A 144,179-nucleotide genomic window follows, 5' to 3' on the forward strand; every position below is an offset into this window, starting at 1 on the left:
GCAACGCCACCATGTTGAATAATGCTTTTCATTCAGCCACAGTACGTCGTGTTACGACTCAAACTGTGCGAAATAGGATGCATGATGCGCAACTTCACTCTCAACGTCCATGGCGAGGTCCATCTTTGCAACCACATCATGCAGCGCGGTACATATGAACCCAACAACATGCCGAATGGACCGCTCAGGATTGGCATCGCATTCTCTTCACCAATGAGTTCGCATATGCTTTCAACCAGACAATCGTCGGAGACGTATTTGGAGGCAACCCAGTCACGCTGAGCGCCTTGGACACACTATAGCAAGGTAGAGAGAGGTTCCCTGCTGTTTTGGGGTGGCATTATGCGGGGCGACGTACGCCGCTGGTGGTCATGGAAGGCGCCGTAACGGCTGTACGATACGTGACTGTCATCCTCCGACCGATAGTGTAACCATATCGGCAGCATATTGGCGAGGCATTCGTCTTCATGGACGACAATTCGCGCCCCCATCGTGCACATCTTGTGAATGACTTCCTTCAGGATTACGACATCGTTCGACTAGAGTGGCCAGAATGTTCTCCAGACATGAAGCCTATCGAACATGCCTGGAATAGATTGAAAAGGGCTGTTTACAGACGACGTGACCCACCAACCACTCCGAGGGATCTACGCGCGAATCGCCGTTGATGAGTGGTACAATCTGGATGAACAGTACCTTGATGAACTTGTGGTTAGTATGCCACGACGAATACAGGCATGCATCAATGCAAGAGGACGTGCTACTGGGTATTAGAGGAACCGGTGTGTACAGCAATCTGGACGACCACCTATGAAGATCTCGCTGTATGGTTGTACAACATCCAATATGAGGTTTTCATGAGCAATAAAAAGGGCAGAAATGATGTTTATGTTGACCTCTATTCTAATTTTCTGTATGGGTTCGGGAACTCTCGGATTCGAGGTGATGCAAAACTTTTTTTGATGTGTGTATTATTCCAGAACTATATTGCATATATCCCTTGACAAGTGAGCCATAGTTTTTCCTCAAAATTATTCAAACTCTATCTCGGCCAGTTCCAGTGTGAATGACTCTGTATTCTTCAGACCTGGTTGGGGCCATCTCATCTCCGGTACGCCTAGGATATCGATTTCCAGTCATCCATTTCAAGTTCTACGTTTTCTAGTTTGCTACACTGAAGCAGTGTTCTCACATTCCAAGTTGCAATGTTAAAATTGGGATTCTTTTCCTGCACCTTGTCTGTTCTTTTGCAGTCCCCACCTGGAGATCCGATTGGGGGACTATTTTGTCTCCAGAAAATTTTACAAGAAGATAGTGGCATGGTATACTGCTGGTGCTTGGGATATCCATAGTTCTTTAATGCGGTGGTTTCCCGTTGCCTTCCACATCCCATGCTGTAGACCATCAGCTGGTTCTTCCACATTTGGAAAAGATTTCTCATTTCTAGGGCAAGAGGGTGCCCTGCCCAGCAAATTCTGGGGTGCTGACTTATCGCTGTCATCCCTCGGTCCCTGTCTACATTACCCATCACATGAAGTGACGTTGCCCATTCTCTTCCGCGTGAAGGTGTACATCACGAATTCATCGGTGTATGACCTTACCGGCATTTCCTAGTTCCCTCCAGTACTTTAGAGAGAGTATGATAGCATTTTTACATTCGGTCAATAATCATCCAAAAAGCTGAAAATAAAATTTTGGTTGCCCCTGGAATCCGTTAGACAGGCAACCTGCAAATGGGAGTGTGCACCAGGAACCTTGAGCCAGGTTATCCATTTAGTAACATAGATTCCCAATTCTTGCTTTGTGTTAGATGGGAACTTGTTGAATACTCTAGCAAGAGAGTACAAAACTCTGCCGATCGTAAACTGTATCATTGCTCGGTGTTACAAAAATTCAAAGAACATCACCTTCGTAAATTCTGAGAGATTAAGGACATATAGATTTTGATCGAAAATATAATGAAGTCTGTTTTGATATGCGGAAAATGGTCTGTGGCAACGGTGTGTCGGACCGCAATTAGAACCTGCACATCTGTATTGACCAATTACATCATCTGAGCACGCCTCACGGGCCGACGCTAAGCTTGATAGTCTCTTTCGCCGTATGGAGTAAGAGGTTTCGTTGTCAGCAACAACTCTGAGACAACCCTGTGACTGCAGAAAAGTAAACCTCCCTACAGTACCGAGTCCTGGACGAGCTCAAAGTTTTAACTTGTTCTGCTAGGTCTACAACTTTGCTTCCGCCGTTTTTTTTCTCTCGAAGTTCTGGGCTTTACTGTGAAAAACTTATGATCCATAGTATTGCCCACCGCTGGACACTACATTCTCCCACCTTTCGGATAGTATACGAATCCCGTGGCGGAAGAACTGGGCGGCTTTTGTGGGGATCCATGAATCGATTCAATTTTGCACTTGTTCATATGATCGGAAGTGCTGGTCAGACAGACTGTATGCCACTGATCGAAAAAGGTGTTAGTCAGTGAGAGCAACGTATGGAGAATACGGCGGGAGGGATAGGACTTCTCATTTGAACGTTTCCATGTATATTTTGACGGGTTTTTCGACATGGGGTCGAGCACTGACCTGCTGCAACATTACCTTTACGTGTCTATCGCTGTTTTGTGGCCGTTTGTGTTTCAGTGGTGCGCTCGAAAGCATCTACACTCCTGGAAATTGAAATAAGAACACGGTGAATTCATTGTCCCAGGAAGGGGAAACTTTATTGACACATTCCTGGGGTCAGATACATCACATGATCACACTGACAGAACCACAGGCACATAGACACAGGCAACAGAGCATGCGCAATGTCGGCACTAGTACAGTGTATATCCACCTTTCGCAGCAATGCAGGCTGCTATTCTCCCATGGAGACGATCGTAGAGATGTTGGATGTAGTCCTGTGGAACGGCTTGCCATGCCATTTTCACCTGGCGCCTCAGTTGGACCAGCGTTCGTGCTGGACGTGCACACCGCGTGAGAAGACGCTTCATCCAGTCCCAAACATGCTCAATGGGGGACAGATCCGGAGATCTTGCTGGCCAGGGTAGTTGACTTACACCTTCTAGAGCACGTTGGGTGGCACGGGATACATGCGGACGTGCATTGTCCTGTTGGAACAGCAAGTTCCCTTGCCGGTCTAGGAATGGTAGAACGATAGGTTCGATGACGGATTGGATGTACCGTGCACTATTCAGTGTCCCCTCGACGATCACCAGAGGTGTACGGCCAGTGTAGGAGATCGCTCCCCACACCATGATGCCGGGTGTTGGCCCTGTGTGCCTCGGTCGTATGCAGTCCTGATTGTGGCGCTCACGTGCACGGCGCCAAACACGCATACGACCATCATTGGCACCAAGGCAGAAGCGACTCTCATCGCTGAAGACGACACGTCTCCATTCGTCCCTCCATTCACGCCTGTCGCGACACCACTGGAGGCGGGCTGCACGATGTTGGGGCGTGAGCGGAAGACGGCCTAACGGTGTGCGGGACCGTAGCCCAGCTTCATGGAGACGGTTGCGAATGGTCCTCGCCGATACCCCAGGAGCAACAGTGTCCCTAATTTGCTGGGAAGTGGCGGTGTGGTCCCCTACGGCACTGCGTAGGATCCTACGGTCTTGGCGTGCATCCGTGCGTCGCTGCGGTCCGGTCCCAGGTCGACAGGCACGTGCACTTTCCGCCGACCACTGGCGACAACATCGATGTACTGTGGAGACCTCACGCCCTACGTGTTGAGCAATTCGGCGGTACGTCCACCCGGCCTCCCGCATGCCCACTATACGCCCTCGCTCAAAGTCCGTCAACTGCACATACGGTTCACGTCCACGCTGTCGCGGCATGCTACCAGTGTTAAAGACTGCGATGGAGCTCCGTATGCCACGGCAAACTGGCTGACACTGACGGCGGCGGTGCACAAATGCTGCGCAGCTAGCGCTATTCGACGGCCAACACCGCGGTTCCTGGCGTGTCCGCTGTGCCGTGCGTGTGATCATTGCTTGTACAGCCCTCTCGCAGTGTCCGGAGCAAGTATGGTGGGTCTGACACACCGTTGTCAATGTGTTCTTTTTTCCATTTCCAGGAGTGTATTACATTCGATAATGATGTCCTGCGACTGTCTTCTTCTGTTTCAGTAGCTACGAAAACGTTCTGTCTTCCATCGCCATGTCGGTTTTCAACATCAAAATCACCGTTCTTAAGGCGTTGAAAATATTCTCTGCACTTGCTTCCACTAATAGTTCCCTCACCATTGGTCTTCCCCAGCATTTTAAGAGCCACAGCCGCAGATTTATTCATGCTAAATCAGAAGATAAAAACTTCCCGCAAATGGCGAGAAATGGGTACGTAAGATGACGTACTTAATGGAGGATAGCCTTATGATGCAATCACGAATCGACTAATAATTTTATGGCATTATGTTTACAGAAGGACTACGCTTATTGTATAACACCTATGACCAACCACCTGAACCCCACTTGCCGCTACTGGTGTCTATTGCAAAACGGCGGAAGCAAAGTTGTAGACCAAATACATAATACAATACACAGATATTTTGTTCTCTATTGCCAGGCTTTGAAATTAGTCCGTAGGAATCAAAGTGATTATATTCGTTAATGATTGTTTCCGTTTCGCATAGATAACTTGCCCGTAAATGAGGTACATAATATCCATTTAGATCTGGGCAAAGCCGGCAGGAGTGGCCGAGCGGTTCTAGGCGCTACAGTCCGGAACCGCGCGACCACTACGGTCGCCGGTTCAAATCCTGCCTCGGGCATGGATGTGTGTGATGTCCTTAGGTTAGTTAGGTTTAAGTAGTTCTAAGTTCTAGGGGACTGATGACCTCAGAATTTGCGTCCCATAGTGCTCAGAGCCATTAGAACGATTTTTAGATCTGGGCAAAACATCAAGCTCTATAGGTTTTAATGATTAATGTAGAGAAATACAAAGTTGTGAACTTCATGAAACTTACAGGCGTGATACCTTTTGACTACAGGAACTATCACACACATTGTCTGGTCAAAACCACAGAAGGCTGTGATGTAGGAAGCTGGGGTATGGGGGAAAGTCGACGTTCTAACTCATCGCAGAGATGTTCCATTCGGTTTAGGTCGAGACTCTCGACGGAATGATCCATTTCAGGAATGTTATTGTCCACAAACCATTGCCTCACGCTTGCTGCTTTATGACAGAATGCATTGTCACACTGACGCAACCATCGTCTCGGAACTGTTCTCTACCGTACACAGTACACAATGCTGAAAAATGTGTTCATATCCCTCCGCACTTAGTGTTTTCTGAAACGCAATAAGGAAACCACACCCTAACCACGAAAAACCCTACCATACCATAACACCATCTCCTCCCTATTTCACTGCTGGTGCTACACATGACGCCAGGTAACATTTTCCAAACCCAAAATCTTTCATCTGCTTGCCACAGAACACAGCGTGATTCATCACTCCAAATCACTTGTTTCCAGTCATCCACTGTACAGTAGCGTCACTCTTTGCACCACCTCAAACAGCAGTTAGCACTGACTGCACAGATTCACCGCCAGAAAAAAATAGTTCACCTGTTTAGAGGTTTCCAGTTCAGTCAAAATTTATTATTGCAACAGCGCATATGGAGTACATGAAATGATTGCAATTACAGATTAATAGCACAAACGGTTCTGAGGTACCAGGCATCGATCCATGCTGAAACACCCATTTTAATACGTGGTGGCAATGCGGGCGCTGACTGGTAAGCAGCCGTTCATACAGATGGCGAATACTGTCGTGGGGTACGTTATGCCATATCCGCTCGACCTGTTCGCATAGTTCTATAAGAGTTGTTGGTTGACGAGTCTCTTTTCATGCCATCACATTCCACATGTACATTAGACGAAAGATTGTGCTGGCCCAGGAAATTGCTACACATCTTGTACAGCACGTTCAGTTTCACAGGCAGTGTGTGGGCGAGCATTAAACTGTTGGAACAATATGAGGGTCGTTCAATAAATTAATGCCCCACATTTTTTCTCAGAACATCTTTATTGTTAAGCGTCAGAATTTGGTGACAATATACATCAACATGTCTCGTCCATGTCCTATTTTTCTTCGTAGTCTACACCACGTTCTATGGCCGTACGCCAATGTTGTAGAAGAGCATGTATTCCCTGTGACTTCTGAAATTTTCCCGGCGTATTTGTTCTTCTAATAATTTCCGGGTATGCAGCCGGATCCCGACGACATTCTGCCACGATATTTCGGCCCAGAGACGTCCGGCCATCATCAGGTGAGCACACAACTACTGAAGAGCCCAGGTGCAGTCGCGGTATTTATACCGATTCTCGCGCACCTGTTGACATGCGCGGCATAGCCGAGTTGTACGTGCTGCCCTCGGTGGTGAAAGTAAAAGATATCTAGTCATTGAGTATCGAATGACGCTGTCTATTCCGCTGTGAATGTATAATTTTAATAACAGGATTCCAAGTTTTATCCAGTTGAAAGCCGTTGTCACGATTTATAAGATTATCGGCAAGACGTATTTCCACTGATTCCTTGATTACGGAATCCCAAAATCCGGAAACCGGAACTAAAATTTTTGTTCCATTGTATTCCATTGAATGTCCCAATGAAATACAGTGCTCTGCTACTGCCGATTTTGACGGTTGCCGCAGACGGGTGTATCTTTCATGTTCTGTACATCGTTCATGGACAGTTCTTGTCGTCTGGCCAATATATGCAGAGCCACATTCACAGGGAATTTTGTAGACGCCTGCTTTCTTCAGTTGTAAATCGTCTTTAACGGATCCAACCAGGGCCCGGTTCTTTGCTGGTGGACGGAAGATAACCTTGATTTTATTCTTCTTCAGTAATCGGCCTATTTTCGACGACACATTCCCGGCGTATGGAAGAAACGCAGCTGATTTAAAGTCGCCATCAGCGTCCTCAGTGCGCTGCTTCTTGTTATGACAGTTGCGCATGGCCTTTCTTATTTGGTGTGAAGTGTACCCATTCTATTTAAAAACCTTCTCCAAGTGTTCTAATTCTGCGTGGAGGTTTTCATCGTCCGATATTACATGCGCTCGATGTATTAAGGTACTGAGAACACCGGCTGTTTGTGCTGGGTGGTGGCAGCTTGACGCCTGGAGATACAGATCTGTGTGAGTCGGTTTCCTGTACACAGAATGTCCTAATGACCCATCATTTTCACGGCATACTAGCACGTCTAGAAATGGTAAAGTGCCATCTTTTTCAATCTCCATCGTGAATTTGATGTTCTCATGTAAAGAGTTTAAATGATGAAGGAATTTCTCCAGTTCCTGTCTGCCATGAGGCCATACAACAAAAGTATCATCTACGTACCGCCAGAAGACCGTAGGCTTTAAGACAGCAGACTCAAGTGCTTTCTCCTCAAAGTCCTCCATAAAGAGATTAGCTACCACAGGGGACAAAGGGCTCCCCATGGCGACGCCGTCTGTTTGTTCAAAGAATTCGTCATTGAATAGAAAGTACGTTGAGGAGAGTATATGTTCAAACAAGGCCGTCATTTCTGCACTGAATAAGTTACCAATAAGATGTAACGATTCCATTAAAGGCACTTTGGTAAATAGTGAGACCACATCAATGCTGACTAATAAATCCGAGCTGCTAAGCTTAACTTCCTTCAAGCGACCGACAAAATCCTCGGAATTACGTATATGGTGGCAACACTTACCCACATACGGCTTTAGTAGTGAGGCCAGATATTTTGCTGTAGAATAGGTGGCAGCACCAATATTACTCACTATTAATCGTAGTGGGGCACCATCCTTGTGTATCTTGGGAAGACCGTAGAGTCTTGGTGGTACTGCATTGTGTGGTCTCAGCTGCTACAGCTGACTTACATGAACATGTTTTCGAAGACGGAGACCATGAGATAAAATTTAGCGAGACAAGCGTGCTAGCTAAGACATCGCATTATCATGCACGTATGTATAGAGAGGCGATAGAGATTTTTAAACACCACAATAATTTTAACAAGAAAGAAGAAGGTTTGAAGTTAGATAAAATATGGCGATCAACCTTGCATCAAAGATGTGACAATCGATTACCTTCGATCGAGAGTAATGACGCCAGTCAGAGATAGTTTTACCGTTGACATCACGTGACGAGTGGTGGTGCCCTCTACCCGCTCTATATATACAGGACCTCCGCGGCTTGGTAGCCAGTCGTAGATTCGCCTCGGAAGATGTTGTCCGCAGCTGGCAACGAAACGTCAGGGAGAAGAAGTTCTACTGTTCGACCACGGCCTCTCAGCCCGGAAGTTTTAACTACCGACTTGTAACAGTTCGTTGGTCAATGTTGTGCCAGATGCTGCTCAAATTGATGCTGCAGACGCAGTTTGATGCCCAGAGCCGAAAGCTAAACACGATGATCTGCCACGTGACCGTCCGGAGCTCGGTCTTCTTGCGTCCGTACAGTCTCGTGATCACCTCCGCAAACAATCATGTGCCAAGTCGTTCTGCAGTATTAGCTTCTCGTAGCCCTATTACACGACGTCTTTCAAACTCAATGAGGTGTTGGCAAAGGCGTCTTTGTCACCTTAAAGACATTCTTGACTAACATCAACACTCCACGTCCAGTCTCAAAGGTAACTAACGCTAACGACTTTTTTTCTTTATTTCTTTTTCTTTATTTATTTTTTTATTTATTATATATTCTTTATTTTATTATTTATTATATATAGATGAGCGGTATATATATATATATATATATATATATATATATATATATATATAAAATCTTATTTATTTTTCTTTCTTTATTTTCTTTTCTTTATTGTTCTATTCAAACCTTCACATAAAGTAGGCCGGCAGCCGGCTATCTACGCTTCTTTGGCAATAGAAAAACATACAGTAAACAAGAAGACATAAAAGCAAACCTACGCGGAGGATAAAAACGGGAGACATACGGTACATAAAGGAAGGTGTTCGCGGAGGCACTGGTTTTATAAAAATGTTCAGCATTATACACAAACGGAGGCACAGAGTTGCACACGTGAACGTAACAGCACTGAAGGAGAGACACTGATGAACACGCTCACGACCGATACAGCGTGTATTTAAAGCAAACCTGATTTTTATCCTCATAGTACTACTAGCACCACTCTTATGCGACTGGCGAGAAATTTTAATAGACATCAGCTTTCACGTGGGAACACGCCTATTAATTTTCGTTTCCGTCATCCAACTCCTTCTTGGAAGCGAGATTTTTTTTTCAGTGTCAGTTTTCTGTTCGCCCCAAGAGAGGTGTCATCTCCCATGGTCGTCGAGGTCATCAGAGTAGGATTTCTACTTTTTTTTTTGCTTGTAGTAAAGTTGCTCTCTGTTACAAAAAACCAGAGGCTTACATCTGCAGTAATTCAACTGAATAACAAACAAATATCTTAGCTCACGAACATTCTGCTTAAAACATGGCGGCAGACGCACTCAGTGTTTATAGTCATCGAGCAGTGAAGCAGTGGCGAATATTTGCTTGCACACTCCCGGAATGAGGTCAGCTGCTGTTTGCAGCCATTTACCATTAAACACGATGGAAAGGCCGCGCGTTTAGTGTCTCCCGCTTCGTTCCTGTTGCCACTCGTTCCATCCTGCTGCTAAAAAATATGAGTTCCTTGTGTTTCACAGCTCGGCTAAACGACACAAATAGCGCATTGGCTCTCATAACCGAATTTAAATTTATTTATAGCTCGTTGCCATGATCACACAAATTTTAAAGGGGTGACGATGAGCTAATATTGATACATTATCCTGACGAATCGAACCGTAAAACTTTACCTTTTATCTTCCATTCTTCTTCCCAAACATTGTAGAAAAGGCTTCTCGCCAAGCACTTAACTTGCGATCTGGTATTTCGGAAAGGGGTTTCCCAGTTGAGAATATTATGTAAGCTGATTAAGAGTTTCAGAATTTGTCTTACAATGAATGGAAGCGCCTCAATGAAACTTGTTGGAACCAAGAGATTTAGTACAACTGCCTCCGCCCATGTTGAGAAGACCGCGGAAGAGTAAAACGTGACAATTTTTACAGAAAAGGCACGTGTCAAAATTTTTGCTTTAGGAAAATAAAAAGTAACTAATAAACGTCCCTTAAATGCTGTAAAAAAGTGGTGATACGTTTCTGTGTTGAAACAGAGCGAAATACTACGTTCTGCACGACAAAAGATATTTTCTTTGCTTTAATGCCAACTAAATTACTAGTCGCATTGTCAATTTTTTGTAATTAGCTGAAACTGTCAGAAGGAGAGCGATCTCTACATCAGGGCACAAAAGATTCGAAAATAGAAGTTTTATTGCCCAGATCGCAGCTGATACATACTCTGATTACTAGTTTCGGCGAAGTTACATTGCCATTTTCGGACCTGTAAGTGTTACAAATATGTTACAAGAGCTACAATTATAATATATAATTTCGAAAAGAATGAGATATTACACTTTATCGTAGCTTACGTTGTAATTATGTTAACAACCTTCAAACAATAACTAACAATCTTTTCACATTGTCTATCGTTGGTTTGTCTTTATTACAATTATCTTGCTGCATCCAGCATAAAATGCTGACCACTGATAATCATGGCTCTAGCCTCAGTGCATATTATGAATATTATAATATACACGGTTGTACTCGTACTGTTCTGCTACCATCTAGAAGATTTTGTAATTGTATGATGTCATATATCTTAACACGCTTCAATCTTGTAATATATATAATTTTGAAAAAAAGTGTATATGCAAATATTGCCAGCACTGTATTTTAACTTCAGTTTGCATTATTCCTTGATGCTTGTAAATCTTTTCATACATAACGAAAATGTAAATTATTTTTCGATCACTGTAATCGTAAAACTTTCTACATCCTCTATAATGCTGCAATAATTTTGTAAGCTTGGTGTTGACGTAAACAAATTAGTATACTTTGTACATAGCTTAAACGTTGTTCCTAACGTATACGTTATTACGTACGAGACTGCTGTCATCTGGTGGGACTTTGTAATGTTATGTAGCTCGTTGACAACTTTCCGACAGTACGGAGCAGGTTATCTACACACACACACACACACACACACACACCTGACAGCAGTGTTTGTGGTCTGTTGTTTTTATTTTATTATTTTTTTAAATGACGTATGATAACGGTAAACCTTGTAACGTATTTGTAACACTTAAATATCTGAAGATGGTGATACAACTTTGCTGAAACCAGTACTCAGGATATGTCAGCTGAGATATGGGCAATAAAACTTCTATTTTGGAAGCTTTTTTACAGTGACCTCATTTTTATTTGTTGATGCACTAGATTATAATATACGCTCTTGTGAGTTATGGGTGTTTCCCCGTGACAAAGTAAGTTTCTTTCTCAGTTTTGCACCATTTTCAAATTATTTTGAAAAATTTAAAGTCCTCTCATCCAGGTTCTTTCAAATCCGTGCACACTCATAAATAATGATGAGAGTATTTACGTGCGCTCTACTCTTGCAATTGGCAGTGGATCATGTAACCTTGCTTGAAATGGAATCACAACTCTGTGCATTTGTTGAGACCAAGAAATCGTTACAATGCAAGAATAGCACACTGAAATGGTTGTGAGCAGAATTAAGTGCGACCAGACGTGAAGCAGGAGGCTGGTTTTGTCTTGGGTAGAGGAAGACTTACCACTGACTCGCTAATGCGACACGGCTTTAGAAACGCCATGGAAAGTCTAGTGGTAACGTCTTTGACTAATAATAAGAACTTCCTGGATACCGGATTCGAACACAGCCAATGCTTTAATTCCGGAAAAAAATAAAATCTTCACCGATGGCGACCGAAGACTTCCAGCATAAGAAGTCACCCCACGTTCTGGCAACGGCGTTGTCAAAGAGGCCAGAGGACCTCTATTGTTCCTGGGGTGAGAAACTGCTCCTAAGGGGCAGAGGAATCAGCAAAGATCAACGGTATGAAGATGTATACGGCAATGGAAACCACTCATCAGAATCGACGCAAACCAACGCCAACAATAAAAGCTCAGGTAATCATGCCGACATCGCAAGCAGAAGATGAATAGGTTGAGAAAGTATATGAGGAAACTGAACGGGTAATTCAACATGTGAAGCGAGATGAAACTATAATAATCATGGATGATTGGAACGCTGCAGTGGCAAAAGGAGTAGAGGGCAGGGTTACTGGAAAATATGGGCTCGATAGTAGAAATGAGAGGAGAAAGACTGATTTAAGCTAGCAGTAGTGATAATACTGTTCAAAAATCACAAGAGTAGGAGGTATGCTTGGGAATGAAATGGAGACATGGGAAGATTCCAGCTGGGTCACATCACATCATGGTGAGACAGAGATTCCGAAATCATATATTAGATTGCTAGATGTACCCATGCACAGATATACATATCACAGTTTAGTAATGATGAAGAGTAGACTGAAGTTTAAGAGATTCGTACAGAGACATCAATGTGGAAAGAAGTGGGATACAGTGGTACTAAGAAAGGACGAGGTGCGTTTGTAGTTCTCTAGGGTTGTTGAGACTCCGATAATGACTACTAGCAGTTTCGCTGGAGAGGACTGGACACCTCTAAAATGGCAATCACAGAAGCTGGACCGGCAAATATAGGGTAACAGATGAAATACTTCAAATGATAGATGAAATAAGGAAGTACAACAATGACAGGAAAAGAAAGAAATACAACAACAGAAATCAATTAGGAATGAAATAAATTGTAAGTACAGGGAAACCAAGACGTAATGCTACCAGGAAGCGAAGAAAATGAAAAGAAACGTATAGGAAAGTCACGTCAAGAATGCAATAGGAATTTCGTTGTTAAATGCAGAAGAGAAAGCGAACAGTTGCAGAGAGTACATTGAAGGCCTATACGAGTGGAAAGGACTGTCCACTGTTACAACAGAAGAAAAAATAGGAGTAGAGTTGGAAAATATAGGTGAATGGCGATCCCTTATTACAGTGAGTGTTTAACAGAGATCGACAGGAAGTGCAAAATGGTTAAGCAGGGATGGCTAGAGGACAAATGTAAGGATGTAGAGGCTCATCTCACTAGGGGTAGGATAGATACTGCCTACAGGAAAATTAGAAAGACCTTTGGAGAAAAGAGAACCACTTGTATGAATATCAAAAGCTCAGATGGAAACCCAGTTCTAAGCAAAGAAGGGAAATCAGAAAGGTGGAAGGAGTATATAGAGGGTCTATACAAGGGCGATGTACTTGAGGACAATATTATGGAAATGGAAGCGGATGTAAATGAAGATGAAATGGGAGATATGATACTGCGTGAAGAGTTTGACAGAGCACTGAAAGACTTGAGTTGAAACAAGGCCCCGGGAGTAGATAACATTCCATTAGAACTACTGACGCCCTTGAGAGAGCCATTCCTGACTAAACTCTTTCATCTGGTGAGCAAGATGTATGAGGCAGGCGAAATACCCTCAGACTTCAAGAAGAATATAATAATTCCAATCCCAAAGAAAGCAGGTGCTGACAGATGTGAAAATTACCGAACTATCAGTTTAATAAACCACGGCTGCAAAATACTAACGCGAATTCTTTACAAACGAATGGAAAAACTGGTAGATGCAGACCTCGGGGAGGATCAGTTTGGATTCCGTCGAAATGTTGGAACACTTGAGGCAATACTGACCTTACGACTTATCTTAGAAGAAAGATTAAGAAAAGGCAAACCTACGTTTCTAGCATTTGTAGACGTAGAGAAAGCTTTTGACAATGTTGACTGGAATACTTTCTTTCAAATTCTGAAGGTGGCAGGGGTAAAATACAGGGAGCTAAAGGCTATTTACAATTTGTATAGAAACCAAATGGCAGTTATAAGAGTTGAGGGGCATGGAAGGGAAACAGTGGTTGGGAAGGGAGTGAGACAGGGTTGTAGCCTCTCCCCGATGTTATTCAATCTGTATATTGGGCAAGCAATGAAGGAAACAAAAGAAAAATTCGTAGTAGGTATTAAGATCCATGGAGAAGAAATAAAAACTTTGAGGTTTGTCGATGACATCGTAATTCTGTCAGAGACAGCAAAGGACTTGGAAGAGCAGTTGAACGGAATGGATAGTGTCTTGAAAGGAGGGTATAAGATGAACACCAACAAAAGCAAAACGAGGATAATGGAATGTAGTCGAATTAAATCGGGTGATGTTGAGGGAATTAGATTAGGAAATGAGACACTTAAAGTAGTAAAGGAGTTTTGCTATTTGGGAAGCAAAATAACTGATGGTGGTCGAAGTAGAGAGGATATAAAATGTAGACTGGCAATGGCAAGGAAAGCGTTTCTGAAGAAGAGAAATTTGTTAACATCGAGTATAGATTTAAGTGTCAGGAAGTCGTTTCTGAAAGTATTTGTATGGAGTGTAGTCACGTATGGACGTGAAACATGGACGATAAATAGTTTAGACAAGAAGAGAATAGAAGCTTTTGAAATGTGGTGCTACAGAAGAATGCTGAAGATGAGATGGGTAGATCACATAACTAATGAGGAGGTATTGAATAGGATTGGGTAGAAGAGGAGTTTGTGGCACAACTTGACTAGAATAAGGGATCGATTGGTAGGACATGTTCTGAGGCATCAAGGGATCACCAATTTAATATTGGAGGGCAGCGTGGAGGGTAAAAATCGTAGAGGGAGACCGAGAGATGAATACACCAAGCAGATTCAGAAGGATTTACGTTGCAGTAGGTACTGGGAGATGAAGAAGCTTGCACAGGATAGAGTAGCATGGAGAGCTGCATCAAACCAGTCTCTGGACTGAAGACCACAACAACAACATTTAACAGAGCATTGGAAGCCTTTCAGGTACAGATGATAATTTTCATACGGAATATGTAAAATCATTGGGCGCAGCGGCAACCAAGCGACTACTCAAGTTTGTGTGTGGAATAAGAGTACACACCAATCACCCAGAGCATTATGACCACATACCTAATAACCAGTATGTCCACCTTTGGCAAGGATAACAGCGGCGACGCTCATAGCATGGAAGCAATGAGGTCTTGGTAGGTCGCTGGAGGGAGCTGGCACCGTATCTACTCACACAAGTCAAGTAATTACCGTAAATTTCGGAAAGGGGAGCGATGAGTTCTGACGCGACGTCCAGTCACATCCCAGAGATGTTTGAGTTGGGAGGTCAGTACATCAACTGGAACACGTCACAGAGTTCCTCGAACCACTTCATTACACCCCTGGCCTTGTGGCAGGGTGCATTACCTTAGTGAAAAATACCACTGCTGTCGGGAAACTTGATCATCGTGAAATGGTGTACGCGGTATGCAATCAGTGTATGATACTCTTTGGCCGTCATAGTGCCTTTCACGAGCTCCACTGTATCCATGGATGCCCAAGTGAATGTTCCCCCAGAGCACAATAGAGCCGCCCACAGCTTGTCTCTGTCCCGCAGTACAGTTGTCATGGAGCTGTTGCCCTGTCAGACGACGAATTCGCGCCCTCACATCGGTATGATGACGAAGGAATCGGAATTCATCAGACAATGCAACGATGTACCACTGCAACGTCCAGTGCCGATGGTCACGTGCTCATTTTAGTCGTACTTGTCGATGTCGTGGTGTTAACATTGCCATATGCATGGGTGTGGGCTGTAGAGGCACATCGTTAGGAGTGTTCGGTGCGCTGAGTGTTTAGACACACTTCTACTCTGCCCAGCATTAACGTCTGATGTTAATTCCGCCACCTTTCCTGTTCTACCAGTCTGCTCAGTCTACGACGTCAGACATTTGGACGTGGTTTCACCTTGGTTTCGCCACGTGTTGAAGGCACTCACTACAGCACTCCTCGAACACCAGAGAAGAGACGAAGTTTTCGAAATGCTCGTGCCGAACCTCCCGGTCATCACAATCTGTCTTCGGTCAAACTCACATAGATTGCACGCCCTCCCCATTCTACACAGGGACAGTACGCTCACTCATACTACATGCAACGTGCGTATGTCTGACTAGCAGTCTTTCGTCGCCGGCTGATGCTGCTATGCCTGGTCAGTTTTATGTCGATAGTAGATCGATGGTCATAAATGTTCTGGCTAATCACTGTATATTTATATTATAAAATCAACCACTTTCTTTTCTAGAGATTTTAACAACACTATTCGTAGACACAAAACGCAAAAGAATGTTGCTGTGTAAGATGCACTAAATATTACACATTGTGATATCAGTCTGTTCTAGTCTGAGGTGATCTAACAGATCCTTACTCCACTAAAACTGTAACGTGATTTCACATCTGTATACTTCTTCCAAGTATTTATGATACTGTAATTCAAATTTGCAGGGACAGACGTAGGTAAAATAATCCCTCTTGCTATCAATTTTCTGTCTTGTGCTTGCTTTTGCTTTGTGCATAGTTCAGGTTGCCGTTGTGATTTTGGTCCTGATAACGTGTTCCACAGAAATTTTAAGCTATTGAAATGTACAGGCTAACATTCGCATGTAAGCCTCACGTGGATTATGGATGACACCGGGAATTTGCTAAGTTTTACATGATTGAACCACGGCCTGCGGAAAATGGGTAGCTTTCTATATTTTGGTGCAGCCTCCTTCCACTCGCGATTCTAGTCGTGATATGCCGATTTCGTGATCTTAATTTTGATAACAGCTTTTAGGATGGGCTTAAGCTGGGGCTGACCCTCCGTAATGCTTTAGGCGATTCAGAGATGTCCTTATATCCATAGCAAGTAGACGTCTATCTATAAAACCACTTCAGTGCCCATGCAATGTCATTCCCATGCATTTTACGATAAGAGTGAGATCCAAGTATTTAACAGTAGTGCAACTGAAATTCATAGAGTAATGTAGGGACATACGTATACTAAGTGATCAAAAGTATTCGGACACCTGACTGAAAATGACTTACAAGTTCGTGGCGCCCTCCATCGGTAATTCAATTAAATAGCTAGGAATTACAATTACGAAAAACTTAAATTGGAACGATCACATAGAAAATGTTGTGGGAAAGGCGGACCAAAGACTGCGATTTATTGGCAGAGCACTTAGAAAATGCAACAGATCTATTTAAGAGACTGCCTACACTACGCTTGTCGTCTTCTTTTGGACTACTGCTGTGCGGTCTGAGTTCCTTACCAGATACCGTTAACGGAATCGAGAAAGTTCAAATAAGAACGGCATGTTTTGTATCATCGACAAACAGGGGAGAGAGTGTCACGGACACGATACAGAATTTGGGGTGGACCTTTGTTTTGACAAAGGCTTTTCTTGTTGCGGCGGGAGCTTCTCACGAAATTTCAATCACCAACTTCTTCCTCCAAAATCGAAAATATTTTGTTGACGCTGATGTACATAGGGAGAAGCGACCATAATAATAAAATAAGGGAAATATGAGCTCACGCGGAGAAAGATATAGGTATTCGTTTTCTCCGCGCCCTGTTCGAGCGGTGGAATAATAGAGAATTACCGTGAAGGTGGTTCGATCAACCCTCAGCCAGCCACTTAAGTTGCATTTGCAGAGTTCCACGTAGATGTAGATGTGGGTGAAGGTTTGAAAATTCAGTACTTGACCCAGTAATGTAGACAGAAATGTAAAAATTGACACACATGCTTGAAATGACGTGGGATTTTGGTTCAAATGGCTCTGAGCACTATGGGACTTAACTTCAAAGGTCAGCAGTCCCCTAGAACTTAGAACTATTTAAACCTAATTAACCTAAGGACGTCACACACATCCATGCGCGAGGCAGGATTCGAACCTACGACCGTAGCGATCGCGCGGTTCGAGACTGTAGCGCCTCGAACCGCTCGATCACCCCGGCCAGCAACATGGTGTTTTATGGAAACCAAAACAACCTGCAGAAAATAACCAACAGATGGCTCATCATATGATATAAAAGCAATAATTAGCATAACAATCGATTTTTAGCAGCCGGCCGCGGTGGTCTCGCGGTTCTAGGCGCGCAGTCCGGAACCGTGCGACTGCTACGGTCGCAGGTTCGAATCCTGCCTCGGGCATGGATGTGTGTGATGTCCTTAGGTTAGTTAGGTTTCAGTAGTTCTAAGTTCTAGGGGACTAATGACCACAGCAGTTGAGTCCCATCGTGCTCAGAGCCATTTTTTGATTTTTAGCAAACACGATGTTTTTAATAACAAATGCTCAACTCGCCGTCCTTCGCCAGCAACACCAGCAGTCGAGGGACAATGTTCTTAGCAGCGCTGTACAACCATATCCGTAGGTCTGGTGAGAAACTGCCGTCGGATGTTGTCTTTTAACATCCCAAATGCGGTCGGACGATCGCGGCAGACTTGCGACTCCACGTAACTCCGTGACCAATAATCACACGGATTGAGGTGTGGAGGGGGCTACGCATGATGAAGTGGCGGCTCGGAACGCAATCCTCAGCAAACGGTGTGCGCGAGAGGTCTTCCACGCGTGTAGCAATATGGATGGAGTGCCATCCTGTATAAAAGTCGTATTTTCCAGCATATGTTTATCAGCCAGTCTAGGGATGATACGAATGTAAGACGTACGGCCGAACCGCGCAACCGTCACGTTGACAGTTTGAAAAGCACCACCCCGCTGTCCAGAGCGCTGTGTTCGCGTTTTGCACTCGTTTTTGGTTTCAATAAAACCCCACATCACAGTTTTAAACATGGCTGTCTCTCAGCAACCGTATATACGTTTCAGCATAGGAATCACACGGCCAACAGTAAATAACTGTTTGGTACAATGGACTAGGTTTCGACACCTCTAAGAATGTTTTAATCAGAGTGAAATTTTAAGAAGCTCTATATAATAACACACAGAAAATTAAGTTTGACAAAAATATTAACCGAGATGACAATTGTCATGGGATACAAAGTTACTTGCGGAAAGTTACATTGCGAGGAAACAATGATCAAAGTTTCCAGCAGATATGCTCACGTCAAAAATTAAAATTAAACACTTTGCGGCCTTTAGCACGTATGCCTTGCTAGGAACATCAGACTGGTCGGCCCCGTGGCTTACATTGCTGCCACGAAGACAAGTTGCTTGGCATATAGGATGCGGACAGTAACACGTGCCCATTTGAGACATTATAAAAGAAATAATTGAATTAAAACACGGTTAATAATAAAAACAAAATACAAAGCAAGAGTACTTAATGTATTTTTGAAATTACAAAAAAAGTCAAGCAAATTAAGTGTAATAGACCTCCCCCCATGAACCATGGACCTTGCCGTTGGTGGGGAGGCTTGCGTGCCTCAGCGATACAGATGGCCGTACCGTAGGTGCAACCACAACGGAGGGGTATCTGTTGAGAGGCCAGACAAACGTGTGGTTCCTGAAGAGGGGCAGCAGCCTTTTCAGTAGTTGCAGGGGCAACAGTCTGGATGATTGACTGATCTGGCCTTGCAACATTAACCAAAACGGCCTTGCTGTGCTGGTACTGCGAACGGCTGAAAGCAAGGGGAAACTACAGCCGTAATTTTTCCCGAGGACATGCAGCTTTACTGTATGATTAAATGATGATGGCATCCTCTTGGGTAAAATATTCCGGAGGTAAAATAGTCCCCCATTCGGATCTCCGGGCGGGGACCACTCAGGAGGATGTCGTTATCAGGAGAAAGAAAACTGGCGTTCTACGGATCGGAGCGTGGAATGTCAGATCCCTTAATTGGGCAGGTAGGTTAGAAAATTTAAAAAGGGAAATGGATAGGTTAAAGTTAGATATAGTGGGAATTAGTGAAGTTCGGTGGCAGGAGGAACAAGACTTCTGGTCAGGTGACTACAGGGTTATAAACACAAAATCAAATAGGGGTAATGCAGGAGTAGGTTTAATAATGAATAGGAAAATAGGAATGCGGGTAAGCTACTACAAACAGCATAGTGAACGCATTATTGTGGCCAAGATAGATACGAAGCCCACACCTACTACAGTAGTACAAGTTTATATGCCAACTAGCTCTGCAGATGATGAAGAAATTGAAGAAATGTACGATGAAATAAAAGAAATTATTCAGATAGTGAAGGGAGACGAAAATTTAATAGTAATGGGTGACTGGAATTCGAGTGTAGGAAAAGGGAGAGAAGGAAACATAGTAGGTGAATATGGATTGGGGCTAAGAAATGAAAGAGGAAGCCGCCTAGTAGAATTTTGCACAGAGCACAACTTAATCATAGCTAACACTTGGTTTAAGAATCATGAAAGAAGGTTGTATACGTGGAAGAACCCTGGAGATTCTAAAAGGTATCAGATAGATTATATAATGGTAAGACAGAGATTTAGGAACCAGGTTTTAAGTTGTAAGACATTTCCAGGGGCAGATGTGGACTCTGACCACAATCTATTGGTTATGACCTGTAGATTAAAACTGAAGAAACTGCAAAAATGTGGGAAATTAAGGAGATGGGACCTGGATAAACTGAAAGAACCAGAGGTTGTACAGAGTTTCAGAGAGAGCATAAGGAAACAATTGACAGGAATAGGGGAAAGAAATACAGTAGAAGAAGAATGGGTAGCTCTGAGGGATGTAGTAGTGAAGGCAGCAGAGGATAAAGTAGGTACAAAGACGAGGGCTGCTAGAAATCCTTGGGTAACAGAAGAAATATTGAATTTAATTGATGAAAGGAGAAAATATAAAAATGCAGTAAAAGAAGCAGGCAAAAAGGAATACAAACGTCTCAAAAATGAGATCGAAAGGAAGTGCAAAATGGCTAAACAGGGATGGCTAGAGGACAAATGTAAGGGTGTAGAAGCTTATCTCACTAGGGGTAAGATAGATACTGCCTACAGGAAAATTAGAAAGACCTTTGGAGAAAAGAGAACCACGTGTATGAATATCAAGAGCTCAGATGGCAGCCCAGTTCTAAGCAAAGAAGGGAAGGCAGAAAGGTGGAAGGAGTATATAGAAGGTTTATACAAGGGCGATGTACTTGAGGACAATATTATGGAAATAGAAGAGGATGTAGATGAAGACGAAATGGGAGATACGATACTGCGTGAAGAGTTTGACAGAGCACTGAAAGACCTGAGTCGAAACAAGGCCCCCGGAGTAGACAACATTCCATTAGAACTACTGACGGCCTTGGGAGAGCCAGTCATGACAAAACTCTACCAGCTGGTGAGCAAGATGTATGAGACAGGCGAAATACCCTCAGACTTCAAGAAGAATATAATAATTCCAATCCCAAAGAAAGCAGGTGCTGACAGATGTGAAAATTACCGAACTATCAGTTTAATAAACCACGGCTGCAAAATACTAACGCGAATTCTTTACAGACGAATGGAAAAACTGGTAGATGCAGACCTCGGGGAGGATCAGTTTGGATTCCGTCGAAATGTTGGAACACTTGAGGCAATACTGACCTTACGACTTATCTTAGAAGAAACATTAAGAAAAGGCAAACCTACGTTTCTAGCATTTGTAGACGTAGAGAAAGCTTTTGACAATGTTGACTGGAATACTCTTTTTCAAATTCTAAAGGTGGCAGGGGTAAAATACAGGGAGCGAAAGGCTATTTACAATTTGTACAGAAACCAGATGGCAGTAATAAGAGTCGAGGGGCATGAAAGGGAAGCAGTGGTTGGGAAAGGAGTGAGACAGGGTTGTAGCCTCTCCCTGATGTTATTCAATCTGTATATTGAGCAAGCAGTAAAGGAAACAAAAGAAAAATTTGGAGTAGGTATTAAAATTCATGGAGACGAAGTAAAAACTTTGAGGTTCGCCAATGACATTGTAATTCTGTCAGAGACGGCAAAGGACTTGGAAGAGCAGTTGAACGGAATGGACAGTGTCTTGAAAGGAGGATATAAGATGAACATTAACAAAAGCAAAACGAGGATAATGGAATGTAGTCAAATTAAATCGGGTGATGCTGAGGGAATTAGATTAGGAAATGAGACACTTAAAGTAGTAAAGGAGTTTTGCTATTTAGGAAGTAAAATAACTGATGATGGTCGAAGTAGAGAGGATATAAAATGTAGACTGGCAATGGCAAGGAAAGCATTTCTGAAGAAGAGAAATTTGTTAACATCGAATATAGATTTATGTATCAGGAAGTCGTTTCTGAAAGTATTTGTTTGGAGTGTAGCCATGTATGGAAGTGAAACATGGACGATAACTAGTTTGGACAAGAAGAGAATAGAAGCTTTCGAAATGTGGTGCTACAGAAGAATACTGAAGATACGGTGGATAGATCACGTAACTAATGAGGAGGTATTGAATAGGATTGGGGAGAAGAGAAGTTTGTGGCACAACTTGACTAGAAGAAGGGATCGGTTGGTAGGACATGTTTTGAGGCATCAAGGGATCACAAATTTAGCACTGGAGGGCAGCGTGGAGGGTAAAAATCGTAGAGGGAGACCGAGAGATGAGTACACTAAGCAGATTCAGAAGGATGTAGGTTGCAGTAGGTACTGGGAGATGAAGCAGCTTGCACAGGATAGAGTAGCATGGAGAGCTGCATCAAACCAGTCTCAGGACTGAAGACAACAACACAACAACAGAGCCATCTATTAGGCTATATAGAAATTACCGTTACGTAAAGCACAGGATATTGTATAATATGTATACAAAGAACTAGACAATCCAAAAAATATATCTGCATTAAGCTAACTTTAGTAGTACGGATCTATGAGATTCGAGCGAAAAGATGTTCCGGAAATAGAGGCAGGAAAACGTAGTAGAAAATAAACGAACCAAAATTCCGCGAGTAGTGCATTAACGACACTGAAAAAAATTATTCTTACGTAACTGTAACTGTTTAGTGAGGATGAGGCCATCGTTCTTAGAAATACGTTTGAAAATCTCCAGCTCTTCGAGTTCGTCGAGCACGTGGCCTTTCTTTTCCCTACGCAAAATGGAAGTTTCTTCAACGCTTTTCAGTTTGTGACCCAAAATTAACAGATGATCAGCAAAAGTGGAATTGTGTATATTAGTGCCTCTTTTTCCCAATAAATGTTTCTTGCACTGACGCTGAAAGATCTTCCAGTTTGTCCTATAGAAAAAACGGGACACGTAACACAAGTGATTTTATAAACATCTGCACTGTGTGTAGGCGGAGTGTGGACTTGAGACTGTGAATAACATTTCTTGCAAGTTACTGTTAGTGGAAAGGGTAACAATGCATCTACATTTTTTAACTAAAAGATGACGAATTCTGTCGTAAATAGGGCTTAAAAATAGAATAGAAGAAACTTCTCTCTACTTGTTATTGTCAGAAACAGCGCCTATTCCTAAAGTGGTCGTTTTAGCGTCAGTATTAACTTCGAAGGTCTTTTCAACTAACGAAGAAAAATGGTTCAAATGGCTCTGCGCACTATGGGACTTAACATCTAAGGTCATCAGTCCACTAGAACTTAGAACTACTTAAACCTAACTAACCTAAGGACATCACACAACACCCAGCCATCACGAGGCAGAGAAAATCCCTGACCCCGTCGGGAATCGAACCCGGTCGTGGGAAGCGAGAACGCTACCGCACGACCACGAGATGCGGGCATCTAGCGAAGAATCATAGCCGTTATTAACTGCAATAGTTTTTATTAAATTCGACTCTTCATTAAACTTGTCAGGTGACAAAGGTATAGAAAGGCTGAAAGGAAAAATGCTTTTTCATGGGACTGAGGATGTACTGAGGCACATCTGACGTGTATTAGTGGCTCTTCGAAAAATACCGTAGTCTGTCGTCAACTGCAATACTAAGGTCCAAGTAATGGAGCTGACGATCGTTATTTTCTAGTTCACAGTGAAGCTGATATTTTTTCTGAAGACTATTAAAAATTTCAAACAAATGTCACTCCCTTCCAGGGAACAGCTGTATACGATCAAAACGAGAGAATATGACAAAATACCGAGATCAGCAGCCGAAAAATCACTGAAGAATTTTTATTCTAGCGAACTAATGAAAATATCTGCCAAGGTGCCTGCCAGTGGATTATCCATTGCCAGGCCGTTAGGCTGATGGCATAGCTTGCCATTGTAAACAAAATATTTAACACTCTTCTTAGCAAACGAATTAGGTCAGTGATTTGCTCATCACCAATATCTTTATTAAAAGTACCTAGGTTTCAGGCACTACCGCACTACCTACATTATTTCGTGAATTAGTTCATTTTCAAATGTTAACGGAGTTTTGGGTCACCGTGTAATATAGGAATCTTTAAACACAAAATGTAGTTTACTTTGCTATGACGTCGTTTATCTGATCATTTCAACTGTCTTCGGTGGACTTCTGTTTATTTAGTTGCATCTTACGCTGCACAGTTTTATTTATGATCCATGAATTCCCCCGTTCTAACACAGTGTCTGTGTTTCCGTTACCCTGCCACGTCCGAATCCGTGAGTCACGCAATTTCAGCAACGCAATACGGACGCACAGCAACAGTTCCGGCAATTGTACAACGGCGGCGGCTGCTGGAGCCTGGAGGGGGCTGTGACGTCACGCACCACTGACAGCTCGCTCCGCGTCACAGGTGGTGGCGGGGGCAGTAGCTTTGGCAACACGGGCGTGTGATGCGAAGGCTGCCAGGACGCGCCTAGCGCGAGCGTGAAGAAGATCCTCCAGTCCCCTCCAGTCGCAGGCAGTGCCGTCTCGTGCCACATTAAAGGTAAGAGTTCACTCTACTCGCCCGACAAATCCATTGGCTCAAACGCATTAATCTATCTGTTCCACTTTCAGCAACTGACATTATGTTACATTATTCATATGAGGAATTACGGGAGCATCGTCACTATATACGTTTGTTGGAATCTCCGCCAAATTTCATTCTGGCTGCACAACACAATTAACTGAACCTTAGGAAAACTTCAAGTGAAAATAAAAAGGAAAAGCTACCTCTAGCGACCTCGTTCATAGTGTACTTCGTAGCTGTGAGTGTCCTTCGAATGATGAAGTGCGAAGAGATTGTAAGCTCCCGGTCCTGCAGTTGCTTAATCTGCAACACATGTGCTGCATTTGTCAAAAGTTGCGTCACGTGCCCGTTCCGCGTAGTCCGGTCGAGAAAAACGTGAGAAGCGGCGCAGCCAGTGAAAACAACGTCTAGTGTAAACTGTTTTATCGCCAGCGACTTCGACGCGCGTGCGGAAGAGCTTCGCACAGGGTTTCGCAGTCGAGCGATGCGCATCTCGATTCCTTGCACGCGTGAGATTATGAAATAGGTGTCAAGTACTGCAGTCCTTGGCCGTATACGTGCCGTGAGAAAGTTTTGAGGCATGACTGCCGTCGCATGACCGTGTACTGCCCATCAACGGTGTCGTGAGGCCGAAAGCACGGTAATGAGAGAGGTAATAGCGGTAAACATTCTCAACTTCTGGGAAATAACTTTTTGTGCGATTGTAAGCGGAAGACGCAGACGGCTTCAGTGCCTCCTATACAGAGGCGACCCGCTAGCACAGTACGAGATACTGCCGTGGGAACAGGTTTCCGGCAAACCGTAGGATTCTTCACATTCTCAGTATAAAGGTCATTGAACTGCGCGCATCATATGGTCGCCAGCTCCACGTTCAAGTGCAAGGTCAGTCATGCGGAGACAACAACCTGAGACAATTTTCTTTTAAGCGCGTTAGCACGAAGACGGCCTCTTGTACTGCAAGAAAACTGCTTGGTGACAGAAGATAGCGAACATTCATTGATGTAAAAACGAATTAAAGTGAATTTAGAAGGTGTCAGCTAAGCACCGAGCACAATTATATCTTTACTAGAAAACTGACCTTTGCAATATACAGTGTGATACTTAGTGATTTCTCACTTCTAGCATCTAGCGAAATTGTTTGGCAACATCATCATCATCAGAGATGTACAAATTATAATCTTCTTTCTTGCCTTCCTTTACTCAGTAATGTAATGGTAGTGAGCATGAACAGAGATATACAACATATTTTTAAAAAAGTTTTTGATGAAAGATGCAAGAGTGCACCCAGAATACGAGCCCTGGTTCAGTATGCTTTGACAAGTAAGTGGTGTATTACATCGCTGCTGTTCAGGAATCACTTGGTGTCTTGTAATTTGGAAGTCCTGCCAGCCCACAACATTACAGCATTGTGTGAGTAAACAAACATTTTGACAGCATCCAAAATCCATCTGAAGGATTATACCATACTCACTTCATAATACCTACACAATCAAAACTGTGCAGTAGTGGAGAATTCAAAATAAAGGACTACTTCAGTCCAATTAAGAGCAACCAGTGGACAGTGTGTAGTCATTAGAAATTTAACTTTTCTAATATGTAGACAGCTGATATGGTGTCACAAATTAGAAAAGCAACATTAATGCTTAGAATGAAGTTGCAGGTGCAAGTATTCGTGTGATAACTTTCTGGGCCGTATTAGTATTTTGTACACAAGGCTTACTCTTCAGCATTCAGTAAAGCAATTGATAACAACAGATACCAAAACATTAGCTAGCACTTTGTCAACGAATGTTTACACTCATGTTCAGAAAAAAAAGAGCACCTTGAATGACTAGAGACAGGACATTCATGTTGACAGGACATGTATATTAGTATGTTCTGCAGAAATGGTTAGCATATCAGTCAGCAAGGTACAGTATGTGTCCTGTTGTCTAGTAGGCACTGGGTGCACCACAGGCCCTGATAACTTGTTCCATGCATGGTGGTACCAATGTGCATAAGGTGTGAATGGCATCCTGTGGTATAGCCATCCAAACTGCTCACCTGGTTCATGTATGGTGGTTGAACTGGGTCACAGCAGTGCCACCATCATTTCACTATATCCCACACATTTTCAACTGGTGATAAGTCTGATCAGGTGGGCCATGGCAAAAGGCTGACACCCAGAAAGCATGTATTGGTGTAACAAGAAGTGGCCATGCATTGTGTTACTGAAAAATGGTATCTGGGTTGTTGTGCAGAAATAGTGTGGCTATGGGTTGCAGGATGTCATTCGCATAGCTGCCACTGGTCAGTGCCCTGGACATGTACCAGCTGTAATTTGCGGCTGTACCCAATAGCACTCGCACCATGAGGCCTTGAGTTGGTGCTGTATGTCTTGTGTGAATGCTGTCACTGTGATGCCGCTCTTCCTGTCAGCATGTGAACCAAAATGCAGCCATCATTTTGAAACAATCAAAACCTGGATTCGTCTGAAAACACTATCTGATGCAATTCCTGTCCCCAGTGACATTTATTGTGCACATTCATCAAAGGTATGCAGAAAAGTGGATGATGCACATGTAACTCATGCCATAATAAACAGCAATGGACTGTCACCTCTGATAGTGTATAATGTGTTAAACTGTTCCACTGTTGCACCACAGCTGAGGACACAGATCTGTCCTACAGTGCCATTCAGATGAGGTGTTGATATCCTTGGGGAGTGGTCTGGCCGGTGCAACCTGATGCATATCATTGTGTTTTACAGCCCACTGTGAACCATTCTGTACACACCTGTTGCACTGCTGAACTGCTTTGTCCCACACAAACAGCAATTTCCTTTATGGATGCATCACATTCTCTCATGCCAATAACATGCTCTCTCTCTCAAACACACTGATTTGATGGTACGGTTTGCTTACATGTCTGCGAGGCATCCTGCACATCTTCTCAAGTCATGCTGATCCATTACCTTAGGTTTATAGCGACAAAGAGAGCTACAAGTAGGTGGTGGTGTGATGCATTATTGAAGTTGATCATGAACCTATCGGCTGACATGATTCCAATGCTAATTATTTCTGCAGAACATACTAATTTACATTCCCTGTGTATATGAATGTCCTATCTCTAATCGCACAATGTGTTCATTTTATTTCTGAACATGAGTACTTCAGATGTAGTGAGCAGTGCATGCTTCTGGTTTGGTAGAGGCTCTGGTCTTGGTCTACATTGTTGGAGGCTTCCTTTCATTATGGGAGTTATGGAACATGACATTTATTTGTCACACCACTAGTATGATCATGTGGCTCATGGGTACATCCTCTAGAAATTTATCCAGTTTAGTTTTCAATGAGTTAAACCTACTGAAACCTACTGTTCTCTGCATCCTCAATCTTCTTCTGCTCTGCTATAACAATTGTCATGCATTTCTATATCCTCCTTACAATGCCTCTCCCACTGAAGGAATAAGAGTAGTGGAACACACATTTAAATTAAATGGAAAATTATATGAAAACTGTACTTGGCCCCACTGTTTGGATATTGCTGGCTGTATTAACGTGCTGTGTATTATATCAAAGCAAAATTCAATTGAGAATTCAATCCTGGTTGGCCTTTCTTTCTAACCTTCCCCACTGTCCCTCACCCCTACACTTGAGTAAGGAATAACAGTTCCAAAAGCTGGGATAATGTCATGTTATATAATATAAATCTTGTAAATGGTTGGCTTATCATATTTTTGGGTCCATTTTAGGACATATTGCCATGTTCATTTGGGTCCAACTCAAGACATAAGAAATTAGTTAAAACAAATTACGGAAACATTAACTTTATACATTTATTTCTATGTTTCAGATAAAGAATCTATTCACAAAGCAGCGGCAGAACACACATAAAAGGAGGTTATAAATAGGCAACCTTCTTTTCTGTGTGTGTTCTGCCACTGCTTGGTGAGTAGATTTTTTCATCTATCCAATTTCATTACATCGTCCAAAATTGATTGTATTTTTTATGTTTGTATTTTTCACTAGACATGACTTTTTTTCAGAACTGTATCTGTGTATAGCATTGTGGTATGAAAATGTAATATCTTTAGCAGCACAAGTCAAATGACTGTTATTCCCATCTTTAGTTTTAAAAAATCTATGTTGGGAAGCTGTAGCATTAACAGCGTTCCTGTGTTTAGATGTTTTCACATGCTCTTTAATACCACCCTTTCCTTTATGTGCAACAGAAAAAAAGGTAAGAGGTGAGGTACTGGCAGAAGTAAATCTGTCAGTACGGAGCATGAGCCGTGCTTGGGTAGCTCAGATGATAGAGCACTTGTCCGCGAAAAGCAAAGGTCCCGAGTTCGAGTCTCAGTCCGGCACACAGTTTTAATCTGCCAGGAAGTTTCAGAAAATTCTCCTGTACACAGTGTGCGATAAACATGTTCATTGCTACTGTGATTGCTCAGTTTCCAAAATTTATATTCCCACTGAAGATAACATTACGTATATACTTTCATTTAGCCACTGCTAAACAATGAGATTAAAAAAAAAAAAAAATCAGTAAAGTTAAAGTGATCAGAAACATGTAGATGAGTTACTACACACATGAATACAAAGTAAACATGTTGCCTCTGTTATGATGCCAAATGCCTATGTGGAAAGTTGTGGCAGAACTGGTAGCCATGCCTCCCCACCGGAGAGTGTAGGCACGGCCATAATAAAATGTTTAAAACTGCTATGTTGAAAATAGAGGTCTAAGGTTAAAAAAAAAGTGTCTGTGCCAGTCATAAAATTCTCTAACACCAGACAGCACTTAAAAAACTATGACTGTCCAGGCTAATGCTGGGTGTACGGTAAGCCTAGTCACTGGCCACTGCCTGTGCTTTTGAAAGAGACATATTAAATGTAATTTCAGTAAATCTTGCACCTTTCCTAGGCCCTTTCATTAGCATTACGCAGTAATTTAACAGTTTAATATAATTTCAGTTTTAATTTTCTTATCATACATTTACCTTTCAGATCACAAAATGGCAAATTTTAGCACTGTATTTGTAACTGGAGGTGCTGGTTACATTGGAAGTCACTGTATTGTAGAACTACTTGAGGCTGGATACAGTGTCATTGCCATTGATAATTTTGCAAATTCTGTGAATGGAGAACATGGAGAAGCACCTAGTCTGAAGAGAGTAGAGCAAATAACAGGGAAACCAGTGACATTCTATCAGTGTGATCTTTTGGACAAGTCAAAACTAGAAGAGATATTTAGTAAAGTAAGTATCACTGGATTTTTTTTACGAAAATTATGTCAGCATGTATAACTTTTGATCCTTGTGGGTTAAAAATTGTTGATTTAAGTGATTTATGAGATGGATAAGGAGCTTTACCTAACAACTTATTACTGTCTGTAGCTATGATACAGAATTTACTTGTTCACATTTATTGCTAAATCAACTACTGGTCTGTTTTATCACAAACTGCAACACTCTGTAAATTTGTGTTACTGTGTAAGATTAATGATTCTGGTACAATTATAAGCTGCAACTGATCGCCATGACTAACAGAAAGTGACAAAGTAGAAAATTTATTTTTATTGACAAAATCTTGAACTTTTTTTACACTGTGTTTACACTGGTTACTTCTGTGATATTAATGTTATAAATGCAAACACTTTGCTGCCAAAGTAAACATCTCAGTTGTTATCTAATGGCAGAGCAAAGCTTCAAAATTATATTCTGATAATAAGTGTTAAAAGACAAATCTGTAATTGACTGTGAAATACATGGCAGAGGTCAGTTCGCACAGTAACAGAACCTCATTTATAACTTGAAAATTTTCAAGAGATTGACAGTTATTAAGTGAATCTAGTTTTATTAGTGTTCTTATACTACAGTGAATATTCAGCAGATTGCATCCGTGACAATTTCTTAGATCATTTGCAAACATGGATAGCTTCATGCTGTTAGTAAAATCTCATTGGGTTTCCAGCAATGTTACATAATCAAAGTTCTTGACTTTTCACCTAAGTACTCCCCAGTCATTGTCAAGTAATAGGCCTGTGACTGACTGCTATGCGATTCATGGCACCATCATTATAGATCCACACTTCTGGTCGTCATGCCACTGGTGCCAAATCTACAACCATATGTGACAATATTTTAGCCCTGCATCCTCTTTTACTTTACTCAGTTGCAGGTCACTACTATTACTGATGGTATTTTCTGTTTATTTATTTATTTTTTCCTGTTTAAATTTCTATAGCATCTTTTATGGTGGTATCCTGTAAACAGTTGATCTGCATGACAACTTAGGCATAATCAAATATAATTCACTATTTATTTTCTACAGCATGGAATATTCCTTGAGATATTGTAGGTTGAAAACATCTATTGTATTCAACAACTGCTATACAGTGTAACTATCTACTTCATACAGTTTCTGGGTTAAAGTCAAGAACAGGGTCAGCAGCAGTCATGGTGGTGTTCGTCTATACATTATGAACATAGATTGGCAATGTGTCGGTTTTGTGTAGCAAGTGGGATGATACTTTCACATAACCAGTGAGAGGCGAGAAAATGAATTTCTAGTGCCAAAATATAAACCATTTCTCATCATCTCTGTCGTCACAAGTATTTGACTGTTTTCTCCAAATATGTCACGAATTACAAAGTTCAGGTTAGGATGAGACCTAATAGCACAGCTTAAACTGCTGTGAGTAAAATGAGCAGCAGTTAAAATCATAATCTCCGTTGTTTCAAATATTTGACTTTTTTTTTCCTTTTTTCTGAGTACATCGCAAATTACAAGATTGTGGTTAAAATGAGATGTGACATTTGGGTCATGTGCTGGTGAAGCCAACTAAAGTGAAAGCTAAAATACCTGGTTGGGGTGACGGTGACACTCTGATCTGTAGCTTAACCCGAGCCCAAGGTTAGGTTGGAATACAGCAATTTTACATATGAAAAACCTTAATCATCTTAGCACAATATTTTGCTGTTTCTTTAGAATGTGTTACAGGTTTGAAGGTACTGATATACTGACATGAAAATGTGACTATATTCCTTTGAAACAAGTCATCTGTTCACTGCTCTCTCATTGGCTGCACAGGCCCAGCACGTGACACACATTATACCTCACAGCAAGTGCTTACAACATTGTTGCATGAAACACTTAAGTATGACACTAGCCCTAATGTACACTTTTACTGTGTCTGCACTTGAATTATATATATATTGTGCACGGACACTTGTCATTCTAGTGTACACACTGATTTGTCTCTGGCAATTTCAAAACTTTTTGTTCAGTAGAAACTGTTTTACTTTTTTATTTGAGTCAGTTAAAGTGTCTAACTTTATTTCAATAACTGGGGATATGCATTTGGAAACAATTTTCTGGTGGTAGCAATATCTGTAGAAAATTCTCAGTATGTTGTATGTGTAACATTATATCCAAAAAACATTTAGTACATTTTAATCAGCCTATCTGTACAAACTGAGTCACAAATATAGGCATAAAACTAGATAACTAAAATTTTTGTTATTTACCATTACATTTCCAATCTTGTCTTTTTTACTCTTTTTCTGCATGTGGTTAAAATTTATTGCTAATATAAAACATGGAAGACAAAAATTTCTTTTAACTGTAACAGTAAAAGTTTAATGTTAGTTTATTCTTTTCCAGGTCAGACTAGTAGTAGATGCATAGAAAGCTGAAATTTATAAAGTTGCAGAATAATTTTCATGTATGAAGCCTTAAATTTTATCTTTGCAGCACAAGATTGACTGTGTTATTCATTTTGCATCAATGAAAGCAGTTGGAGAATCGATGCAAGTTCCACTGCTGTATTACAAAAATAACATTGTCGGGACTATCAACCTACTTGAGGTAAGCACTCTTTAATTTTTGAAAAGTAGCTCCCTGTAAATATTAATGATTTGAAACATGATACACATTTTGAAATTATGGCTCCTATCTTTGACTTATGACTTACCTAAAGAACATTACTAACACTCTGGTCTGATGTTTGGATGTCTGACCCCTCCCCATTCAGCCTTCTAAAGGAAGGTCGTCCTCAATCCTGAAATAAAATCCAGCACTTTATCAGGGTACCTACAATTTAATGTCTGCTCTGAACCGTGGTGCAACTTGAGATTTTTCACACATACAGAATTGTTTAAAGAGGTTAAAGAAGCGATAAGGGACAGAAAGTCCTAGGGCTCATTGATGATCAAACACTGTATTTATAGCCAAACATCTGCCTGGTAAACCATGAGGCCATTTTTGTTTCTCTTATCATTCTATGTTTCTGTTAAAGGGACTGGTTAGACACTCTGTCCTCTCCCGACCCCCTTCCACCCATGCCCTTCTCTTCTGCAACCTGTGATACTAAAAATGATCAGTATAACACAGCTATTGCACCACAAGTCTACAGTTGACTGATTCTGCACTTGGGACTGTAGCATTTGTATTGTTTTTCTGGAAAGAACTAACTATTAAGACACAAGAAATCGCACATTTTTTTCCAAATCCTGTACTGCTTTCCTCAGTGCTGAAATTAACCCTTAAATTATTATTCACATTAAGCCAACCAACTAACAGTGATAATTTTATATTAAACAACTTCACTGTTCTGATTCCTTTATTTTGCACCACAATGAGATCTGCACTGCCATACTTAGATGACAAGCTCTATCTCTAGCCTCTGTGTCAAAAGCTAGTGAGCTGCCTGTCAATGCACAACAGTGGCTCTGTACTGGGCAACATGTCTTTAAAGTAAAGTCGGGCAAAGTCTCTCCAGTGCCTACAATTGCAATTGTTGCTAGCCCTACTGTGGAGCAGCTACTTCTGAACTGCCAGAGAGCCCCAGGTATCAAGGTAAAACAGCTGAAGGTAGAGAATAACTATCTGCTGCAGCATTATAGTGAGCAGTCATCTTGGCTGACAAAAATTCCAGGACAAATTTTTAAATTACAGTATTTACTCAAATCTAAGCCGCACATTTTTTTCCCACTTTTTGTAATCCAGCAAACCGCATGCGGCTTAGAATCAAGTGCAAAGTAAGAGGGCCAACTCTTACATTCTGAATTTTTTCCTACCTGTGACAAGAGATGGTTGCTAATAGGAACTTTTATGAATTGTGAATCACATGCAGTATTCTCTGCACCATAAGAATAATACAAATATAAACATTTTGCCATGTATTCTTTCGTGTTTGCTGCTATCTCATTTAAATCCTGTCTGCCTAATAAACTACGAAACTAGAGTGAGACAACAGCAAAAGTGGAAGAATATACATATCATGTCATGTTTATATTCGTATTATTGTTATGCCGAACAGTGATACAGTCAGAAATGAAGCGTGACAACTCATTTGATTTTTAAATCTAAGATGACTCTAATTTCTGTGCAGAATGTAATGTACCAAAGAGGCATTTGCAAAAATTTTCAAGCAGAGAAAAATTTTCACTAAACCCTTGTTCAGAACATCTTATATCATACACAGTCTATTATTTGATTCTTGTTGATCATTATCAAAGAAAGCAGCAGAGTACGTAACAACAAATAGCAGGTAAGGATTCATTTAGCTCATAAATATGAAAAAGTACAGAAATTTTTTATGACCTAAAGTGACCTGAAAAAGTTGAAAAAATTATGTAAAAAAAAAAAAATATATATATAAAGCATATGTAAAGTGAGTTGTAAAATGAACTAGAGTAACATAAAACTTTAAAGGAGATTGGAACTGAAATTACAAAAATCACTATATTTTTCTGTAAGAAATCTCATTCAGTGTGTAACCATCTTAGAGCTACTGTAGTGTATGACATCAGCATGCAGAGGTTCTCGAAAGTCAGGTAACATCTTTGTTGGATAATACGTGCTTGCAGTTACAAATGTTTGTAACATTTGCTCATACAAAATAACATGCACTTTCCTGTTTTCTTTACGTTTGACAAACAAATCTAAAAAATAAATGTTAAACACAAACATCTAATAAAGAAAGTAAAATCTTAATAAAGAATAATTGAAAACTTAAATACAGTACAGTACCTATTAGACAAAAATCCAAAATCAAATTTATACTTCTCTAGTAGAATCTTTTGGATTTTAGTGCTTGTGAACAATGCATAGTGCATAAGGAAAGAGGGATTGCATGTCAACAAACTCTGGCGTTACTAATAAGCTATAATAACATGAAATGAAGTTGCTACTTGACTGAGTGAGGAAATACTACATGTGCATGTGCTCCTGTTAAGGAGAGCTCTGACTTGTAAATGTTGCCTTCCCAGGTAATTATAAAGTCATCCTCCCAGTTCCCATGTCACTTGGTGCACATGTCTTCATAAACCTCAACTGGCTATTGCTGTAGCAATAGTTGCGTGACAAAACATACTCGTAAAAGCTTACTCTTTCAGAATTCAAATAATGATTAACAACTGTCAGGTGCTAATTTAAAGTAGCATAGCATGTTATTTCTTTTTATTTGCTGAAGGGGTGTTCATTTGCACTGAGTGGCGACCAAGCAATAGTTGTTGGTAGAAGCAAGAAGCCATTTTATGCGACCTAAGGCTGAGTGGCTTTCCTTGAGTAATGGTTATAAAACAGCCTTAATTTAAACAATTTCATATTCACTTCTGCAAATATGTAACACACTTGGGCAAGAATGCCTCTATAATGAGATATCTGCTGCCTACCATCTACCAACACCCATCACAGAAATATTCTGATCTGAGGACCTTAGTGGTTTGCACAGAAACTGTTCCAGATGCTGACAACCTGCTGAAAGAGATGAGCCACATACGAAAAATACTTACAGAAAATGGGTACAACAACCAACAGATTTTGCAAGCCCTCTCTCTATTGATACAAAAGCAGAAGTCCCCCAAGGAGGACACAAAGAAGCGTGCTTTTTTGCCCTGCTCTGGCTGTCACTGGAAAGATTAACTGACCCCTAAAAAGGCATAACACTGATATGGTCTTCGTGTCTCTAGCAAAAATTAGAAAACTCATGAGGTCTGTGAAAGGCATGTAGGTCTTAGAATGGTTGGAGTAGAGTATATAAAATGCTGTCAGTGTGGATGGCTATCTGTCGGACACTGTGTGAGCACTGTGTAGACAATGAGCAATATTTCTGTGTATGGTATCAAGAGAAATCAGCAGTAGCAGATCATGCTCTATAAAATGGACATCAAATTGCACTTGACGATACACCCATTATTAAATGTGCTATAGTTTCGGGATAGTACAATAATCTATTGAATACATGGAGAATTGACAAATATTTTACTTTCAAGGACGATGTAAAAGACATAAAGAGAATATGTCCATTGACTAGCTGTCAGTATATCTTTGGCTGGTTTATTCAAAAGCAGTTAAAGGCATACTTTGAAGGTTGTGTGTGCTTTGCTGGCCCTATTCAGTGCATGGCAGTGGCACAATCACAAGGCGTCCAATCACCAATTTCAAAAAGTTTCACATATCTGCCAAAAATGCATAGGATTTCTGAATGGCTTAAAGATGCAGTTGAAACATAAACTAATTTGGTTAATGTTACGACAAACAAAACTGAGTGTAGGACTACTTGTAAGTGAGAATCTTGTGAAATTAGTACAAAGTAATTGCATTAAGTTGAAATTAATGGCTCTTTTGAGTTGCTTTGTGCATTACATGGTTTGTCCTCAACAGGAAAAACGAGTTAAAATGATGTTTTTGATGATTTACAGAAGCTTATTGTACAGCCAGGTGACAAGACAGTATGAATGCATCTGTATTTCTCATAGACCCATAAATGATTTTGATTCTGAAACAAACTGTAGTTTTATGTTGCACATGATTTTACAGGTTGAGAGATAGGGGAAAAGAGAGAGAGTTTCTATGTAAATGAATTAGAAAACTAATGTTGAAGCTTGTGGCAGTAGTTCAAAATATCAAAGGTTGGGAAATGTATCCACATGAAATTTTTACTGGCAGAAAAAGAATTGCTTGAGAGACTAGGGCTTACTATACGACCAACAGAAAATAACATAAATGGCAGAAAATATAAGATCTGGAAATGTAAAAACATATTTTGCTGTAATTATGCTTATGGCTTTTTTATGGTTATAAAACTGACCAGGTACTAAAAGTGCACTTTAGAAACCAAAATGACAAAATGATCAGACAACAATGCCCTCAAACTTTCTTAAGCAGATTTATGCAGAAAATGTTTACTGTATTTACTCAAAGATAAGCCGCACTTTTTTCCAGTTTTTGTAATCCAAAAAACTGCCTGCGGCTTAGAATCGAGTGCAAAGTAAGTGGAAGTTCTGAAAAATGTTGGTAGGTGCCCCCACAACTAACTTCTGCCATCGAATATATGTAGTGCTACACAGGCATGCTTTGCAGGCACAAAGATAAATACAGGTGCCAAAACCTCTGCATCAGTATATAAATTAAAAGAAAAGGTAAAAGAATGTAAACATTATGCCATGTATTCTTTCGTGTTTGCTATCTCATTTAAATCCTGTCTGCCTAATAAAATACGAAACTAGAATGAGACAACAGAAAACACGGAAGAAAATACATATCATGTCATGATTATATTTGTATTATTCTTATGCTGAATACTGATAGTCAGAAATGAAGCATGGCAACTGGCTACATTTTTAAATCTAAGTTGGCTCTTAATTTCTGAGCAGAATGTAATGTACTAAAGAGGCGTCTGAAAAGATTTTCAAACAGAGAAAATTTTTCGCTAAACTCTGGTTCAGAACATCTTCTATCATACACAGTCTATTATTTGGTTCTTGTTGATCATTATCAAAGAAAGCAGCAGTGTAAGTAACAACAAATAAGTCTCTTGCCATTGTTTCGCTTATGAGAAAATTCCTCCCTCTTTTTATTGTAAGCCGCAGTAGTGCACACAAAAGCAAGCCATGCTATGAGCGGCAACAGGTCATAAACTCTCATTATCAGAATACAACAAACAATGCATGACACAGTACAATAATGCATTTTCAGCTTTGAGTGACGTAAACACCTATAACAAAGAGAACGGCACTTATCAGATCAAAGCAAAATAAGCAATCAATTCCAGCAAGACGAAGCAAGTGAAAAAGGAAGGGTACCCACATAAATATGGACAGAGCGTCTGACACGTAGCAATGGCTATTTGGTAAAGCTTAACTGTTAAGCTTAAGACTCAAACCAAACTACAGTATCTTCATGCATTCGACCTAAATTGTCTCGTGTTGCAATGGACCAACTTTGCTTAGATTTGGAGGTGCGGTCTAAAACTTTTCTCTCTCCTTTAATTTAGTCTCATTTTTCAGGTGCAACTTAGATTTGAGTGCGACTTAGATTCGAGTAAATACGGTAGCCCCTACTGACATGAAAACCTGAGAGCACCCTGTATAGCTTGTTAAGGTTTCTGTCAACAATAAGGATGTAAGAACATTTGGAAGATAGGAAGACTAGGGTTTAATGTCCTGTTGATGAGAAGATCATTACATATAGAGCACAAGCTCTGGCTGTTCTAGAAACTGGCTGTTCTTTTAAAAAGAACCATCTCCACATTAGCCTTATGCAGTTTCAAGAAAGCACAGGAAACCTGAATCTGGATGGTAACAAGGGAACTTAATTCTTGTCATTAAGATTGTAAGCTCAGTGTTTTAATCACTGTGCCTTCTCAGTTGGTGGAAACCATTAGTAGCTGCTGTCTGCTTCATTGTGTCCCTTTTTTTCCATATTTTCTTTATTCAAAGATATCCACATAACTTCAGGAATAAAAAATTTTCTTGAATCAAGTTTAACTTCCAAGTGACCTTTATAGATGTCAGCCCCAGTTCCAGATAAGCAGGTCCTACACCTAGGTCATTACTCTCATGGAAAAGTTTTAATCAATGCGATAAAACAGCTGACTACACCTGTGGTATAATAGCCCAGTCAGTAAGGACCAAAAAGGGTAGTAGAATATGGAAAAATAATTTGTGTAGTTGCACATTTTTGTAAGGTGGTAGGAGTGACTGCCATGAATGACATACTACAAATCCTGACTGGAGAAAGAAGAGTGTTGTGGTTGGTTTGAAGACAACTTTTGTATGTTTTCTCTAATAACTCAAAACATGCAGCCTCCAGCAAAAACATAAACCAGTACAAAATTAAATTTCATTACATTTCCTACAAAAAGTTCCAACTTACTTTTTGTCTAGGATTAATACTTTGCACGAAGAGAGTGAGAGAAACTGAAATCTCATGCCACAAGAGTACGTGTTAAGTTAGGTTCCTTTTTGGCCAGTTTCATGTAGTTTTCCCAAGTGACAGCCCACAAATGTCCTACATCAAATTGTTCATCTTGACTTACTCCACACCATTGTGGTACGAAGTAAACAGTTATCATTTACACATTGTACTTCCGATATTGATTTGAAAAGAAAATCTCACATTTCAGAAGCCCAATAAACATTTAAACACTACTGAATATATATACAGAAAGAAACTTCCACATGGGAAAAATATATTAAAAACAAAGATTCCAGGACTTACCAAGCGGGAAAGTGCCGGTAGACAGGCACAATAAAATAACACACACACACACACACACACACACACACACACACACACACACAAAATTACGAGCCTTCGCAACCTGCAATTGCTTCGTCAGGAAAGAGGGAAGAAGAAGAAAAGCTGAAAGGATGTGGGTTTTAAGGGAGAGGGTAAGGAGCCATTCCAATCCCGGGAGCGGAAAGACTTACCTTGGGGGGAAAAAAGGGTAAGTCTTTGTTGCGAAAACTCGTAATTTTGTGTGTGTGTGATTTTATTGTGCCTGTCTACCGGCGCTTCCCCGCTTGGTAAGTCTTGGAATCTTTGTTTTTAATATATATATATATATATATATATATATATATATATATATATATATATATATATCCTTCTGCACTGAAAGCTTTCTAAATTTAAGATTTTATTCTTAAAAAAATTTCTGTCTGTTATTTCCGATTCTTTGATGATGTTTCTTTCTAAGTCTTTGCTTATTTCTGTAATCATGTTATTGATTGCTGTAATCCATGGTGTTGTTCGTTTCTTCTTCCAGAAATACAGGAACATTTTTTTCGCAAACCTGTTTTCATTCAATTGTAGATCTCTTTATTTTCTAGCCATGTGTAGTTTGTATTGCCACAATTATTTTTCTAACTTTCTGTATTCATGTACCTCTATTCAGTCCATCTTATATTTTATTGTTAGGGATTCACACCCATTTCAACATTCCAATTGCACCACAGAGGTATAGTGTTTTAGTTTTACTTTTATTGTTTTGCATCTCTGCTTGTTAATATTCTTTGTGAAACGATGTGCTCTCTCCATTTTGTTCGCAGCTTGTGGCCTAGTGGCAATAAATGATACTATTTTAAGTTTGCTGGTTAACATTCTGTGGAAAATTATTGATTTTAACTTAAAAATCTGCTATGTGCAGGGTCTTCCTTTTCGAAAAGCTCCCTGATGTTTCCCAGTTGTTTGTCTAAGGCTTCTATAACTCTGTCAAGGAAAATTTTTGATATATTTTGTATGCAACTGGCAGAAGTGGCACTCCTTTGTAATTGTTGACTTTCAATTGTCTCCCTTTTTATGTAGCATGTGGATTAATAATATTTTTCACCCTTCTGGAATATTTTCAGTTTTCCAAATGTTCTCAAAAAGCAGTTGTAGATCTTTAATTCTGACTATTTCAGTAATTCTGCTGTAATGGATTCTTCAGTACTTGCTTTGTTGTTTCTGAGCGATTTAATGGCTTCATGAATATCTTGCTCTATTGGTGGGAAATCTTACTCAAGATTTTATGGTATTGCTGAAAATTCCAATTTAATTGTTGGAACTGGACAGTTTAAGAACCTGTGAAAAAATTTGCTAATATTTTGCAAATTTTCTTTGTTATTTAATCCTTTTTTGCCATTTTCATCATCTTTGAAACAAATACATGTTTAAATACATGTTTAAAAGTTGGTAAAAATTTCTGGTGCTTTTATTTTTGGTAAAGTTTTCTTGCATTTCCCTAACCTGAAGTTTTTCAAAGGTTCTTTTGATTTTTCAGACTATTTTTAATGTTTTTTGTTTGTCATCAGAAATCTTCTAAGTGTTTTTTTAACATCTCCATTTCCTCCATTTTTGAGCACTTTGCACTAGAGCTACTTAACTCTCTTCAATCCAACATGTTTTCGTGGGCAGTTTTCTCTGTGCTGTTGTAGTAATTCATACCTGGAGTTCATGTCAATCACCTTATTTTTTGTCTCATTTTCTTCTCTAAATTTTTCTATGTTTTCTTGTAGTATTAGGTGTAGTGGAGTTGTATCTGATTATTTTCTTGGTTTTAGTCTTTGGTTTATCTGAAAGAAATTGCATTTTAATGCAATAGATTTAATGATCTGGTCAAATTCCCCATTTCTGATTACTTTAACATTCATAATTTCCATGATATCCCTTTTATATATGGCTATGTAATCCAGCCGAAATTCTCTTAGGTTTGGATTTGGAGATATAGAAGTTTTGGCTTTTCTTGGTAGATTGTGAAAATGTATCATCAGTTTCAGGTGGAACATTTTACTCACATTTATCAGTCTTTCACCATTTCTACTTTTTCTTAAGTGTGCTGGATATTCACCTACAATATTAAATTTGTTTTCCTTCCAAACTTGCACACTGATGCGATAATAAAGCATTTTAACATTGTTTTTAGGTATGTTGGAGATTTGTTTCTTAATGATCCCAAAACTGATTTACTTTTGCCAGATTTCTTCTGTTATTATTTATAGGTGCTTGGTAATTTATAGGAGTACATCTTTTATTCTTGCACTTTACTGCTAACATGCACACTTCCTGACTTCAATGTAAATTCTGTGACACTACAATTTTTTTGCTTACATAAAATGCTATTTTAAACATTGGCATGTCTTCCATTATTCTTATGGTTGATTTTCCCATTATAAATTCTGAAATATTCTGTGTAAATTACATTCTCACATAAGAATCTTGTTTCCTGCACTGCTAAAATTTGTATATGGTTCTTCTGTAGAAATAATTAAAGTTTCTCCGTTTCCCAATTTTCAGAAGAGATTTACATTTCTTTCCAAAATAGTACTATGTCTTGAACTTAAACTTAGAAGCGTTTTGAGTACAGTCCATCTCTTCATCACTGCAGATGATGGGATCCTCCAGAACCCTAGGTCCCAACGCATTACAAGATGTAATGGTGGATTTCTCACCAGAGTTATCACCAAGGGTAGTGCTACCATTGTGCAAACTTTAGATTTAGTGATTTGAAGGTGTTAATTGCAGAGGATAAGAAATCTAGGGTCATCCTTGAGTTCCCAGAAGAAGATCAGGTTGTTAGCCTGGAATATTACTGATTCAGCCACTACTAACATGTGGGACAGATGCTGTCTGGGTACTGTCACAAACATGTGGAACAGTCATGCCTTCTGTCCACTTCATTTATTTACCCCAGTCAGATTAATAAGTTTAGGACACCTCTTACATTGGACCAGGGTTTTAAACATAATTTCAAAACTTACTAAATCAGTTACTTTAAAAAATCATAACATTTTTAACATGTCTTCTTCTCTTGTCTGCTTGTATTAGATACTTGCGTGTTACACCCTATTGATTGGAATTATTCATCTTTCCACCTTTTCCTCAGTCTTTCTAAATACATTATGCCCACTGAGTAATAATTTATCATTGATTCAGGTATTCTGTCACATTGAATTCTTGTGACATAGCCCCTACATTCGTCGATCTGCTCATTTAAGTTTTTCACTCCCTGTTCTTCTGTCAGTGTTCACCCTCCTGTCAGATTGTAAGTGTACCCATATACTCTTCTTAGGTATCACTTCTCCAATGCTTTGTTTATTTCTTTTTATTACAATCCACAATTCACCTCCAAATGTCATAATTTGATCTGACATTGTTATATAGAACTTCGGTAGTTTCCCTTCTTTCTTAGGTAGTTTCCCTTCTTTCTTAGGTAGTTTCCCTTCTTTCTTAGGTAGTTTCCCTTCTTTCTTAGGTAGTTTCCCTTCTTTCTTAGGTAGTTTCCCTTCTTTCTTAGGTAGTTTCCCTTCTTTCTTAGGTAGTTTCCCTTCTTTCTTAGGTAGTTTCCCTTCTTTCTTAGGTAGTTTCCCTTCTTTCTTAGGTAGTTTCCCTTCGTAATTAGGTTCTGAAGTTTCTATACATTGTTCTGTTAATGTAATTAAATCTTTCTACTTTCTTTTGTATTTACATTTCTAATATGAGTGAGACACTGAACAAGTTTACTCTTTCTATTTTCTGATCATTTATTATTGTTTTTCTGGGGACTAGCTCCTGGCCCCTGAGAGCCATAACTTCTGTTTTCTTTAAAGATACAGACAGATTGTTTCCCTTAGAAACTGTGCATGAAACATTAACAGTTGTCTGGAGTGTGGTCTCAGTTCCACAGAAGTCATGACCCATGACATGCAGCTGTTTTTGAACTAGATAAAACAGCTGTCTGGAGGGTGACTTGAGCTCAAAAAAAGTCGTGACTTGGAACTTGCAACTAATGTTGAACTACACAAATATTTAGCTGAGGAATATTTGCCTAAAAACAGCAATTCCTTAAAATGGTGGGAAAGCAGAGAATTGCTGTACTCAATGAAAATATAATGGATTTCAGCTGTCAATGCCCTGTGAGTATATCTTTTCAAAAGCAGCACAAATAAGCACTGACAAAAGAAACTGACTCCCTTTAAGTAAAACAGACCAAATTTTATTTATAAGCCACAATTATTTTATCTTTGTTTGCAATATGTCAGTGATTCTTCACAACATGAAAACATGCATATATTGTTAATGAAAATGCTGTGTGTTGAAATCCATCACACATGTGTAGAAGAATGTCATGAAAAACAAACAAACAAACAAAACAAAAAAAGCCACTGAATATGCTTTAGAACAAAGCAAAATGTGTTTGGTGTTAATCAGACTTTACTGCAGTCACAAAAGACAGCACTTTACCTGTGTAACTTGCATATATGATAATATTGTTTAATTTTTCCTTCTTGGATACATATAATGTCATGCTTATAGTAAATGACAACTGTAGATACTTAAATTAATTTAAATTATATTATATTTCATAAGTTGTACCTCATATGCAATAAAAGTATGAAAACAGAACAGGACTCAGTCTTAATTTTAAAATTTTCCCTCTCAATAAAAAAGATTTAGGATTTTGTTGTTATATTTTTAATTTTTGCAGTGGATGAAATGGAGAACATTTAAATCTCAAAACTACTAGGGGAATAACACAAGCATATTACTTCCCTTTCTATTGTCTTTCAGAATAGGGCTACATGAGAGAAACTTAGAGGTATGATTACTGAATTACAGAGGCAAAGTGATTTCCTTTTACTGAGTTTCATGATTGAGTAGTGAGTCATAGAAAAGATAGTTCATTCTACTGAGTGAGCAGCTGTGGGACAATCTCTAAATGTTTTGCCCATCTCTAATCCACACGAGTATTACTTGTATTACAGTCTGCTGTTTCACTGTTGTTATCGCACTGAATGAGGTGACACAGTGGTTGAAACTCAATGTATATCCAAGAAGACAAGATGTTCAAATCACTGTCTGGCCACCCAGATTTAGGTTTTTGATTATGTCTTTAAATCACTTATGACAAGGTCAGAATAGTTCTTTTGAAAAGGACACTAAAAGTTTCTTGCTCCAGTCTCAGCTTGTGCTTAACATCAAGTGGATGTTAAACCCTAAAAAGTTCCTACCTTACAATTGTCTCTGTTATAAGTCAAAAGTTTTGAGTTTCATTAGCCTTATGGGTTTAATATACAGATTTATTCTGTTGTTTTTAATGTATTATAAATGCTGAGAGGGTGAGTGAAATACACTTTGTAAGAAGGTTTCACAGTAAGCAACTAAAACAAAAGCGAATAAACATTTTATGTTATAGGTTATGAAACAAAATAACTGTTACCAACTGGTATTCTCAAGTTCATGCACTGTGTATGGTAATCCAGAGTATTTACCAATAACAGAAGAGCACCCAACAGGTGAAGTCACAAATGTTTATGGACGGACAAAATATTTCATAGAGGAAATGCTGAAGGATATAAGTGCAGCAGAAAAGGTAATAATGACTGAAATACTTCATAGTTTATATAAAAAAATTCACAAACCAAAAGCTGTTTAGAAATATGTCATTAGCAGTTGTGAAGACTAAATACTAAGAACAAAATGCAATGAATCTTGAAATATTGCACTAAAAAGCAATGTAAAAAGAAATTTATCATTAACTCTAAACAAGTCACCATGCATAATTAAGATTACTTTTCAAATTAATCAAGTCGTCTTTAAAAACTGGGCTGTGAGAGGTTAGACACACTCCTTCATTTTCATGAGACTTGTATTTTCTACAAATGCCACTTGCCCCACTGTATATTTCTTACTGTGTTCATGAACATTTATTTTTGTATTTTATATTGAACTATTACAAAAATTTGAACAACAAAATATATGATTATGTAATTTTGCAGAACTGGAATATAATATCACTACGATATTTCAATCCTGTTGGTGCACATCCATCAGGATTAATTGGAGAAGATCCTACAAAAGCATTTACCAATTTGATGCCATATATGGCACAAGTTGCCATTGGCAACAAAGAGAGCCTTACCATTTTTGGTGGTGATTATGACACGGTGGATGGAACAGGTATAATGATTGGCAAGAATTTAATTTTTGCACATAAGTCAGTTTTCACATCACTTGTATTTGCAGTATGATGGTTTTTAGTCCAGGATTCTAAGATGTTCCAAAAATTTTTAACATAACTGATAATCTAGAGACTGGAGTGCTTTGCTGGAAGACAAATTTGTTTTCATCTACATCTATACTTTGCAAACCAAGATATGGTGTGTGGTGGAGAGTACTGTCTCTGATGCAAACCTAGCTTCTTTTGCACTCGTACACATTCGCATTCAGTGTATCAATACATGATGTTTAATGTTCCTCTTGCAGTAAACTTCTGGATTTTGACTGTAGCCAAACTAATTATGACCCCAAATCAGCACTGACTCACCTTCATATTTGATAAGTGTTGCAATTATTGCACACATTTGGGCTGCAGATCTGGACAAATATAAAGGAAATCAGAAAACAAATTATCTATTTTTAATTTTATTTTTTTGTGGAGACAATACGTCATTAGGTACTTTACAAGATTCTTGAGAGTATGGCTATTTTTCTCAGAACTCTCAATTGAATCAAATTCCCATCTCTACTTACAGTATAATTTCCATATGGTAGATGTCTGTGTTATAAATATTTGTACAGAACTTTTACTTAAACGAATATTTGTAAGACTACAACACATGCACTAAATACTTTGGCCCTGCTAATATGTATTTGCTGTTGGAGGATTTGAAGCACTGCTTTTTCTTGTATGCAATGAACACTGTCTTGTTTCAAACTTTCACATCTTCAGAAATATTGCCATTTCAAATTGTTTTCAGAAACAATACAACATTCTACAATTGGAAAAGTGTAAATCCTTCAAGAAATCTGGCTGTAAAGTTTCATAGTCTGTTCTTAAGTGCTTACAATTACTGAGAAAATATGTTAGTTGAAGAAACATTTCAATAATAAGATTGAAGACTGAAAAAAGTATGCAGCCAATAGTAAAATAAAATAACATTCAGTTCCAAGTGTGTATAAATATTGCCTGTAATTTCTTTTGTCAGCATTTAAAATATAATTACTCTGTGTTTTAAAATTTTGAAAATAATTAATAAAAATTCCTACATAAGTCTACAATGAAGAATCGTGGAGAATGCCACAGTTGGTTCTTGTCAAGTTGGTAATGTTCATTAAGTCATAGCTAATGGCTCAGTTACAATGAATCTCTGTCAGTCACTAATGTAGTCACCATCAGTTGTCAATTTGTAGTCAAAAAAGTCACAGTAAGTTCCCATTTGTACAACTTGGTGAAAACAGGTATGAGTCTAAGTAAGTTACTGACCTAATTTTTTGAAGATTAATGGACAATGTGTGATTGTTAAAACAATGCATGTCAACTGTACTCAAATTAATTTGAGACAGAGATCTCTCTCTCCCCCCCTTGTGTCACTTCAGCAACCATCTGCACTGTTTTCTTAATTTTTCCTACTGAAACTGAAAGTTGAACTTGCAGCATAAAATCAACTTATTTGGTATCTCACATCATCTTAGTCATCAATTAATATCATATTAGTTTTAATGTAAATTTTAACACTTATGACATCATAAAAAAAATAAGTACAATAAATTTGTGCATTATTCCCTATTTCTCATCACAACGATCACTTCCATAATTAGAATTGTAAATAAAGCTTTGTTTCAGGGGTACGAGATTACATACATGTAATGGACTTAGCATCTGGGCATGTTGCAGCCCTGGACAAACTGAACAAGGAACATCTAAGGTTAAAAGTAAGATTACCATCAAAATGCGCAATAATGCTTACATTGCTGATAACTTAACAAATTGGCATAGGATACAAATGAATGTTCAAAACCAGGTTACCTTTTCATTGTTTTTCTTTCAATAGTAAAGGGTATAGCTACTTATTGAAATGAGGAATTAGTAATTTAGTATTTTACCACAAAAGAAATTTTTTATTAAATTGGTAATAATAATAATATTTTCACATAATTACTGGTTTTTCCACAATGATAATTATCAGACTTCCACCTTAAATATAACATGTCCAGTGCAAAAGATGTTTCTCCCTGATAGGTTGATGTAAACTTGAGGTTTTAAATGCTTATGTTCTACATTATGCACATCACTCACTAATAATGTATTTGTCATTACAAAGTGGACCAGCAAACTTTTCAGTCAACTTTTCCAAGCTGTGATAAACAAAATTCTTCAGCATAATTCTTTGTTTACAACCCAGTTCAGTTCATCATTATGTGCAGGCACAAAATTATCAGTTGCTAACATTTTTTATAACCTAAATTTTACTGAATGAACAAAAAAGAAAACACAGCACTGCCAATCTCATCTTCTCTTCCTTATCCACGAATTTTTCTCATTGACATCCTCCTTTTTTTTTCTCTCATCAGTCCCTCAATCACGGTAGTGAAAAAGTGTGAATAGTAGAACAGATGGCAAACCATGTGGTTTCTCTTACTGACATTGTTCTGATTAGGCTTCTTGTGTCTTCTGCTTGCATGAACTGGATGGGAGAGGGAAGGGGGGACACATCACTGGCCAATAATTTGAACAGAAGTAACATTCAATTTTTCTTAACAACAGTATCATTTTGAAACATGTACCTGTTCCTCTCTCTGTACAGGGTGAAACAAGGAGTTTCTTATCCTTAACTTTGTCCTCTTGTCATTATTTTCATCCCTCATTTTTCTATCTGAAGTATTGCTGGCCCTGAAATAACTTATAGTGTTTTTAAGTATGGCATATTTTATCAGTGTTTATTGATATATGAACTTCCTTGTAATAATAGATCGGCCTTGGTTTTAACAATTAGGTGGCAAAAATATTGTAAAATGACAAACTCACCATAAAAAACTAAAAAGTAATGCAGTCATCAATCCAAAGATTGTTTTGCACACCACAAGGTTCTACTAGGCGTGGTTCTGTTGAAGGGGTGGTATGCTGTTGCCTTCCCTTCACCTTTGAACTGACTGACCCAGCCAGTTAATGGGGACTTTCACTTTAATACGGATTCTGAGCCATGGCATAACCCAGCATTTTTTACATTAACAGATATGCCAGAGCTGATAAAAGTGGTACGTGACAGATAAAAATCCTAGCAGTAACCAGGGGTCAAACCGAGGCATTTGAATTTGTAGTCTGGCACTTTACCAATGAGCCTCGCTGAGCATTAACTATTTTAAAGTGTGAAATTTTACAGGCTGATGGAAGCACTATCAGTTCAGAATGTAGTACAGTGAAATGTGAATGGTGTTGGTTGTTTTTACCAAGATTTTTCCAGAGTTAATCTTTTCCCTCCTACCTAATGTTAAATGCAACAATTAAATTTGTCATCTTAACACTGTAGTAGGAGACTGATAGCACACTGCTATGTCCCCATCCTTAATACAAAACTCAAAACAGCATCAGCCTTTGCTAAAACTACATACAACAGCATTCAGCCAAAATCACATCTCCAAATTTTATAACTGCTTCAGCTAATTTGCAGCTCCTTCAGGTTCCCATCATGTTATGTTATGGTGTGAGATAGTGCCACTTTTTATCCATTTAACTACTACTATTAATTTACTTACGACATTGCCTCAGGACTGTTTTCCTTGTACATGTCACCCAAACACATGAGCTGGTAGAGTACATTACTACTATGATTAATACTAACTTTTTATATAGGTTTATAATCTTGGTTTGGGTACGGGATTATCCGTGAAAGAACTTGTACACGAATTTGAGGAAGTGACAGGTGTACACATTCCATATGCTTTGGGTCCAAGGAGAGTTGGAGATGTGGACAGCCTGGTCTGTGATGGAAGTCTGGCAGTAACAGAGCTGCAGTGGCAGCCCAAATATGATGTTAAAATGATGTGTAAGTATTATGCCATAATGTATTTTTTATTTCAGACTTACAACTTGGGCACAGGGCAAGGGGTTTCAGTGCTCCAGCTGCTCAAAACATTTGAAGCAGTCACTTCAACAGTAGTGCCATATGAGATCCGAGAACGACGTACTGGTGACATTGTTTCCATGTACGCCAATGCAAACCTGGCAGAAAAAGAGCTTGGTTGGAAAACAAAATACAATTTGGAACAGATGTGTAAGTTAAAGGACACAAATACGCTCTACAAAAATGAAGGTGGTAATGGTATACTAATGTTCAGTCTTTCAGTTAGAATTCTGAAATTTCATTCTGCATTTACCATACTTTCTGCATGTATGTTACTTGGGAGTAGGGTATATTTTAATGAGTTCTACTATTAGGTACAGTGCCACTCCTTTTAGAATTTGTAAAAATACTGGGAAACAAATCAAGACTGTATAAATATGTTAGCAGCCGAAGAGGTAAATTTCACCTCCGAGGTTTTTAGTGAATATACAAAATTAAATTAAATGGTTTTGAATTTGGGCTAGGGATAGTTTCCAGGTATGTAATGATTAGGAATGCTCCTCTGATTTTAAGACTGATTATGTATAGTTCTCTATGTAATGATTTTTATTTGTTTCAAACAGTTGTTAACTCCAGATAAAGTGTTATACTCAAATGTATTCCGTCAATAGTTGCACAGGGGTAAAGGACTTCAAGGCAAATTAAAACATACCACACTGACAGTAAAAAAATGATGAATCAAGTGCACAATAATTTGCCAAGCCCATTCACAATCGATTATATGATTTACAATGCATGTAAGAGTGGTATTAATGATGAATTTATGCCTTACTGACAAAATACGTCTTCCAAATGCAAAGCAGTTCTGCCTTAAAATTGATATGCTGTGACTTACTGTGAGGTGCAGGCATCAACTTAGATAGTACTAGAGACTTGACGTAGCTTCGCAGAAGGAGCACTAAATATCTATGAATGGATGACTTGTCTGGTGGAGAGGAGATAAATTACATACACAAACCTCCCTTGTGAATCAGTCTATCTATTAGTGAAAACTGTACCAAAATTCCTACACTAGTTCCTGTCAAGACCATTAGGGAAAAACTGAAGCAACACAATATAAAAATAGTGTGTAAGTGTCAACACCAGCAAAGCTAGTTTAAAGACTGTCTGAAGATTGTGCTTAAAAGAGATATACATTATTGGAAAGGTAGGATCTGGTTGTACTGAGGCTGCTAAACAATTCCAGGGTAATTTAAAAGACTGAAGGTGAAGGATTAATGGACAGTTCCTGTGTGGCCAGAAAAGACTTTGTATGGAGATAAATTGCAGGCTAGATGTTTATGCAAAATGATATGAATCGCTGACTGGTTTACGGATGTTTTAAGACAAAATAACACAGTTACTTTTGTACTAAAATTCTAGGAACTACATTAACCATTACTGCTGTACTTCAGGCACTAACAGAATGTTCTGATAGTGCGTAATTTGGAAAAATAAATTAACGGTGAAGATTTTAATATTTCTTGTGTATCAACTATAACACAATTAATACAAGTACTGCATTTGTTCTAAATGATTATGAAATACATATCGAAGACTACATCGTTTCCTGCAATCTTAAATCTTTGATGGTACCTTTCTATATATTCACTTTCAAATAGTATGCATGAAATTGTATTTACATCAAACCACGGAATAATGGTACAAAATGCAATAGCATAAAATAAAGATAGGTAAAATACAAAGTGAGAAATCAAAAGCTCACCTCATGAGTAAGAGCTGTCAAGAGCATGTGCGATTACCTTAAAAGAAGTTTCTAGAGCAAGAATAAAAAATGGTCACAATTATGTCCCTCAATCACTGGGATCCTAAGTGACATTCTGTATTTCTGAGACAGGAAGAAAAAAATCTGTAGATTTCCTTTCTTTAAAAACCAATGTTCTCAATACCCTCAGCCCAAGAGATAGAGTTGACTGCCTTTGTGCAAGTTATTACATACTTAAAATCAGCACCCATACTGGTCATTGGGACAATTCACCTGACTGTGTGAATGAAAGATTTTATTTAGCAAGAATTGACAGTGTGATTAAGTTATTAAAACTTGTAGAATGCAAGTGCTGGTGTAATTTTATTTTTTATCACTCATCCATCTGAATGTCAGTGACCTAATAACATGTAAATATGGTACATGCATATCTTGCAGATTTGACAGTAGATTACACTCATTTATTAAAATGTATCCTGCATCCTACGCAGACAGAAAATAGAAGATAACAAGTACACTGGTGTAATGGTGAATGTTTAATCATTATAGTAATAGAAACTTAATGATACTGATTTCATTGTAGAGAATACTCGTAGTGATTGAATGCTTGTTTTCTAACATATGGTTAGGAGTACCAAATAATTATTATGCATGCCTGTACAGTTCCAATGACTTCTTTTTTAGTTAGTAAAATAATACCCAATATACAACAGAAACATTGGTAAGTGCAGAATTAACTTTTAATTTTCATGAGTTCTTTCTAATTTGTATTGTTATATCACCCAATTAACAAAAAAATAGTCTGATAACACTGCATGATACTGACAGAATAACAATAATTTTGAGAGGCATCATGATAGATTTTACATATCTTTGATAAAGAATGTCTATATTGTTTTACTGTCCTCATTTACACTTCAAAGAAACAGTACAGTGTATTAATAGCCTATGATCACATGAAATTCTAAAGTGCCCTATCACTGCCTGTATAATTCCCTTAATGTTTGGTAAAATATAGCAACTTTATCTTTAGTTCAATTTATTGAGAAATATACCATGCCTGCATTCTTAAATCTCTAACAGCATCTCTCTACACACTCATTTTCAAACAATAACCATTAAATGTTTCACTAAATCAATGCACAAGGGTACAAAATGCAATCTTAGTATAATAAAAATAGAAAAATAGCAAAATAGAAATTTACCAAACTTGTACCACATCCATAGTTCCATATTGAGAGAAAAATGACTCTGAAGCTTCCACAATTGTGGGGATTTTACAACCTATAAAGAGAATGAGCTGTAAGGAGAATGTGTGAATAGTTTTGAAAGAAATAGACAGAAGACAATACACATCCTAGACCAGGAATGAGATAGGATATAAAAGGTGCTACCCAAAAGTTCCTGGAATACACCAATAAATAAAATTAAAATTTACCTGCTTCTTATTTATCACCTTTATCTTCAAAAGTAGAGCTGTACACACAGCTCCCAGCAGTTTTCCCATGAACTGAAAGCTCCTTGGAATGTAGTTTTTGTAAGTCACATGTATGGTAAATATTGCAGATGAAGAGCAACTGTCATTTTATTTTTTCCCAAAAACTCCTGCATAATCTATGCAGTGTGTGACCTCTCACTGTCATGAGGGAGGAACAAATTGCCCAAACACCACTTTTGTCAGACAAAACCCCCTGACATCTCTTGCAAGACAGGCCTATGGCACTGCACGCAGCCTGGATCGTCAACCTATGATCTACCAGCACTGTATTCCAGTCAACATTGTCAAAAGCTTTCTCCAAGTCTACAAATGCTAGAAATGTAGGTTTGCCTTTCCTTAATCTATCTTCTAAGATAATTTGTAGGGTCAGTATTTCTAGAGCTGGTGGAAGAGAGAACCATCTGATTTTACTTTTGCCTGATAGTATCTTCTATTCTACTTCAATGAACTCACAGAATGATTTTAGGTTTTCAATGCATTAGTACATGGAACAGCAAGTGAAATTTCAACCAAGCTTCTAACATCTTTTATGCTCACTTGCCCACTGTGAAACTGGATAAAACCTTCCTGTCATTTTTCACTGAAAATAATGTTTGATTTCATATTTCAGTTTAGAAGTTTACCTTCACATTACGTACTTACACAACAGTACTCATCAAAAAATTCTCCCTCATCTGCAGTGAAGTTAAAGACACTAAACTCGACAAAACTATACAATTCCTGAACACTAATCCAGCTAATGGTTTTATTTTTGGCAATCTGCTACATTGGCTGAAGAGGTTCCAGACATGGCTTACATAATTAACAAATGTGTCCAGCATAGGTATCACAGAAAGCTGTAATGCTACTGGTAAACTGATCAGATGTCATTAGTATCTCACTTTCCAACTCATTTAACACCTGTAGTATTGCAGGTGCTAAAAATCTTTTGGCTGCTTGCTTGTCAGCAACTACAGTTACAGTTACTTTCTTCTATGCACAGAATACAGTTGGATAAACTACTTAACTGGACCGAAAGGAATTGATGGGTGATGAACAGCAGATTTTTGAAAAAATTCTTCTGGGTGATAGGACACTTGTCAAGTTCCAGGAGGTAGGATTTTAATGCTTGAAAAACGTCAATGACTCTTTCTGCAGCTACTGGAAGAAATAACCATCTGATCTTACTTTTACTTGATAGTACCTTGTATTCTACTTCAACGAATTCACAGAATGATTTTAGTTTTTCAATGCATGCATTAAAATGTGGAAATGTTGATAGATTTTACCAATTGTGAACTGTATATCGATGGGTCAGCTTTCTGGGTCAGTTTGGACAGTATTGTGCACAATAGCACAAGATATCCTTTAATGATTAAATTATTTTTACTGTTTTCTTGCAACTTAGAATAAAGATGGTTTTTAAATTTCATTTTCTTTCCCCCATAAGTGGTATTTGTGTTATTAGCTGAAATTGCTACAATCTTTTTCTAAAGATCAAACTTTTGTAATAGCTTTAAGACATACAAAGTCAAATGCTCTGCACTTTCAACACCAAAGTTCACCATCTCCAACACTTCCACTATGATGCCTTTACCTGGATGGTAAAATCCAATCATTAAAAAAACCAACTTCATGTCTGCGTGGCTGAAAGAATTTACCATCACTTAAATTGACTGGGCTTCTTTCAGTTCCTTCATTATTTGTTCTGTAGCAAACGGTGCAGTCACATCCGTGATAAATGATCTGATTTTTGCCTGTGGGCATGAGAACGTCTCGTTAAACAAGGATTTAATTATGTCAGTGATGCAATCCATGGACATAAAACACTGGTTGTGCATAACTGTGTGATATTCAGATGTGCCTTCTTGCACTAAAATTTGCTTATCCTTTTTTATCTTTAAAGCAGCAGTGCAACTTCATTTGTTTGGCTTCATGTGAGGTACTATGTCAGTGTGTTCTCCGTGTCCCATGCTACAGTTGGTTCATGCCTAGCCTATACCTTTCCCACCTCTCCCTTGTGCATTCCTATCCTGCACATCTACTGCCTCCCTCTGAGCCACTAGCTACCCATCCCCAAACCCTCCTCCTGCTTCTTGCCGCTTTCTCCCCTTATGCACCCCACCCGACACAACCCATCACTCTGGTTCACCTGCCAAATTGCAATATTGGCACTGTGTGTTCGGCCAGCGCAGGACGGAGTGCGCATGCAAAGAGGGAGAGGGGGGAGAGGGGGCACAGCACATGCAAACACATCACGGTTCTTCCAAAACCTCGCTTTCTTTTTTTTTGTGCTTGTTGTTGACTCCATGCTTCTGCTATTTCGTGAAAGATCTCCTTTACTCTTAGAATATTTATGATTATAATCATTTAAAAAATTCCTGGCATTTCTTTTATAAAAAATCTTGTAAGTTCCTTCATCCCACACAGGTTTTCTGAGCCCTTTCTCACAACCATAGTGTTTCATGATGTTTAAGTGTTTACATTTGTTTTCATAGTCTTAAGATACACTGCGTACCTTGAAATTAAGCACTTTGGTCTACTTTTGGGGCATCTAAGTGTGGATCACATCTTACCAGAATACAGTGTAATATCTGTGGTAATTCATAATTTGAGATTTTAAGGCACATGGTGTCATGGTAGCATCCACCATTTGTCAAAACTATTTAGAACAGCTATAACCTCAAGTGGAAATGTCTTGTACACACTCTCTTTCCAACTGTTTATTGGAAAGCACATGATGCGGACTAAGTAACAACCTAACTGGAAGAAGAAATGTGAACTGATGACTTAATGGGGATGCAGCTCATAAAAAGGTCTTAAGTGCTTATAATGAAAAAGGTGTTGCTGAAAAGAGACAGTTGCAGATATACTGGTCCACAGTTTATCTGATCCCAGAAACAAGTGGAAATCTTTAGCATTAGCAACAAAAATAAAAACTGCAGATTGATGGCAGTTGTAATTTTTAATTATGACTTGTAGCATATGAATTGATTTAGAAATGTGTATTTTGTGTCAAAACTAAACTCTGGAGAAGTGACCACTAATTCAACTTTCAGGCAGAGATTTTTGGCGTTGGCAGACAATGAACCCCAATGGATATCGCAGTGAGACAGCTACTGCAGCAAAATTGAATGGAACTACTCTGGCAGTGAATGGAAAACAACTGAACGGGCATTAGTCTCCTCAATGACCATGGACACTGTGATAGTCATATTTTCATGAGAATCCTACGAGGCACAAATAATAGTGCATTGTACATGGTATGGCAGTTCCAATAATGTCAATATACACCTTTTCAATGCACATGGCAACTAAACCCTGGAAATGTTACACACTAAAACATTTTTAATGTGTAACGTAATTGTAGCCTCTTAAATCACAATTTCCAGTATTATTCAATTAGTGCTTTACTTTTATCATTGCCATTATTAATGTGAAAACAGATTGGAACTGTATTATATTTTTAAGTCTCAGAAGAGAACCACAGTATGTAAAAATGTATATTGGATTTTTAATTGGTACAGCATTTATGCACCATCTCGAATGCTCAGTAAATGTTGATTCATAATTCATATTCATTTTCATTTCATTTCAATTTCTTTGGACCAATTAATGTGATTTGGTACTGTTTTAATTTCAAAATACAATTACAAGGCACTGTGGGATACAAACTTATGTATTTTGAACTAGAAATGATACCTGGATGTAATCACATTATTATTCAACAAGTTTTATCATGAACAGTTACATGGTAACTTTGGATGTAATCACAAGAAAGGAATAATAAAGTGGAATTAAGTCTTATTTGATCTTTGTTGCATGATTTTTACATACAGTGCATAGCAGTACATCATTTTACTGCAAAGGCACTGATAATTTATTTATAGAATATAACTGCAGAGGTGTTACACTTTATATTTTATTTATTAATACATTACATAGAGTGAACTTTAGCAAACATTTTAGTACAATGCATTAACAGAATCACATTACACTAACTGAACAGCATTATTAATCTCTTACAGCAAAATAAAGGAAATGTACTGAGGTTGTAGCAGCAAGGAAAAATCTTTGACAAGCAGTGAACAACAACAACTTGTTTTGCTCAAATACATCTGTCAAACCAAAAGACAAATTTCAATTTAGAGGTTTCACAAAAACCTCAAGCTGAAACTTACTATGTTTCATCTCCTGTCCGAGAGATTTCATGGGACTGATACAGTGATAAAGTCTGCAATTTCAGGACTTCATTTCCCCAGCTAGTCCATCCAGGTAGCAAGTATCTTGCAAAGAGCTCAAGACACTTGGCATTATTTGGCAGATATGCTGACAGTATTTCTGAAATAACAGTACAAATGAGAGGAATGTTTTTATTTGAAATCACATAATAGTCCTTTGTATACATATCTCCAAAACCAGTGTGAATTTATTGAGCGAAGTCATTTTCCTACATACACTACTTATGTTTTGAAATAATCATAAAATAAAGCTTTGATGTAACTTACCAAATGAAAGCGTTGGTATGTGGATACACACACATAATTCAAGCTTTCGCAACCCACGGTTGCTTCATCAGGAAAGAGGGAAAGACGAAAGGATCAACATACTTTTGTCTTTCCCTCTCCTTCCCTCTTTCCTGATGAAGCAACCGTTGGTTGCGAAAGCTTGAATTATATATATATATATATATATATGCATGGCTGGCACAGTGTTACACCGTCCGAGTTATCTGGATACTTCCCACCAACACCAACCTATCTGAACTCCGGAGATGGGAACTCGCCCTTCAGTATATCCTCTCTTCTCGATATCCGCCAGGCCTCAACCTCCGCTAATTTCAAGTTGCCGCCGCTCATACCTCACCTGTCTTTCAACAACTTCTTTGCCTCTGTACTTCCGCCTCGACTGACATCTCTGCCCTTACTCTTTGCCTTTAAATATGTCTGCTTGTGTCTGTGTATGTGCGGATGGATATGTATGTATGTGTGTGTGTGTGTGTGTGTGTGTGTGTGTGTGTGTGTGTGTGCGTGCGCGCGAGTGTACACCTGTCCATTTTTTTCCCCTAAGGGAAGTCTTTCCGCTCCCGGGATTGGAATGACTCCTTACCCTCTCCCTTAAAACCCACATCCTTTCGTCTTTCCCTCTCCTTCCTGAAGAAGCAACCATCGGTTGCGAAAGCTAGTAATTCTGTGTGTGTGTTTGTGTGTTTTGTTCATGTGCCTGTCTGCCGGCGTTTTCCCGCTTGGTAAGTCTTGGAATCTTTGTTTTTAATATATTTTTCCCATGTGGAAGTTTCTTTCTATTATATATATATATATATATATATATATATATATATATATATATATATATATATATATATATATATATGAGGGGGGGGGGGACATTCCATGTGGGAAAAATATATCTAAAAACAAAGTTGATGTGACTTACCAAACAAAAGTGCTGGCAGGTTGATAGATACACAAACAAACACACACACACACACACACACACACAAAATTCAAGCTTTCACAACCAACGGTTGCTTCTTCAGGAAAGAGGAAAGGAGAGGGAAAGACGAAAGGATGTGGGTTTTAAGGGAGAGGGTAAGGAGTCATTCCAATCCCGGGAGCGGAAAGACTTACCTTAAGGGGAAAAATGGACAGGTACGCACACGCACATGCACATGCACACGCACACACATTTGTAAGGCAAAGAGTTTGGGCAGAGATGTCAGTCGAGGCGGAAGTACAGAGGCAAAGATGTTGTTGAAAGACAGGTGAGGTATGAGCGGCGGCAACTTGAAATTAGCGGAGGTTGAGGCCTGGCGGATAACGAGAAGAGAGGATATACTGAAGGGCAAGTTCCCATCTCCGGAGTTCTGACAGGTTGGTGTTAGTGGGAAGTATCCAGATAATCCGGACGGTGTAACACTGTGCCAAGATGTGCTGGCTGTGCACCAAGGCATGTTTAGCCACAGGGTGATCCTCATTACCAACAAACACTATCTGCCTGTGTCCATTCATGCGAATGGACAGTTGTTGCTGGTCATTCCCACATAGAAAGCTTCACAGTGTAAGCAGGTCAGTTGGTAAATCACGTGGGTGCTTTCACACGTGGCTCTGCCTTTGATCGTGTACACCTTTCGGGTTACAGGACTGGAGTAGGTGGTGGTGGTGGTGGGAGGGTGCATGGGACAGGTTTTACACTGGGGGCAGTTACAAGGGTAGGAGCCAGATGGTAGGGAAGGTGGTTTGGGGATTTCCAACCAAGAGGTTACAAAGGTTAGGTGGACGGCGGAAAGACAATCTTGGTGGAGTGGGGAGGATTTCATGAAGGATGGATCTCATTTCGGGGCAGGATTTTAGGAAGTCTTATCCCTGCTGGAGAACCACATTCAGAATCTGATCCAGTCCCGGAAAGTATCCTGTCACAAGTGGGGCATTTTTGTGGTTCTTCTGTGGGAGGTTCTGGGTTTGAAGGGATGAGGAAGTGGCTCTGGTTATTTGCTTCTGTTTCAGGACGGGAGGGTAGTTGCGCGATGCGAAAGCTGTTTTAAGGTTGTTGGTGTATGGTTCAGGGATTCCGGACTGGAGCAGATTCGTTTGCCACGAAGGCCTAGGCTGTAGGGAAGGGACCGTTTGATGTGGAATGGGTGGCAGCTGTCGTAAAAGAGGTACTGTTGCTTGTTGGTGGGTTTGATGTGGACGGACGTGTGAAGCTGACCATTGGACAGATGGAGGTCAACGTCAAGGAAAGTGGCATGGGATTTGGATTAGGACCAGGTGAATCTGATTGAACCAAAGGAGTTGAGGTTGGAGAGGAAATTCTGGAGTTGTTCTTCACTGTGAGTTCAGATCATGAAGATGTCCTCAATAAATCTGTACTAAACTTTGGGTTGGCAGGCCTGGGTAACCAAGAAGGCTTCCTCTAAGCGACCCATGAATAGGTTGACGAACGAGGGGGCCATCCTGGTACCCATGACTGTTCCCTTTGATTGTTGGTATGTCTGGCCTTCAAAAGTGAAAAAGTTGTGGGTCAGGATGTAGCTGGCTAAGGTAATGAGAAAAGAGGTTTTAGGAAGGGTGGCAGATGATCGACGGGAAGTGCTCCATCGCAGCGAGGCCCTGGACGAGCGGAATATTTGTGTATAAGTGGCATCAATGGTTACAAGGATGGTTTTCGGGGGTAACAGACTGGGTAAGGATTCCAGGTGTTCGAGAAAGTGGTTGGTGTCTTTGATGAAGGATGGGAGACTGCATGTAATGGGTTGAAGGTGTTGATCTACATAGGCAGAGATACGTTCTGTAGGGGCTTGGTAACCAGCTACAATGGGGCAGCCGGGATGATTGGGTTTGTGAATTTTAGGAAGAAGGTAGAAGGTAGGGGTGCGGGGTGTCGGTGGGGTCAGGAGGTTGATGGAGCCGGGTGAAAGGTTTTGTAGGGGGCCTAAGGTTCTGAGGATTCCTTGAAACTCCGCCTGGACATCAGGAATGGGATTACCTTGGCAAACTTTGTATGTGGTGTTGTCTGAAAACTGACGCAGTCCCTCAGCCACATACTCCCGACGATCAAGTACCACGGTCGTGGAACCCTTGTCCGCCGGAAGAATCACGATGGATCGGTCAGCCTTCATACCTCACCTGTCTTTCAACAACTTCTTTGCCTCTGTACTTCCGCCTCGACTGACATCTCTGCCCTTACTCTTTGCCTTTAAATATGTCTGCTTGTGTTTGTGTTTGTGTGTGTGTGTACACACCTGTCATTTTTTCCCCCTAAGGGAAGTCTTTCCGCTCCCAGGATTGGAATGACTCCTTACCCTCCCCTTAAAACCCACATCCTTTCATCTTTCCCTCTCCTTCCTGAAGAAGCAACCATCGGTTGCGAAAGCTAGTAATTCTGTGTGTGTGTGTGTTTTGTTCATTGTGCCTGTCTGCTGGCGCTTTCCCGCTTGGTAAGTCTTGGAATCTTTGTTTTTAATATATATATATATATATATATATATAAGATGCTGTAACTTACCAAATGAGAAAGTGCTGGTATGTTGATAGACATGTTTTTTATTGTGTCTATCAACATACCAGTGCTTTCTCGTTTGGTAAGTTACAGCATCAGTGCAAATAAATGTGTGTTTTTCAGAGTTTTTGGAAGCTAACATTGTCTTTTGTATAATCGACGAGTAGTATGCAGTACATCAGTGTTTGTGAATTAGTTACTGTAACAGATATTCTAACTATCATATTGCGTTACATATAGTTTTCCCTGCCCTATATATTATCTACATTTATCATAAATTATCTCTGTTTTTGAGTTTGCTAATAACTAGGCCAATAATTAACTACAAAACGTTTTAGGAAACTAGTAATTTTTTCCACAAGTTTTTGCATTGCCTTAATAGAAATCTCATTTTGGTATTTACTTCAATTCTTCAGGGTGTATACATGGAGAAGAAAAAAAAAAAAAAAAAAATTCCCGGGTTTTTCCCTGTTAAAAATATACTTTTCCTCTAGATCTATATTCTGCAAACCACTGTCATGTACATGACAGAGGGTACGTCCCATTGTACCACTTATTAGGGTTTCTTTCTGTTCCATTCAGATATGGAGTGTGAGAAGAATGTTTGATAGTATGCCTGTGTGTGTGTGTGTGTGTGTGTGTGTGTGTGTGTGTGTGTGTGCAGTAATTATTTTAATCTTATCCTTGTGATCCCTATGTGAGCGATACATAGGGGGGTTGTAATATATTCTTACAATAATCATTTAAAGTCACTTCTCGAAACTTCGCTGACAGACTTTCTCGGGATAGCTTATGTCTGTCTTCAAGAGTCTTTCAATTCAGTTCCTTCAGTATCTCTGCGCCACCCTCTACAGATTAAGCAAACCTGTGACCATTCATGGCGCCCTTCTCTGTATATGTTCAGTATCCCACGTTAGTCCTATCTGGTAGGGGTCCCGTGGACTTCAGCAAAATTCTATAACCGGTTGCATGAGTAATTTGTAAGCAATCTCCCTTGTAGATGGAGTACACTTACGAAAACTGGCGTTCTATGGATCGGAGCATGGAATGTCAGATCCCTTAATCGGGCAGGTAGGTTAGAAAATTTAAAAAGGGAAATGGATAGGTTAAAGTTAGATATAGCGGGAATTAGTGAAGTTCGGTGGCAGGAGGAACAAGACTTCTGGTCAGGTGACTACAGGGTTATAAACACAAAATCAAATAGGGGTAATACAGGAGTAGGTTTAATAATGAATAGGAAAATAGGAATGCTGGTAAGCTACTACAAACAGCATAGTGAATGCATTATTGTGGCCAAGATAGATACAAAGCCCACACCTACTACAGTAGTACAAGTTTATATGCCAACTAGGTCTGCAGATGACGAAGAAATTGAAGAAATGTATGATGAAATAAAAGAAATTATTCAGATAGTGAAGGGAGATGAAAATTTAATAGTCATGGGTGACTGGAATTCGGTAGTAGGAAAAAGGAGAGAAGGAAACGAAGTAGGTGAATATGGACTGGGGCAAAGAAATGAAAGAGGAAACCGCCTCGTAGAATTTTGCACAGAGCACAACTTAATCATAGCTAACACTTGGTTCAAGAAGCATAAAAGAAGGCTGTAAACATGGAAGAAGCCTGGAGATATTATAAGGTATCAGATTATATAATGGTAAGACAGAGATTTAGGAACCAGGTTTTAAATTGTAAGACATTTCCAGGGGCAGATGTGGACTCTGACCACAACCTATTGGTTATGACCTGTAGATTAAAACTGAATAAACTGCAAAAAGGTGGGAATTTAAGGAGATGGGACATGGATAAATTAAAAGAACCAGAGGTTGTACAGAGTTTCAGGGAGAGCATAAGGGAGCAATTGACAGGAATGGGGGAAAGAAATACAGTAGAAGAAGAATGGGTAGCTTTTAGGGATGAAGTAGTGAAGGCAGCAGAGGATCAAGTAGGTAAAAAGATGAGGGCTAGTAGAAATCCTTGGTTAACTGAAGAAATATTGAATTTAATTGATGAAAGGAGAAAATATAAAAATGCAGTAAATGAAGCAGGCAAAAAGAATACAGACATCTCAAAAATGAGATCGACAGGAAGTGCAAAATGGCTACGCAGGGATGGCCTGAGTCGAAACAAGGCCCCTGGAGTAGACAACATTCCATTGGAACTACTGACGGCCTTGGGAGAGCCAGTCCTGACAAAACTCTACCATCTGGTGAGCAACATGTGTGAGACAGGCGAAATACCCTCAGACTTCAAGAAGAATATAATAATTCCAATCCCAAAGAAAGCAGGTGTTGATAGATGTGAAAATTACCGAACTATCAGTTTAATAAGTCACAGCTGCAAAATACTAAAACGAATTCTTTACAGACGAATGGAAAAACTAGTAGAAGCCGACCTCGGGGAAGGTCAGTTTGGATTCCGTAGATATGTTGGAACACGTTAGGCAATACTGACCCTACGACTTATCTTAGAAGCTAGATTAAGGAAGGGCAAACCCACGTTTCTAGCATTTGTAGACTTAGAGAAAGCTTTTGACAATGTTGACTGGAATACTCTCTTTAAAATTCTGAAGGTGGCAGGGGTAAAATATAGGGAGCGAAAGGCTATTTACAATTTGTACAGAAACCAGATGGCAGTCATAGGAGTCGAGGGACATGAAAGGGAAGCAGTGGTTCAGAAGGGAGTGAGACAGTGTTGTAGTCTATCCCCAATGTTATTCAATCTGTATATTGAGCAAGCAGTAAAGGAAACAAAAGAAAAATTTGGAGTAGGTATTAAAATCCATGGAGAAGAAATAAAAATGTTGAGGTTCGCCGATGACATCCTAATTGTCAGAGACAGCAAAGGACTTGGAAGAGCAGTTGAACGGAATGAATAGTGTCTTGAAAGGAGGATATAAGATGAACATCAACAAAAGCAAAACGAGAATAATGGAATGTAGTTGAATTAAGTCGGGTGATGCTGAGGGAATTGGATTAGGAAATGAGACACTTAAAGAAGTAAAGGAGTTTTGCTATTGGGGGAGCAAAATAGCTGATGATGGTCGAAGTAGAGAAGATATAAAATGTAGACTGGTAATGGCAAGGAAAGCGTTTCTGAAGAAGAGAAATTTGTTAACATCGAATATAGATTTAAGTGTCAGGAAGTCATTTCTAAAAGTATTTGTATGGAGTGTAGCCATGTATGGAAGTGAAACATGGATGATAAATAGTTTGGACAAGAAGAGAATAGAAGCTTTCGAAATGTGGTTCCTACAGAAGAATGCTGAAGATTAGATGGGTAGTTCACATAACTAATGAGGAAGTATTGAATAGGATTGGGGAGAAGAGAAGTTTGTGGCACAACTTGACCAGAAGAAGGGATCGGTTGGTAGGACATGTTCTGAGGCATCAAGGGATCGCCAATTTAGTATTGGAGGGCAGCGTAGAGGGTAAAAATCGTAGAGGGAGACCAAGAGATGACTACACTAAGCAGATTCAGAAGGATGTGGGTTGTAGTGGGTTCTGGGAGATGAAGAAGCTTGCACAGGATAGGTTAGCATGGAGAGCTGCACCAAACCAGTCTCAGGACTGAAGACTACAACAACAACAACACAGTATTATTGGATAAACGAAGTCTACCACCTGCATTACCCAAGACTGAACCTATGTGATCATTTCATTTTGTATCCCTACAAGGTATTACACTCAGGGATTTGTGAGAGTTGGCCTATTCTGATAGTGACTCACTGATACTATAGTTACAGGATATTGTGTGTGTTTTTTTCCATTTTGTGTAGTGCACAATTTTACATTCCTGAACATTCAAAACAAGTTTCCAATCTATGTATCACTTTGAAATATCACAATCTGACTGCATATTTATGCAGTTTCTGTCAGTGAGTACTTCACTGCAGATAACTCCATCATCTGAAAAAAGTCTGATTTTACTATTAATATTCTCTGCCAGTTCATTAATATACAACATGAACAGCATGGATCCCAACACACTTCCCTGGGGTACATCCAAAGTTACTTCTACATCTGATGATGTCTCTCCATCCAAATAACATGCTGTGTCCTCCCTACCAAAAGGTCTTCAATCCAGTGACAAATTTCACTTGATACCCCATATGATTGTACTTTTGACAATAAGCGTGGGTGTGGTACTGAGTGAAATGCTTTTCAGAAATCAGGAAATACTGCATCTACCTGATTGCCTCGATAAGGATTTCAGTAAGTCATTTGAGGAAAGTGTGACTTGTGTTGTCACATGATTGCTGCTTTCGAAATCCATGGTGATTGGCATTGAGGTGGTCATTCTGTTCAAGACACATTATGTTTGAGCTCAGAATATGTTCTAAGACTCAGCATGGCTTCAGAAAACATCGCTCTTGTGCAACGCAGCTAGCTGTTTATTCGCACGAAGTAATGGCCGCTATCGACAGGGGATGTCAAGTTGATTCTGTATTTCTAGATTTCCGGAAAGCTTTTGACACCGTTCCTCACAAGCGACTTCTAATCAAGCTGCGGGCCTATGGGGTATCGTCTCAGTTGTGCGACTGGATTCGTGATTTCCTGTCAGGAAGGTCGCAGTTCGTAGTAATAGACGGCAAATCATCGAGTAAAACTGAAGTGATATCAGGTGTTCCCCAGGGAAGCGTCCTGGGACCTCTGCTGTTCCTGATCTATATAAATGACCTGGGTGACAATCTGAGCAGTTCTCTTAGATTGTTCGCAGATGATGCTGTAATTTACCGTCTAGTAAGGTCATCCGAAGGCCAGTATCAGTTGCAAAGCGATTTAGAAAAGATTGCTGTATGGTGTGTCAGGTGGCAGTTGATGCTAAATAACGAAAAGTGTGAGATGATCCACATGAGTTCCAAAAGAAATCTGTTGGAATTCGATTACTCGATAAATAGTACAATTCTCAAGGCTGTCAATTCAACTAAGTACCTGGGTGTTAAAATTACGAACAACTTCAGTTGGAAGGACCACATAGATAATATTGTCGGGAAGGTGAGCCAAAGGTTGCGTTTCATTGGCAGGACACTTAGAAGATGCAACAAGTCCACTAAAGAGACAGCTTACACTACACTCGTTTGTCCTCTGTTAGAATATTGCTGCGCGGTGTGGGATCCTTACCAGGTGGGATTGACGGAGGACATCTAAAGGGTGCAAAAAAGGGCAGCTCGTTTTGTATTATCACGTTATAGGCGAGAGAGTGTGGCAGATATGATACACGAGTTGGGATGGAAGTCATTACAGCAAAGACGTTTTTCGTCGCGGCGAGACCTTTTTACGAAATTTTAGTCACCAACTTTCTCTTCCGAATGCGAAAATATTTTCTTGAGTCCAACCTACATAGGTTGGACATCATACATACATCATCAAAATAAAATAAGAGAAATCAGAACTCGAACAGAAAGGTTTAGGTGTTCGTTTTTCCCGCTCACTGTCCGGGAGTGGAATAGTAGAGAAATAGTATGATTGTGGTTCGATGAACCCTCTGCCAAGCACTTAAATGTGAATTGCAGAGTAGTCATGTAGATGTAGATGTAGAAATTGATGTCAAGGATATTGGAAGGTAGTTTTGTGGATCATTTCTACTACCCTTTTAGTAGACAGGTGTGATCTGTGCTTTTTTCTAAGAACTGGGTACAAGTTTTTCTTCAAGGGATCTACAATACATTACAGTTAGAAGAAGGGCTAATTCATTCACAAATTCATTATAGAATCTGTTAGGGATTTCAACATGCTTGGAGCTTTGTTCAACTTTAAAGATTTTCAGCTGTTTCTCAACACCATTGACACCAATACTTATTTCATTCATCTTTTCAGTGGTACAAGGATTGAATTGGGGCAACTGTCTTGGCTTTACCTTTGTAAAGGAACATTTGAAAATGGAGTTAAGCACTTCAGCTTTTGATTTGCTACCCTCAATGTCATTTTCTGTCTAATTTGCTAGGGACTGGACACAATCTTTGGTGCACCTAACAGCTTTTACATATGACCAGAATTTCTTTGGGATTTGTGAAATATAATTTGACAATATTATGCTGCAGCAGTCATTGAAGACATCTCACATCTCTCCATCTATACCCCTACACTTTGTCTTACATGTATTATGCAGTAATATTTGTTTCATTAGAAGTTTCTTTACAGTGACTGTATACCATGGAGGTTCTCTCCTATTGCGAACTGTTCTACTGGGCACATGTCCATCCAATGCATAGTCAATTATTCTTTTAAGCTTAAGTCATAGTTCCTCTTTATACTCCTGACTTGTGCTGAAAGCATCAAGTCCCTTATGGAGGTATGACCCTACCAACTCTTTTATTTAGTTTACTGAACACACACACGCCCCCCCCCCCCCCCCTCTCTCTCTCTCTGTCTTTTTGTTGCCATTAGATCCAATATGTTTCCACCATGAGTGGGGTTCCTAACTATCTGTTTCGTAGTCATGAGGCCATACAACTTTTAATTATCAAACAAATCATCTGACTAGCTAAATAATTAACCAAACATCCTACTTACTAATGAGTGAACTCATTGACTCACAGAGTAAACAAAGTAAAAGACTAACTGAGGAAAAGACTAACCCAGTCGCTAACTAAAGATGAACGTATTCCCATTTAAGATTTGGTGGTCCTGAAAAATAACGATTGGTTTAATTTGATTGTTGTTTGATAATTAAAAGTTGTGTGGCCTCATGACCACAAAACAAACAAAACTTATCCGAATCTGCAGAAAAATTTACAATTTGGGTCAAAATCTTTAAAAAAACTAATTTCTCTCTCAAACCCCACCCTATGGGGAGAGAAGGAGAGTTTTAGTTTTAGCGAATCAAAATTTACGAAGTAAATAAGTATTTTTCACATATCTGTCACAATTTTCCACCAAAAATGAGAACATGGATTTTCTTGAATTATAGAGCCAACTACCAAGAATCAAGACAAAATGTACATAGTTTTTTATGTAAAATCTGATTCTGCAATAAAAAATGTGGGTTCCCATTTGAAACATTAAAGTTGCCTCCCGCCCCACATCCAAGGGGGCTGGCGTGCCAGGCTAATTTTAGCACTAGCAGATGTCCCCCTTGAAAATAATCAACTTTGGATTCTACATATTTTTTTGTGTGAAGCTTATTTTTCGAGTTATTCTGGTTTGACAACTTAAAATTTACACGCTGTATGAGTACTACAACCCTCTACGTATCGGTTATGTAGGGATCATGAGAACAAGATTAGAATAATTACTATAATAATTGTGTAGGCTATAATTACTGCATGCCCAGAGGCATTCAGTCAATCATTTTTCCCATTCTCTATACGTGAATGGATCAGGAAGAAACCCTAATAACTGGTACAGTAGGATGTACCCTCTACCATGCATCTGACGGTGGTTTGCAAAGTGTAGATGAAAATGTAGATCTAGGCAAAAAGTGTATTTTTAACAGGGAAAAATTTAGGCATTTTTATCCTGAAGTTTCTAATTCCCTATGAGAACTGAACGGAATTGAAGCAAAGACTGGAATGAGATTTCTATTAAGGCAACACAAAAACCTGTGGTAAAAATTACCAGTTTCCTAAAACGTTTTGAGGGTAATTAAATTATTGTATGGGAATTAGTGGTCACAGCCAACACTGAGCAATCCAGTGAAATGCAAGCAAAGTGGTAAAATCAACAGGCAGTTATTAACATGAAATAACATGTAAATAATAACAGGAGTGTGGAGTTCATTCAAATACTCCTTCCAGTATAACTCTCTTTACAACGTAGCCTACAGCTTTAGCGAATCTTCTCCCATGCCAACTCGGTAATGGATTAATATTGATAGAAACAAACAGTGGTTGGATCAGCAACATCATGTGAAAATTCCTTTACTACACAGGACTACATAAGACCAGTAGTTATCTGACACATTCTGTTTGTGTGGCAACTGGTCAAGGCACACTTAGCATGATGAAGGCACACAGCTGAGCAAAATTTCCATGTTTTGGAGTGCCATGTATATGTGGTTGATGGCAGAGCCATGCATCACGCCACATTTACCCGCCCGAACCCAGCTGCAGCTGACTGCTCCTTCCTCTTTCCTGCACCACAGGCAGTCGAGCTCAACTGTATTGGCAACTGAGTGCACAAGCCGCGATGCGCTGTCGACACCTACGGCTCATCGGATACCTGGCCAAGCCTGGGTGTCAACAAGGCTCTGTGCAACAGGGACTGCCACACACACATGCAGAATTGCTTTCTGAATTGTCTGCACTCCTTTGAGAATCGCAAAGGTGTGATGTGCTAGGATCCTTACAAGAAAAAATAACACGTAATGTAAAATGATTTGTGTCACATCTGACACAAAAAAGAACTTACTGTAACACAGAAGTAATTTAATTCAAAGCAAATGGTTTAATAGCCCTTATCCTTTTATAATGCTTTACATTTCACCTTTACCACATCAAATGGGCTGATGAAGCTTTTGCACAATGGATAGGTGTGGTATGCAATATTAAAGTATTTCGCACCTTGCTGTTAATCAGAGTTTTCATTATAGAACCGACTGGCTCAACCCTTCCTTGGAATTCGTTAAGCAGTATGCATTTGCTTTGCATGTGAGATAACTCTGAAATCAAGAACCACAGAAAATAAAGACAGTTTTAAATTATTTTTGCTGTGAAGTTTGTGTCTGGATTTATTTTTTATACACATGTAAAAAGAAAAAGCTTTTTCACACTGATATGTAGACGAGACAGATAATAAACTTGTTACCACTTTATCCGATAGCATTGGAAACTCTGCCTTTAAGCGTAGTGAGAAACTTATCAGTGACTAATATTTATTTTCTGTAACTTAGTCACCGGGAGTTTCGAGTAACTGCTTCTTCCAATTTACACTTCATGTGGATTCCAAAATTATTGTCTTTTACAAGAGACTGCGAATCCAGTCGTTATTACTAGACAGAGCAGGGAAATAGGGTTTGAAATTTTTCCAAGTCCCTTCCAATGTTCCTTAATTTTATTCATGACATTTCCGTCCGAAGTAAGATGAATTTCTACTACGAAATCGTGAAGGATATTGAAGAATTCAATTTGACTGGAATTTAGACAGATTTTCCAAACTGTAAGGCTTTTACTGAATGATTCATATGGTCTTGCAGATTACACAGGTTTGTGTTTGGTCTGTGAAGTAATAAATTGCAACTGTTGATTTTTTAACAAAATTTCTGCGAAATAAGGTACAGTCGGAAGCCATACAAGACAAGTTCTGTTGTGATATGACCGTCTTACATCCGTGTTGGTCAATAAAAACTTTTAAATACTTAGATTAGTAATACAAAAATTCACTAACTAGTAGGATGACCATTAACAAAATTAACTATTTCTAGTGTATTGTAACGTACAGAGGTTTTTCACATGCACCTAACAATAAGTTGATATAATAATTATAAGCAACAATGGAGGTTTGAGTAATCATTTTGTTGCTGACGTTACAACCATCAATTATTTTAATATAAGACCGGATGTGAAGTACTGTGTTTGAAAATACTGTTCTAAAAAAAATACTGCTTGCAAACGGGCCACAAAGATTATGTTTTGTGCCCACAACAGTGTGATGCTTGGTGAGCAGGCGACTTCACAAGCAGCCGAGCCCCATGGGTGCCCGAGTGGATGAGGTTCCTGGCAGGGCAAGTTGAGGCTCACCCAGCAGTCAAGATTATGGTCCCGGGCAGGCCACGCATGCCCTGTGCACACCTCTGGTTGACAGTGCATTCATATTCATATGACGTAAAAGATACCAACCCCCATCCAATTTTCATCTGACCTCTGACCTTATACACTTCCCAAGCAACAGGATACACAGCAGAGACTGCATTTGTCTCCCTATGACATAGCCATTCACGAAGTGAAATTGTTGCATTTCTTAACAATACTTAGCTGTAACACATTTTCCATTACTAAGAAAAGCTGTGGTATATTAACAGCTGATTTCAATTATTTAAGTTTTGCATTATAGTAGTTGTATTATTTTAAAATTAAAAACTACGCAATGACTTTTCTGTGTCCACAGAATCAGCAACACAGTGAGTTCATTCCTTGCTATGTCCTAATTACTCACAGCCACAGTGTGGCGTGTAGTATTACTGAAAAAACAGTGCATTGCGAGCACTTACTACACACTGACAAGGGGCAAGCTAAAGCACTTAAGAATAAGAAATTGCTCTGTTGCTTTAGATTTGAGCTGCAGTACATTTTTTGCTTTACTGTGCTGAAAGCAGTAAACCTACTAGCTATGACAAATATATACTATCAAAAACACAGTATATAACAAAGAGAAAATAACTTGCTAGAAAGTGTAACTTTCGTCCAGAACAAGTCTATCCATTTACGATAGCAAATATAAAATATCTTATTCGCACAGAGTTGGTTGAGGGCTGCATGTATAATACACATTGTACTTCTAAGATGTGGAGAAAATATGGTCCTGTTGATGTATGTGGTTTTTTTTCTTTTTTTTGTAAGGAGCAGTCATGTTAACACACATGACTAACCAGGTAGGTGAATCAGTGCAACTGTCCGACCAGTTAGCCTCAGCGGTTGTTCCTTGTGGCTCATTTAGGAGTTCTGTGCCACTTCTAGAAGTTTAAGAAATTCTCACACATTATGAAGACTTAATACATCTGTAACAATCACAATCTCCTATGAAATGGCCATGCTAGTCATCTACCACATAACTTCATCTATGTGCACAACAGAACTTGAACAGAACTTGAAGTTAAGATTAATACTCTAGAATTGTTTTCTCACCAAGAGAGCACCACATGATATCGATGTTGTACTTGCTGGAACTCAGCTGGCAGCTTAAAAGTGATTCTTGCTCTATAGCAGGCATAGCATTGTAATCAAATATTGTCATAGCAGGTGAATCATGATAAGATGCCTGTGTTACCAGCAAAACAGACGTCACAGTGGCCAACCAGAAACAAGGATAAAATGTCTTTTATAAGGTACATAGAAATGGCAGCAGCAAGGAAACGACAGCAATGCTATACCTGAAATTTGTTTCGCATTAAACCGTGAATTTCATTACTTAACTACACACAAACTTAGACTTTAGTAAAGCTGAGTTCAAATAACACTACCTTGCCAATCTGTAATTCATTCAGTTCTAAATGCAATTTACAGTTTATTCTTTTCTTGACAGTATAGTTGAGAAGAACTGCACCGTTACTTTACCGACAAGAACCAGCCAGGTCTAAGGGACATTTCTGATCCTCTGAGTTGCAGAACATCCATAAGTCTTGTATTTGGGATTTTTACTGCATTGGCACTGATAATTTCAGCATCTGGTCTGTCTCATAAAGCTGTGATGTGAAGTGAAATTGGGTGGTACATACAAGCTTTTTTTTTTTTTTTTTAAGGTCTGTACATGTATTTCTGTTGCACAGGAACTGTGTTTTGCCAATGATGAGAAGTGCAATATCCGAGAAGATATTGACAAGATTATATCTAGTAATGACTCATCACCAATGTTCGTTTGTTCAAGCAACACTACGGACAAAATTTGTCAAATTTGATTTCCAGACACAATGTTTCACAGGATGGTTTATCACACCCACCACTAACAAAACTGTAATTTTGAAAATTAATTGTTGGGTGATTAAACTCTACACTGATGATTACAGTATGACAAGGGAACTTATGAACAGGTGAACTGAGGTTTTCTCTAAAGTTTTCAGTTACACCAGGAGATGAGTCTGATGGGGAATAGAAGGATCCCATTGTCCTTTTGTGTCGACCCCTGATACTGAGTCTTGCCCTAACAGTCTCACATGCAGCTTCGGTTTCTATCTCGGTCGATTTGAGTTTCTTGTCTACTGCGACTGTTACTACCACCTCCATTTCCCATTTGCCCATCCTTTCAATATGCACTTAAAATTTTCCTCAGAAATCTCACTACTGTCGATTTTAGGTTTCAACCAGCTTTTTGTACCTAGTATCATGTGAGCTTCACTGCTTTTCTGGAGTGCTTCAAACTCTGGCACTTTGTTGCGAATGTTTCGGAAGGATTTTAATATTTACACCTGTTGGAAGTATTTCTTTCAGTCTCACACTGATACTGCTGGGTTTTCTAAATCTACCATAACCAAGATTGGATGGAGAGCCATCTAATCTAAAAAACCAGTGTGTGCGCCACACACACGCAGTTTGCTACCTGAGTAACAGCCTCTGACACTTGGCGCACATCTCCCCCATATAGGAGGACCCTACAGATCTCAGCTCTAAGGTGCAAGTCCAGGAAGTCACAGTCTAACTTGTCACATAACCTTGAAAGGTCTATGGTTCCACTCGACTCAGAACCAAAGGTCCACAATCAGTTCTGGGGGCAATGCTGCCAATTGTAAGCTTCGCTGAAAGTCCATGCACAAGGCTGGTCTTCTCAAACTTCCCTCACAGTCACTGGAATGTCACAAATATGACCTTCGAACCCAAACAGGCAAAATTTGTTTCAATGTGCACCACAATCTGCAGTTCTTGCACCCTGCTCCCTCAATGGCTCCTGGAATAGCCTCTTCAACATGTTGAATGAACGCCCCAGGCATACAAAATGAGTGCACCTGGTGTACCTTTCCTGTACCATTGCTGCATGTTTGAACTGCCGATGATTAATAGACCCCTACCCATTTGCATTTGCCTCCTCCTGACACTGGACAGAACAGGTTTTCCCTAAACAGATGAAATGAGTCCTACTGGCTCAGTTTCTGTTTCAGTGAAAGACAGCACCACAACCTTGTTGGTCAGGGAGGTTGGTACAACACCCTGGTACCTGTCCACCCTGTACTGGGTGTCTAAATCTGCCATTGAAACGTCACTCACAGTCAAGTGGATGAGTAATGACAGATCATGTACTTACTGCAGAGGAGAGAGGATACACAGGAGAGGATAGTACTTAGGGTACCTCTGGTACCGTTATGACAGGTACATGACTCTCAGGAGCTCTTCCAACACACCGATTCGCAGCAGCTGCCTATTGTTTCACAGATTTCCAGCTGCTTACAAACACCAGCCAACTTATGTTCGAGAACAGCATTCACAGTGGGGCTGTATTTTAGCATGTGAAATGTATTACAGGGCAGTGAGCATATAACTTTAAATTAAGCCCACTGATTGTCTTTTAACCTGATGAGCTGTCAACTTCAGGGTGTATATGCCCCGGGACAAATGGGAAAAACCCAGGAATTTTTTTCATCCAAGAAAAATCAGGGGAAAACTTGGAAATTTTTTATAATTCTACAAATTTTTCATTGTTTTAGTTTTCAGTTACATTACTGTAATTTAAATTGATAAGAAATGATACTCTGACAAAGAATTTTACTTTAGTCCACTACTGCAGAAATAAAACAAAAAGAGAATAACACCAAAATAAAACTTTACTTGCAAAGGAAATGTGCCATTTACAACAACAAAACACAGGGCACACACAAGCATCTGCTGACAGCAAAATGTGTCAAAGATTATACAATTCTTCATAACAACAAACTGCTTTCGACACATCTTTCTTGTGGGCTTCGTTTCGATGTGTGTGACATCGCCACTGTTTACACTTGTAACAGGTTGTGGGAAAATATTGCAAAAGGTGATTTGAGAAGTGTTACCTGCAAAGTAAATTTCCTCTAATGCAAAATGAATTACGTTATGTGTGATGAATTTCTTAAATCATGAAGTGTTAGACTCTCATTTGAAACTTAACACCGAAGACCAGCCACTTACAAAAATTTCAGGCCCACAACACCAGCCATTTTATCCCACTATTTAAAATTTTTCTGGCACATGTATGTTTTATATCTTGAAGGGTGACATACACTAAAAAACAGGTTACAAGATTAGCTTTTTATATTTATTTTAGTTCTTTCAGAGATTACATATTATGCAGTAACAATGGCAAAAAGTATAATCAGCCTTCAAAAAACGTGTGAAGTGCTTTCTTGAGTAGTTGCACATGTAACTGACTTTTCTATCAAAAAGGCGAAGTGCTAGACAGTGCGGGCAATGCCATTCCCAGCAGGAACCACGTGAATCATCAAGTTATTCAAATTGATTATATTTGTATATATGAACTTTAAAAAAAAAAACATTCTTGTGCTTTGCAACAGATACATATTAAAATTGCAAACTGTGGAGTTTACTTGCTGCAAAGGATAAAAGCTATATACTGATACTATCTTAACGACACAAAAATTTACTCTAACAATAGATGCTACTGGCTCCCAAATAACAACACATGAAGAAATGAAGGGTGCACATCTAACACAAGTATTAATGTGTCCATATGGGTAGAATATTGCACCCACCTCATTGCAGAAACAAATTTTTACACAGACGAGGCTCACTCAAGGTTTTAAATTTCCATGCACAGCTAGCTTCATGTATGTCTTGACAATATTTTCTAACATTTTATTCTGTGTCATGATCAGAAATTGTAATGACTTCACTGATTATTACAATCCTGTCACTGTCATCACCATCATCAACTACAGTGGGAAATTCCACAGGTGATGACGACGCAGATGGCAGTGGCTCCACACAGTGGAATTCCACAGACCAGCAATAATGGAAAGGATGGTTGTGGTGGTGGCGATAGTGGTGGGAGGCCTGCAACCATGTTTCTGGGAGACAATCTGAGCAGCCCTCTTAGATAGTTTGCAGATGATGCTGCCACTCACCACCTAATAAAGTCATTGGAATATTAAAACCAATTTCAAAATGATATGGATAAGATATCTGTATGTTGTGAAAACGTTGTAATTATCTCTGATTCATGGAAAGTGTGTGGACATCCCCATGAATATGAATAAAAAAGTTCAGCTGCATCATAAATCACACAACTTTAAAGGGTGTCACAATTTGATTGGATATTTGGGAATTACATCTACAAACAACTTAAACTGGAATGATCACATAGATAATGTTGTGGGGAAGGCAAACCAAGGACTGTATTTTATTTACAGAACACTTAGGAGATGTAACAGGTCTACTAAAAGAGACTACCCACACTACACTTGTTCATCCTTTGCTAGATTACTGCTGTGTGGCAAGGGATCCTTACAACATAGGATTGACAGAGAACATTGAGAAATGTTCACAGCAGGTGATTCCTTTCGTATTGTCATGAAATAGGGGTGAGAGTGTCATGGTTACAGTGAGTGAGTTGGGGTGGCAATCATCAAAACAAATGATTGTTTCTTCATTGCAATGAGATCTTTTCAGAACATTTCAATGACCAACCTTCTCCTTGAATGTGAAAAAATTTTACTGTCATCAACCTACACAGCAAGGAATGATCATTGTAATAAATAAATCAGAGCTCACACAGAGAGATTTAAGTGTTAATTTTTTCCATGTGCTCTTAGAGGATGAAATGGTAGAGAAATAATCTGAAGGTTGTTCGAAGAATCCTCTGGCAGGCACTTAAGTGTGAACTGTAGAGTAGTCATGTAAATGAATGGGACATGAGGAGACCTCCTGACATAGCATTCTACCACGTCAAGGCAAAGCAACACACACACACACACACACACACACACACACACACACACAGAGAGAGAGAGAGAGAGAGAGAGAGAGAGAGAGAGAGAGAGAGAGAGAGAGAGAGAGAGAGAGAGAGAGAGAGAGAGGGAGAGAGAGGGAGAGAGGGAGAGAGAGAGAGATTCAGCCTACACTGCTTACTCATTTGGTCTAGATGTGAGCATTTGCCTCCTGCCCCAGAGCCCTCTCCACAGGCACTCATCTCACGTCGCTTCATCATTACTGAGATACAGTTCAATTCAACTCACATAAATAATACACAGACATGCAGCTCCAACAGACAAATGAAAACACCTACATCCAAGCAAGCTTGACAGTATTGGTCAGGACAAAGAGAAGTCAAAGCACATGTGGCATGGACATCATAGCGTACAGCCTTTGTGGCACAGGTTCTGCAAAGGCAAGCAGTAGGAACTCCCATTACAAGGACACTGTACTACTGTCGCCAAGACAGCAACTACGCATTATGGACAATGCTTTTCTGTTGCATGATCTGCAAATGTAAGATTTCTAATTCTACATGCTCTTGTTTCATCTTATGCTTGCCTTCAGCATTTTGCAGTGATTACACGCATTGTGACTCCTGACACTTCTCGGAAAGCTGGCTAAGTACACAGAGATATGAAGCTGGTGGTCAGCAACATGTGTGATAGTTGGATGGTCTCTCCTGACTCACCATTTCTCTCAACCTTCACTGATACCGAGAGGATCCATACTGACTCGACATTTCTCAGGTTGTGTCAGCAGACTGCAACATGCACAGTTTTGGTTTGCTGAGGCATTGATTCTCTGATTGCACTGCAGCTGCATATGGTGTGGGGGTGTGCATTTTAATCTCGGTTCAGGACAGCTGCAGAAAAAATGGGAACAAGTGACAGCTCCTGGTCGCAACAGGAATGGTGAAATATGAGCAGAACAAAGCGCCATGTAGCGATTTCTATGGAAGTAGTGGCTTATCTGATGGAAGCTTGATGGAGGGCAAGATTCCCTAAGTTAATACTCAATAGATCTCAGACATCATCATTCTGTGCTTCCGAACTATTTCTCTGCCAACTGCTTCAAAAAGGAAACCAACCAAATGACCACTGCAGTCATCGCAGGCGAAACACAGAGGTAACAAGAAAGTGTTTAAAAATCAAATTTGACAAAATTTGTTCACAGTGCGGCTTCAGCAAACAAACAGTCCCTTAGAAATGGCTGATTCTTGTCGGTAAAGTAACACTGCAATTCTCCTCAACTGTAGCGTCATGAAAAGAATAAACTGTAAATTTCACTTAGTACTCTATGAATTACAGATTGGCATGGCAATGTTATTTGAACTCTGCTTTACTAACATCTAAGTTTTATGTAGTTAAGTAATGAAATTCACAGTTTACTGCTAAACAAATTTTGGATATAGCATTGCCCTTGTTTCCTTGCTGCTGCCACTTCTATTTAGCTTAAAAGACATTTCATCCTTGTTTCTGGTTGGCCACTGTGACGTGTGTTTTGCTGGTGACACAGGCCTATACCACAAATGCACTGAATGAATTTGGAAGAGAAGCAGGGAAATAAAAGGAAACGTATCTGCGTGAAGCCATGGGTTTTACAAGAAGATGATAAAAGCATTCAACAAAATTTGTTGTGTGACCTGCAAGTGGAGGGCGTCAAGTCGTACATAAATTAAGAACAGATGAGAATACATTTCTGTGTGCGTTCAGTAAAGTGTCTCCCCATATCACAAAACACAATACTCACTCAAGAACTGTGTCTGATTTCTTGCTACAGGAGAGAGTTACTCTAGCTTACAGAATAGAACTTGGATACCACAGTCCACATTAACTAAAATAATCCCAGAAACATGTGAAGCAATTTATAAAGCACTAAAGAACCAATATCTGATGGTAAATAAATGTTCAAGACACTTTATGTGCATTAAGAACTATTTTATTGCAGAACAAAGTAATAAATACATTTTGTGTCCCAACAACTACAAAATTAATAAATGTATGAAGCTGATGAAGTGCTTTACAACATGAGGCATCCTGAGTACAAAAACAGATTAAGAAGACTTAAGAGCTCAGAAAATTTATATATGTTATAGCATCCTCCTCCTCCTATATACAAGCTAGGTGGAAAGTTGCCTGGGTGTATCCAGAGGGGGATGGCTGTGGCTATGACTGTGAAATTGTCAGCTGCAGCTTATCCCACCTGTCCACCAGAAAATGATTTAATCCATGCACAGTGTTCGCTGCAAATACTTTATCACCCACATTTTCCATCTTCTGCAGCTCAGCAGCGATATGGTTGGCAAAGGCACTGTACCAATCTTTCTGGGCAGGCTGGTTGTTTGGTTGGTTTCAAAGGGATGGGGAAGGGGCCAAACTGCTTGGTCATTGGTTCCTTGTTCCCATTAAAACAATTCTACAAGTGAAAGAAGAAAACAAAGGAGACATGCAGCATAATACTAAGAAAAAGGAAAAACCACAAGAACGACAAAAGGATAACAAACACTATGATAGACAGAATAGTACTAGAAAACCACAGAGATGCAAGAAACAGGTTGAAGGGATTACAACAAGAGAGCAGATGACATGGCTGGCTTATCACGAGAATAAAAAGGATAAGCCAGACACTCTGTGACACATTAAAACCTCCTGCCTAAAAACACTAGGCTAGAGAACACAGAGGTGCTAAACCTTAGACAGAACAATAAAACCCACTCTCCCATATAAAACATAAAACTAAATCAGTCAATGAAGTGTTGTCTGCTAAAATTTATGCCAACGAGCCCAGTAACCAAAGATTTTGTCACAGGGCAGAGAAAAAGCAGGACAGCACAATAGAATGTGGACCACTGTCAACCAGGCACTACACTGACACTGAGGGGGGTCCTCATGGAGCAGGACATAGCCTTTCAGAGATGCTGATCTCCAGAAACGGTTTCCAGGTAGCCTGTTTGGCCAGCCTGTTGTCAAGTTCCTTACCTGGAATTTCGATACGTCCTGGGTTCCACACAAACACCACGGAACAACTGGATCATTCCAGGGCATAGATGAACTCCTGGATGGTCGCTACCAAAGGATGGTAAGGGTAGCACTGGTCAATAGCTTGTAAGCTGCTCAGGAAGTCAGTACAGAGAAGAAATGACTCACCAGATCATGAGCAGATGTACTAAAGCGCACAACATATGGCCACAAGATCTGTGGTGAATACACTGCAGCCATCAGACAAGGAATGCTGTTCAATATGGCCTCTGTGGATGGAGGCGAAGCCAACATGACCACAAGTCATCGAGCCGTCAGTGTAAACCACTTCAGAGTCCGGAACACGTCAAGAATTGAGAGGAAGTGACAACGAAGACCCGCGGGAATAACTGAGTCCTTAGGGCCATGCAAAAGGTCCAGACGAAGCTGTGGCCTAGTTATACACAATGGAGGTGTATGTGGATGGACCTGGAGGGGAGGTGGTAAAGGAAAGGACTAGTTCACACAGGAGGTATCGAGTATGAACTGTGATCGTAAGCTCTGACCTAGGCTGCAGATGCGGGAGATGAACCGCCATGGGTGGAAAAAGGAGACGGTAATTCGGATGCTCAGGAGAACTATGATGCGTGCAACATAACTGGTGAGGAGTTATGCACATCTGATCTGCAATGGAGGGACTCAAGCCTCCACCAGTATGCTGGTCACTGGACTCATCCTAAAAGCTCCCATCGCTAGTCAAATGCCACAGTGGTGCACTGGGTTGAGTAAATGCAATGCTGAGGGTGTCGCCCAATCATAAACCAGACTCACATAGTCAAGGCGGGATTGAACAAGGCACTGTAGAGCTGCTGCAGTGTAGGGCGATCTGCAGCCCAGTTGGTATTACTCAGGCAGTGGAGGACATAGAGGTGCCACCAACACTTCTGCTTAAGCTGATGAAGGTGAGGAAGCCAAGTCAATCGGGCATCGAAAACCAGCCCTAGTAATTGATATGTCTCCACTACAGTGAGTGGATTGTCATTAAGGTAAAGTTCTGGTTCCGGATGAATGGTACAGCACCAACAGAAGTACATGACACACGACTTCGCGGCTGAAAACTGGAAGCCGTGGGCTAGAACCCATGACTGGCCCTTGTGGATGGCTATCTGTAGGTGCCACTCAGCAACACCAGTACTGGAGAAGTAGTACGAAATGTAGAAGTCTTCTGCATACAGAGAAGGTGAGACAGACAGCCCTACAGTGCAGCTAAACAATTAATGTCCAATAGAAATAGAGATACACTCAATACAGAGCCCTGCGGGACCCCATTCTCCTGGATATGGGGGGAACTGTCGGAGGCACCAACTTGGACAGGGAAAGTACGGAGCGACAGGAAATTTTGGATAAAAATTGGGAGTGGGCCCGGGAGACCCCACTCATATAATGTGGCAAGGATATGATGTTGCCAGGTCATGTAAGCTTTTTGTAAATCAAAAAAGATTCAACCAGATGTTGGCATCCGGAAAAGGCTGTTCGGATGGCAGACTCGAGGGACATGAGATTATCAGTGGTAGAGTGACCCTGGAGGAAACCACCCTGGCATGGAGCCAGTAGGCCATGTGACTACAGGACCCAACATAGCCGCCAACTCACCATAGCTCCTAGCAGCTTACGAAGTACATTGGTGAGGCTGATGGGCCAATAGCTATCCACATCAAGCAGGTTTTTACCGGGTTTAAGCACAGGAACGATGGTGCTCTCCTGCCACTGTGATGGAAAGATGTCATTGAACCAGATCCGGTTGAAGATGATGAGGAGATGTCACTTGCAATGGGGCGAGAGATGTTTAATCATCTGAGTGTGGATACAATCTGGTCCAGGGGCTGTGTTGAGGTAATGTTTAAGGCTGCTGAGGAGCTCCCTCTCAGTAAATGGAGCATTACAGGATTCGAGGTCCTTCCCTTCCATCTGCCCATTTGACTGGAGGAGGGGGGGGGGGGGGCTAATTCTCCAACGCAAGGGCTCGAGCATAGTGCTGCAATCGCGTTTGAGTCGGTAGATAACACACCCTGTATGTTAATGCCAGGGACACCTGTTGGGGTCTTGTACCCAAAAACACATTTGATCTTCATCCAGACTTGGGAAGGTGACGTATGGCTCCCAATGGTCAAGACATACCTCTCCCCCCACTCCTGATTCCATTTGTTTTGTAAGTTGGTGAATGGAGGCATGGAGTTGTTTAAAAGTTATTACGTGCTCCAGGAAAGGGTGCTGCTTATGTCACTGCAAAGCCTGCCTATACTCCTTAACGGCCTCAGAAATTTCTGGTGACCACCAAGGTACTGTCTTTCGCCGGAGGCTCCCTAAGGAACAAGTGATCGCATTTTCCACCACAGAAACAATTGTCCTGGTCACTCACTCAACCATAACATCAATGTTACCATATGAGGAAGATTCGATGGTGACAGCAGAGGTGAAAGCTTCCCAGCCCAGCTTGTTTAAAGTCCATCTGGGTAGGCGTATGTGCGGATGACGTCAGGGGAGTGACAGGAAGATGGGAAAGTGGTCACAACCACACAAGTCATCGTGGGCTCTCCAGTGGTAGGGAGGGCTTCACTGATTCAGTCTCAAGGACTGATGAGGACTGTGAAGCCCTATGACCAGCTACCTGTGAGTACTTCAGCCACTGGTGGGTGTCTGCTTTGCCACTGGTAGGTACCTGGGAACGGAGTGACTCAAGGGACCTCTTCCTAGTGAGAGAAGGCGAAGAAGACTGATGCTTCTCCGGCTGAGAAGTGGGTACTGATGGCCCCAGTGATTGGGGTGGCAGTGTTCCCGAGGTAGGAAGTGAGGGAGCAACAGGTAGGGAAGTGCCCCCACCACAAAGGGAGCAGGTGTAGTGTTACAGTTCTGAGAGCCAACTGGAATTGGCGGAACTGATGGGGCTAGAACTGTTGCTGTAGCGGCGGCGTGAGAGGATGTCATATGCACATGTTGTAGGTGTTCAAATTTCCTCTTAGCCTCAGTGAAGGTCAGTCGGTCCAGCATCTTGTATTCCATGACTTTCCTTTCTTTCTGTAAAATCTTGCACTCTGGCAAGCAAGGGAAATGGTGCTCTCTGCAGTTGAACAGATGGGCAGCGAAGCACATGGAGTATTGGGATGTGAAGGACATTCACAATCTTGACAGGTGATGGTGGAAGTACAGTGTGAAGACATATGCCCGAACTTCCAGCACTTGAAGGACTGCATCGGGGGAGGGATATATGGCTTGACACCACACCGGTATACCATCACCTTCACCTTCTCGGGTTATGCATCACCCTCGAACACCAAGATAAAGGCACCAGTGGCAACCTGATTATCCTTTGGACCCCTATGTAAGTGCCGGATGAAATGAACACCTCGTCGCTCTAAGTTGATGCGCAGCTTGTCATCAGACTGCAAAAGAAGATCCCTGTGGAATACCCTGGACCAGATTTAAGCTCTTATGGGGTGTGATGGAAACAAAAACGTGCTCCAGCTTGTCATAGGTGAGTGGTGCCCTAAACTGGGCAGAGGAGGCTGTTTTGCTCAAGATCGCATTTTGGACAGTCCCTCCACCTCCCCAAACTTGTCCTCTAAATGCTCCACAAAAAACTGAGACTTCATTGACTTAGACTTTGCCCAATTAGAGACTGCTGGCGGCAGACTACCAGCAAGAGATGACGTACTACACTTCAAGGCGTGTCATCCGCCACGATGACACCCATTCTGACCAGGGGCCATTCCCATGGTCGCCACCCAGCTGCAGCAAAGGCCACATGGCACGATGCCCATTGCCAGGACTCCCAATGCCCCAGGGTGACAGGCATCTACTCCTTGGCATACGTGGGGAGTTAATGGTGCAGGCATCAGCAGAGCGACCCCTGTGTAGTTTGGGGGCTACAACTAACAGGGTACATGGCGGCCCCACCACAACACACTGACTACCATGCTGGATATGAGGTGCTAAGAATTCCTTGGTCATCATCAGCGCAGAAAATGACACTGCGTAGTGGGTGGAGGAAAACGCAACCAGGAAGGTGTCTTCGCCCAAGAGATGGAGGATGAGCGGGACTGCAATGCCTCGACAAGAAAGTGGGCTAAAGATCTCAATGCATGATGAATACAATGCACCATGTAAGGCACCCTTCCCCAATTGGCTTGCTCTTTGGAAAAATGAAGGTCAAACCCTAAAGGGGATCATCACATAAAGGCCCGAATGTGTGAGACTCCTTTTAGTCGCCTCTTACGACAAGTCAGGAATACCTCTGGCCTGTTCCTACCCCCGGACCCGCAGGGGGACCGGGCAGGCTGGGACTGGTTTTTGCTCATATCAGTCACAGGCTTCAACATTTTTGTGGCCTCCAAAAGAATGTCTGTTGTCACTTTTCTTCTCTTTGTGGGAGGCCGTTCATGCTGCTGGGGCTGTGGCTCACTACCGGTGACATCAGTCTCTTCTTGCGATGAATACTGTGCCTCTACTTCATGCTATGAATACAGAAATGGAAACCGTTAGTTACACATTATCTTACACATACATAAATTTTATTTACGGGTACCCACAAGCAAAGAAGAGTGGAGCAAATTGCATATGATTTAGAGGAAAAGTGGAACTGTTATAACACTACAGGAACAATGGGTGGAAAGCAAATGTCCACAAGCTAGTGGCTCTCACTTTTTCAATTATAAATCCTTTAACAGTATAATTTCATTTGCCATGGTAGATGCTACCTACAAATTCTTGTATGTTGATGTAGGAACTAATGGGCATTTTGGTGATGCTGGAGTGTTTTCAAAAAGCAAACTACAGGAATGTCTCATTGACCATCTATTCTGAACATTCCTGAAGGCCAAAAGCTAGGGAACACAAACATTACAACTCCAATGGTTGTGCTTGCAGATGATGCTTTTCCTCTGAGTTACATCATCATGAAGCCGTATCCCTTGAAGGGAATCACTAAGGATGGAAAAGTTCCCAATTACAGGTTGTCACGAAGAAGAAGACTTGTGAAAAGCAGGTTTGGCATTCTTGCCAGTAGTTTCAGGATTCTTCTTAATGCCATTAATCTACCTCCAGAAACAGTTACTACAACTGCACTAGCTGCCTGCGTACACTCGTCAGAAAACAGTGTCTACAGCAGTAGGAAACTGCACTTATCTTGAGTCACAGAGCACTGAGGACCCACAGAAAATGGAACCAACAGTTCACCAAGCTGCTGTTGCACATCCAGTACATGGGGGAGCAGTTAGAAAAGACTTTAAAACACTTTAAAATGGTGCTGGGATAGTGTCTTGACAAGACAATCACATTTCATAATGTAAAATGTAAACAAGTGCACCTACCTCAAAAATTTCTTCAAACGTGGGTTTCCATGTTCAATGCCACTTTCCTCTAAATTAGAGACACTTTCATCTACCACTGTGGCCTAGTCCACGAACTTCAGCAAGTAGGACCAGTACACTTGTGGACTATAAACGGCCTCTGCACTGGCTCTATGTTTGCATTTAAGCATCTGCAATAATAATAATGTAAACTACTTGTATGTTACGTAAACATTGTGTGTGCTTCAAATATCTTTAGTGAACAAAATTATGTAAAACATCTGTGTGTCGTGTAAAAATTACTTGCTTTAATAAAATTAAATACATGTGTTGATACGTACTTTTGCCTTCTCGTGAGATTAACTTGGGCAGAGGCCATTAACTTTCTTTTCTATGCAGCCTGGTACACCCTGGTCATATCTCACGACTAATGATCTCTGCAGTTTTTTTGTAGCTCTCCAGTCTTCTTAATCCATTTTTGTACTCAGGAAGCATCATGTTGTAAAGCATCTCATCAGCTTCATACATTTCTATTAATATTTTGGTTGATGGCACAAACCAACTAAATTTTGCAGTCATGTTTACAAACACACTACTGGTGACTGACAGCTGCACTGATGCTAGTGCTCCAAGTGGTAACATTTCACATTGCAGTAAACAGAAGACAAGCGACTTTTATGATCAAATTTATGGCGAAGCTCTAGATTTGATCATATTTACTTGATGACAGATAAAATTTGACAAAGTTCCCTATTATATCAGCAAATTTCTTTGGCACAAACATTTGACACATCAACTTTGACAGAGAGAAATATTATAGTGTCATACCAGCCATAGTCACGTGTGTTAATCTGACTGCTGCTGCACAAAAAAGCACATTAGTGAAAAATAAAAGTCTCTGTTCCCATGTCTCTGTTCCCATAACTAGCCACGGATACTTGGTGTTCTTAGCCGATTGTCTACCAACTACTCTATTCAGACCGACCTTGTGAGGTGATGTAGTATTACTTCATATTTCATCACCCTACTGTTAGACCTTTCACATTTTGCATGCTAGTAGACATTTAAAATGTGGGCTGACAGAGAAAAATGGTATAGTAGAGAGCAGCAAATGCAAACTGGACAAAGAATTTATTACAACTTAGTTGGTATTCACTATGCTGAAGTTTTGACTTAGTTTAATCATGTACTCATAGTGTAAACTGTTTAACCTCATTTAATATGATAACAAGGAAGATTCGTAACGATTGAAGAACAGATGAGCTGCAATAGGAGAGCTTAGATGAAAGAGATGTGCAGATCGATGGCAGATACGCAGACTGGGACACAGATTCATTCACCCCAAGATTTCATTCAGTTAAAATCCCTTTTCTTCCTTGCCTGCATTACAAGCACTCCAAGTGCTTACTCATGTGGCATAGTTCAGTGATTGCTTCCCTCTGGAAGTCTACACCTAAATTACACAACTGATAATTTATACACTAGATGTCAGAACTTATGTAAGTTTTATAGATAGCCATAATGGTCCAAATTAAACTATCACAGACATAAAAATGTCCACATTTTATTGGCATCTTAAAGTACAGCGTGAATTACATTTGGCATCATCAACTGACTCCAAGCAAAAACGATATTTTATATTTGCTATCGTAAATGGATACACTTGTTCTGGATGAATGGACATGATAATTACACTTTCTAGCAAATTGTTTTGCCTTTGCTGTGCACTGCGTTATTGCTATTAAACACCATATACATTTGTTGTAGCTAGAAGATTTACAGCTTTCGGCACAGTGAAGCAAACAACGTATTGCAGCTTAAATCTCAATCAACAGAACAATTTATTATTATTGAGTGCTTTAGCTTATCCCTTGGTCAGTGTGTAGTAAGTGCCTGCACTGCACTGTTAGTTCAATAACAGCACATGCCACACTGTGGCTGTGAGTAATTGAGACATAGCAAGTATTGAACTTGCGTTGCTGATTCTGTGGACTCGGAAAAGTCACTGCTAGAAATGGTGCTAGTTCAAAGTTGGAGCTGTGAGCAAACAACAGTCATTTTTGAATTTTCAAATAGGCCTAATACAGTAATTGCTGTAATCCATAGCTGAAATAATTGAAACCAGCTGTTAATATACCACAGCTTGTCTTGGCAATGGAAAATATGTTACTAAATCTACATACTATTAAGGAGTGCAGCAATTTCACTTTGTGAATGGCTGTGACAAAGCGGGACAAATGCAGTTTGCACTGTGTATTCTGTTGCTGGGAAAATGTGTAAAGTCAGATGAAAATTGGATGGGGCCTGGTATGTTTTGCTTCATAAGAGTATGAATGCACTGTCAACCACATATACACAATAGTCCAAAACATGTGGATTTTGCTCTGCTGTGTGCCTTAATCATGCTAAGTGTGGCTTGACTGGTGCCACACAAACAGAATGTGTCAGATAATGCAAGCTATCACTCAGCCATGCCCTGCTACTGGTCGCATGTGGTCCTGTGCAGTAATGTGTGATACTGCTGATCCAACCACTGTTTGTTTCTATCAATATTAATCGATTACCGAGTTGGCGTGGGACAAGATTCACTAAAGCTGTGGGCTACACTGTAAAGAGTATTATTTTGAAAGGAATATTTGAATACATTCTACACAACTGTCATTACTTACATGTTTGGATTGTTCAATGTTGACTGTGACCACTAATTCCCATGACTAAGTACTAAATATGTAAAATGTTTCACTAAGTTTAAAACTTCAGTAAACAACATTGAAGACTTATGAAGTGAGGTAAGATAACATCTCAGGACAGTGTCAACTTCATTATGAAGATTTCACAGGAATGACTTTGACCATTTGCATAGTGGCAATATTTTTAATTTGTCCTTGTTTCCCTCTTGCAAACCTACCCTACCTTGTGAATAAGGGAAGGATAGCCCTTATGTAACCCCTTTTAAACCATCCAGCATGGTCACTGTTATAAAAAGTACAAAAGCAGCTGCTTTTGTGCCTTATCAATGCCTTTAGCCATTGCACTGCGCCTGCTTTTATTTAAAAATGTCCATGTTGTAAATTTGACAACATGCACCTGCTCATGTGACAACTTTAGAGGCACCTTCTTGAAGGTTATATCAACTGTTGCTTACAAAGAGTAAGAATAGTAGATTTCTCTTAATCTCAGAGAAGCAATAACAGTATTGTCAACTTTTGGTAGCACCTCACAAATGGAATACTTGTCTTCACTACCTTAACTACTTCTTTTCTGCACAACTGTGTTCAAAGGTTTTTGTAAACAATTTCTACATGTTAACGCAATTGAGTGTGATTCTCAATAATCATATTAATGTTTCTGCATCCTTTTACATTTGCATAGTTACAAATGAGTTCCCTAGATGCAAAACTGTCCATGTCCTCCATAACTGGTATTGAGAAAAAGTGGAAAAACTGTTTTCACTGGGTAAATACACACTGCCCTACACTGTATGTTGTATACATAAGTATGGATTAGTACAAAACCATTTGGGCTATTGAAAAAAATCAGGAACTCAATGCATGTAAGATATAAGCAAAATAAAAATGGACTTGGACAGTTTTGCATCTGACTTTGCAGATGGTCACTTTTGCATGCAACTGAAATGAACACGGACAGTTTTGAATCTGACTAGTTGAACATGAGGAGAGGATATGGGGTGAACATAAAACTGTGTATTCAGTTTTAATTTCTTTTAATATTTCTGAAGGTACATGGTATAACAACTGACAAACTGCAATCCACTTAATACATCATATCTGGAACAGTGTCTTCATCTTCTCCTGTTAGGCATTCTGATTCAACTGATGCCCCTGACCTGGTGGAACCTAGTAATGTCATGTACCACGACAAGGATTCACGTTCCCTCCAGGACTCACCATAGTGTTTCTCGAGGAATTTTGAAACATCCTCCAGTTTCTTTTCATTAATAGGAACAACTGTGTTCATAATGCAGCTCGAGTTTGTGTGTCTTAAGTGTTTCCCACATTTGCATAAGGACACTGCTAGGTTGATTTCAGAATTATAATTAGGCTCCCCTTGGACTTTTATAGCATTCTGAGAATGTGTATAACTTTCAGAATAAACAGCTGTAAGATACCACACAAGTACAATGTTTACATGCTTATGGTAGCCATCTTGCACTACAGTCACGAGACCCCAGCTTTCAATGCTATTTGTCAAAACGGACAAGGCAAGTTTTGCACCCAACATACTGATGGGCATGGACAGTTTTGAATCTAACCACACTTTTCGTGAGCTATTTTCCACAGGACATGGAGAACTTTGAGCATAAATAGCATTTCAAGCATGTGTAAAATGTCATGCTTTACAATCCAGAGTTGCCAACTCAATTTTTTTTTAAAGTGGACATGGACAGTTTTGCATCTAAGCAACTCATTAATCCTTCTCGCCATTAAATTGTATGATGCCAGTAGTCCTACTGGACTGGGATATGAACCTAGATCTCCTGCTTATAAGTATGCATGCCATCCGGACACAGTGGTCACCGCAACTGCACAGATTATCCTAGCTCACCTTCCATCAGACCTAAATTTTCAACTTATATCACACACTACCGATTTAGTGCCCCTGCTCATTAGCCTCATTATTCGTGACATCTCATCAATTCCTGTAAGAGTTTGAGCTCAGTGTGCATCTGCATTAAAGGGATCAATGACCATCATTGCCTTAATTATATAAGTGGTGTCTGTTCTTTTGGACATTCCCTTGCATGGGGGGAGGGGAGGGGAAGGGGGGGGGGGGGGGGGGGGCAGCCCTCACCGTCCTCAATGCCATGACTAAAGAGTTGAGCTTGGCATCAGTGACAATGTCAGTGACGGCAGTCAAATACATGAGAAGTTCCCGATACACCTGGACCAGTGTGTGAAAGTGAGTGGGATGAGAATACCCCCACCACCCATGGACCCCAGGGCGATGGCTAAGAGAATCGGCAACACGGTGGCAGGTGCTATCTGGACCTGTGAGTCCATGATGAAGAGGGCTGAGAAAGGAAGCAATGACAGTTGACTGGAGAGGAGAGGCTCTGTCAATGGAGATCTTGCTTCTGGTGGCAGCAACACCTGCTCAGCACAGTGAGAGGCGCTGGCACCAGCTGCAAGAAGCAAACCCGCCACTGGTGCTGATGAAGCCCCAACCACCATAGTAGATTGGCGTGACAAGGCCTGTGCAACCTCTGGAGTGGCCAGGGGCACCAAAGAATGAGATGTTGGGCCCCACAGCCCAAGGAGAGGGTCCTGTAGTCATCCTCAGGTGCAACTGTTTCCTGTGCTGCAAACTATGAAGGCGTGGCAACTATGCTGGCTCTGTATGATGGCCAGAATCGAGTGAGGGCACTGTCCAAATGCCCTGACCCAGACTGTTGTATCAGCTGTAAATGTTGACAAAATTGGCACCAAGAGGTTAAGTAGTGTCCATGGCTAATGGCTGTGCAGAATCTTGGTGGTTGGGTCCTTTGCCCCAAATGGCACGGTTCTATTAAAAGCTTACAAAAATGTAAGGGTTTCCTACGCTGGGAAATCTTATATGTACTTGCACATCTGCAATGTAAACATCCGAACAAGGCATTTTGCCTCACTAATTGATTGTGGATGGAAGGTAAGTGGCATGACATGGCAAGTGTCATTATGTGTACAAAAGTCCTTGAAAAGTTATGCCACAAACTGAGTACCCTTGCTTACAGCCAGGATGAAAGGCAAGCCTTCTACGGAGAATATCTTCAAGAGGGCCTTGACAGTCACATCTGTTGTCACAGATGGATGATGAACAACATAAGAAAAATAAGGAGAAGCATCAATTGCCAATAAAATGAAAGTGTCTCCAAATGGGCATCAAAATCGCTGTGCTCTCTTTCCCATGGGTGTGCAGGGGTCAGCTATGGTGAGAAAACAGTGCATGCTGCTGCCCATTGACCCGGATACTTGTGGCAGTCCATGACTTGGTGTCCCACCTCCTGATCGATGCCTGACCAAAACTCGTGGTGACATGCGAACAGTTTTGTGTGAGAGATTCCCCAGTGAACCTCATATAAGCTGAGAACCACCCACTGCAGAGTCACCGGAAACACGATGTGGAAGTAAACCCTTCTGTCGATGGGAGGATAACACCGTCTGAGAGGGAAAGGCAATGGTGCAATGGACAAAAATTCTGAAGCAGGTCCGATGCCTGACGGTAAGATCATCCATGTTCTATCATGTGTATGGCCTGCTGTAGCACTGGATCTGCTGCCACAGCAAAGGAATACATGAAATGGTGATGGGGAAGCCATCTGTCATGTGCCTCATCTTCATATCCAGTTGAAATTCAAACCAATTCCTCCTGGTTTAATGAGGGGTCAGGGCACATGGGGAAATGGCAAAGAGGATCTGTGTTCACATCTTGTGATGTGGGGTGAAAATGAAGCTCATATATGTACCAGAACATGAACAGAGACCAATGCTGAAGATGATGAGCGGCTTTGTACGGGCAGGACAGGGATTGGGTAAACAGGAACACCAAGAACTTATGCTCAGTAATTAAATGAAATTTTCTACTACACAATAGAACATTAAATTTTTTAAAGCCTACACAATAGGAAGAGCTTCTTTTTCCACGCGAGAATAATGTTGCTGAGTTGCATTGAGTGTTTTTGACACAAAAGCACTAGGCTGTCGGAGCCATCTAAATGACAATATGCCAGGACCAACTCCACACTGTAACGGGATGCATCTGTGGTCAGGACCAGATGCTTGCTGGGTTGGAATGTTGCAAGACACAGCATGGAGCAAAGACTGTCCTTAAGCTGCACAAAAGCATGCTCACAGGCTGCAGAACAATGGGGGTAGGCAATTGGAGCCACACTTGGAATAATCTTGTGATACAATACCAATTTGTCAAGGAATGCCTGACGTTCTTATAGATTAGACAGACAGCATGAAGCCAGAAGGGTGTCGACATGTTGTTCTATGAGACACGCCTGCTGTGTAGTTTCATGACTCAAACAAACAATGGAAGCCTGGAAAAAGTGAGACTGATCATGATTACATTATAGCCCATGGCCTACAGAAAAGCAAACAAAGAATGGAGGCTACCTAGGCAATCCTCCATGTTAGCATCTGTCAAGAAGATATCATCAAGATAGTTAATACAATGAGGGACAACCATCATAACCCGTTCTAAGAAATACTGTAAGATGGCAGGTGCACTCCAATCCTAAGCATTAGTCATTGATACTGACAGATGCTGAAACATGTGTTAATCACAAGCAAGTGTTTTCAAGACTCATGCATCACAGTAGGGTTTGACTAAGTCGATTTTAAAAAAAGAATAGACCCTGGGCCACTTTGTGAGCACCTCCTTCCAGTGAGGCATGGGACACGTGTCTATTACTGCCTTGAATTCGAAACAGAGTAGAAGCAGACTGGATGGATTCTTTATGATCACTAAGTGATCTTGAGGTAATCGGTGTATTCACTCTCAGTGACATTAAGTGATACAGCCCCGCCTCAAGCTGCTCTCATAAAGCTACTGGCATACAGAGAGTTTAAGGGTGATGTGGGACATGAAATTGTTTTTACAACGTAAACCTGGGGCAAACATCCGAAAACTCAGAACACAAAGAATACAATTCGTGGTAAGGCACTTGTTCTGACACAAGATGCACCACATGCACAATAAAAAAGAAAAAAAGAAATTGCAAACAAATTTTCAGTACTCACATTATTAACCACCAATTATGTGATGGAATGGACAATCGACTTTAAGCTGTGCTGGCTGTGAATTTCCCAAGAATAGGAGCTTATTAATCAATGCTTGATGCCTGCCAATATTGGGGTCAGTAGCCTTGTGTACATCTATGAGTCAAGTCAGGGCACCACAGCCCCCATGTTGACTTGTAGGAATAATGGCTTATCCATCATTCACCCTTCAATGAAAAGTCTGCTCTGGCCTGCAGACAACGGCAAATATGATGATAAAACAGTATGAATATTGATATCCACTGATTCCTGCAATGACTCCTGAGTGGGCAGAGATCGACTTACCACTTTTATTTAATTTTTTTTTTTTTTAGATTAATACAATTTCGTGAGTTCAGATCACAGATGTGTGCCATCTGCAGACTGCCCCCTCCCACCTTCAGAGCTTTTGTTTCATTAAGTGTGGCTGCCACACACCCACCCTTACTAAGTTCATTAGTCAGGTGTTATCAAATTTTGAGTAAAACGTCATTTATATAGGGTGTGCAGTACAGCAGTGCTAGTATAAATGGAATTAACTACTCATATTTTGAAGCACTGTGTTTCTCTGAGGACCTCTAGTGATTGATGAGAGAGCCAACGATAGCACTGTGCAATGTATTTCAATTTTAAGACATATCCTTTTTCTTTTCAAACTTATTAAATTATCCCATGCATCTTGTACATATGAAAAAGCCAAAGTAATTAACTAATCTTACCTGTCAGAGGAGGTTTGTGTGAATGAATAGCACTTGGGATGCTAATAACTATTTTTCCATCTTCTGGTAATGGAAAACTTCTTGGTGTACACAGTTGATGTGCAAAGAGTATTTGCTCAAATGGCTGCTTATTAGGAGGTTCAGAGAAATTGCAAACTGGTATACCACTCCGAGTGACCTAACAGAAAATAAATTATAGGTTTCACTACTTTCACATGAAAGTTTCTTCCATAGAAGATGATAGCAAATGTCTGGCAAAAACAACATAACATACTTGTAAACACAGCAATTTATATGTATGCATTGATCACCTAGACTTAAAACCCCACAATCTATCAGATGTGAAGTATTATGGAGAAATCGTACCTTTAGCCAGTACCATTTGCTGACACACTCAATTCCCCAAGAAGGAAATATTTTATTTTTCATTGTATTTATGTGTGTTTCAGAATTTGTGCACCATACTGCAACAAGTGCACCAGGAGCTATTAAGGATGCAACTGGCAATTTTAACAGGTCCTCATCATACATCATACTGTAACTGAAGACAACAAAGGACGTAAAAATATCATACAGGGACCAAATTAACAGAATTATCTCATCTGTGGAAACAAAATTTCTTATTCTGATTACCCATAACTTACCTTGATTCACGAGACTTTTGTTTCTTCCTTCGTATATATTTATTCCACCAAGGTGGATCCAAGAGCAGCAGATCGAACTTCCCAAGGACATCCAATTTCTGGTTCAAGTTGCTTATATCATTATTAAAGAACATACACCTTGGTGGGAAAACATACTTTTTCTCTCCATGTGACACTATTATGGGAAACTCCTGATTGTTGGCTCCATGAAATGTCTTATTTTGTTCATCAGAGTTTTCTTTGTAAAATATAACCGATAGGTTTCTCGCATCTTCGTTTCTTCTTAAGGTATCTGATGATGATGGCTCACAATTGAACACACCCTGTTTCTTTGCATTGTTAAGTAAAACTGATGATTTGTTTGCCACAAGATTAACCTGAAAACGCAAATTGATAGAAATCAAAAGTGCCCTGCATGTCAAATATTGTATCTTAAAATTTATTTACACTTCAAGTTACAGGGTGCATGAAATACACTCGAGGAAACATAATCATATAAAGGGTACACAACAGTTGGGAGATGACAATTAAAATTAAATTTGACAATGTGGAATTAGTCAATGAACATCCATGCACAAATTTATGATGCACCATGCAACTTCATATTCTGTATATTACTTACTCTGTGTGATATTTAAGATTTACTTTATGGCTCATACTATCTCAACTTTCACTCTCCCCTCCACCTCAAAATAATTCCTCTCGATTACTGCCTAATTCCATTTGTGTACTGAAACAGGGTAAATGGCTAAGTGCCTTGGTACACTCCCTAATCTCACACGTCTTATTCTCATGATACCTGCATGAAGTATGTGAGCGAGGCAGCTGACTTACTGAACTGTCTTCCTTGAACAACAGTTCTCTAAATGTAACTTATACTGATATGAAAGAACAATCTCGTCTTTCTTGCACAAATATCCATTTCAGTTCTCTATCAGTTCTGCTACTCTTTCATGTGGATAATACTGAGCAGTTGTGATCCTGACACTGTGTCTCTAAATTTTTTCCATGTCTGTTACAATGTCTACATTGTAAAGGCTCCAAATTCTGGAGCAGTGGGATTAAAATGCTGCAGTTTACTAGTAACAACCCAACAAATCCAAGTCTTTCATTTGTCTTCCATAAAACTGACTGAAAGTGTTTATCTTATTTCATATCATATCACTTCTCAATATTGCCTATAAATAATTAATCGATCTTATGGGCTCTCAACATTTTATCATTAACCTCGTAATTCAATGCTATCAAGTTCTCTTTCTCTGTTATGAGCATTACCTTTCATTTATGCACATTCAAAGAGACTTACCACTCACTGCATCAAGTGAAAATTCTGTAAAAGTTGCACTGCATTTCCCATGATTGTCCAATGGCCCAACTTCACTGCAGACAACAACACTGTCAGGCAATAATCTGATGTTACTGACCACATCTGATAAACCATTTAAATGTGATAATGGAAAGTCCTTGCTGGAATAATTTAAGGACAAAAGGTAACTCACTGAATAACTGAGATACTGAGTTGTCAACAGGCACATCAAGAAAACTGAGACTGTTGCTCATTCATTCATCCATCATGTTCTGCATGTCCCATTGAGGAAGAGAACATTAGTGGACGTGGTACACGTCACAACATCCAGTATCAAAAAACAAAGGCAATCATAGAAAATTAGTCCCTATACCATATTGTGGCACAGCTCCATCTCTCCCAGCAGAAGGATTCTATGACAGACTTAGCACGAGACCTCATAGCAGGCTGATGCAAGAAATAACAGTACAGCAGTCGGTAAGATGTTTTTGCGGAAGATGGTGAGACCACAGAAACCAGTCCTAAAAGGTGAAAATGCCACATCGACATATGTTGTGACGTATGGGAGAGAAGCCCTACCATTTCAGAAACAACAGTGGACTGAGTGCATTAAATACTACTCATCCTAGACAGGCATCATCAGTCACTGCCAACAGCCACCTACAAGGGGAAGTCTACAACCAGAAATGGGTCGACAAGCTGCTTCTGACTGATGCTGTCTGCACCAGCTGTGGGTTTGCTGTGTGCACTAAGTCTGAATGCTGCTTACATGGTACCTTCCAAACAGCAGGCTGCCTGTTGGTTGACTTCCATCAACCACTGGCCACCTACTCTGAGTGTCTCTGGCTTGTGCAGGGACCACATGCTGTCTTTCACCACCTCTGTGGGAAAACTCTGTAATCATTCGTTGCCCTATATGGACAAACCTTGCTGCCGTCTGCTGTTAATTGTCCAGGGACATGTCACCACTGTGTCAGCACTGCAGTCCACAGTTTGCTTCAGCACACTCTGATGTGTCCCACAATGAACTGTGTATTTGTACCAGTCAGTCCTGCTGCTTACTCCAGCTGCCACACACCACCCTGCATCAGGACTTGAGTCTGTATGACATTGCTGAAGTGCCCGCTGCCGTGGGCGATGTTCCACTTTGGCTGTGTCAAGGGGCTGCCTGCTAATCCAACTGACCAAGCAGCCTAATCTTGGGCTCACTGCCACCACCTAGCACCGTCATCAATATATTGTGGCAAAGAAGAAACTACTATATGTAAATGCTGTTTATATGATGGCATGTCGAGCATCCACCAGGTACCTACCCGCCACGCCCTTGGAACCTTGCCTAGGGTGGTGAACAGCAGGCCTTCCTGATCACTAGAAGCCCAGCTCTATCACCCACCACAGAAGTCATTCACCCCTGATCTCTACAGCTTTAATAACAATAAAATACATTTTGGTTAAAAATTGAGTAAATTAAAAAAATATCTGCTACTTTGAAAAACATTGCTGTCTCTTGAGTTATATTACGAAGCTGCTTTTTATCTGCTTTTAGTAGCTCAATATTTACTTTGTTACGATGATAATTCTCAAAGAAAAATGTAACTTCATTTGAAAATAGAAAGTCCTATTTACAGTACATAACTACTTATCATGAAGCTTTACATTGACCCCTACTACTTGTCATGCATCTAACAGAACTTTTCAATCCCTGAGTCTCAGTATTCTTGATAATTTGTAGAAAGAATAGCTAATAGGGTACGTTTTTCATTTCTTTTGTGTTAGGCAAGAGCTTGTTGAATATATCCCCACCAGTCTCCATTCTGAGCCCTACACAGGGAGACAGAGTTTACATCAGAATTATTTTTGGGTGTTGATTAGTTAACTGTGTGAAACACAGTTATGCTGAAACTTATTTTTGTTCATATGTGTGGAGCAAATATATTGTAAAGTGAGTGTAAAAATGATAGTTGCTTCTGAGAGCATAAAACAATGGACACAGCTTCTTCATTAGTTTTGCTTTCTGTTGACCCCATTTCAATTTGTTATGTAACTCAATGTCAATGAATTTTACAGTTTTTCATTTGTTGTATAGCCATCAATGTCTACTTATGGTGTTAATACACTATGTGATCAAAAGTATCCGGCCACCCACAAAAACATACATTTTTCGTATTAGGTGCATTGTGCTGCCACCTACTCCATATCAGCGGCCTCAACAGTCATTACACATGAGAGAGCAGAATAGGGCGCTCCGTAGAACTCATGGACTTCGAACATGGTCAGGTGATTGGATGTCACTTGTGTCACGTGTTTGTATGTGAGATTTCCACACTACTAAACATCCCTAAGTCCACTGTTTCCGATGTGACAGTGAAGTGGAAATGTGAAGGGACACATACAGCACAAGAGCGAACAGGCCGACCTCATCTGTCAACTGACAGAGATCGCCAACAGTTGAAGAGGGTCATAATGTGTAATAGGCAGACATCTATCCAGACCACCACACAGAAATTCCGAACTGCTTCAGGATCTACTACAAGTACTATGACAGTTAGGCGGGAGGTGATAAAACTTGGATTTCATCATCATGGCCAGCAGAATTTAGTGATTTGATGAATTTTGTAAATCTCCTCAGGGACTGTACTTTTGAAACTAATGTCTTTTGGTGATGTAGCATCTGCACAAGTAAATCTAATGCATACGTATTTGGATTTAATTACTGGGTGCAATGTTTGCTGCCACTTAATGAAGTAATCATTGAATTTTGTGGACAATGACTTAAAAGTGTCACCATTCTTCCCAGAGCTACTTGCTGGGGACTAATTTCATTGGGTCCCTACTTTTGTTTGTTTATTGTACAACAATGTTTCAATTTTTGCCTCATGCTTTAGAAACTTTATTTTTCTGGGCACAACACATGAACTTTCATTTGTTAACATCAGACTGGAGGATTTTACAGAACTCATGGTAATGGAGTTTCAAATCTTGACTAAGCTTGTTCTCTGAATGAGGTATAGACCTCTCTTCCCAGCACAAGATTTTTTTAATCCCAGGAGTTATCAACCTCTTATCCTTATCCTTGCTTCTGTTTAATTTTACCCTTAGTTTTGATTGCTTGCATTTTAGGTAAAAACAAGAAACAAAATATTGTAGGAATATGTTAAAGAAAAAGTTAGGCTTGGTCTTGGGCCACAGAAATTTTCAGTCTGCCTTTAATCTAGCCTTCACCTCTCAATGATGTGAGGAGTTGCCAGGAATGACACACCATTCGGATTCCACGTTAAACTATAGGTTACCCTCCCTTTATTGGAAGGAAGATTAGCATTCAACATCTTGTTGACAATAAGGTCATTAGAGATGGAGCAGAAGTGTGGATTAAGGAAGGGTTGGAAATGAAATTGGCTGTGCTTTTTCAAAGGAGCCATCCCAGCATTTGTCCTAAATGATTTAGGGAAATCTCGACACCTGGACATGGATTTGAACCACCATCACGCCAAATGTAAGTCCAGTATGATAAACATTGCACAACCTTGCTTGGTCTGTCAATTGGGTAACTGGGGTAGATTAGAGTCATACAAGTCACCAAAATTGTGTCCAATTGAAAGAATACCACCAGGCCATTGAGCGACACACAATTATTATTTTTTATTATGGTTGGATAAACCCTTGAATCCTACCCCCATGAACCATGGACCTTGCCGTTGGTGGGGAGGCTTGCGTGCCTCAGCGATACAGATGGCCGTACAGTAGGTGCAACCACAACGGAGGGGTATCTGTTGAGAGGCCAGACAAATGTGTGGTTCCTGAAGAGGGGCAGCAGCCTTTTCAGTAGTTGCAGGGGCAACAGTCTGGATGATTGACTCATCTGGCCTTGTAACACTAACCAAAACGGCCTTGCTGTTATGGTACTGCGAACGGCTGAAAGCAAGGGGAAACTACAGCCGTAATCTTTCCCGAGGGCATGCAGCTTTACTGTATGATTAAATGATGATGGTGTCCTCTTGGGTAAAATATTCCGGAGGTAAAATAGTCCCCTATTCGGATCTCCGGGCGAGGACTACTCAAGAGGATGTCGTTATCAGCAGAAAGAAAACTGGTGTTCTACGGATCGGTGCGTGGAATGTCAGATCCCTTAATTGGGCAGGTAGGTTAGAAAATTTAACAAGGGAAATGGATAGGTTAAAGTTAAATATAGTGGGAATTAGTGAAGTTCGGTGGCAGGAGGAACAAGACTTCTGGTCAGGTGAATACAGGGTTATAAATACAAAATCAAATAGGGGTAATGCAGGAGTAGGTTTAATAATGAATAAAAAAATAGGAGTGCGGGTAAGCTACTACAAACAGCATAGTGAACGCATTATTGTGGCCAACATAGACACAAAGCCCACGCCTACTACAGTAGTACAAGTTTATATGCCGACTAGCTCTGCAAAAGATGAAGAAATTGAGGAAATCTATGATGAGATAAAAGAAATTATTCAGGTAGTGAAGGGAGATGAAAATTTAATAGTCATGGGTGACTGGAATTCGTCAGTACGAAAAGAGAGAGAAGGAAACACAGTAGGTGAATATGGATTGGGGGGAAGAAATGAAAGAGGAAGCCGTCTGGTAGAATTTTGCACAGAGCATAACTTAATCATAGCTAATACTTGGTTCAAGAATCATAAAAGAAGGTTGTATACATGGAAGAATCCTGGAGATACTATAAGGTATCAAATAGATTATATAATGGTAAGACAGAGATTTAGGAATCAGGTTTTAAATTGTAAGACATTTCCAGGGGCAGATGTGGACTCTGACCACAATCTATTGGTTATGACCTGTAGATTAAAACTGAAGAAACTGCAAAAATGTGGGAAATTAAGGAGATGGGACCTGGATAAACTGAAAGAACCAGAGGTTGTAGAGAGTTTCAGGGAGAGCATAAGGGAACAATTGTCAGGAATGGAGGAAAGAAATACAGTAGAAGAAGAATGGGTAGCTCTGAGGGATGAAGTAGTGAAGGCAGCAGAAGATAAAGTAGGTAAAAAGACGAAGGCTAATAGAAATCCGTGGGTAACAGAAGAAATACTGAATTTAATTGATGAAAGGAGAAAATATAAAAATGCAGTAAATGAAGCAGACAAAAAGGAATACAAACATCTAAAAAATTAGATCGACAGGTAGTGCAAAATGGCTAAGCAAGGATGGCTAGAGGACAAATGTAAGGATGTAGAGGCTTATCTCACTAGGGGTAAGATAGATACTGCCTACAGGAAAATTAAAGAGACCTTTGGAGAAAAGAGAGCCACTTGTATGAATATAAAGAGCTCAGATGGAAACCCAGTTCTAAGCAAAGACGGGAAGGCGGAAAGGTGGAAGGAGTATATAGAAGGTTTATACAAGGGCGATGTACTGGAAATGGAAGAGGATGCAGATGAAGATGAAATGGGAGATACAATACTGCGGAAAGAGTTTGACAGAGCACTGAAAGACCTGAGCCGAAACAAGGGCCCGGGAGTAGACAACATTCCATTAGAACTACTGACGGCCTTGGGAGAGCCAGTCATGACAAAACTCTACCATCTGGTGAGCACGATCTATGAGACAGGCGAAATACCCTCAGACTTCAAGAAGAATATAATAATTCCAATCCCAAAGAAAGCAGGTGTTGACAGATGTGAAAATTACCGAACTATCAGTTTAATAAGTCACAGCTGCAAAATACTAACACGAATGGAAAAACTGGTACAAGCCGATCTCGGGGAAGATCAGTTTGGATTCCGCAGAAATGTTGAAACACGTGAGGCAATACTAACCTTACGACTTATCGTAGAAGAAAGATTAAGAAAAGGCAAACCTACGTTTCTAGCATTTGTAGACTTAGAGAAAGCTTTTGACAATGTTGACTGGAATACTCTCTTTCAAATTCTAAAGGTGGCAGGGGTAAAATACAGGGAGCGTAAGGCTATTTACAATTTGTACAGAAACCAGATGGCAGTTATAAGAGTCGAGGGACATGAAAGGGAAGCAGTGGTTGGGAAGGGAGTGAGACAGGGTTGTAGCCTCTCCCCGATGTTATTCAATCTGTATAGTGAGCAAGCAGTAAAGGAAGCAAAGGAAAAATTCGGAGTAGGTATTACGATCCATGGAGAAGAAATAAAAATGTTGAGGTTCGCCGATGACATTGTAATTCTGTCAGAGACAGCAAAGGACTTGGATGAGCAGTTGAACGGAATGGACAGTGTCTTAAAAGGAGGATATAAGATGAACATCAACAAAAGCAAAACGAGGATAATGGAATGTAGTCAAATTAAATCGGGTGATGCTGAGGGAATTAGATTAGGAAATGAGACACTTAAAGTAGTAAAGGAGTTTTGCTATTTAGGGAGTAAAATAACTGATGATGGTCGAAGTAGAGAAGATATAAAATGTAGACTGGCAATGGCAAGGAAAGCGTTTCTGAAGAAGAGAAGTTTGTTAACATCGAGTATAGATTTAATGGTCAGGAAATCGTTTCTGAAAGTGTTTGTATGGAGTGTAGCCATGTATGGAAGTGAAACATGGACAATAACTAGTTTGGACAAGAAGAGAATAGAAGCTTTTGAAATGTGGTGCTACAGAAGAATGCTGAAGATTAGATGGGTAGATCACATAACTAATGGGGAGGTATTGAATAGAATTGGGGAGAAGAGGAGTTTGTGGAACAACTTGACAAAAAGAAGGGACCGGTTGGTAGGACATGTTTTGAGGCATCAAGGGATAACAAATTTAGCATTGGAGGGCAGCATGGAGGGTAAAAATCGTAGAGAGAGACCAAGAGATGAATACACTAAGCAGATTCAGAAGGATGTAGGTTGCAGCAAGTACTGGGAGATGAAGAAGCTTGCACAGGATAGAGTAGCATGGAGAGCTGCATCAAACCAGTCTCAGGACTGAAGACCACAACAACAAACCCTTGAATATTGGTTTTACAATTAAGTTATTGCAGGTTGTTGAGTCTAATAAAAACAACTTACCAATATCTATTGCATTGTGTCTATCAATTCTCGAAGGGAATTTTGCTGTGGAAATAACCCAAAGTTGGGCATCAGCAACTTTAGGTGCTGTCAGTCAGCCTTTTTGACAGAAAATCATCATTAAAGTCTCTGCAAACAATGATTCTCGAGTTAGGTTTGCCAAACTGCATTAAATTTTTTTTTTATATTGTGGATACATTGATTTTCAACCAACAGTAAGATTCAGTGTTTAATGTCTTTCAGAAATCTGCATCAACTATCTGCAAGACATGGTATGTATTTAAAGTGAACTGTGATTTTCCTTAACTCAGGCTAATTATTTCACAAAAGTTTATTTTCTTCCAGGAACATTATAATGTTGAGGCTTACAATACACTCTAGGTTCCTACCACAGATAGATATTAACGATCTTGGTTTGTAATTCTGTGCATTTGTTCGTTCACAATTTTTGTAAACCGTAATTAATTGCACCCTTTTCCCATTCATTCTGCCTTACTAACAGATTCCATTCGGGCCTAGACCCTTATCCTCCTTGAGTTCACCTTAACTGTCTTTACAGTACAATGGGTGCTTTTCTCCATGTCTCTCATTTGTTGTTGTTTAAGTGGTCAATCGTTGGTATGGTAGAATCTTCAGATGTGAATATATATTTAAATGTGGAATGTAATAGTTTGGTTTCCTGTCAGTTCACTGCATTTTCTTCACAGCATTGATACACAAAAGTTTTACTGAACAGTCTGATCCGTTCTTTGACTTTGCATCAGATCAGAACTTTTTAGAATTTTCTACTAGTCCTTTTTGTCAGCATATGATAGTTGAAATTGTCGCTAGCTTCTTGACTAGCCTTTATTGTGGGCGCAATAACTGCCATTCAGTTTTCTCGGCAAGTTTTGTTACAGTGTCTTTCACAGCAAGGTTGTAGCAATCTATCTATGCAACAAACAGGCCTATTCTTCTTTCTGGAATAAGCATATAGACCTGCACCAAAGATAACTAAAATTTTAATGAGACCAAGAGAAACATGAGCTAACAAAAATTAAACTTTTACAATGCCAGTTCCCCCCCCCCCCCCCCCCTCTCTTGAAACAGCATGACAAGTGGTGAGTATGTAAAAGGAGGGTCGGGGGCGTATGGTTACATGAAAGGCAAGCGAAAGACAGATCACAATGAGAAGGAAACAAAAATGAAACTCCAGACATTTCCTCCTGGCTTTGGTGCTTGATGGGGCATATTTGAAACAAAATACACATTGCTTCCATTTCCATTATTATTATCAACAGAAGCGTCTGATTGCACCTGTCTGCTTTGACCTGTGATGTACTGGTCGTGTTGTGTGTGATGGATATATTCTATAGTAATTGTGATGTTTCGTCTGTTGTATATTTATGGTAGGTCAGTTGCATTTTAATTCATGTAGTAAATAGGAGGTATTTAGGTTTTTGAGTTATTAGCATTTTGGTTCCACATTTCAGAGTTGTAGGTGTTGGCTTCTGGTATCGATAGTTGCAGTTGAGCTATACAGGTCAAGGAAAATGTCCGATTCCTGTGGTTTCATTGGTGTAGCAGAATGTTATAATGCAATTCTTTTTTTAATATTATTTGCCTTAGGATGGTGCAGTGTTTTTTTTTATTGTTGTACATTTAGCTTGTCCCCACTCTAAAGCACGAATTTTCTGCCATTGTCCCATTAGATTCATTTTATTTTTGGTGTGAGACATTATTGTGTCATTATTATTTTTGTTTATATTTCTTGGCTTGTGTACATACTATATTCTGTACACTGGAACTAGCCATTTCCACCATATCGAGGACAACATGTGTCAAGGCAGACGGTTGGAATCCGACACTTCTGTAATGCAATGATACAGATCTAAGAATGTAGAATTTTACAAACACAATATTTGGTTTATCTGTAAGTTTTTCTGTCAGGCTTACAATACTTACATTCTACTACTGTCTCTCTAACACATTACTTAGTAAACAGGTTAATGGTCAATACTGCAATGTATGTTTTGAAGAGTGATATCACTTAATTGCAACAAAATACAGTCCGCACAATTTGACACACTCTCTTACAGAACAAGTGTGTTATTGTCACAAAATGATATATTAAACAGGAATGGAGGACATTTTTAATTTTTTGAACTGTAGGTGGAACAAAACTTTTTTTGGAACTAACAAGTTTACAATCTAGTGCAGAAACTGTGTGTTGCTGCTTCACACGCCTAATATCCCTTACAAAAACATAAAAGATTGTTTACTTGTTTTATTTTCACTTAACTGTCTTCTGCAACATCACATCTTAGGATGCCTTTTATCTTGCCAGTGCTAGGTCAGGACTAGTACGGTACAGCTCCAATTTCATGGAGAACGGTACCATGCCTGTATACAGGCTATACTACATTGGGGTCATCATACAAAAAGGCATTTTAAAGCTATTGATAGCCAGCTCCCTCCCACGGAAGAAATCTATGTACCCCTTTTGTTTGAGTCTAGTATAACTGTATGGTCAAATGTAGAACTGTTTTTCAAACCGTTTGTCCATCACATAACTGAGTTGTAACTTGGGAACCACCTTGGCATTTATCTAGATGGAGATAGAAAACCACCTAAAAACCAAGTCCTGGCTGGCTGGAATACTGGCCCCATCTTGAAGCCACAAGGCACATTAAATCCGTGGTTAGTGTGTCTTCTCAGGTCCTGGAAGTGGGCACGCTTATATGTTTGGTTATACGAGTGTATAATGGTACAATAAAATAAAAATAATAAAAAATAGTTCTTAGGGCAAAAGTAGCCAAAGAGAATTCATTTATTCCTTCACACTCTGTGTTTAACAAATCCCATTGTCAAGGACAGCCTGAAAAATGAGTGAAGTATTCAGCAGAAGACATGGTGTCCATCAACTTCCAGCACAGCACTGTGCATCCATCTCAGAATTTTAACTGTGATATCCCTCTATCATGGGATTTGTAGCCCATAGTTCCAACACCCTCACATGTACTCTTGAGTATTAGACAGAGACTTACAAAGCTAAGTTGATAAGGTGTCTTGCGCACAGCTGAGTGTTTGGCTTTATGTAGCTGCCTATTAATTTTACGTAGGACTACATAATACCACAAATTTTGCCTCCACATGGTGCAAAAACTGTTTTTTTGTTTGTGATGTGAAATAGTAGCATCTAAAACATTGTTAAAAACAAGTCTGAAAAATGTTGTGTAACTACAGTACAATTTTTAATAATATAGTAGCCATAAGGAAAGTCAAAATAATGATATGGGTTATTGATGTCGAATTATCTGGGTAGTAACTGAAAAAAATCTGCATACAAATATTATTTATATTTGCTTCCTCAGTCACTTAAAATTTCACAAAGAAACTCACTACTTGCTCTGCACTGTTATTCGTACTTTCGGCGCCGTTTCTGTTAGTTCTTCTTTTCTTCTTGGGTAAAAACCACAAATTACCGGAACTATCTGAGCCCAACGAATTATCTGAGTCGACAGGTGCTTTATTTATAAATGGAGTTTCAATCTTAAACAGTGCTGGGTCGAACTCTAACCTACACGTAACGTTATTGTCATAGACTTCACCATAAATACTTTTCACGAACATGTCGTGAGATAAAACCCAACCGATGTTGTCTTGAAACACAACACTCATTTTAACGTATTTTTATAAATATGTGTAACAACAACCTTTCCAATTACGACATGAAAATAAACATACTAAAAATAATTCTTTACTATTGATAACATTCAAAACTACCGGCATACGCCATCTCCATCACAGATACACCAAAGTGCATACGCCAAACTGTACACTTCAAAGTCACGAGCCCCTGTCTGCGCAAAATTCTGTGTATTCACACACCATTCCGTTGCTCGCCCGCCATCCGCCGGTCTAGAAAAGAAATTCACCGTCAAATTTCTCGCAACATCAACGTTTATTTCATTTATACAGAAATCCGTAATAGAGAAAATTCTATTATGACCTGTGTTTGTAATTTATGTTGAAAAAAAAAAAAATGCAAACGGAGAAACCTATAAAAGTGGTCAAGACAGTGGATGCTTAAGCAGTTTTCGCACATAAATGCAGGGTGAACCCGTCGACTGGCGTAATTATTTGCGATTGGAAACAATTATATTCGGACACTCATGTACCCTCGCGTGTTACGGAAAAAAATACTAGTACGACGAGAACAATATGTCTACACTAGCGGCTGCCTTTAAGATTCCTGGCCACAGAAAGACGCTACAAGGATATAGAATTTCGCACTGCAATTGCGAAACAAGCGAAGCGTGACATAATATCATACACATGCAAAACTATTTACGGTGTCCTGATGGAGAACTTCAATACATTCAGAGAAATTATATGGGCTAAGCTACAGATCAATCTGTCACCACATCCAGTTTTTCTGCTTTCATATTAGTTTGTTTCGTCAATTAACAAGAAAACTGTGAATAAATGCACGAAATGGTGACTTGACAGCAGCCATTACCCTAGGTCACTGGCCAAAGCTGACGAAACATATCGAACATTACTCTGGACACTGTTTCCGAGTCGTGATTTTAAATTCCCTGATTTAAGTCTACCATCAACCTGTTACAAATTTATACACCAGAAAATAAAACTCCATTCTGAACTCTAGCTGGAGATTCATAATCAATCTGAAAAGCCTTACTTCTAGTGTTGTGATACTTAATTCTATGGTTCACCTCGAATTAACTCTTGTTATGCACCACATGTTATGTGTATTAGGACTTCGTCACTTTGCTTAAATGCGTGCGGTAAACTGTTGGCAAAGAATTTATTTATTTTCTTACCATAGCCCCACATTTTATCTATTGAAGAACTGTAAACAGCTGCCTTCTTATCTTAATCGCTGTATTACTTGCTCTGAATTTTTCACTAACACATGTGATCCCTGTACATTTCAATTCAGCAATGCACTCTCTAGAGCATTGAGTGTGTATCTGTAATTTTAAAATTGACTATGCATACACAGATGAGAAACACTAGACTGAACAAACAACTGACATCACAAAACACGTTTAATGGGATACGCTGTCTAAACGCAACAATTTGTCTACTCAGATATGGTTGATGTCAATAGACTTGAGCAATTCCCAGTTTTGTGCACTTCTCATATTTGCAAATATCTCCTGCTCACACCAAAACGGTCTGTCTGTGCAGATTAGGTACACATAGAAATTTGTGCAGACAGTTGAACGTTGTATCCATGCCTTGAGTTTCCATTCAAAGTCATTTCTTATTTGGCATCACGTCACATCGAAATGTTACACAATGAATTTCAAATGGCTCCATTTACACGAGTTGTCAACGGAAGATCGCGTTACTTCATGTCACGTCATCCTCACGTTTGGTCAAGAAGGAGGTTTTTACGGTGTCTTTGTCTGCTAAGATCGGAACTCAACTTATTTTCGTCGTACTCACTCATGTTATAGTCTTGGATTGTAGGCTTTTATGTCTTCTTAACCCTTTTTTTTTTAAGTGTTTTGCTATGTTGGAGGGAAGCGTGGAGGGTAAAATCGTAGAGAGAGACCAAGAGATGAATACACTAAGCAGATTCAGAAGGATGTGGGTTGTAGTAGTTATTTGGAGATGAAGATAGAGTAGCATGGAGAACTCCATCAAACCAGTCTCTGGACTGAAAACCACAGCAGCTGCATGTAATCGTGATAAATTGCAAGTTGATTTTTTTCCATATAGTTTTCTTTCATTAGCAAAGGTCAAATATCTCGAAGTGAAAAATTATTTACATTTTATAATACCAGAACCGAGCTGACACCTGCATTATATAGGGTGACTTTTTCCACCATGTACAAACTCTAAGGATTGATTGATGAGAGGACATGGAAAAAAAAGGTCTAATGATCTTAAGTCCGGAAATGCATGGTTCCCAGGCTAGAAACCATTTATTCAATCATACATTGCTACAGAGGCTGTGGTCTGATATGCACTCTACTGTGCAGCAACAGTTACAGATTGTGTTGAAAATTATTTCCATGTGCCTCAGTGCACATGTGTATGCACCATAGCATGTTCTGTCTCACACTTTCACATCAGCCAGGCTGCATCTGAACAGTGTCAAAGGCAGCAGTGTCTCCACATTTGGAATGGGCTGTGTATTCATGGTACTTTTGAGATGCCCCATAACCAGAAATTACAGAGGTTGAGATCCAACAAAAGAGTAGACCAAGCAGCTGGCACCTTCATCCGATCCATCCACCAGGGAAGATACGACAGAGATGAGTCCAGACATTAATAGCGAAGTGGGCTGGAGCACCATCAGGACTGCCAAATAACCCTTTGAATCATCAATGTGACTTCTTCCAGCAGGGGAGACAAAGTCACTGGTAAGAAACGCCCATAGTTCCAGCCAGTTAGGAGACATATGATCGCCAATTATCCCAGCGCACTCATTCTAGCAGCATCTATTCTGATGATTCACTGTCACCATATCATGGGGGTTCTGCATACTATCCCACAGATGACTGTTATGAAAGTTGAAGATACCACTCTGCATAAAGGTGACATCATCTGTGAATAGAATAGGTGACACAAACTCCCAAATTGTTGTTACCTGTTAAAGAAACCAACGACAAAACTGCTCCCATGGGAAAAGTCTATCGCTAGTAACCCCGCATATGCTGTACATGATACTGGTAGTAGCAATTGTCATGGAGAATGTTCCACACTGTTGTCTGGCTTTCCCTGTACCGGTGGGCCAACTGCCTAGTACTGACATGGCGGTCACCTTCCACAGTGTTTATTTTTGTCCAAGCCTGGCGTCTGAACATTTTGGGTACATTCTTAACGATGTCCTACTTCCCTGCCTCAGACAAACTGTAAAACACTGCTGCAAACATTGAATGCTGTGGTTATTATGGACAGGGATAGATCTCCTGTTACAACCTTGCTCCCCATGGTCCATTGCCATTTACCTTTACATAAGTAAACACCATGTGGTCAAGCTCTCGATTCAATGGAACCATTGCGTACAATATTGCATCACATCCACTATAAGGTGAGTCAGCAAGAGAAGTGAATCTGACACAACACTACCAAGTTCTAGGGCAGGGGAGGGGAGTATGGCATGACGTATGATGAACAGTACCACCCTGTAGCATGTAACCATGAGTACTGTAATTGTGGCTGCATGGTGCAGTGCATACCAGACTACAGTCTCTGTAACAAAGTGTAATTCAATAAATAGTCTTTAGCAAGTAAACCATGCAATTCCAGACATAAGTTCATCAACCATTTTTTGTTCTGTATTCTCTCATCAATCAATCCGTTGAGTTTGTACATGGTGAAAAAACCACCCTGTATATAACTAAGAACATAAGTTGATGAAGTAATTTTCATAAAGTAAATTTTTTAAGTGATGAAGTCTTCTCTGATGGAGGAGAAAAATATAGTTGCTTATAACTTTATTAGTTATGTAAATAAATGGATAAGGTAAACAGGCTCTACTTATTTTTTTATAAATATGGTTTGATGTATTTGCATGTATATATTTTAGATGGTAAATGAACGTCATTGTTTTGAAATGTTGTTTCACTTCTCAGCCCTGCTCAATACTGATCAAGAAAATATGTTGCAAAGTTTGCTTTGACTATTAATAAACTTCCACATTGTTAATTTCTCAATTCTGAAACACTGGAGACACGATTATGCGGACATCAGTTAAACGGATTCGCGATTATCTGGATTGTCCCTGAGAAGAAAAATCTTTGTGGCCAGTACACGCATGCACTGACATGTCGCACTGGCACTAGCTGCCTGCCCACTGCACTATCTCGTCCCATTGTGTTTCATAAGTATTTGAGTTAGAGAGTATGATTTTTATTATTGTTGGACTCAGACTGCTGCCAATCGTTATGTTACACTACCATGTTGCATCTGTGCTTAAAAATGTCAATGTGTATGAGAATGGTGTTATTGCTTAAAGACAAAATAGATGTTTTTGATTTATTAAAAAAAGGAAAAATGGGCCATAAACTAGCCAGTAAGTGTAGTTTAGGTATTTCTATGATAAGCGATATTAAGAAGAATACCGATTCAATTTTGAAGTACACCTGCAAACGTGCTAATGAAGAATGGAGCAAACATGAAAAAGCGATGAAGACTTGAAAAATGAGCTTTGGAAGAAGCTTTCTGTTGTCTGGTTTTACAGAAACGATCAACTGTGTAACAAATATATGGTCCTTTGCTGTGTGCAAAGGCATTACAGTTAAAAAAAGGTGGTGATGAATAATTTGTGGCAGCTGAGATCGAAGTGGAGATGTAAATATAGTCATTTGCGAATTAGAAATGAAAGATGAAAAAGTCAGCTGAAGTAGATATAAAAATTCTTTTAAAGGTGGTTTTAAAAAGAATTGGACGAAAATGACTAAGACTTGGACTTTGTTCACAATGTTGATGAAACCAGATTAAACTGAAAATCATGACGATTAAAATCTTTAAATTTTCAGTGAGAGGGTTCAACTCGAGGATATAAAACTAGTAAAGAAGGAGTAACACTATTCATTTGTGCAGATGCTACCAAGATGCATAAAAATCCTTTGCACCTCATCAGAAAATTCCAAAAGACCAGACACATCAAAAATATTGGTGTTAGCAAAGAAGCACATTAATCAACATCGATATATTCATTGACTGATATAAATTTATCCCTGAAGTAAAAAAAAAAATCAGAACTGAATTCGTGAACATAGAAAAGGTTTACTTTTACTGGATAATGCACCACCCTTCAGCTGAGCTATTAGAGACAGAAAATGAAATATTAACAGTAAAATTTGTGCTTTCTAATGTGACATCCTCCCTACAACCAATAGATCAAAGTGCTACTGAAACATTAAAACTATGTTACACAAAACAATTTTTACTTGTTTTGTTATCTGTTGATGAAGGTAACATAGTAGTTGTTTTGAAATTTTTTTCAAGCAAATAAAATTAAAGGAATGTTGTTATATGGTTGTAGACATGTGTAACTTGACTGAAAGAAGGACTTTGAACAAAGCTTGGAAAAGAATACTAAAATAAAAGTTCAATAAACGATATGGATGATTCTGTTTTAGAGGATGTAAATAAGCTAATGACGAACACACAAATATGCCAGGAATGTTATGCAGATGACATGAAAGAGTGGCTCACTTGTCACAGTAATCACCAAGTTTTTCAGATCGTTATTGGAAAGATATTGTAGGTAAACAAACAGAAGGAAATGCAAGAAGATGAATAAGAAAAAAACGTAGATGCACGAAATGATGTTGGACTGTCTCATGTGGAAGCATTCAAGCCTGGGATCAACTTTCAAATGATCTGAAAAGCAGACAGAATGTGATACTGTGAGTTTACAGCAGTTAAAACGAAATCGCGATGAACCAGAAACTAAGAGATAGAACTGTTTACTTCAAATGACAGTTAGCGAACATTTTAAACAAAATTAGAAATAGTGACTGCCCTATGTGACTTTTGTTGGGTATCCTATGATTAAGGTTGCAGCATTTTAGCAATTTCAAGAAAATGTATACATACATACGAAAATATGTACCTAATGTCTTAATAAACAATGACTTTTATTGATTCTAATAAGTTTAATTTGTTTTTATAGTTGTGAATAAACACAAAACATTATGTATTACCTAACCCTAGAAAGATAACCATATGAAAATGTCCCTAAAATATAACTATATGCGAGTAGTGGAAGTTTTCTTTCTAGAGACAATAATACGCAAATCCGTTTTCTTTATGCATTCCATTATCCGAGTTTTCGATTATCCAAATGACTTACCACAATGATTAGTCTGGTTAATAAAATCTCCACCATATGCCTACTATCCACTGACTTTTTAAATAACAGTTGGTATGTCACTTTCATCGTTTGGTACTGGCTTAAACGAACTGACGTGACGTGACGAGACATTCAGTGTGAATACATCCAGATGTGATTTTGGCGTGTCGTGACATGACCATTCATTGACGTCTAGTGTGAAACAGCCTTCAAATTGCAGTTCGACTTAACAAGAAATGGAGAAAAATCAGATACCATTCGATATTTTCATCACGTAATGTCACTTCACGTCACCATCAAGATTTCTTGAGAAAAAAGTTTGGCAGTTACGTTGGTGCGAGCAATTATCTCGTCGTCTGTTACTGTTGGAAGATAACTTATTTTCCCCGCACTCCCTCACGTTAAAGTAGAAGATTTTGTGCTTTTGTTTCTTCTTAATCTTGATTTACTATTATTATTGTTATTATTTTGCTTTTTTTTCGTGGCTAATCACAAATGTTCCATGACAACTTAGATATTTTTTTCCATTGAGTATTCTTTCTTAAGTAAGGCTAGATATCGGAAAGTATAAATGTTTTAAGTTTTATAATAACAAAACAGAGTTGATGCCAACACTGTGTTTCAATAAGAACGTAAACTGATGAAGCAATTTTCATTAAATAAAATTTTTTTAATTGAAAAAGCCAGCTGTATTGAAGGTGAAGAGCACACTTGTTTGAGCGGTTATTTGCTATATAGGAAAAAAACATAGTGAATAAGGTAAACAGACTCTATTTATGGCCTTAGGCATATTGTTCGATATTTTTGTCTTTATATATTTTCGCTAGCGAGTAAATTTAAATGTTTCGAAATGTTGTTCCATTTATTAGCAGTTTTACCAAGCCAGACTGATCAAGAATATCCATAATAAATTTCGCTTTGGCCAGTAATAAACATTATCGCTGTTCGTGCCTCATTTCTGATAGTATACTCTGCCCTTTCGTATCATGGATGGTATCTCGTAACCTCACTTTCACCATAGGCACGGGGCTAAACAAACTGATGTGGCGTGATGTGACATCCAATGTAAATACACCCTAATGGTAACTTAACACAATGTGATGTGATGTCCCTTTACTCTGACTCCTTGTGTGAATCGGCCTATAAACTTAAAAGTCTTCAGTGGATAACGCAAAATGTCCAACGAAATAAATCAATTAGCGAAGTTTTTTTTATAATGTCGGCTTCGACGAAAGTATCAGGTACACCTGCAAGCCAGTCCACAGCAGCAATTTCCTGATATATTTCAAATGGATTTCAGTCATTGTACATTGCTCATATTATTTACAAAATGAAATGACGAATCATAGACTTTTATATAACGATACATGCACATCCAAAATTACTCCAAAAAACTATAATGGCCAACATGAAAATTACGGCAACTGCAACTTCATGGTATCCAAACATTCATGAAGAAGTGGTATGTACATAAATGTTGAACAGGGCTATTAAAATACCTTTGAACCAAGAAAACATCAACATAAACAAACAGAAGATCCATCAGTGAACCGTGTGTAGAGAGAACAAACCATTATACTGTGGAGTGACAACTGCAGCTGAAGCAAACCCCAAGGTTGCACAGTTTCAAATTCTGGTGTCCAACAGAATACGGAACCATCCCACACGATCATCCAAATTAATTCAAAACAAGGATACTGTCACACAATGGAAAACATCTTATTTAAATGAATATTAATAGGGGTAGTCCAATTCAGTGGTACCACACCACTGACATAGATATATTAATGGAAGGACAGATCTTATAGCTATGAATGTTAGGAAATGGATACTATAAAATAGATTTATTAATTTTTAAGATGAAATTTTATCCACTGACTTGTTGGAAAGAACCATTAACAACTGAACTATGGAAACAATTTAAGGGTATAACCTCGTCACAGATGGGTGAGGAGGATAAAACACAGTTAACAATTTGCAGGCATGGCCAGTGACTGCACAAGTTGAAATTAGACATAGAAAGCACATGTAAATATTGGAATGATCACCATAAAATTGCCAAAAATGCGCATGCAGAAGAACAATGGGGGTGAGTGACTAACATTGTGTACTCGGCTCCTGGAGGAATAAAATTAACTCCGCATCTAAATGAAATTGGAAGGTGTGATATTGGCTCATCTTACCAAAGTGCACAGAGTGTGATTAATGTCACTGGTGGCAGCAGCAACTGGAGGACATGGTTTCCACCCTCTGTTTGTACTTCACGTTTATGTACATTCGTCTTTTCAGCACCAGCAAGGGTCGTCGTCAATAGATCATCAATCGTACGTCAACTGTTTACTCTACAAAAGCCTAAAGTGAAGTGTTTCCTTTTAAAAATTCTAAAACGAACTCATTACCGTATGAAATCATATGACAAAGTGTGTTCTCCAAGAGGTCTCTGGAAATCGGCTGTCTTACTGCCAGAACTGGAAATTGGCGCCCAATGAGCGCAGAAATTCCGAGTTCTGACAAATGGAAAACACATCACAGCATTAAACAATCTCTTACTCAATAGGTCTGATGTGGACAGCCAGAGCCAGGAGACTTCTTACAAACCAGTTGACAAATAATGAACTCTGCACATAGGCCCAGCGTGAAAGTGTGGGCTCTCCCAACAATACGGGAATGACGCAATGAGGAGGCAGTATTCTGGGTGTTTAAAGTGGGAGTTACTCTGACATATTGTAACGAACATTCACGTGCCCTGAGGGATGCCACACCTATCTAGAAATCTCTTATCTGGTGGAAAGGATTTTGCAGAGAAATTCAGTGTTTCCTTCGACAGAGGAACATACGTTCTATAACCATTCTAGGTAGCGAGCTTGGGGAAGAGAAGGCACCAAATTGCTCTTAAAAGGATCCTTATCTCACACATTCAATTTCTGGGCTTTCAGGTCTTCGAAACATCGTCCAAACACATAAGAAAGGTAGAAAAACAAACAGTAAAGCGAAAACAGGCACAGGAAATGGTAATCCAGATTTGCAGTTATAAAGGAGTGTAACTGAACGACTACCTTATCAAAGGAATTGGCATATCATCCTCTGAAAAATGTTAATCAACAGTTTCAGCGGAAAACGGCCATGTTACAATATGAACAAATCTTTAATGATCTATGAGCTGTGTTTGTAATTTCAAGTAAGATCCTAAGCAATCAATACTCTGGTAAAGGTGGCCTTCATTTAAATAAATTGTGATTGAAAATTCTTAGTAAAATGTTTTCTGAAACATGCAAAATTCTAAATAGCTGGGTAAACATATAAGGAAGGATGGGGATGCAAACATTGTTTTACAACAGAAATGGAAAGACTGAAATGCTATCTAAGAAAGAGTATGCTTGAGATTATAAATGCCCCTATGTAATGCACTGGAATGTAAGTGCTCAGTGCTGACTTTTCAAGCAAAAGTCATAAGGTTGATGAATTAAAATTATTTCTTCTAAATGTTACAATATCAAAGCGACTCTTTTCAATGAACATCGACTTACAGATGATAATAATGAAATTCTTAAGAAAAATCAAAAATTTTGAGGTAGCCAGCAGCTTTTATAGATGAGAGAAATACCGCTAAGGTTCCTGCATAATTATTTTATCTGGTATCAAAGTTGCTGTGTAGAGTTAAGAGACATAAATTCAGAGTAGTTTCTACTTACAGAGTACTAGATAAATCTATAATTGACTCTTTTCTTGGTCGAATTTCAGTGACTGCTTGAAAATCACAATAAAGGAGAAAGATTGTAATAGCTTCTGACTTCAGTATTAATATCATAGTTAAATGCAGTGATACATCCAAATCCAATTAGACCATAAAAACTTTGGTTTCAAAGTAAACTTCATGGAAGCCACTAGAGTAAATACAAAGTCAGTGGCCTGTATTGATAACGTTTTAACGAATAATGTGTTTGAAGGTGTTAATAACTTTTGCTTAGATTTAGGAGTCTCTGAAACTTTGCGTTATTCATTGAGCTACCAAAAAGTAACAGAGAAAATTCATGTTACAAAAACCACAATAAAAGCCATTTGTAAATGAACTTCAATGAGAAATTTCAGCTACGTTTAGTAAGGGGTCAAGAGAGGTTGAGTAACAATTAGACAGCTGTATTTCAAGCAGTACTAACTTTGACAGATTTTAATAGCTTTCTTGAAATGTGTTATTTAACTTTTCCACTTGGAACCATATGAAAGGAAGTTCTAATGAACTCAAATGGATAATTCAAGGTATAAATATTTCAGTGTTAGGAAGGGGCTACTCCACAATTAACTGAAAAATAATAAAAATATGTACCCTGAGTATATTACTAATTATAAAGTTATATTTTAAAAAAAGTTGTGAAGGCAGTCAAATGAATGGAAACAATGATTTCATTTTATAACATAATAGTAAGATAAAGACAGTATGATCATTGTCAAATCATAATTAGGTGTTAGAGTTAGTAGTAATGAAATATCTAGGATTAAAGCAGATTATAGCTTTATTATAAACAAGCTCAAATATCAGTGTGTTTAAATGAGTGCTTCATAAACATGGCGAAGTTAGATGTTGATGTATTAGAGTATCTGAGTAAAGAAAGTCCCTTTGGACTCTACAAATGAGTTGAATATCTCACAGACTGGAAAAAAGTCTGAATAAAGTATGTGGAGAATGTCATGTTATCATTAAAAATGATCATTCTGCTGGGTGGGATGGTTACTCACTAAAGTGATTAAAGCAGTGCATTGTATAATAGCACCTAAACTACACCCAATCTTTTGAACAGTGGTACTTTTCTGATATGTTGAAATATGCCAAACTCAGACTCTGTTCAAGAAAGGTTCAAGAGAAGACAAGGGAAGCTTTTGCCCTATTTCTATTCTTCCAGTTCTGTCGAAAGTGTAAGAGAAAGTAGCGGCAAACAAGATCCAAAATTTTATTCTAAAAAATATTATTGTTATAACTAACCAATTGCCCGCATGTCATGGTCGTGCAGTAGCGTTCTCGCTTCCCACGCCCAGGTTCCTGGGCTCGATTTCCAGTGGGGTCAGGGATTTTCTCTGCCTCTTGATGGCTGGGTGTTGTGTGATGTCCTTAGGTTAGTTAGGTTTAAGTAGTTCTAAGTTCTAGGGGACTGATGACCATAGATGTTAAGTCCTATAGTGCTCAGAACCATTTGAACCAAGTAACCAATTTAGATTCTAACAAGGAAAAATCACTTGGAATGCAGTAAATAACTTTATTGAGAATATGTGCAAAGCATAGGATGGGTAAACTTACAGATCTGTGATCTTGAAACACCTCTACATCTACTACAATTGCATCTATACTCCTCAAGCCAACTTCTGGCACATGGTAGATGGTAACCCTGTCACTCTTCCCCCTTTCCTGTTCCAGTCACGAATAGCTTGCAGAAAGAATGACTCCTGGGGGCCTCAGTGTCGGCTCGAATCTCTCCAATTTTATCTTAACGGCCTTTTCGTGAGATATACGTAGGAAACTTATCTTGAAATGTATGCTTTCTGAACTTAACAGTAATACACTGTGATGAAGAATTCTCTTGGAGCATCTGCCAGTGCAGTTGGTTGATCATCTCCATGATGCTTTTGTGCTTACTAAATGAACCTGTAACGAAATGTTCTGCTCTTCTTTGTACCTTCTCTCAATCCAATATGGTATGGATCCCACACAGATGAGCAATACCCATGTATTGGTCAAACGAGTATTTTGTAAACTACTTCCTTTGTTGATGGACTACATTTCCCGAGGATTCTTCTAATGAATCTCAGTGTGGCATTTGGCATACTCGCAATTAATTTTATGTGATCATCCCATTTCAGATCGCTCTATACACACACTCCAAATATTTTATAGAAGTAACTGCTTCCAGTGATTGTTCTTCAATTTTGTAGTCATACAATAAAGGGTCTTTCCGTCTATGTATTCGTAGTACATTACATTTGGTTCTTTTGAGAGTCAACAGCGACTCTCCACACCAAGTGTTGATCCTCTGTAGATCTTCAACCATTCTGCTACAATTTTCTAGAGTAGCAACTACTCTGTATATAGCAGCATCATGCATAGAAAGTTTCATGGAACGCCCGACGTTATGTACTTGGTCTTGTAGGTATACTCGAAGTTAATTTTATGTCCAAAGACTTCTCTCTGTTCAAAATGATATGCTGTATTCTGTCCAGTCCAGTGACACACAGTTATTCTGATATTCCACAAGCTCGTGTTTTGTTCATTAGATTGCAGAGCAGAACTGTATCAGATGCTTTTCGGAAGTTAAGGAACGCAGCATTTACCTGGGCACCTGTATCTGTTTATTACTGCGTCTCATGGACGAAAAGAGTGAGCTGGATTTCACATGATCATATGATCACTGTTTTTGGGTGCCATGTTGGTTGCTATATAGGCGATTTTCGGCCTCCATAAATGTTTCAATACCCATAAAACTCTACAACTGCCCGACGTTAGAGATGCAGGTCTATAGTTTTGTCCATCTGTTCGATGATTCATCTTGAAAACGGGATTGACCTGTGCTCTTTTTCCAATCATCAGGAACTGTTCCCTCCCTCAGCGATTTAAAGCTCACTGCTGCTAGAAAAGGGACAAGTTCATTCACATACTCAATGTAGAACTATATTGGGATCGTGCAAGCTCCAGCCACCTTCCCTGTGTTGAGTTATTTCAGTAGCTTTTCTATTCCATGATCATTTATTTGGATATCAGCCATTATGTTGTTCATACGACGATTTAAATGAGGCACTACAGTGCGATCTTCTACTACGAAACAGTTCTGAAAAAAATGTGTTTAATATTTCGCTCTATTCTGTGTCATCCTCCGTTTCAGTGCCATTATTGTCAGAACTTCTTAGAATTTTGTTTTCGTATTCGTTGAACGCTCCATGCATGGCATCAGTCCATTGTAGGCCTCTTACGTCCCAACTTTATCACATCTGATTTAGTTTATCAGAATCTATTTCATTTTTTTAGTGATCAATGGATATTTGATGCTGACATTAAGGGTAATATCAGTAACTGCCAGGATCAGGCAACAAATGCCTGTCTAAAGTTACTTTATATGGATGGTTATAGCTTGTCCTGTGACCTTTGCCATCCTTTGGCACCCTGGGGATTGGAAATTCACTCTCAAAAGATAGGCTATGAGAAGGTGGGGGTGAGTGTCCGGCCCTGTAGCCACGAGTAGGCAGTTTATAATCTTCGTATTGTTATGGCGCAGCCCAGAAGGACGGCCGCCACAAGTTTTCTTCAAACTGTTGCTGAAGTAGTGCAGGGTCCTAGTCTCCAGTTAAAAAGCATGCATAATGAGCCATTAGTTTGTACTGTGCAGAATAAATTGGCATTTTACAAGCGGAGCTATTCACTCACAGCATAGTTTCAAAGAGTTAAGTTTTCTCTGACCGGCACTTTCCAAGAAGAAAAGGAAGAGAGGGCCATTTGTAAGATAGTAGTGACCTCTGTTTTTCTCACAAGACGTTTTGTGGTTGTGCTTTGTCTGAAAATTTTCCTGTCCCCTGTGGGGGCGGAATTACGTCAGCCACAGGTCACTCCATCTTGAGTGAGAGCAGTCTTTTCCTAGAAAAGCAGAAAAGTGATACGTTGGCTGATCTCAAAAAATATGAGTGTATGAATTAGGCTGGATGCTTCTCAGAATTGTGTATGTTGGAAGACAGCTCATTGGCTGGAGTATTGAATATATTCTAGGAGGGGAATTTAACAGTTTAGCAAAAATGATCTTATTGAACAAGATTTGGTGGAGCCTTCTGATTGGCAAAGTTAGTTTTTTGCAGACTTTATGCGGAGCAGAGAGGAGATAGGAAATTGTAGATATCTTCTTCGGTAGGCTTCTCTAGAGACTTCACTTCAGGACGCACTACAGACTTCGGATGGGGGCGGAAAACACGCTGGGATGAACTTCAACTTCTGGTGTGGAGCTGTGGTGGAAGAGAAGTTGCAGCATTTAACAGCTGTTGTGTACATGTGACCATCTGAGCATCCTGACGCAGAGTTCGACCCTCCAACTCATAAATAATGGTCAGAACTTGCAGCACAGGTGATCTGGGAATAAGAAGAGTTAGATGTTTGTAGGCTCATGGTTTTGGTTTGATTAGGTTCTGCCATTTTCAGACTCTGGTAGGCAGTTGGAGAGTCAACGATGACTGGTCAATTTATGCTACCTGCATCTGGTTTCCTTAATTGTTGTCGCCAAGTGCTAATGTAGTTGCATTCATTACAAATAAAAAAAATTACGTCAAAACATCCTGCCACTTCCAATCCAGTAACCTTATTTCCTAACTTTACCAGCTCTAAGATCAATTTACTTTCACCTTACAAATGGGGATTTCAAAAACCACCCTACTCATATAATTATTAAATTGCACAACAGATTTACATTAATATCTGAGTTCATGGGAAGTTATCTGCCTCTCAGTCAGTCCATCCAATACAGGTCATTGCAACAGCCAAACGGTTTGTTAAGTTTGATTGGTGTCTTTCAATCTTACAAAATCCTTTGACTCAATAAGCCATGACTTGTTTATCTACTAATTAGATAAATATGAGATTAAGGGCAATGCTCTGAAGTGGCTTAACCATACCCGCAGAACAGAATACAAAGGAACCATCGCTTCAAATGCAGTGAATTGTTATTCTGAATGAAGTACATAATTACAAGATGTGACCCAAGGCTCCATTTTAGGGCCACCATGTTACTGTCCTACATAACTGACTTACCTATAAATATAAATCTCCCATTAGTTCAATTGCAGATGATGCTTTTGTTTTAATTGAAGATGACGATGTAGAAAGAATTCTGAGCCCTATCATGAGTAAACTGAGCACCCCAAAAAACTGATTTCAGTTAAGTTAGTTGAAACTGAACATTGCAGAAACTCATGTGGTACATTTCAAATGATATATTCTAAATACTTGGAACATGAGATATAACAAATCACTCAACTTATGGAAGAAGTTCACATGATCAAATTCCTTGGACTAAATATGTGTAATAGCTGGATTACACATATTGACATCCTGCCAAATAAATTAAACAGTTTTGTATTTGGGAAGCAAATACTGACAAATTATACTGAGACAAATACATGAAAAATACCATATCATAGCAATTTTGAAATTTGCTGGATATAATTTAATAATTACTGTATCTCGAATATTGCAACTGCAGAAAAAATATTGAATACAGGTACATTGCACAAAAAAAGAATCTTGTCACCCCCTATTTCAGAAACTATAAATACTAACTGTTCCCACCACAAACATTTATGAAATTGTAACCTTCCTACACTACAGGCAAGAATTATTTGAAGAGAATCATTTTAAACACATTTCAGAAACTGAAAATACTAACTGTTCCCTTCATATACATTTTTTGAAACTATAATCTTCGTACACTACAGACAAAAGCTTATAGAAGGGGTTCACATGATCAAATTCCTTGGACTAAATAGGCATAGGAACTGTAATTCGCCTTCTCCATTGTTTTTCGATCTTCCTGATTATTTCGCTAGCTGGTGCTCACTTTCCCCCTTTTTTGTTGTGGATTAAATCGTATGGTGTAACAGTAGTGTCATAAATAGGCAGGTTGTTTACTACCTGTTGGAAAACAGTTACACATATTTGATCTGATTTGTTTGCTTACTTGCCGCATAGATTATCATGAACATCTTAAGTTCTCTAAACACTCTTTCAACAGGACTAGATTGCGGGCTGTACTTTGAAACTAGAATTTGTCAGATCTACTGTTCTCTTAAAAATTGTGTCCAGGTGTGGTAAGTAAAATCTGTTGCAGTATCAGATAATATGGCTTGGGGTTTTCCAACAGACGTAAAGTAATCACCCAACATGCATTTAATTATAAGCTTGTCTGTGGTAGAATTGGTTGCATGTAGTTTCACATACTTGTGGAAAACATCATATACACCCATAATGTATTTAAACTCTCCTTGAGCAGAGGACAGGAGTCCTATAGCATCAACACAGAAAAACTCTATTGGATTCTTAGGTATGATGGAATGCAATTCCATTTCACTATCCTGGTTTGAAGGCTTAGCCTTCTGGCAAGTAATACAAGTTTTTAGAATCTGCTGAGTGTGTCGAGGCATATTTGGGAAGTAACAATGCATATTTAGTTTCTGACAACACTTATTGGCACCATAGGGTCACAAAGTGAAATGTGTGTGCCAAATTAAATTCTCTTGACATGCCTTAGAGCTTCAAACACATCACACATCACTGTCGATATTCCTCATGAAAAACGTCATTTTAAAGTTGGTAACGTTGCCGAACAATGGTAGGTGTGTCTTTTTTATGCTGGAACCTTACTTTTCCCATCGCTGATCTTCTCCTTGTGACTTAGCCAAATTATTGCACATATCCAAAAAACACCTCCGAAATGTAGAGTCCTGTACAAGCATGATCTGAAATTCAGTGTCCTCTTCAACGAATTCTTTAAAATTGGGTAAGCCTTGGAGCAATCGGGATAAAGCATCCGCAGTTATGTTATCCCTGCCATTGATATGTATATTTTCGAAATCATATGATTGCAAAAACAGTGTCCATTGCCCTAGGCCATTATGTAGAAATTTACAAGTGAGTAGAAAACTCAAAGCCTGATGATTGCTGTATACTTTTATGTGTTTGCCATACCGATAGTTGTGAAACTTTTAAAGTGCCCACATGATTGAGAGAGCCTCTAACTCTGTTATTGAATATCTTCGTTTGCATTCTGAAAGTGTCCTGCTAGCAAAACTGATTACTTTGGTGTCATTGGTGTCCCCCTCTTCGGTCAGCTGAAAGAGGCAGGCACCTAAACCTTAAAATGATGCATCAGTGACGATGCAAAAGTCACAGCTCCTATAAGGGTGGCCGAGGATGTTACAATTTATCAGAGAATGTTTTATTTCATTGAAATCATTTTGGAATTGCGGTGTCCAAATCCAATGTTTGCCTTTTCTCAACAATACTACCAAAGCAATTTCGTTAAGTAGCAGGTTAGGGACAAAACGACAAAAGAGAGAGCACAAACACATAAATGCCTTAAGCTGCCATTTTGTACATGGAACAGGCAAATTCTTTATTGCCATAAACTTTTCAGGGTCTGGTTTTATCCCCACAGGTGAGATTATATGACCTAAAAATTTAAAGTTTCTCCTCACAAACTTAGATTTCTTGAGGTGGCCATCACTCAAGCTTTGTAGCATCCTTTCAAGTAGGTTTAAATGTTCCTCCTAGGTAGCAGTGGAGATTAAAATATCGTCAATGTAGTCAGTGAGCTTGTCTAATAGATCAGGACTAAAACTGTGCCAAACACAGTTGTAAAAACCCCAGCACTGACATTTAACCTGAAAGGCAAGGTGCAGTAATGGTAGGGTCTACGGGCGAAAATAAAAGCTGTGTACTTTCTAGTATCAGGAGACAATGCTTTTTGCCAGTAGGTCCTCCAGAGATCTTCGCGAAATACTGTACATCATGGAACTGTTGGATTTGTTGTTCCAAATTTTATGGCCATGTAGTAACATGAACAATAATCTTATTAATCTACTGGGCGTCGAGAACGAGCCTCACACTGTTGTCAGCGTTCTTCACTGTGAGTAGCGCCCTGCAGTATGGTGAGAGCTAGGTTTCTATGACGTTCCCGGGTAACATTCATTTTGTTTCTTGGACTACTGCTTCACGTCATCCATGTGGAACTGATAGGTTTTAATGACACTAGGTCTTTTCTAGAACACATGTGCATGATTAAGCAAATCATTTCTGATATTTTCCTAACTGTAAATCTATCTTAGCAAAGTTGTCTCTCAAAAAATACATCTTTCTGTTAACCACTCTAAAACCAGGAAAATATATGGAAAATGATCTCATCTATCTGCACTTCAATCCTAGTTTGTATCTTTATAAGCTTGGACTTGCCACCAATAGCGCCTAGAAATCTGCAGTTCTGCACAGGGTATGCTGGCAAATACTTGTTACTATCAGTTCACTTAAAGAATGCTTTCGATATAATGCTGATTTTCGCGGCAATGTCGAGAAAGGTACTGGTAGGAGCTCTTCCTACTGCTGCCTGTGCTCTTGCCTATACGATACCGCCTTCCTCCTACAAACAGCGAGAATTTTCTTCGGTCAACATGTCATGTATGTCTTTTCCACCTTGATATCGCAGTAAATTACTGCCCTGAGTGCATGGATCGCCCCAACAACTTTCCATGGCTAATATTGGGGAGCTTCATGTGGTCACTTCTAGTTTAACGTCACGTTGCTGTCGATTTGTGTCTCTTTTGTTATCTCAATAATATTTATGGCTGGTGCGTTTCTCCTGCATTGTGCATCACGGTCGTTGTTTGATACAGAATTTATAGGTGTAGTATTGTTCTGTGCCTTGAACTGGAACGGTTGACTTGCTGCTGTATATTGCCATTGCACGTTCGTAGGATCCATCACGTTACTAGTATTGCCAAATTGAGGATGGAACTGATTATATCCATTACCCCATTGGCTTCTATTTTCTTGCCTGTTCCAATTCCGGTTGCCATTTCCAGAGTATCCAGTATAGTTCCTATCGCTATTTTTTTCTTTTTCTCTTAAAACTTTGGTTGCAATTCTGATTATAGCCAGAATTGGAATTGTTCCCCGAATTCGGGTTTTGCATCTGCTGCTGGGTGGCAGGATCGGAAAAATAATGGTGCGAATCAGCCACGCACTCGGCATTGTTGGCGTTGTCTGTGGCAGCCGCCGAAGGTGCTGATTTCTTCCACTGTTCTGATAACCGTTCTGATTATTTCCGTTGTGTCTTGCGTCTTTGTTAATTAGATCTATTGAGTCTGGCATAAATAAGAATATTATAGGTTACTTTCTGGTACCTGGACTAACTTCTCTCTTATGTGGATAGGTAATTTTGCTTTCAAAATAATATAACCTTTGCTTGCAATAGCAACTAGTTCTTTTAAATTCACTAACTTTTTGGAAAAGAAGTAAATTTTAGAAAAGATTTTCAAATAGATTTGATCTTGCTGATTTGAGTAAGCAGTACTCTGTTAATCTACTTTCATTTCAATTCAAGTAAAATTAAACAGTAAAAAATGTAAATAATCTCCTATACTATAAATAATTGTATATTAGGATGTATATAAAGGAAATAGGCATAGACAGAAGTATGGTTTGAGGGACAGCAATGCACGTAAACCATGGAGAGATCAATAAGTGGAGAATGGAGGTGTGTTATGGACACTACAATGCAAGGTGCCATACACAAGACTCACGGAAAAATGTGTGATAAAGAGGGAATAGTTATGTGCAGTTATTTAAGGTAGGACAAAATACTATTATTAAATAGTAGGACATCAACCACAGTGCCTGAAAAAAGACATTCAAAAAGTAAATGTAAAAAAGGTATTAAAAAAGTTAGGAATGTTTTTATGAGATTTGCAAAAAATGTTTTTAAGTAGAAAGAAAAAAATTAAAGATTTTAGACTAGGGTAGTTACAGACTACCAAGTCCAAAGAAAGAGATTTGTGATTTTAGTTTATAAGAATGAGAATGTTTTTGTGAAATATTTTGTAATTTTAAGTCAGGATCGATATTAGTATAATTTTAAAATGTTTTGTGAATCAAATGTTCTAATCATAGGGGGTGTGAGGCGTATCGCCATATAATGATCTGGCCTTGGAGGCAGTTAAGTGGGACATGTGTCCCAAAGTTGGAAAATGATGACAGATGGTGATGCAAGACTGGACGTGCACGTAGTTTATGTATCAACCAATAGAGGACAGTATTGGATAGGGGGACTGTGATTTTAGTTTAGATTGTGCCCACTAGAGTGCACTAAAGTAACTGAATGTTTTTCATAAACTGTTCTAGTATTTTCATAAAGTGCTATATGTCTTTTTATGTATGTAAAATGTTGTAAATGTGTTTTAGCAGTATGAATGATGCGTGAGTGTGGTTTAAGGTCAAAATGCAGATAATTGTTTAACGAATTATGTAGTAGGATTTAGTGTGGGAACATTTCGAAGAAGTATGGATATGGACAAAGGGGATTTTTGTGGACTAGTTTTGTAAAGTAAGTTTATGGTAAAGGGAATTCAGGTATAAATAACAATAGTAAATAACTTTATTCATAAACAAAACTTCAGCATATTAGATAATTATGTCGGTGAAAAGTGCTGTCGTTAGGTTTACTATTTTGCCATTGGTTAGTGATGAAAAGCGCGGACTGACGCGGGAGAGTGTTGTTTTGCTGTTGGCTGTTGAGTAAACTGACCAATGGTAAAGCAATATTCTTCGAGCGCCTTTCTCTGCTGGTAGAGAAGACTTGGAATATTCTAGAGAAGAGTCGAAGCCTAGCCATGAAAGAGATCGGACGTGTGCAGTAGTGGTTCCGATGGAAATTATAAGTTGCCGGATCTAGCAGTGTCTCATACATAAAAAGTGTTGGAAAGTGACGGCATAATTATTCCAATGGGCGTGTAGAAATTTCGGAATTTTTTAATTGAATTTTGTGACGAGAAAAGACATATATTCTGCGTGGCGTATTGAGCAGGTCGGTGGCTAAAAACTGTGACTGCATTTGTTACCGACAGACTTAATATTTGGCGAGCATTATAAAAGAAAAACCATCAGTATTTTTGTAGCTATTACGTTTCGGGAAATACAACACCATAAACTTGCTAACGTGAGTGAATGGGGTTGTGAGTGACTGTGTTAAGACTAGCACAGGATTGGCAGTGATACTTGTTCACCTAAGTTTCAGAATATATCAATTGAAGACAAAATTTCCAAACTTTCATTTCGTGTTTCTCCCGAAATGTATATTAGTGACTTTAATTGCAGCCTGGTTCACCTCGAAGTACATTAGGTTTCAGTCGGCTTTCCTACTGATGATCTGCTGAGACAATGTTCGCAGGTAGGTGCAGGTCCGTCGTAAAGGGACGGAAAGAACCGCGCCGCCGCAACCCTACCCAAACGATCTTTTCTAAGGCCACTTATGACTATGTCGATAAACATTGAAGGAATATCGAGAGACAAAGAAGTTTTATTATCTGACTTGTGTAAAGAATATCAATTTGACTTCCTCCTGATTCAAGATACTCATTGGGGCAGTACAAGACCCACACCCAAAATAGGTGGAATGAAGATGATCTTGGAGAGACCACATGAACAGTACGGTAGTGCCATCTTCCCCAGGCCAGGAATTAGAGTCACTTCTACATCACTGACTGACAGGCAAGACATTGAGATATTAACCATTCGAACTCAGCAGTATAACGTTACCTCTGTGTACAAACCCCCAGAATCAGATTTTGTCTTCACTGAGCCTGGCAATTTCAGTTACCAAGACTTTGATTTTGTATTGGGCGATTTCAACTGTCAGAACACTACATGAGTCTATAAAGAAATTAACATCAGCGGAGTAGAACTAGAGACATGGGCTGAGGTACACGACCTACTGCTCATACATGACCCGAAAGTGCCAGGTTCCTTTGATAGTGGCAGATGGAAGAAAGGGTACAATCCCAATAACATCTTTGTTAGCAAGACACTAGCTGGCCAATGTGGAAAACTGATTGGGGAGCCATTACCCATACACAGCATGGCCCCATAATTTGCACGGTCAATGCAGTTGTTAAGCCTGAACAAGTTCCTTTCAAAAGAAGGTTCAATTTTAAAAAGGCCAATTGGAAGACATTTTGAGAGCTCATTGATGAAGAAATAACAAGATGTACGACTCTTTTGTCAAACTCGTTCAGAAGGTGTCTAGGAAAACAACACCGCGAGGACGCAGAACACAGTACGTTACGGGACTGTCTGAGGACGCAAATCCACTATTGGAAAGATACCAGAAGCTCTTCGATGACGACCCATTTGATGATGAGACACTTCTAGCAGGCGATGAACTCATGTCAGTCATAGCTGAGAACCGCAAAGCCAAATGGTGTGACCTCCACGAGGTCACATGAAAGTGAACAGTAGACGGGCTTGGAATCTGTTAAAGAACCTTAACAGTGATGCCACAAAGTCAAATGATAAATTTACCAACGTCACAGCAGACCAAGTCGCCACTGCACTCCTTATGAATTGCAAAACCCACGGCAGAAAGTACCAGGAACCATTAGCACGCTACCTGGAAGAGGAAAATCCTCACCTTAAGGCACCATTTACAATGTCAGAACTTACTGCACCCATTTCCAGCTTGAAGATTAACAGAGCTCCTGGTACAGATGAACTTAGAATCGAGCAAATTAAAAACTTTGGCAGTAATATCCTACAGTGGCTGCTAGATTTGATAAACACATGTGTAAAAGGCTCTATATTCCAAAGATGTGGAGGAAAGCCCGAGTGGTTGCACTTCTGAAACCAGGAAAGGACTCTGATGATTCAAAAACCTTCTGACCTGTGTCTCTTTTATGTCACTGTTTTAAGATCTTGGAACGCCTGACGCTAAGTCGCATAGAAAGCGTCTTGGAATAACAGGTCATCCCACAGCAGGCAGGTTTCCGACTAGGCAAATCGTGCTGCGGTCAAACCCTGAACCTGACCCAACATATCGAGGATGGCTTTGAGAGGAAAGAGATCACAGGAGTGGCATTCATAGACCTTTCAGCTGCATATGATACTTTTAACCCTCGGAGGCTCGTTAGGAAAGTATATAATGTGACAAGAGATTACCATTTAACATCACTGATAAGTACTTTCCTTCATAATAGGAGATTTTTCGTCTGTATCCAGGGCAAGAAGAGCAAGTGGAGAAATCAGAGGAATGGCCTACCTCAGGTAAGCGTCCTCGCCCCAACTCCGCATAATATATTTGCAAATGACCAACTAGTGCCAAACATCACGCGCCAATTTATGAATGCCGATGACACTGGATTTGCAGCCCAAGGTAACAATTTTATGGATGTAGATGAGAAGTTAACCAGTACCTTGGAAGCTCTCTCCCAGTATTATGAGGCAAACCACCTAAGGCCGAACCCTTTCAAGACACAGGTCTGTGCATTCCATTTAAAGAACACGGAGGTAAATCGTGAATTAAATGTAATATGGAGAGGTTAACGTCTCGAGCATTGTGAAACGCCCAAATATCTTGGTGTCACGTTGGATCGCATACTGACCTATAAACATCATTGTAATGCCACAAGGGAAAAATTCTCAACTAGAAACAACATCATCAGGAAACTAACCAGCGGATCCTGGGGTGCAAACCCAAAAGTCCTGAGAACTTCAGCCCTTACGCTCAGTGTGTCAGCCGCGGAATACGCCGCTCCAGTACGGTCTGCATCAACACACGCGAGAAAAGTTGATGGCACGGTGAATGAAATGGCACGGATTGTTGCCGGATGCTTGAGGCCAACCCCAGTGCAGAAGATGTACTTCATCATGGGGATCGCACCGCCCAACATACGACGTGACATCGCTGCCGATGCGAAAAAAACCAAGCAAGAAAAGGACGTGTGTCACACTTTATATGGACACCAGCCTGCTGACCGACAGCTTTGTTCGAGGAAGAGTTTCCTGTTACGTACCCGAGCCCTGGAAGGGTCGGCTGCAGAGAATCGTTTGAAAAGATGGGAATTCGACCTGAGTAACGCCCATAAAGATGTAAAACAAGAACTGGCGTCTGGTGGAGACCTACCATACACAGTCTGGAGAACCCTAAACCGTATGAGGGTAGAAGTGCCAAAGTGCAAGACAAACCTGCAGCAATGAGGTTTCCTAAAAAGAGAATGAGAACACTCTCTGTCTGTGTGGTTCTGTCCAGGATCCTCAACACCTGCTTATCTGTCCATATTTAGACCCGCTCTGCACAATGAATGACTTATGGGAGACAAATGACAAGGCCATATTGTCTGCTGATTTCTGGAAGTCTGAAGTCTAGTTCCGGACAAAGAAAGTTAGTAGATTTGTTTCTATTGCTTCCTGGTGTCTTTTTGCATTTTGTAATCGTTGATTGCCATATACTTCCCATCTAGGCGAATACACATTACTACCGCTACCAGGATAATCGCTTCACGCACTATTGTCCTTACCTGGAGTTGCGTTATCAAATTCCTCTTCTTGTTCCACGATGCCTCGGTATTGTTCTCTGACAGTATTAAGTTGCCAGGTAAATTTTTCCTGAACCTGATTTTTCCAACTGGGTAAATCCTGTGATAATATCTTTTGAATTTGTGTTTTGTTTAGCGTAGACTTGTTGCATGAAGTCATTTATGGCTTTTCCCAGCTCAGGTTCCAAAGTCCGGTTTATGTGTACGTCTTTTCCTTGCAAGAAATCATCGAATTGTTGCATCTGTTTTTTCGCCATCTCGTCTATCTATGCGGCCATCTGTTGCATGTCTGTAGTAAGTGTGGTCTGTTGTCATTGAAATCTTCAGTGAGTTTTTAATCTGATTAGGTACCTTCCTTAGAATAGATTTCAAGTTTTCAATCTTTTTATCCATAGTGTTAAGATCTTCTCTTGCTGCTTTGATCAGCTGATCAGCTACTTCGATTTTCAGTTGTGTAATCTGTGCTGTAAACCTATTTTGCATCTCTGTGAGACTTTTTTTTCTAGTTTACCCATCTATGTAAAAAACATTGTCTATTCCTGAATATACACTGCCTATTTGAGTGTTTAGTTGCATTGAAGTATTGCTTATTTGATAGGTCATTTGGGTATTCATGTTATATTCTAAATTGCTCATTTGTGTATTCATGTTGTTTTGTAAACTACTCATTTGTGCATTTATGTTGTTTTCCACACTTCTCATTAGTATTCAAACATTGGTTATTTGAGTGATGGTGCTGCCAATGTGTGTTCAAACATTCCTTATCTATGTAATCAGCTCGGTTTTCATTGCTTTTAATAGTTGCAGAAAATTAAGTTCTGCTGGTATTGGTGCAGGTATATTTTCAAGTGTAGGTGAAGTATCACCGACCGATTGTTATTCAGTACCACTGGTCACTGCGGCTGTGGTATCACTGTCATGAATACTCCCTACTTCGAGGTTAACTACTGGCTGAGGCACACTTTCACCATTGGATGTATCCTCCACAGTATTAGTTTGTGACCTGAGCCTCACCATGTCTATAAAAATTCGTTGTATGGAGTAAGATCAAGTTTCACTATATAAAAATCCCGCACCACACATAAACAAACCACAGATGAGATCGCGCTGCTCGTAAAAATCACGGTTTTAAGATGTGTCTCTGATTGAACAATAGACAAGCGATTGACAAACTTGCTCGCAACAACTAAAATCCATCTGCCATTTTGTGAAATCTTTACGTGCAATACTAATAAAAATCTAGAAAAACTACTGAAACGAAAATTTTTGGAAAAAATGCATGCTACACAGTGGGTATTGCAGAAATGACTCACTAATACCACATGTACACACACCCAAAGCGTAATAGTGCTGTCACTCTTACCTTAATTGTCTTCCATAGTTTGGCTGACTGTATGATGGTTACAAATTTTCTCAAAATTCCTTTTTCCAATAAACGTTCAGGATAAATAATTTTCAACTTTATATACTGGTACTGGTAAAGATATTGGTATTCTAATATTGTATGCAGTTGGCAAAGCATGAATCAAGGAATTATAGTTGTAAATACAATTATGGAAGGGGAAAAATTACTTCAAAACGTCAAACTTAATTATTTGACTGAATATTGTTTCAATAATGGACATGACACTCGGTAGCCATTGTAATCCGCCTTCTCCATAGTTTTTTTAAAATTTTTCTGATTGTTTCACAAGCCAGTGCAGTAATTTGGAAAGTAGGTTTAATTATAAAGTCACATAATAATTCTCACTGTGAAGCAGCATTGGGACAATAGCAGTATATGCAAGTGGTAACTATGCCACAGAACAGTAATAAAATATAAGTAATATTTAACAAGAGACTGGCTGCAACAACACGAAAAGCCTCTTACATTCACAGGTGAGTGGGCTGTTTAATAACTACTACATTTGCAGATGATGGTAAGAAATTCTAATTATTGCAAAAGTCACTCACATATGACGAATATATAGGAGAGCTAGTGATGTATATTTTATTAGATACACTTTTCCTTGTGGCCTGGATGCAAAGAGTATTAGTTATGGTGGAAATAAGAATCAGATAAAAATTATAAAAAAAAGGAATCGGACTTCATTAGAAAAAGAGAAATGTTGAGGATTGCAGGTATTAGTGCTGTGGCAAATGACCAAATTAAATACATGAAAATAGCGCCACAAAGGAAGGAAAGGGCCACAGCTGTCGGTATACATCCTGTAAAGATAATAACAATATTGGCCCAGGAGAATGTGTTATTAGGCTTCCATAAGTAATGATAAATGCAGACATTTTATTTTAACTCAAACTGGTGATTATTGAAATAAACTTTCATAAATCATTACCATGTTTCACATATAAGTCTACACTTTATGATGAACAAGAATAGAACAAAGACTACTACTAAAAGTAATAATTGAACAGTGTAAAATGTAGTTGTCTCTCAGAGTCTATCAGTGTTCTTACTTACCTTTGATTGGCTGATCAATATCTGGCAAATATTTTACATTTTGGTTTATCAAGATATATTGAAAAGATATTGACACAGAACCCAAGCTGGGTTACATATATCGACATCCTGCCAAATAAATTAAACAGATTTGCATTTACAGTGCTAATGCTGGCAATTTCTACTGAGACAAGTACATGAAAAGTAAAGAATCATAGGAATTTTGAATCTGTCATTAGGTAGGTTATAATTTTCAGGTGAAGTTCAAATAGTGTATCTCGAATATTGAAACTGCAGAAAAAAATTTGATACAGGTGTACTGCACAACAAAAAGAATATTGTCACCTCCTATTTCAGAAACTACAAATCCTAACTGTTCCCATCATAAACATTCATGAAATTGTAATCTTCCTACACTACAGAGTAGAATTATTTGAAGAGAATCATTTTAAGCACATATACAGCACAATAAATTCGAATAATTTTATTCTTCCCATATACCAACTGAAATTATATGCATAGCCTCCTCAGTATGTGGGGAGGGCAATATATAATAAATTAATAGGCAAGAACGTATTCATTACGAAGCTAGAGATTCTAAAAAGTAACACTGCAGAGGAATCTATGTGAGAAATGCTGCTATTTGATGGAATGATTCATAAAGGATGAAATGATAATCTGAGCAATATATAAATAAATGCCATTATTAATATCAGTTGTTCTTCGCTTGTAGAGAAGTTTAACCAAAGTTTTCATATGTCTCTTGTACCTAATCAAATGATTTTATTATGTGCATTGTAAGACTAATAAACCACAATTCTCAAAAAAACATAGTTAAACAGTTTGCACCGGCCAATGACTATACTTTTTCCATGATTGACTCAGAGCTAGGCAAAGAAAAAAAGAAAGATCCAGACATAAACCACACCACAGAGGAGAAAAATAAAAACAAATGTGTGTGAGTAACTAGCATACTATACACTGGCAATATATCACAAAAGATCATAAATATCCGAAAAAGCACAAAGCAAAAATTTGGTACAATATATTCAGCAAACTACAACAAAAGTAATACATAACATAAAGTGCAATCATGACTCATATTCAGACTACATAATATACAAAATAACATCCCAGGAATGCTCCATATTCTACCTGGGACAAAGAGGTTGAGATTTTAACACCAGGCTTACAGAGTACATGAAAGCCCCCCCCCCCCCCTCCCCTACACACACACACACACACACACACACACACACACACACACACACACACACACACACACACACACACACACACACACACACACACACACACACACACACACAGCATAACATCAGCAATAGCCACACAAATGCACAATACTGGACACACATTTGGAAAAGTAGTGCCAACTGTCCAAGTTATCTACTCTCATAAAAGTCATAAAATGAATCTATTGAAAGAGAGAGATATCTACACACTACAAAATAATTGAAGATAAAATATGACATGAAAAACTGAAATTGAATCAGTTATTGTTGTCATATAGCCACACCACAAATATCCATTCAAAATGTTTAGCTGGTTTATGGATTTTTCCACAGTTACTCCATAAAAGAAATTTGTATTGATGAATGAAAGTTCAAAGTCTTAGATGTATATGAGGACAGTATATTGCACACCTAAGAGAATAAACAATGGCCAGCAAACAGGCACATAAAAATACCTCTTACATATGGTGAGTAGTGATTTATCCACAACTACATAATATATTCCATAGTAAAATTTTCATCATTGAAAAACAAACGGTGAAGTTTCTGTAGTACTGAATGACTGCAACTTGACCACAGTGTTTCATTCATTATGATTGATGTTGAAATCACACTTTCTAATACATCAACTTACTTCTGTAGTTCTATATTCTATAACATCTAAGAGCTACAGACAGTCCATAGATTTTCATTCACTGTGAACTACACTCCTGGAAATTGAAATAAGAACACCGTGAATTCATTGTCCCAGGAAGGGGAAACTTTATTGACACATTCATGGGGTCAGATGCATCACACGATCACACTGACAGAACCACAGGCACATACACACAGGCAACAGAGCATGCACAATGTCGGCACTAGTACAGTGTATATCCACCTTTCGCAGCAATGCAGGCTGCAATTCTCCCATGGAGACGATCGTAGAGATGCTGGATGTAGTCCTGTGGAACGGCTTGCCATGCTATTTCCACCTGGCGCCTCAGTTGGACCAGCATTCGTGCTGGACGTGCAGACCGCGTGAGACGACGCTTCATCCAGTCCCAAACATGCTCAATGGGGGACAGATCCGGAGATCTTGCTGGCCAGGGTAGTTGACTTACACCTTCTAGAGCACGTTGGGTGGCACGGGATACATGCGGACGTGCATTGTCCTGTTGGAACAGCAAGTTCCCTTGCCGGTCTAGGAATGGTAGAACGATGGGTTCAATGACGGTTTGGATGTACCGTGCACTATTCAGTGTCCCCTCGACGATCACCAGAGGTGTACGGCCAGTGTAGGAGATCGGTCCCCACACCATGATGCCGGGTGTTGGCCCTGTGTGCCTCGGTCGTATGCAGTCCTGATTGTGGCGCTCACCTGCACGGCGCCAAACACGCATACGACCATCATTGGCACCAAGGCAGAAGCGACTCACATCGCTGAAGACGACACGTCTCCATTCGTCCCTCCATTCACGCCTGTCGCGACACCACTGGAGGCGGGCTGCACGATGTTGGGGCGTGAGCGGAAGACGGCCTAACGGTGTGCGGGACCGTAGCCCAGCTTCATGGAGACGGTTGCGAATGGTCCTCGCCGATACCCCAGGAGCAACAGTGTCCCTAATTTGCTGGGAAGTGGCGATGCGGTCCCCTACGGCACTGCGTAGGATCCTACGGTCTTGGCGTGCATCCGTGCGTCGCTGCGGTCCGGTCCCAGGTCGACGGGCACGTGCACCTTCCGCCGACCACTGGCGACAACATCGATGTACTGTAGAGACCTCACGCCCCACGTGTTGAGCAATTCGGCGGTACGTCCACCGGGCCTCCCGCATGCTCAATATACATCCTCGCTCAAAGTCCGTCAACTGCACATACGGTTCATGTCCACGCTGTCGCGGCATGCTACCAGTGTTAAAGACTGCGACGGAGCTCCGTATGCCACGGCAAACTGGCTGACAGTGACGGCGGGGGTGCACAAATGCTGCGCAGCTAGCGCCATTCGACGGCCAACACCGCGGTTCCTGGTGTGTCCGCTGTGCCGTGCGTGTGATCATTGCTTGTACAGCCCTCTCGCAGAGTCCGGAGCAAGTATGGTGGGTCTGACACACCGCTGTCAATGTGTTCTTTTTTCCATTTCCAGGAGCGTATATTAAAATCACACAGTCTAATATGATGCTAACTTATTTTAACAAGTTGTATGAGGAGTAGCAGTTTAAAGCATAATTAAATGCATCTCTGCATCAGGAGGTATGCTGGCTCTCATAAAAAGCACATATTCACAAACTATTGCAAAATTTGAAGCAGCTACCTTTGCAATCTCAATTTTCTACAGTCATGCATATCATGCACGGAAACTTGTTTCCATTAGATCCTCTTGTTCTTGTCACATGGGATATTTTGCTATAACTCTGTTCAGGAACAGAATATCCCTTCCCCCCAAACAAAAGCAGCTGTCCACATACACACAGTTTTAACTTATGATCCACATGTAAGGCTGCTGGACAATAAGGTAGGCACTTCATATTGTTGGAGCATATATGTACTCACTATCTTTATGTATGATTAACAACATGAACTGGTTTACAACAAACAGCAGCATCCATACAAGAGACACACTAGGAGTGAATGATCTCAGAGTCTTAAATGCATTGCCAGCAGATATGGACAGGAAACTGGATAACCTCAGGTTTAAAATACAAAGTAAAAACCTAATCAGTCACACCACATATAAATTGTGAAACCATTTTGACTTGTGCATTTATTTATTGTTAACACCAATATTAATATTAAAAAGGTTTTAACTTAGGAAGGAATTTTTGAAGGGAAATGTAACATATTTAAAGGAGTAACAAATCATATTTCTTTCTTTCAATAACAATCATCAAAAGTTATTTTAGCCTGTTTCAGTACATTGATTACAATATATTCTCCATTTATCACTGATTTTCATAATGATCACTTAAAACTCTGTCTGAGCATCTAATGGCCACTCTGTTCCACTTTCGCTATATCTTTGTGAACCTTTCTATGATATGTTGCTCATGTGACCCATTAACTGGATACTGTGAAGAAGTCCATAGCCTTGCAAGTGATACAGTTTTCTTCACTATTTTAGAGGCACTTTACAAAATGTTCTCTAAGTCAACAGTTTTCATTTTTTTCATTTTTAGTGTACTAAGGATATTACAGAACTTGAAGGCATTTGTGAAGGACTTGCTGTCTCTTCTACCAGAACCAATAAACAACAAAATTCTCCAAAATAAGTTTACAGAACACATCTAATAAACCACTTTGTTTGCAGGTATGTAAAACAGAGGAGGAATGGGAAAATGTAGCACAGATATTCAAAGAGAAGTGGAATGTGCCTAACACAACTGGAGCAATGAATGGAAAATGTGGACTTTTTTTCCACATGCTAGTTCTTCACGAAACTTCAATTACAAGTCCAGCAATGGCATAATATTGTTTGCTGTTGTTGATGCAAATTACTTTTTTATCAATATTGGAATAAATGGTTGAGATGGTGATCCTTAAAACAGGCCATGAAGGCCCAACAGTACCGACTGGCCGCCATTCCATCCTCAGCCCACAGGTGTCACTGGATGCGGATATGAAGGGCCATGTGGCATGTGCTCAGCACACCGCTCTCCTGGTTGCAAGTTAGTTTAAGAGACCGGAGCTGCTGTTTCTCGCTCTGTGGACCGAATGCTCACCCATCGAAGTGCTAGCCCAGCCCGACAGCGCTTAACTTTTGTGATCTGATGGCAACCGGTGTGTGGCAAGGAGTGAGTTACCTAACATTACCGCTGGATATATTTCGTAAACCACATCAGATACTTACGAATCGATTCCACAGACCGAACGTGAGGAGAGGGGCTAGTGTAATTGGTTAATACAAACCAAACAAAGATGCAAGGAAGTATGTTTTTTAACACAAACCTACGTTTTTTTAAATGGAACCCCGTTAGCTTTGTTAGCACATCTGAACATATAAACAAATATGTAATCTGCGCCGTTTCTTGCATTGTAAAATGTTAATTACATCCGGAGATATTGTAACCTAAAGTTGACGCTTGAGTACCACTCCTCCACTGTTCAATCGTGTGTATCGGAGAGCACCGAATTACGTAGGGATTCAAAGGGAACAGTGATGGACCTTAGGTACAGAAGAGACTGGAACAGCACATTACGTCCACATGCTAACACCTTTTTATTGGTCTTTTTCACTGACGCACATGTACATTACAATGAGGGGTGAGGTACACGTACATACGTGGTTTCCATTTTCAATTACGGAGTGGAATAGAGTGTGTCCCGACATGTCAGGCCAATAGATGTTCAATGTGGTGGCCATCATTTGCTCCACACAATTGCAATCTCTGGCGTAATGAATGTCGTACACGCCGCAGTACATCTGGTGTAATGTCGCCGCAGGCTGCCACAATACGTTGTTTCATATCATTTGGGGTTGTAGGCACATCACGGTACACATTCTCCTTTAACGTACCCCACAGAAAGACCTCCAGAGGTGTAAGATCAGGAGAACGGGCTGCCCAATTTATGCGTCCTCCACGTCATATGAAACGCCCGTCGAACATCCTGTCAAGGGTCAGTCTAGTGTTAATTACGGAATGTGCAGGTGCACCACCATGCTGATACCACATACGTCGACGCGTTTCCAGTGCGACATTTTCGAGCAAACGTTGTCAGATCATTCTGTAGAAACGCGATGTATATTGCAGCTGTTTGGGCCCCTGCAATGAAGTGAGGACCAATGAGGTGGTCGCCAATGATTCCGCAGCATACATTTACAGTCCACGGTCGCTGTCGCTCTACCTGTCTGAGCCTGCGAGGATTGTCCACGGACCAGTAGTGCATGTTCCGTAAATTCACTGCCCCATGGTTCGTGAAACCCGCTTCATCGGTAAACAGGTAGAACTGCAACTCATTCTCTGTTAATGCCCATTGACAGAATTACACTCGATTATTAAAGTCATCACCATGTAATTGCTGATGTAGCGACACATGAAACGGGTGAAAGCGGTGACGATGCAGTATGCGCATGACACTACTTTGACTCAGTCCACCGGCTCTCACAATGTCCCGTGTACTCATGTGTGGGTTTATGGCAACAGCAGCTAATACACCAACTGCACCCGCTTCTCCTGTGACGGGCCTGTTAATGACCCGTTTGCGTGCTACGACCATGCCTGTTGCATACAGTTGGCGGTAGATGTATTGCAATGTGCGGCACGTTGGATGCTCTCTGTCCGGGTACCGTTCTGCATACACCCTGCAGGCTTCAGCTGCATTTCGTCGACACTCGCCATAGTTGAGTATCATCTCCGCCTTTTCAGAGTTCGAATACATCAGGGTCCCAGTTCCTACAACACTACACTATCACAGACGTCTGGTAACACGGTGTACTACAGTTGGTCTGCGTGCGGTGACGAATGGAGAATAACAAAGGCAGCAAGCGCTTTATGCGGACACTGCGACTGCTAGACCAAACCACAACAGTGCACTACAGCCACACTCGTAAACACGGTCGTCATCGTAAACACGTCCCTGCAGACGCTGCACGCCGACTGTGGTCCGTGTTTGTTACAACACGCAACTGAACGTCGGAGGTTTCAAGCGTCAACTTTAGGTTACAATATCTCCGGATGTAATTAACATTTTACAATGCAACAAACGGCACTGATTACGTATTTGTTTATATGTTCAGATGTGCTAACAAAACTAACGGGCTTCCATTTAAAAAACGTAGATTTGTGTTAAAAAACAGACTTCCGTGCATTTTTGTATGGTTTGTATTAAACAGTTACACTAGCCCCTCTCCTCACGTTCGGTCTGTGGATTCGGTTCGTCAGTATTTGATGTGGTTTACAAAATATATCCAGCGGTAACGTTAGGTGACGGTGTCCCAGCTATCTTGTCCACCCAGAATATCTCTGGAACACTAACAGCTATTGGAAAGTGACTTTCATCGGTATCAATGTAGGGCTGGGGCCCATGAATGTATATATTTGGAAACATTCTAAAACGAAAGCATATGTGTTTTTTAACACAAACTTATGTTTTTTTAAAATGTACCTCTTATATTTTTTTCATTTCTTCAGCAATCCATAGCATGACAAAGCACATACACAATGGCGTTGATTGCATCGCAATATTCCCATTACATCCCGAGATATTAAGACGCGAAGTTGACGCTTGAAACACCCGACATGCGCTGCTAGCGCACGTCCTGAGGCTCAGGCGTGAACCCCATGCTGCCCGTAATCGCGATGTGATTGACATGCGTAATAACACTTCCATACTTATCAAGAGGTCCGAAACGAATAATATGGTCTGCTGCCATCCTGCATTAACGTCGTACATTCCAGCAGGTATTTATCCCATAGGCTAGGGGTGATGCGGCTCTGTAACATATCTGTGTACCGCAACGTTAGTCACAAAGTTAACTTCGCTTATCGTTAATCCGTTACCTAAAAGGTAATGCCGTTTAACGTTTATGTAGATCTAGCGCCCGTGGTCTAGGGTTAGCGTCTTCGGGTTCGATCCCCGCCACTGCCTAAATTTTGATAAATAATCAGCATTGGCGGACAAAGACTTCCGGCATAAGAAGTCAGCCTCATTCTGCCAACGGCCTTGTCAAAGAGGGCGGAGGAGCGGGTAGAGGTTCTGGGCACTCTCTTGTCCTAGGGGTGGGAAATTGCCCCTAAAGGCGGAAGAATCAGCAATGATCAACGACATGAGGATGCAGAAGGCAATGGAAACCACTGCATTAAAGACACGTAACGTGTATCCACAGGACATGTGACCTGTAGTTGAAGAAGTGTCATGATGATCTCTCCATTGGCAAAAGATTCCGGAATAGTCCCCCATTCGGATCTCCGGGAGGGGCTGCCAAGGGGGAGGTTACCATGAGAAAAAGACTGAATAACCAACGAAAAGATAATGTTCTACGAGTCGGGGCGTGGAATGTCAGAAGCTTGAATGTGGTAGGAAAACTAGAAAATCTGAAAAGGGAAATGCAAAGGCTCAATCTAGATATAGTAGGGGTCAGTGAAGTCAAGTGGAAGGAAGACAAGGATTTCTGGTCAGATGAGTATCGGGTAATATCAAAAGCAGCAGAAAATGGTATAACAGGTGTAGGATTCGTTATGAATAGGAAGGTAGGGCAGAGGGTGTGTTACTGTGAACAGTTCAGTGACCGGATTGTTCTAACCAGAATCGACAGCAGACCAACACCGACAACGATAGTTCAGGTATACATGCCGACGTCGCAAGCTGAAGAGGAACGGATAGAGAAAGTGTATGAGGATACTGAAAGGGTAATGCAGTATGTAAAGGGGGACGAAAATCTAATAGTCATGGTCGACTGGAATGCAGTTGTAGGGGAAGGAGTAGAAGAAAAGGTTACAGGGGAATATGGCCTTGGGACAAGGAATGAAAGTGGAGAAAGACTAATTGAGTTCTGTAACAAGTTTCAGCTAGTAATAGCGAATACCCTGTTCAAGAATCACAAGAGGAGGAGGTATACTTGGAAAAGGCCGGGAGATACGGGAAGATTTCAATTAGATTACATCATGGTCAGACAGAGATTCCGAAATCAGATACTGGATTGTAAGGCGTACCCAGGAGCAGACATAGACTCAGATCACAATATAGTAGTGATGAAGAGTAGGCTGAAGTTCAAGACATTAGTCAGTAAGAATCAATACGCAAAGAAGTGGGACAGGGAAGTTCTAAGGAACGACGAGATACGTTTGAAGTTCTCTAACGCTATAGATACAGCAATAAGGAATAGCGCAGTAGGCAGTACAGTTGAAGAGGAATGGACATCCTTAAAAAGGGCCATCGCAGAAGTTGGGAAGGAAAACATAGGTACAAAGAAGGTAGCTGCGAAGAAACCATGGCTAACAGAAGAAATACTTCAGTTGATTGATGAAAGGAGGAAGTAAAAACATGTTCCGGGAAAATCAGGAATACAGAAATAGAAGTCGCTGAGGAATGAAATAAATAGGAAGTGCAGGGAAGCTAAGACAAAATGGCTGCAGGAAAAATGTGAAGACATCGAAAAAGATATGATTGTCGGAAGGACAGACTCAGCATACAGGAAAGTCAAAACAACCTTAGGTGACATTAAAAGCAACGGTGGTAACATTAAGAGTGCAACGGGAATTCCACTGTTAAATGCAGAGGAGCAGATAGGTGGAAAGAATACATTGAAAGTCTCTATGAGGGTGAAGATTTGTCTGATGTGGTAGAAGAAGAAACAGGAGTCGATTTAGAAGAGATTGGGGATCCAGTATTAGAATCGAAATTTAAAAGAGCTTTGGAGGACTTACGGTCAAATAAGGCAGAAGGGATAGATAACATTCCATCAGAATTTCTAAAATCATTAGGGGAAGTGGCAACAAAACGACTATTCACGTTGGTGTGTAGAATATATGAGTCTGGCGAAATACCATCTGACTTTCGGAAAAGCATCATCCACACAATTCCGAAGACGGCAAGACCTGACAAGTGCGAGAATTATCGCACAATCAGCTTAACAGCTCATGCATCGAAGCTGCTTACAAGAATAATATATTGAAGAATGGAAAAGAAAATTGAGAATGCGCTACGTGACGATCAGTTTGGCTTTAGGAAAAGTAAAGGCACGGGAGAGGCAATTCTGACGTTACGGCTAATAATGGAAGCAAGGCTAAAGAAAAATCAAGACACGTTCATAGGATTTGTCGACCTGGAAAAAGCGTTCGACAATATAAAATGGTGCAAGCTGTTCGAGATACTGAAAAAAGTAGGGGTAAGCTATAGGGAGAGACGGGTCATATACAATATGTACAACAACCAAGAGGGAATAATAAGAGTGGACGATCAAGAACGAAGTGCTCGTATTAAGAAGGGTGTAAGGCAAGGCTGTAGCCTTTCGCCCCTACTCTTCAATCTGTACATCGAGGAAGCAATGATGGAAATAAAAGAAAGGTTCAGGAGTGGAATTAAAATACAAGGTGAAAGGATATCAATGATACGATTCGCTGATGACATTGCTATACTGAGTGAAAGTGAAGAAGAATTAAATGATCTGCTGAACGGAATGAACAGTCTAATGAGTACACAGTATGGTTTGAGAGTAAATCGGAGAAAGACGAAGGTAATGAGAAGTAGCAGAAATGAGAACAGCGAGGAACTTAACATCAGGACTGATGGTCACGAAGTCAATGAAGTTAAGGAATTCTGCTACCTAGGCAGTAAAATAACCAATGATGGACGGAGCAAGGAAGACATCAAAAGTAGACTCGCTATGGCAAAAAAGGCATTTCTGGCCAAGAGAGGTCTACTAATATCAAATACCGGCCTTAATTTGAGGAAGAATTTTCTGAGGATGTACATCTGGGGTGCAGCATTGTATGGTTGTGAAACATGGACTGTGGGAAAACCGGAACAGAAGAGAATTAAGCATTTGAGATGTGGTGTTATAGACGAATGTTGAAAATTAGGTGAACTGATAAGGTAAGGAATGAGGAGGTTCTACGCAGAATCGGAGAGGAAAGAAATATGTGGAAAACACTGATAAGGAGAAGGGACAGGATGATAGGACATCTGCTAAGACATGAGGGAATGACTTCCATGGTACTAGAGGGAACTGTAGAGGGCAAAAACTGTAGAGGAAGACAGAGATTGGAATACGTCAAGCAAATAATTGAGGACGCAGGTTGCAAGTGCTACTCTGAGATGAAGAGGTTAGCATAGGAAAGGAATTCGTGGCGGGCCGCATCAAACCAGTCAGTAGACTGATGACAAAAAAAAGATATAGCGCACGTGACCGTTAATCATTCACTCGTAATAGTAAAATTCATGTTGATGGTTTTAGTGAAACGAGCAAGTGGACTAAAAGTTTTACCGTTGCTTAGGTAAAAGTGTTTTGATTTGGGAAGTTCAGGTAGGACATAGAAGATGAATGTAAACATGTTTAACCAATTAGTTTTATTATCACATAATTATCAATGTTATGTTTATCTAATGCGTTAAATGACAAATTGTTGCAAACAAATGTTTCTTAACATCACTGGGTAAAATGGCTCTTTGTAGAAACGTCCACTGTGATATCAGCACTATATACTAAACATAGCGTTCACATCTCATGCTCAAAGTGATGCCCATTGGCTTGCATACATAGGGTCACTCCGCAGATGAAGGATGCCCTACTTCGTGCTACTGTTTCCTCTTTGATGGCTGTACAAGCATCAATAATGCGTTGCTTCATGTCCTCTGGTGTTGTTGTTTCCTGTTGGTAAACAGCATCCTTCACTGCTCCCCAAAGAAAATAATCCAGCGGTGTAAGGTCCGGAGATCAGGCAGGCCACCCAATTGGGCCACCTCGTCCAACCCACCTACCAGGGAACTTACGGTTCAGAAGTCGTCGTGCTCGTAAGGCGTTATGTGCAGGGCATCCGTCATGCTGATACCACATGACTATTCTCTGGCTCAGAGGTACGGTGTCCGAGAGAACAGGAAGATTGTGTCGTATAAATCTGGAATATTGTCTGCCATTTTGGATGCCATTTATAAATAAAGGTCCGATAATGGTATCTACAATAATCCCACACCAAACATTAACTTTCCATGGACGTTGATGCTCTACCTGACGGAGCCATTTTGGATTGTCAGCGGACCAAAAATGCATATTTCTCATATTGACAATTCCTTTGTTGGAGAATGATGCCTCGTCGGTAAAGAGAACATCTGTAAAAAAATTTGGATAAGTCAAGTTTTTCCTGAGCCCACCGACAAAATGTTACCCTATTGCTGAAGTCATTTCCATGAAGATCCTGGTGTAAATGAACATGGTAAGAATGAAATTTATGACGTTTAAGAATACGC

The 144,179-nt window shown here is 39.8% G+C and overlaps 2 protein-coding genes across 11 annotated transcripts; one reads left to right on the top strand and one right to left on the bottom strand.

The window, feature by feature from the left end:
* The first annotated feature begins 24,452 nt into the window (after positions 1-24,452).
* Positions 24,453-56,225, top strand: LOC126272801 (UDP-glucose 4-epimerase-like). Of its 5 annotated transcripts, none has more exons than XM_049975962.1 (8): positions 24,453-24,578; positions 29,591-29,841; positions 32,339-32,452; positions 44,529-44,705; positions 45,112-45,292; positions 46,959-47,047; positions 48,966-49,386; positions 55,478-56,225. In XM_049975962.1, exons 2-8 carry the CDS (start codon positions 29,599-29,601, stop codon positions 55,597-55,599), a joined length of 1,347 nt encoding a protein of 448 aa, XP_049831919.1. In that variant the 5' UTR covers positions 24,453-24,578; positions 29,591-29,598; the 3' UTR covers positions 55,600-56,225. The 5 variants fall into 5 exon arrangements, with proteins under 5 accessions (XP_049831919.1, XP_049831924.1, XP_049831922.1 ...); XM_049975967.1 differs by having other exon boundaries at positions 24,485-24,578; positions 49,194-49,386; XM_049975965.1 differs by lacking the exon at positions 24,453-24,578 and adding an exon at positions 24,836-26,012 and having other exon boundaries at positions 48,966-49,158.
* LOC126272802 (N(6)-adenine-specific methyltransferase METTL4) lies at positions 56,031-106,112 on the bottom strand. Of its 6 annotated transcripts, none has more exons than XM_049975970.1 (7): positions 105,684-106,112; positions 105,458-105,592; positions 93,395-93,771; positions 93,117-93,291; positions 92,751-92,928; positions 68,920-69,017; positions 56,031-56,759 (listed from the first exon to the last, which is right to left on the bottom strand). In XM_049975970.1, the coding sequence occupies exons 2-7, from the start codon at positions 105,461-105,463 to the stop codon at positions 56,661-56,663; spliced, it is 933 nt and encodes a 310-aa protein (XP_049831927.1). In that variant the 5' UTR covers positions 105,464-105,592; positions 105,684-106,112; the 3' UTR covers positions 56,031-56,660. The 6 variants fall into 6 exon arrangements, 3 of the variants coding, with proteins under 3 accessions (XP_049831927.1, XP_049831925.1, XP_049831926.1); XM_049975968.1 differs by having other exon boundaries at positions 105,074-105,592; positions 105,684-106,110; XR_007549266.1 differs by lacking the exons at positions 56,031-56,759; positions 68,920-69,017 and adding exons at positions 77,883-83,434; positions 84,290-84,459 and having other exon boundaries at positions 105,074-105,592; positions 105,684-106,109.
* Positions 106,113-144,179: the final 38,067 nt, after the last annotated feature.

The sequence above is a fragment of the Schistocerca gregaria genome, chromosome 5 (genome assembly GCF_023897955.1).
Source record: "Schistocerca gregaria isolate iqSchGreg1 chromosome 5, iqSchGreg1.2, whole genome shotgun sequence".
Lineage (NCBI taxonomy): Eukaryota > Metazoa > Arthropoda > Insecta > Orthoptera > Acrididae > Schistocerca > Schistocerca gregaria.

Excerpts from the sequence above, each read along its gene's own strand:
- LOC126272802 (XM_049975968.1), bottom strand. The coding sequence starts at position 105,352 with ATGAGTGTTGTGTTTCAAGACAACATCGGTTGGGTTTTATCTCACGAC. Across the intron at positions 93,772-105,073 it reads ATAACAGTGCAGAGCAAGTA|GTTAATCTTGTGGCAAACAA; the intron begins GTGAGTTTCTTT and ends TTGCGTTTTCAG. Across the intron at positions 56,760-68,919 it reads AAACTCTGATTAACAGCAAG|AAATACTGTCAGCATATCTG; the intron begins GTGCGAAATACT and ends CTGTTATTTCAG.
- LOC126272801 (XM_049975962.1), top strand. The coding sequence starts at position 29,599 with ATGGCAAATTTTAGCACTGTATTTGTAACTGGAGGTGCTGGTTACATT. Across the intron at positions 45,293-46,958 it reads TGACACGGTGGATGGAACAG|GGGTACGAGATTACATACAT; the intron begins GTATAATGATTG and ends GCTTTGTTTCAG. Across the intron at positions 47,048-48,965 it reads AGGAACATCTAAGGTTAAAA|GTTTATAATCTTGGTTTGGG; the intron begins GTAAGATTACCA and ends CTTTTTATATAG.